The 130,852-nt window shown below is 41.5% G+C and overlaps 2 protein-coding genes and 1 non-coding gene across 3 annotated transcripts; 1 reads left to right on the top strand and 2 right to left on the bottom strand.

Moving 5' to 3' along the window:
- Nucleotides 1-13,508: 13,508 nt before the first annotated feature.
- Gtf2f2 (general transcription factor IIF subunit 2) lies at nucleotides 13,509-129,661 on the bottom strand. The gene is made up of 8 exons (XM_051195359.1): nucleotides 129,542-129,661; nucleotides 126,337-126,410; nucleotides 111,431-111,449; nucleotides 110,108-110,252; nucleotides 68,525-68,606; nucleotides 35,265-35,364; nucleotides 25,787-25,930; nucleotides 13,509-13,805 (listed from the first exon to the last, which is right to left on the bottom strand). Exons 1-8 carry the CDS (start codon nucleotides 129,605-129,607, stop codon nucleotides 13,686-13,688), a joined length of 750 nt encoding a protein of 249 aa, XP_051051316.1. The 5' UTR covers nucleotides 129,608-129,661; the 3' UTR covers nucleotides 13,509-13,685.
- On the top strand, nucleotides 73,568-81,411 carry Kctd4 (potassium channel tetramerization domain containing 4). The gene is made up of 2 exons (XM_051195358.1): nucleotides 73,568-73,639; nucleotides 80,185-81,411. Exon 2 carries the CDS (start codon nucleotides 80,382-80,384, stop codon nucleotides 81,159-81,161), a length of 780 nt encoding a protein of 259 aa, XP_051051315.1. The 5' UTR covers nucleotides 73,568-73,639; nucleotides 80,185-80,381; the 3' UTR covers nucleotides 81,162-81,411.
- On the bottom strand, nucleotides 90,441-90,576 carry LOC127230545 (small nucleolar RNA SNORA5). Its single transcript, XR_007835192.1, has one exon. It is a non-coding gene; the product is annotated as a small nucleolar RNA SNORA5 (small nucleolar RNA).
- Nucleotides 129,662-130,852: the final 1,191 nt, after the last annotated feature.

Here is a 130,852-nt window from a genome sequence, read left to right as displayed (position 1 = left end):
TGAAATCAGTGACAAAGAAACACACTTTGCCCCTGGAATCAGAGCCAGTGAAAGAAATACACCCTGGCCCTAAAATTAGAGCCAAACGGCTAAAAAGGGCCAGTGAAAGCAGCACACTTTGGCCCTGATCAGAGCCAAATCTGACCCTAACCCTGTGCAGAAAACCAACCATTCCCTGAGCACAATATGTATCCAGTCTGAGCTCAGGGACATAAATCTGACCAATCTCCACCCTGGAAATCTCCCTGGAAAACTCTGCCCCTAAGAAGCCCTATATAAACCCTGTGTCTGTTCAGCTTGTGTGTGTTCGGCTGCCAGCCTGGCAGAGGTTTGGGTTAAACCTTCTTTCACCAGAGCAGAGACAAGGCTAGGCAGAGCGGAGCAGAGCAAGTCTGTAACACTTTTTTGCCAGGAAAAACCTTCTCCTGTCCAAGTGAAGTTGTTACATTATGCTCTCTGGGGGACCAGAGCCCAACTGTAACAACTTCGCCAGGGAAAACCTCCCCTGGAGTAGAGCTTAACATCAAGAAGGTGTTTTCTGGAGCTGGGGAAGCCCTCTCCTGCCAGAGCAGAGCTGAAACACTGGGGAAGCCTTTCCCTGAAGCAGGACTGTAAGCTGCTGTACTTAAAGTGCCCTGCGGTATTCATTGGCTCCCAATTGCTGGAATACCTTTCATTCTGAGCTGTAACACATGCATACATGGTGCTGGACAGGGTCTGAGAGTTAGTTCTACATCTGGATCCTCGGGAGCAGGAAGGAGGAGAAACATACTGGGGCGGGCTTGAGTGTCTGAAACTTCAAGGCCACACCTACTCCAACAAGGCCACACCTCCTAATAGTGTGACTCCCTGTGAGCCTGGGGGGGGGGGTGCAGGAGGGGCGTTTTCATTCATTCATTGTGTGGGCCACACCTACTCCAACAAGGCCACACCTCCTAATAGTGTGACTCCCTGTGAGCCTGGGGGGGGGGGGTGCAGGAGGGGCGTTTTCATTCATTCATTGTGTGAGTAGCAGTTAGAGAAGCCATGCTGGCCTTGAACTCATATTCCATCTGACTCAGCTTTCTGAGATGCTGAGATTAAAGGCTTATTTTTTCAAACCATTATTTATGGCATTTGAATGTATGCACACCATTGTACATTGCTTATATTTGCCCACTGCCACCCTCCCCCAACTCCAATTCTCTACGCTCAGTGATCCCTTCACTCAAAAGCATCCTTTCTACTTTCAAGATATGAATTCTTTATTTCCTCTCTACATAGTTCTGGCTGTCCTGGAACCCACTATATAGACCAGGCTGACCATGAACTCACAGAGATCTGCCTGCCTTTGCCTCCCAAGTGCTGGGATTAAAGGTGTGCGCCACCATGCCTCCCTCTGCCCAGATACACATGCTTTTAAATATTTCTATTATTTTTATTGGTGTATGAGTGTCTTGCCCATCTGTCTGTCTGTCTGTCTGTATGTGCATGCATCACACACATGCTTGGTGTCCTGGAGCATTAGATCCCCTGCAACTGGAGTTACAGATGGTTGTGAGATGCCATGTGTTTGCCGGAAACTGAATCCAGGCTCTCTATAAGAGCAGCTAGTGCTCTTAACCACTGAGCAACCTCTCCAGCCCCAGTGCCTTCTATTAAAAAAAAATAAGAACTGTATTTTTATTTTTAAATGTATGTGTGTTTATATACACACGTGCAGGTGCTCTCGAGGCTAGAGGATGGTGTTGAAGCTCCTGGAGGTGGAATTATAGGCAGATGCAAGGCACCCGTTGTGGGTGTTTCAAACCTAGCTCTGGTCCTCTGGAAAAGCAGTATATGCTCTCAACTGATGAGCCATCTCTCCAGCCCTAGAATCTTAATTTTCAAGACTCAGTATGTCTTATATTATTTATATGTGATAAACGGAAGTCATGTGATGAGGTGCTAAGTTTACAATAATCATTAATTTAGTTTATTTCAGGCCTGATTTCTCTTGGTTATTTTTATTTGCTCTTAAGTGGGGCCTGACCTATTTTAAACTGGTTTTGGCTGGCCCAGCCTACCTCTTCTCTCCCCTTTGTAATCTAGAATGCTCTCTTTACCCATCACGTCTCCCTGAAGCCAAGTGAGAGGCAGCGTCAGGTGCCAGAAGACCCAGACGAAGCTGCCATGGCCCAGGCACACAAGGCTTCCAGATGTCCTTAGAAAGGTGGCCCCCAGCCTACCTACAGCTCACTCAACAGCATGGCTATTATTTCACCACCCAAGCTCTCCTGCCAGGATTGCTATTCAACCCAATTTGAGTTACATTGGCAAGTCAGTCTTCATGAGCTGTGGCATTAACCACCCTCTTCCAAGCCCAAAAGTAGATCCTGTGTAGGTGTAGCCTCTACTTTGAAAAAAAAAATAACAGAGCTGTGCAGTCATTTCAGCTGAGGATTGAAGGCAGCAAACAGTTGTTTTCAAAATAAGGTTTGTTCATCTCTACAAAGAACAGGCATGGAGTCACACGTGGAACTTCTTCATGGCTGATTGAGTGAATGTCTAAGTGGCCCTGGAACTCATGTTGAGGTCCTCTCATGCAAGGTGATGCTGTTAGGAGGGGCTTTGGAAGATGAGGTCATGGGGTTACGGCCCCCAGGATCAGGATTAGTGAGTGCCCTTGGTGAACTGACTCCAGCTAACTTCTTAACTCCTTTCCACTAAGTAACGATAGCAAGCATTCAGGCTGCAGACCATAAAACCCTCACCTGACTGAACCTATGCCAGGAAAGCCCTCCCTGGTCACTGACTTCAGGCCTCCGCTTGAAATTACATACGTTTACTTACATATTTATTTTTGTATGTGGGTGGGTGCATGCCAGTGGCACATGTGTGCGGGACAGATGACAAACTTTTGAGAGTCAGTCCTCTCCTTCCACCGTGTGGGACCCTGAGATGGAACTCAGTTTTCTGGCTTGGTGGTAAATGCCTTTACCTGGCAAACCATGCCACAAGCCCAGGTTTCTGTTGCTTACAGGCCCGCTCACTTGATGGTGCTTTGTCACAAAGGCTGAGTGGACCAGCCAAACAAAACGTCCCCAGTTCCCTGTAGGTCTCATCCATTCAGAGACCTCTCCTTGTTTGCCACAGACACTAAGGCGCACCCTTGGTTAGGACTCGGCATCAAATACCCTTCTATTTCTTTAAATCACGTTTTCTGCGTATGTTTCTGTGGTCTTGCCTTTACATCTGTTAAGAGATTTTCAACCATTTCTTGTGAAGTGGCTAAAAGTGAACCGTGAAGTGCAGGTTACCTGGCCTAGAAAGCAGAGTCCATACGGAACATTTACAGCTGTCCACTCTGTGGCAGGCACTGAGCCAAGCCCCTCCACATCTTTCTCTTCCCTTCTGGCGCTGTTGAGAATAGGCTCGATTCAATGTTTTGATGTTAGGAGGGTGTGAAAGCGTTTCACACTCTGCAGAAACTGCTCTGAGTTTTGAATTTGGATCTGTTCCCTGGTCAGTGACAAGCAATTTGATATGGGATGGTGGCATCCAGGCAGCCACCCCAGCACAAGGTAAATGACACACTCCACAGCCATCAGCGTTGCTAGGCCAGGGTGAATTAAAGCTATTTTCACATTGTGACAGGCTCATCAGGATGCAACTTCATGGTGAAGGCCAAGGACACTTGTCTCCCTTCTTTTTTGGTTTGGTTTGCAGTAAAGGCTCTCTCTGTGTAACCCTGGCTGTCCTGGAACTTGCTCTGTGGACAAGGCTGGCCTTGAACTCACAGATCCACCAGCCCCCCTCCTCCTGAGTGCTGGACCAAAGGTGTGTCCTTTCACTTTTGGTCCCAGGAGAGAATGGGAGGTCTGCTAAGGGATCAAGGCCCACACTGTCAGGGTTGGTTACCTCTTGAATTCCCAGGGATGTGGAGAAGGTGGGTGTGTCACTGTGGTTCTTCAGGAAAGCCTTGAGGTTTTCTGAGCTGTCTGTGACCAGGAAAACTTCCGCCTAATGATATTAAATGTTTTAGTTGACAATGGATAACAAATTCAATTGTTTTGTGTCTTGGCTGATCAGCAGCAGTAATTGTGGAACCTTGTTAGGATACAGAGGTGGGGGCTTGTCCCGAGGGTTGTGTCTTGGTAGGGGTTAGTACCCTGTATTCGCCCTCATCTCCTACCGGGATCCTGGTGAGCAGGTTTATCAGAGAATTCAGGGACTGAGGTGTCCATGGTACCAAGAGTCTGAGGCCTGTGTGTAGTGTGGATTCTAACTGATCATAATAATAAAATCCTGGAGTCAGATATTAGGGGGTGAAAGCTGAAAGGCAGAGGCACAGAGCAGTAGCCACTAGACTTCTTATCTCCATGAAACCCTCAGACCAAAACAGGGGTGGGGGGGAGGCTAGCTCTTGTCTCTGCCCACCTTAGATCCCTCTCTTCGCCCAACCATATCGCTTCATTTCCTCCTCCCCAATGCTGGGATTAAAGGCATGTGATCCCAAGTGCTGGGATCAAAGGTGTGTGCCACCACTCTATTGTTAACTAGCAACTAGCTCTGCACCCTGCATCTCCAGTCAAGGTTTGTAAGAGCATAAACAAGAGCTGTATTCCACTAAAAAGACAACAGCCCCCTTCCTGTGTCTGCAGACTGAGACAGAAAGAGCTGTCACATTCTGACATGCTGACAATGCTTTGTTAGGGGACATTAGCAATATTCGAGAAACAAGGGTCACCTGCCAGAAATGGGGTCAGGGACTTCTAAATTGTGTAAATTGTGGCTAACGACAGTGGCACTGGTGAATAACTGCTCTTCCAACCCCAATTTAGGTCCTTTTTTTTTTTTTTTTTTTTTTAAGGTGGGCATGGGTTTGAGACAGGGTTTCTCTGTGTAGCCCTGGCTGTGCTAGAACTTGCTCTGTAGACCAGTCTGGCCTCCAACTCGGAGATTTGCTGGGATTAAAGGTATGCATGGCTGTCTAGTGCAGTTAGGTTTTTGGTTGTTTGGAGACAGTCTATGCAGCTCAGGCTGGCCTCAGTTATGCGATTCTCTTGCCTTCACCCTCCTGATTGCAGAGACTATGGGCCCACACCACCATGCTCCGGCATCTTTCCTTATGCACACAAGTGGTTAAATCCGTCATATATGGCTTAACTTCATATAGCTTACCATGCAAGCCACTGCTTTCCATACCATGTATTCTGTTCTTTACAAAGGGGTCACAGGCATTCTAGAACTGGAATGGCCATTTTCTTCCTAAGTCCACCATTACTGGCTACTGAATCTTCTTCAATGTTCTATGTTGATGTACAACTCAGGCCTCAGAACCTCAGACCTAGGAGACTTGGAGGCGGGTTTCAGAACAAAGGGCAGCTGGCTGGGCTGAAAGCCATGTAAAGTACGTGATTAGAATATGTGAAGGCCTGGCGCAGTTATGTATTTTTGATTTATTAAAGCTTGACTGAGGGTTCAGAAAAGCAAGGTCAGCCATAGAAACCAGGCACACACATTTAACCTTAGGATTGAGGATTAAGAGATAGATGGATCTCTGTGAATCCAAGGCCACCCAGATCTACATAAGAGTGAACCAGTCTAAGAGAGAATGTGTACAGCTCACACCTTTAGTCCTAACACTAGGGGAGTTACAGAAACAAGGTCTCAGTAGAGCCATTCATTCTCCAACCACACTGAGGAGAGGCAGCAGTTTGAGACTTGGTGAAGAGCTCATGAGTAGATTAGCCCTTTTAGCTTGAGCTAGAAGTGAGAGCTAGTGGCCAGCTGTTTTGCTTCCCTAATCTCCAGCATGAACCCCAATATCTGTCTCTGGGTCATTTATTAATCATGTTACAGCCTGTAAGCATTAAGAAAAAACCAAAACCAAACCAAACCAAACTAAAACAAAACAACCCCCCCAAAAACCCCCAAAACGAGCCAGGCAGTGGTGATGCACACCTTTAATTCCACCACTCCAGGGGCAGAGGCAGGCAGATCTTGAGTTAGAGGGCAGCCTGGTCTACAGAGTGAGTTCTAGGACTGGCTCCATAGCTACTGAGAAACAAAACAAGACAATCAATCAAAAAACCAATCAACCAACCAACCAATCCACTCACCCACCCACCCACCCACCCACCCACCCACCCACCCACCAACCACAACAATAAAGTTGGAAACTGCTCTTCTAGAGGACTCAAGTTCAATTCCTATCCCTCACAACTGTCTGTTAACTCCAGTTCCAGGGGCTCTGACACCATCTTCTAGCCTCTATGGGTACTGACTGCATATAAGTGGTACATATATACCAAGCAAAATCCCCACACAAAAAAATGTTTTTTACAAACACACACACACACACACACACACACACACACACAGAATGGGGGTGGGGGAGCGCGAACCAATCTGGGACCCTGTGCACGCAGAGTTCTGCCAGGCTGCAGAGAGCAGGATGCAGAAGACTGTCCAGAGAGGCAGGAAACTGCCAAGACCATGTGGACTGAGGGTGAGCAGATTCCCCCACCTTTTTTTTTAAAAGTGAGACAGGGTCTCACTATGTAGCTCTGGCTGCCATGTAACTCACTGAGATCCACATTTCTCTGCTTACTAGGTGCTGGGATTAAGTTGTGCACCACACCAGCTTCTGTGATGAATACTTTTAATCGTTCATCAAACCTGAATATTTTCTTCAAACAAAACCTGAAAGATTCTTGAGCAGGATGGGACCAAGAAGCTACCGTGACAGAGACAAACCTCTGGGGGCACACATGAAGTGTCGCAGAGGCAGGTGGGCTTACAGGAGGGAACACGTGAATCTGCAAAGCCACGGGGGATGGTCCTGCCCAGCTCCTACCTCCTCATCTCAGTGGGATGCAGACATGGGGAACTCACCCTGTGCTGTGGGTTAGAGCAGGGTCTCTGCCATGTGCAGTTTGGTTGAGATCATACAGTAAAGCCTTCTCTAGACCAGGTTTGAACCAGTCCTAAAACTAGGACATTAGGATGGCCCCTACAGGCTCACATTTTAATTTTTAATTTTTTTTTTTTTTTTTTTTTAAAGACATGGTTTCTGGGCTGGAGAGATGGCTCAGAGGTTAAGAGCACTTGTTACTCTTCCAAAGGTCCTGAGTTCAATTCCCAGCAACCACATGGTGGCTCACAGCCATCTGTAATTGGGTCTGGTGCCCTCTTCTGGTGTTGAAGCAGACATGTAAGCAGAGCATTGCAAACACAATAAATAAATCTAAAAAAAAAAAAAAAAAAAAAAAAGACATGGTTTCTCTCTTTAGTTTTGGGGCCTGTCCTGGAAGTAGCTCTTGTAGAGCAGGCTGGCCTCGAACTCACAGAGATCCACCTGCCTCTGCTTCCCGAGTGTTGGAATTAAAGGCGTGTGCCACTGCTGTCCAGCTTCAGGATCATGTATTTGAATGCTTGCTTGGTCACCAGGGAGTGGGTCTATGAAAAGGACTAGGAGATGTGGACTTGTTGGAGGAAGTGTGTCAGTCAAGGTGGGCTTTGAGATTTCAAAAGCCCAGGCTAGGCCCAGCTCGATCTCATGTGGCTGACAGATCAGGATGTAACTGTCAGCACGAGTCCTCCCAGCTTCTACCACGACAGTCGACCGAACTGCTCAAACGGTCAGCAAGCCCCTGACTAAATGCTTTCTTTGTAAGAGTTGCCTTGGTCGTGGCATCCAGTCACAGCAATACAACAGTGACTGAGACACTTCCTCGTAACACAAAGCTAACTTCCACCCAGCTACTTCCCTCAAACCAGAGCCTCCCCATCTTCTGTGATTGGCAACAGGGACGCGGGATACATTCAGTACAGATGGATGTTTGCTTGGAGCTTGTTAGGAATAAAGCGGTGGCAGGTCCCCAGTCCTGCGCCTGGTGATGGAGGGCGGTTAGAAGGGGAAACAGAGACTTGTACATGTGACTCTTAGTGCAAGTTTTATTGAGGGGGAGTTAAGAAAATAAGATAGACATGGAGACAGGACAGACAGGGCGGCAGGAAAGGTCCTGTCTGCCCTTCAAAAGGAACAGGAGGAGAGAATGGAAGTGGGTGGACTTTTTCTTTTAAAGAGCCATGGTATACAAACACCTGCCATGCCCAGGTGGGTGAGAGGCAGGGCCAGGTTTGCCTGGAATGTCCTGGCTTTTCTGGTGTACGTGATACTGTGGGCGGGGATGCAGGCCGGTGGTAGAATGCACACTTAGATGGGTGAAGCCCTAGGTTCAATTCTACACACTCCCGCCTTTAGTCTGGTGCCATGTACCTACAGCCCTGGAGTTTGAGGCTGTTTGACATGAGCCCAGAATGAGTGAACAAAACTATCCTGGTTTTCTTTGCTGTCCCTGCCCAGTCGACTCCCTGGCATCCATTTGCAACACAAGCATGTGCAACTTGAACTCACACGTGGGAGTGTTTCATTTCAACTTACTGAGCTTGCGAGCCAAGGCTTGCTCAGCCTTCCGACGGATCTGCGTAGGTGGTTGACAGAGTGTGATCTCAGAGCTGGCTGTTTGACGCTGTTAAGGTCCCACCTGCCAACGCTGTCTGAGAGTACGGAAGCTTTCCTTTTGAGCAGGACAGAAAGCCTGGTGAGTAATGCTTCCCCCTTCCCTCCACAGCTACACTGCAGCAGGAAAGACCTCTTGTAGCCACTCTGAGGCCTTTCTGCACACGAATGGCTACCTGTCTTTACTTCAATAGAGACAGATGTCTTTGCTGGCAAAACCAACTGCGTGCAGCAAGGATGATCGGTTCCACCTTCCTAGGTTCTACAGGCCAGAAAGTGGAGTGGGTATGTTGTGGGCTGGCAATAATCAAAGCTTTCAGTTCAAACCTTAGCCTTTCAGCTTCATGACTGCTGTCCATGCAGGCCACACCCGGACCTCCTTTCTAACAAGAGCTTATTACTCAGCCCTGGCTAGTCTGAAACTTGCTATGTAGACCAGGCTAGCCACTAAATCAGAGATCCATCTGCTTCGCACCCTGAATGCTGTGATTAAAGGCATGAGTTAGCATGCCTGTTCAGACGGTTTTACTGTCTATTGCTTAGAAACAGCCTTTCCCTTATGGCACACTCCAGTGTCTGTGTTCTTGGCCCATCTCTCACTACCCCAGTGTCCTCTCTGACTTCAGTGGCTTCCTGTTCACATGGGATTACTTTTCTCAAACACCTGGCAAATCAAGGCCAAGCTGGGCTTCTTCCTCCAAGCCAATGTGTCACATAAACACTTCGCTCCAGCACTGGTCTTTTGTGGTGGTTCTTCTAATGGACTTGATGCAATGCTCCTTGGAAAGGGTGGAATTTATCAATAGTAACCCCAGGAAATACACCAAGGCAACAGGCAAACCAGTTCAGAGCGGCAACACTGTAAAAAGGCTCCATTTGCAGGGCCCTGTCTTGTGTAGAGCTCGGGGCACGTGTGTGAAACTTGCTAAACGTTGGGTGAACTATGTCTACCCCTTTCACCCACACTCAGTCCTCTGGAGGGTGTTCTTGCTCCATGGCAGGATTTGAGGTATCTTCTAACTAAAGCCCAGGCAGGGAGAAATGGAACCCCATGTATTTCTTGGAACAGCCTTAAGCTAATCAACTTTGTTAGCAGTACTCTATCTCTTTGAGCTTGGAGACTCACGCGCGCGCACACACACACACGCACACGCACACACACACGAATACAGTTCCAATGTACAGACCAGTGAGAGAAACACCCTGTTTTGCCCTTTGTTTGCTCCCCCACAGGTAGTACTGTAAGGTAGGTATGTTTCTTCTGGCAGTTTCTTGTGTTTACAAACATCTAGGCTCACATAGAAATAGCCATTTTTATTACTGTAACCAGCATCTTACAAAGTGTTTTAAAGTTCTCCTATTTACATTATGCAGAATTTCCATCACCCACAATTAACATGTTAAATTTTCCTATTTATTTTATGTGCATGAGTGTTCTGCCCTTCCGCTTACACATGTATATGGACCACGTGTCTGGCGGTCAGAAGGCACTCCATCGGATCCTTTGGAGTCGGGGTTATGAGAGCTATGAATCACTACAGGTGCTGCGAGCCAAACCTGGGTTTTCTGCAAGATTATCAAGTGTTCTTAACATCGGAGCCATTTCTCCAGCCCTTAAAATTGTTCTGAAACAGGATTATTCCACTTAAACACAGGAAATTCTGTCAGTTCACAATATACCACCTCTTTTAAACTGCTGCAGACACTCCATTACTGACTAGTTACTTGACCTTCCCTGTTAATAGACATTTGTTCCAGTTTTCACTCTAATTTTGAAAAAAAGTCAGTTTGGTAATTACCAGGGCCTAGTGGTACAGGCCTACAACCCTGACTACTCAGGAGCCTGAGGTGAGAGGATCCAAAGCGCAAGGCCTGTTGGGATACTGGGGCCTTGTAGTGAGCATGCCCAGTGCGCGCAGGCCTGAGGCTAAATCCCTAATGTCTCTTTCTCACACACAAATTGCTATCTTCCTTTAAAACTATCTGTTGGCAGGGCCTTTGCTATGTGGCTTTGTCTGGAAGTGCAGTCCTCTAGCCTCAGTTTACCTTCTGGTGGAGTTACAGGCAAATGCCACCACACCTGACAAGACTTATCTGTAGTAAGGCACACAGTAGGTAGCCACATCAAATGTTCCAGAGATCTATTTGACTGCGTGGATCAGTCCTTTATCTTCACTATGGTTAGAGACCCACTGCACAATGGGAAGATGCATTGCATGACTACACTGCAGTCTGATCTACGGGCTGGGGCACATCTGAGTGGTTTCCATGTTTTGGTGATTCAAACTAAAGCTACGTGTGCATCTTCATCTCCTGGTAGCAGGTTGCACGTTTAATTCTCTAAGAAGCCTTTTTTCAAGAGCTACGTCATTCTGCAGGTCCACGGACAGTGTCTGTGAGTTCTGGCAGCTCTCCTCGTTCACCAGCCCGATACTGCCGGGTTTCCAGAGAGGTTTTACCTACCCAACAGGCATATGGCATGTTTTTGTGGTCTTAATTTTGTTTCTCTAGTGACCACTGATGGTTGGGCAGCTTTTCAGGTGCTATCCTGATCCAGTGTGCTACTGATCCAATCCTTCAAGAAGTGTCTGTTACTGCCCATTTAAAAAATGTGATCTCTTTTGTTACTGGTTCTGAGAGATATTTTTATAGTTTTGATGCCAATATTTTTTGTATGGTGAACACATTGGTTTACATAACTGAGAAAGCCTCCCTTTAGCATCATTGTGGAAAGAGCAGTATTTACTTTTGAAGTTCCTGCCACAGTGCTGTCTCTTTGGAGACATCTGATAGACGCCTTTGAAGCCCCAGCTGAGTGAGCGCTGACTAATGTCACAGTGGTGTCCTGGGGAGGGCATCACTGGTGGGCTACAAGGATGTCAAGGTAGACAGCAGACTGTCCTAAAGAGCTGTATGGTGGCCTGCTGCTGTTCTGTCTCGTGTGTCCTCTTGGAACCCACCTTTCCTCTTTCCATCCAGTTGACAACGGCTCCTGAGGAGTGTACCCAGCAGGACTGCAAGGAAGGGCTCTGCTGTCTCTGGGAAGCCCAGCTGCCCCAGAATATTCATGGGGAGTCAAGTCAGGCTTCTGAGTATCTATCTCGCCGGCTGGATGAAAGGTAAAGCAGCCAACAGGCTGTCTGATCTAGAACAACTGAACCAAACTAGAGGTAAGACTTAAGAGACCCGTCCAGTATAATTCCCAACTCGGTGTTCTAGTAATGAGATCGTGGTATGACTGACATCCACAAAGCAAACTGAGCAGAGGAGGCACCCTTGTGTTTCTGAGAAGTAGCACAGAGCAAAGACCGCAAGTTCTGCGGGAAGGTACCTACTGTACAATCTACCCATCACACTGAGTTCGGCAGCCACCACACACCACCACATGGCTTCCGGACATTCGGCTTCTAGTCATCCAGAAGTGGAGGGGCTGGAAGCTGCAGTGGATGTGATCAATGAACACATGTAAGAAATCACCAAAGGACAAGTAAAAGATCTTTAGAAAGCAGAGACCAAGGGCAGGGCGTATTTGGCTCCTGCATCAAACGAGGCACGTAAGACTGTCGAGGGCGGGTGGGCACTAAGACTACCTTCCTTACCAGGCTTGTATCTTACAGTGGGAGGACAAAGACAACACTTTTCTGAGGTTGTAGCACTCAACCTTAGCACTCTGGTGATATGCCACTAAAAGCAAACAGTGTTGTAAGTTTCTTCTCTTTTTCCTTTAGTTTGGTTTTTCAAGACAGGGCTTCTCTGTGTAGTATTGGTTGTCCTGGGACTCAGAGGTCCACCTGCCTCTGACTCCCGAGTGCTGGGATTAAAGGCATGTACCACTACTGCTAAGTTCCTTCTCTTAATGTAAAATTATTTCTTGCTTTAATTATTTAACACTTTCTTACATTTCCAGCATTTGTATGGCTTGGCTGTAGGCATCCAGAGGCAGAGCGATTTTTCCTGTGCTTACTTTGTGGAAGCATCTTTTTCTTTGCAGGTATGATTTTGGACTGCTTTCACATACCACATTTTGTCTTGAAGAAACTCAAGGTGTGGATGGACTGCTTCCATCCACAATCAAATAAAGATGACGAGAAAAGGGCATCCGATGCTCTAGGTAACAGTGCCAGCCTTTTCCTCCTCAGTTGTATCACCCTCTAGCCCCGACTCAGTTAGCGATGGATCTGAGAGCCAAGGGTTAGGCCTTGCCTGCAGAGCGGGAAGTCAAATCCTCAGGCAAGGCCAGTCTTCAAGGGACTTAACATCTTGTCAGAGCAGATTTATTCCGAGATCGGAAAGGTGTTTACTTTTCAATCATTACTGTAAGATTAACAAGATATTTTCATTTATGTGTCTGTGTGATGTATGTATGTGTGGACGCCTGGAGACCTGATGAGGGCACAGATCCCTTGGTGGTGGAGTCACAGGTGGCAGCTGTGAGTTAGTTGAGTGCTGCAAACCAAACTCATGTCCTCTGCGGAACAGTGCCTGCCCAGAACCTTCCCCACCCTCCAGCCCTGATTGCAGTTTTAAAAGTAAACAAAAGGAACATTAACATCTACAGTTCTGTTTCTCTTACAGTAACATAAGGATAAAGTAAGCCAGTGAGAAAAGTTGCCATTTAGTAGAAAGCGAACAGATCCCTTTATTAATGTATGCTTGAAGGTGAAAATTACCTCTGGAGACAAGTTCCTTCTTCAGCTTCAGAAAAAGAAACTTGGACTCTGTGTTCCTTTCTGTAGTTGATAGCCCTCCCTCCCACTCTCCCCTTCCCTTTGGATCTTCCCTTAGTTCCTCAGAGACAGACAATTTTGACTTAGGAACTATCCTACTTATACTTGAGAAGTTACCCCTTAAAAATAAAAGCGGTTCCAATTCCCACACCCCGTCTACACCATGAGAACATTTTGTCTTTTGTGGGGGAGGGTCTTGCTGTGTATTCCAGGCTGGTCTCAACCTCACCTCTTTCTGCCTCAGCCTCTTAAGTGTTGGACTCCTGCATGAGCTAGCACGCCCAGCTGAAAGCTACGGTTTAACACAAGTTAGTTTATAAATAACATCGTTCTCTCCAAAAAACACTTAAGAAACGTTACGGAATCCCAGCTTTAACAGTTTACTGAGAGGAACTGCTGTCATGGCAGGTGGTCAGCCTGGAGCGAGCCGCTGGCTTACGGCTGCCTTTAAGTGTCCCAGCACATGCTTGTCAGTCACTCTTCTCTTCTGCTTGGTAATGCCTGTACTCGGGCTTCAGCTCCCATGTATTCTTGTGAATCCCTTTTACATTCTGAATGCCGATTTCTTTCAAGATTTCTTTCAGGTAGCCCTAAAAACCAAAAAGGGATCACAGCGATTATCAAGGCATAGAATAGCACTTAAAATGAAATACACTAAATACACTGTGAAGAGGTTCAACAGCTCTATAATGCACACCCCAGTAAACACACAACCATGTCTCATAAAGACAATGGTTTAGAGGAAAACACACTTTAAGTAATGGCTGCTCAATGTTCGCTGAGCTCTTGATTTCAGTGGCTTAACGGACTAAGTCCACAGACTGCAATCAGCAGTTTCGGAGCATACACACAAATGACACACGCAGGGATGGAAGGTAGTAGTCAAGCAAGCACATGACAAGCATCTAGAATTCACACTTTTAAGATGGGTTTTCTTGTTTTAAAGACAGGATCTCATTATGCAGTCTTGGCTGGTCTGGAACCCGATATGTATCAGGCCTCAACTCCCAAGCCTCGGCTTCCAGAGTGCTGGGATTAGAACTGAGAGCCACACCCCATCCAACCTAAGATGGCTCTTGAAACTCTGAGTTTCAGAATACCTCTTTCCTGTAGAATAAGGAACAGTATTATCTTTGTGTTGCTGAGCCTGCCAACGCAGGGAGAGGGCTAAGAACTATAATGAGACACGTCGAAACTACAGTGGCCTAGGCTTCTTGTGCTCGGCGTACACTATTTATGTCCCTGAGAACGTGCTTACCACCTTACTACTGGAGTCATGGAAATTATGACTATGCTAAGTGTACTACGAACCCTGCCTGTTTCTAAAGCCCACTGAAGTGCCCCCTATAAACTGACCAAATTATAGTAGCTCCTAAGAAGAGAAAGAAGTTTTATTCACAAGTGATCTGTTCTGCTACAGAAAAACCAATCAACCTAATTTGCCTATATGCTTCAAAGAATCAGTCACAATATTAAGATGGCTCCTCTCATTGCAGGAGGAGAGATAAGTCACTGAGAGGAGAAGCAGTAATGGCTGAGGGGCTCTTGCCTAGGTGATATTTGCACTGTGTGCAATACTATTCACATCACATTGTGCGTGGGTCTTTACCAAGCTCAGTGCATGTATGTCTAGCTAGTTTCAAACTCATAGAAATCTACCTGCTTCTGCTTTCAGAGTACTGGGATTAAAGGTATATGACACTATGCCCCTCACCTTACAAACAGGGTTTGACTTATATAGCCTGCAACTCTCTATGTGTGCTGGTTGAAAACTAGTAGAGATATGCCTGTCTCAGCCTCAGGAATGCCACCACACCCCACCCAGACTTGTCCTTGTTTTTTGGGACAAGGGCTCATTAAGCTGTCCAGGCTGGCCCTCAAACTTGTGATCTTTCCTCGTCTGTTTCCCTGAGAGTGCTGGTACCGGGGGCATGTTCCACCATGCTAGGCAAGAGGAAGTCTGCCTTTGCCAAGTCCCTAGCTGATTCATCTAACTACTCTGAAGTTCTACCAGATCTGCTTTAAGGCTGTTGCAGTTCTGACACTCCAGGGTCAGTGAGCCCTTGATATCTTTTGTTCACTGAACCTCTGCAGGACACTGCAGGTTACCAAAAAGTCACACTCCTACCTACACACAACCCATTCAGCCAGGGGTAGGATACCATTTAGAAATTTAACAGCTGAGAACTAGAGCTCATGCAAGGGTTCTTGGAAGGCTGAGTATTCTGTCTCTTGGTCAGCTTTCCCATCCCAGCAACCAGGCCCCAGCAGGTGGCAGCAATGAACCTGGGTTACCCAGGCGGCTTGCCTGCCTCCCACACCTTCTGCAGCTGGCTTTGCTAAAGGAGTGAGTGTGAAGGAGTAAGCACAAAGGCTTGGCATGCAGGTAATGTGCACGTCTGCCATTACACTTGAAAAATAGGACAAGTTCATAAACTACTTTTTAATTAAACTGGATTCATAAATGGAAAAATTATGGGTCAGGCACAAAGGATCTCAGTTTAGGTGCCAAGAACGACATTTTTGCAGGATTACAAAGAATGATTGATTGGGAGGCTGCTAAGATGCTGTTGCACAAACAATCACATAGTTCCACAACTATGTGGCCCAGTGGGTCCACTCAATCACACAGTTGTGAGTGTGCCACAGTGGGTCCACACAAATACTCACACAGTTGTGGGTGCGCCCCACTGGGCTCACACAAACACACAGTTGTGGGTGCAGCCCAGTGGGTCCACACTAACAGCAGCCACGGAACATTTCAGCAGCCTAGAGCAGCTCTCGACTTCAAGTTGTGTGCCTATCTACAATCTGGGCCAAGAAAACAGAAAGCCAGGGTAGTGTTCAACATCAAACGGAAGAATGTCTTCACAGGGATGGACAGACGGCTGGGCCGTGAGAGGCGAGGCTCACAACCACAAAGAGCAAGTCCTCATTCTACAAACTGGCTGTTTCCCACACAGTCCCCCTTCATTTGGTCATGCAGTACATGAATTTGTTCCATCAATAAGGGGATGAGCGGAGCACTGCCTACTGACCTAGTCAAGTAACAAAACAGAATCAGAACCACACCGTTTAACCAGACTTATAATTCTACAGGTTGGTGGCTTCAAATTTCCTTCATCTTTAGGATGTTTCACATCACAAGACATTTTACTTCAACCAAATGGAAGGGCTTGACATGGGAGTGGGCACAGTACTTGACGAGGAAGAAGTAGCAGTGAAAAGTCCCTAAAGGGAGGAAGATGTGGATAGAGATTTTAGTTAGTTATTACTGCTGCGACCAACACCATGACCAAAGCAACTTGGGGAGCAAAGGTTTAATTAGCTTCCACTTCCACATCTTAGTCCACCTCTGAAGGAAGTAAGGAAGGGAATTCATAAGGGGCAGGAACCTGGAGGCAAGAGCTGATGCAGAGGCCATGGAGGGTTGATACACTGGCTTGCTCCGCCTGCTTTCTTACAGAGCCCAGGAACACCAGCCTAGGAATGGCACCACTCACAATAGGCTGGGCCCTCCCACATCTGCTGTGGAACAACCTTTATACACTGCAATATTGTATGGAACAATGTTTGTACAGTGCAAATATGTATTACTCTCATTGTTAATAAAAAGCTGATTGGCCGGGGGCTAGGCAGGATTTCTGGGGCAGAGAGAATGCTGGGATGAAGAAGGACAGAGTCAGAGGAGTCACGAGCCCAACAGAGGAAGCAGGACCTATATAGAAAATGAGGCCTATGGCCTATGTACCATGTGGTAGAACTAGCTAAGAAATATGGGTTAATTTATGTTGTAAGAGCTAGTTAGTAGCCGGGCGGAGGTGGCACACACCTTTAATCCCAGCATTCTCAGAGGCAGAGGCAGGAGGATCTCTGAGTTCCAGGACAGCCTCCAAAGCAATACACAGAAACCCTGTCTCGAAAAATAAAAACAAACAAAACAAAAGAGCTAGTTAGCAACAAGCCTAGGGTATCAACTGAGCAGTTATAATTAATATTAAGTCTGTGTGTTTAGTGGGGGGCTAGCAGTCCTGACAAAAAACTACCCACACATATCCATCTCTGGCTTGCCTCCCCCCCCCCCCACTTGCCACTCTGTGTGTATGTGTTCTCCATGCTAGGGGCCACCTCCCTGTAATGCTTCCCCTGTCCCTTACACCTCAACTGTTAATCCTTTACATGTAGGGTTCAATGTAACTTCTGCAGAGCGATGAGAACTGCATCCCACACTGCCGCCCATCCTTTCACAACAGTGAAAACCGTCCCCTGATCAACACTCACTTTAAAGTTTCTGTAATAACCCAGTTTTAGTCTTCTCCGTGCTCAGAGTGACTTCAGGGCCTTCTCTCTCTCTCTTTCTATTTCATTATTTTTCTTATTTTACATATCGATCCTAGTTCCCTTTCCGTCTGTCCTTCCCTCCCTCTCTTCCACACTTCCCCCCCCCCCAGGGGTCATCTAAATCTGTCAAGTCATTTGGAGTAGGGTCTAGGCCCTCCCTCCTGCCTCTAGGCTAAGGGAGTATCCCTCCATGGGGAATGTGTTCCCAAAGTCCTTTTGTGCACCAGGGATGCATCCTGGTTCCACTGTCAGAGGTCCCTTAGACTGCAGGGCCTCATGCCCCTGTCAGGCCTCTTGTCTGTCCATCACCGACTCTGAGTGCATTACTCCAGTGAGTAGGGTGCTTGAGCAGCTGAGAGACTGGGGAGGTGCAAAGATGGCCTATAGCAACAAGCTCCATGAACTCATATTCCTTTTACTTCTACAACTTCTGGACTCTTCTGTTTGGACTAGGCAGTGAACAAAGCTTGAGTTTGAGGAGCAAAGCCGAGTGAACTGCACTACCGGAATTTGAATGTGACATTCATTACGAAAAGCTGTTTTGTAGCTGTTTGCAGGAAAGCACACCGGGCCACATATTAATGCTGGAGAGAAAGTCAATTGAGAGGAAATCTGAACATTGTTAATCTCATTCCCTTTGTTATCCCTCCAGTATTTACTCCAGCACTGACTGCATGCCACCAAGGTGGGACATTAGTCTTCCTTGCAGAATGGATCAGGCGAGGACATGGCATATACAGGCGAGCACAGTGAGGTGGAGGGCCGCTGGCCCTGCCCTCGGAGGTCTTAAGTCCTTCCACTGAGGTAATTCTGTGCAGAAGGAGCACACACGTAAAAACCAAGGACTTCCCATCTTACTCAGAAACGGGGAGAGCTTTGCGTCACATGGGACGGGGATGTTTCTCATTAGAGTGGGCCACGACGCCATGCAGCACATCATTCAGACACCAGCTCAGCCTCGGAGCCTCACCAAAGGGATGCGTGGGCGAGAACCCACACACAGCAAGTGCAAGGGAAGCACAGCAAATGGGGACCAAGTGCCACAGCTTCCGGGAAGGAGGCAGCCAAGACCACAGAGGGTCAGGACAGACTCTGGATTTGTGGCTCAGGGGAAAAGTGGTACTAACAAGTCAGAATCGGCCAGTGGATTTCCTAACTCCCCCCAAGCCTAGGATGAGGTGCAAGCAACCCATGGTTTCCTCTCTACTTCCAGCCACCCCACCCAGTTCTTTCCTTCTCCAACCTCTGAGGACTGATTTGTATTTCATTTTATCATGCACTTCAGTGATAAGCATTATTTACATAATAATAAATCAACTGAACTTGATTAAGAACAGCTCTGACAGGGAGCAGATTACAGCTACTAATGCTTGCAGTAAGTTAATCATAGAGCCTGTTTGGCTTCTCGTCACAGCCCTACTTTAGATCAAATGCCCGATGTACAGATGTGTGTGCCTCAGGTGGCACATGGGGACTGTGCGTAGCGTAACAGGGGATCACAGGAGGAAGGGTGTCATAAACAGAATTTTCTGCGTGAGTGACTCCTTTCAGAGATGCCAACAGAACAAAGGACTTATGAGGAGGCTGCTAGTGACTCTGAGGCATAGAACTGCTCATTAAGAAACAAGCTACACATTAGGAGCAAACAGTGATGAAAGGCAGCAGACGCCTGCACTACTTGAGGCAGAGTAAACTGTGAACAGGAGAGGGAAGGGGGTGGGGTGCTGGGGGCTCCTCCAGAACATGGGCCTCAGTTTTTCCCCTCCTCAGCACCCAGCACCCATCCGTGTCTTCTCGGGGTTCCCACTGCTTGTATCTCTCCCTGTGAAAACTGGAAGCAGCCTATATACGGGTAATAAAGCGGTCAAAGGGTAAAATCCTGCCGACTCTACATTTTATTCAAACTTTGAAAATCCGGCTAATTATTACACTAATATTAGTGTGCTAAGAAAGCCTTATTTGTCTGGCAGTGGCAAATGCCTTGCAGGTCTGAAGGCTTCAGATAAAGTTTACTTTCTTCTTAATTTTTAAAAAAGTCTCTCAGTATGTAGCCCTGATTGGTCCAGGCTGGCCTCAAACTCTGCCTGCCTCTGCCTCCTGAATGCTGGGATTGGAAGTGTGCACTACCACTCCTGGCTCTTTTAACCCTGGTTAAAGACAGGCCCGCTGGTACAGGCTTGTAAGCCCTACTCAGGGAGGACAGACAGACAAGAGGGCATCAAGGTCAAGGGCAGCAGAGCTACAGCTCAAGGTCAAAGCCAGTGTGACCCTGCCTCCAAAAAAATATCAAAACAGGCCCAGGGCAGAGCTAAGGCCCAATCCCCAGGTCAGTTCTGCCTCAGACTGTTCTTGACCAACCTGAGCTATGGGATCCTGTCTCCACACATATTTAAATGTTGGCCTTTTAAGTCTTGGACCTGTCATGGCACCCTAGCTGCTTCCATTCTTAACATCACGTTTCTCGTCCTTAATAAAGTGTCAGCATTTCTACTGCCAATAATGATGATGATGATAAAATAAATAAAAACCCAAACCTCTACTAGAAACATTACATTTTTGCAAATGTATTTAAATTTTACTGATGTATATTTAACAGTTATTTATCTCATTTTCTATTTTAAAACTTTTAATTAAGACTCCTTCTTCAGAATGGAGAGGTGGCTCAGTGGTTAAGAGCATTGGCTGCTCTCTTCCAGAGGTTGAATTCCCAGCAACCACATGGTGGTTCAGAACTATCTCTAATGAGATCTTCTGGCCTGCAGGCATACATGCAGACAGAACACTATACACATAAAAACAAAAAACTCCTTCATGCACCAGAGGTAATTATTCTAAAAAAAAAAAAAAGAGGACTGTCATTAATTAGCATGCTCTCTTGGAAAATTGATACTGATTTTAAGAACTGAAGGAATGTGAACTGAAAACTATTAAAAATAGAGATAAAGAAATCAAACAGAAACAGGGCAGCCAGCTTCAGAATACAGCATTAAACAAACAGCAGTGATTTGACAGTACCCACTTTCACTCTGGGATTAGGGACTGAGACGCAAACATCAGGCCTGTGTTCTATTTTCTGTACTCCTGACCACGACCAGACCAATGATACCACATGAAAAGCAGAAAGGGAAGCTTACTGCGAGAAAAACACATTTCCCTCCTCATTAAAAAGGCTGTCAGGAAAATTCTCCTTGCTTGTGCACAGATCTATCTCTGTGCTGGAATAAACATCAGAGGGCAATCTGAAGTCAGGACAACAGTATCCAAGCCTCAGCTCCACCCTGGACCTGTTAGGAAGAAAATCAGTCTTGGGGCAGGAGAGAAGGTTCAGCTGTTAAGATTTGGATTCAACAACACCAATGCACACAAAATAAAAACAAACCTTAAAAGGAAAGAAAAATCAGTCTTTATGCTACTTTTTACTTTAAGGACCCAGGAAGGAGGCCACAGGCCAGGATCTGAGGCTCATAACATGAAGAAGAAATAGGAATTTTGGTCTGGCCTGAGCAACTTGGGTTGTCAGCACCACTTATTAAAGGCTTGGTGAGGTATGGAAATCAAGTTCCGTTCTGGAACTCTGGGGATGGCATGGTCAGTAAAGTGCTTGCCAAGCATCATGTCCTATGTGTGATCCCTAGAACCCTTGTTGGGCATGGAAAGGTGTGCTCATAATCACAGCACTGAGGAGGCGGAAACCGGCAAATCCTGGAGCTCAATGGCTAGCCACATAAGTCTAATCTGAAACCCCAGGCCAGTCTCAAAGACCAGTAGGAGGTACCTGAGAGTGATAGCCAATGTTGATACTGTTTCCACATACATAAACTGCACGTGCAGCTACCCCCCCCCCCATTGTGCTTTGAATACATTATATCTGACATTATCCGGAGGGAGAACCTGTGGCCTCCGTTGGGCTAGAGCATTTCCTGACCCAATCCTCTTAGTTCAGAAACAGACACTCAACTCCTACTGAATACATTAGAACTCACCCTGGGTTCTTCTGCATGGCTGCTAGTTGGGAGGAGGCCATTCTGGCTACCCTACCAGGCCAGCATCTATCTGCTTACAAATTAAGACAACAGACAAGGAAGATGGAAAGAGGGAAAGGAACAGTTCTAACTAGATACTACTAGCAGCTAGTTCCAACTATCTCTAAAGCCACAGTCTGGAACTTTACAACAACATGAGGAAACACACGCTCATTTTGTTGACACTAGTTTTAGTTGGTTTCTGTCTCTTGTAATTGAAAATCATCACCAATTCAGACTCCTAATAGGATATGCTTGAATATTTTTAGCCTTGGTGAGAAAGATGCACTATTTCAATCTCTCTAGCTATTTTATCCATGGAGAAATACCATATAGTTTTTGGTTCCAAATTTTATTTCAACTACTTTTACTCAAATCCTTTTAAAAAGGATTTATGTGTATGGTATTTGGCCTGTTATGTATGCCTGTCAGGTCCCCTAGAACTGGAGTTACAGACACTGTAAACCACCATACGGGTCCTGGGAATCAAACCTAGGTCTCCTGGGAGAATGCAAGTGCTCTTAAGCATGGGGCCATCTCTATTTATTTTCATTTTGTTCGAGTATCTGTGAGCCATGCATGCCTGGGCTCTTGGACACTTGATGAGGGCATTGGATCTCTTGGTCCTGAAGTTACAGACAGTTGTGAGCTGCCCTGTAGGTGCTGGGAACTGAACCTGGGTTCTCTGAAAGAGCAACCAGAGCTCTTAACTGCGGAGCCACTTCTCCAGATCTTTGTTATTTATTTAGATCTTTACATAGGCCTATCTGGAAATAGCCTGTGAGTCTTGGGCTAATCCCTCCAATTGCTGACACATAGCTAGAACTATTATTTATGGAACACTTACCTTACAAAGAAGTGACTGCTGGGCAGGATTGTGTAAGTACGGACACTAAGTTGCACCTAGTTTTTTCTTGTGCCAATTATTTAACTATCCATTTCGAATGAACAGGTGGTACACTGGGGTGTGGTGATAGTTGTTTATGATCTAACAAATAAAGCTTGTCTGAAGATAAGAGTACAAAGCTAGTCACACTAGTTAGCCACAGAGGCCAGGCAGTGGTGGCAGATACCTTTAATCCCAGCACTGGGGAGACAGAGGCAGACAGATTTCTGTTGGTTCAAGGCCACCCTGACCTACACAAAATTGATCCAATCTAAAAGAGAAATAGAGCTCACACAAAGGATCCCAGCTAGCATTTGGAGTGACACACCTTTAATCCCAGCACTGGGGAGGAGGAGACAGGAGTGATATGGCTGGGAGGAGAGGGGGATATATGGCAGGAGGAGACAGGCGCTCAGAGCAGCCTGAGGACGCAGCCTGAGGATGCAGTCTGAGGATGCAGTCTGAGGACGCAGCCTGAGGACGCAGCCTGAGGACGCAGCCTGAGGACAGGATCACCCCTTTGCTCTGAGCACTGGTACAGGTAAGAACTCTCTAGTGGCTGGCTGCTTTGCTTCTCTGCTCTTCAACATTAGCTCTGATATCTGAGTTAACTATTAAGAACAATTAGAATTTATGTTACACTGGGGGGGCTGGTGAGATGGCTCAGTGGTAGAGATACCTTTGTCATATCTGATGACCTGAGTTTGATCTCTATATGGTGGACAGAATTAATTCTCCCAAGCTATCCTCTGACTTCTACATGTACACCTACACCTACAAAATAATAAATACACCCTGGAGAATAAAGTGTGCAAGGAAATGACAAGGTTCTGTCATAATCAGAGATGGCTTTCTACAGCATTAATATGAACATAGGTAAATGCTAGAACCAGTGTGTCAGGTCTTAGTGCTCCCGGCATTTCATGTTTCAAAGGGTACAGTTAAACCTTTCAAAGGCCTGTATTTTTAAAGGAAATGTTATGTGTGCTTCCATTTTATAGATAAACATGGAGGTAGATGGGCTCTCATGGAAGCCAGACAAGGGCACCATCCCCTATATTCTGGATGGTAATGTCATGTGGCACTGGCAACCAAATCCTGGTCCTCTGGAAGAGCAGCCAGTGCTCTAGCCACTGAGCATCTCTCTCTCCAACCCCCAATGTTTCGTATTTCAGAGAGAATCACATACAGCATTCTGTTAAACAGATATCATATTGCTGAATTTGTCTCAGGTACCAAAGCTTGGCCTTTTCAAACTGGCTTGTCTTTGAGGCTCTACTGTTCTGGTTGCCTATATAAACTATATACTAATGAATAACACAAAGACTACCTTCCCCTAGTAGTTTCTGTGATGAGTAAGTTTGTTTGTAGAAATGAAGGGTTTTAGGAAGAAAAAAATAATAGAGAAGAGAAAGAACTGGAGGTAAGTATGGTGTCATGTGCCTTTAACCCCAGAACTATAGTAGCCGAGGCAGGAAGATAAAGTGGGGTGGGGGTGAATGATGGGATGTGAAAAGATGGAGAGGGAAGGGAGAGGGGAAAGGCAGGTGTGTGTGTGTGTGTCTGTGTGTGTGTGTGTGTGTGTGTGTGTGTGTGTGTAGACAGAAAACGATGGCATTACAAGGGTCAGCATGCAGATAGCACTGATATGCCAGTATTACAGAGGACTTATAGGCCGGGCTCTGTGGTTGGAGACTTGGTATTGATTGAAGATTAAGAGTCAGAGATGGCACAAACCTGTCTCAGAAGGCAGGAGAACTGGGGAACTTGTGGCTAGCCCAGACCACATGGTTAAGTTTCAGCCAGTACATGTCAAGACCCATCTCCAAAACAGACCTGGTGCTGAGGCAGTGCAGCCTCTGAATGACTGTTACCCAGCAGACCTCCTTCCCACACCAGTGTCCGCCATCTGCACACATGCCTTAGGGAAGTAGATTTCCTGAGGTCCAAGTTCACTACTAGAAGAGATCTAGTGTTCTAGTGCAAGAGAGTCACTAAGTACCACCACGTAACAATTATCTGACCAGCACTGGGGAGCTGACTCAGTGGTTAAGAGCCCTGGCTGCTCTTTGAGAGGACCTGGGTTCAAGGCCAGCATCCAATGTATCCCCAGGCACAGACATACATGGATGCAAACATCCACACTCAAAGAGTGAGATGCAGTAACAACAACAAAGCAAAACCGAACTGAAAGTCTGTGGAGATAGGATACACATGTATTACGTCGTGCACACTGGCCCTGGGCTTGTGCTTTTCCTGCTGCAGCCTCTGAGTACCAAGATTACAAAGACACATCACCACACCTACTCCAGACAGACGTTCCCACAACTCCTTCTCTTACATACAAAACGAATAAACCTAACATCCCATGATAAGAACAGGAATTTGCTTTCCCTAGCATTGCTAGAATGTCCCTCCACTGGGCTTATTTTCCTCATGTCTTACTGTATGCACGTTTTATTCTGTAGGAATAGCTTATTTGCTGTCAGTGGCTGGAATGACCTTTTCACGCAGGCATATTTACATATAAAAGTAGCAAAGATAAACACCATTAAAACCAGAACACAGTTGTCTAATAAGTTAGTCTTTAAAGAATATTTTAAGTAGGCTGTGAAGCTGAAGGAAAAAGAAGCTATTAGCTGAGCTGCTAACGTGAAACATTTAAAAGATCTCAGATTAATGTTAAAAATAGATTCCTTTTCTTCATATAAAATCATTTCTGTTAACCTATAATCTTATTACTACTATTAATTTTATGTGTATGGGTGTTCTGCCTGCTTGTATGTCTGTGGATCACAGGCATGCCTGGTGCTTGCAGCAGCCAGAAAGGTGTCAGATCTCCTGACATGGAGTTATAGATGGTTGTAAGCCACTATGTAGGTTCAAGGAGTCAAAGTTGAGTCTCTAGAAGAGCAGCCAATCCTTTAACCACTGAGCCACCTCCCCAGCCCTAACGTTTTATTACTGTGTGTGGACACATGCTCACACACACGAGGGCCTTGGTGTTGGTGTGTGTGTAACAGTCAGAAGACAACTTTCAGGAGGGGCTCTCTCTTTCCAAAGTGGGTTCTGGGGATCATCAGGCACATGCATGAATGCCTTTACAGAGTGAGCCATTTCAGTGGCTCTTAAATGCAACTTAAATCCCAAGTAATGCAGCGGATGTTCGAAAGACATAGCTGCATTAATTAAGACTTGTTTTCTGAGTGTCAACATAAACTGTCATTAGTAGCGGGGATGCAAACTTAATCATGCTTCTCCTTGATAATGATATGAGAATGAAGTAGGGTATACTTAAGGACCAGCATAAACACATACATACCACGGGCTGCTTTGTGATGTCCACTAAATCCTTGAGATTATAGTATTGATGCTTCTCAAAGGCGGAAAACAGCATGTCTAGGACGTGTTGTTTGTCTGCCCGTGCTCGCTTTCCATCTTCTTTCTTCTTCCTTTCATATTCAATCTATAGGCAAAATCAGAAGAAAGGTATCAACTTAACAGAACCAGGACACAGGCATTTCTGTCTTAGTCATCTGAGAACTACATTTAAAGTTCCAAGGTATTTGGCTTCTGGCAGGGGCTCAGAACTGGGGTCTTGTTGCCTCAGGACTTCCAGTAACTTTCAGGCTCTAGGACAGTTATAACACTGCTTTATAAACTATTTCTAGTTCTCTCTTGAAGTTTTATGTAATGTGTTCATTTCCCCCAAGTAGGTTTTCTTCCTGGTTAGCCTAGACTAGCCAGAAACTAACTTGCAGTTCCTCTGATTTTGATTAAACAAAATACAGTGAGATGATTTTATGACATAAACTGCACTTGGTAGGTAACAGCTCGGAGTCCTCCGGCACAGGCTTGAATCAGGGCAGGTTCTCTAACACATGAGAAGGAAAGCACTAGGCTCCTCCCCTCTAACCCCTACTTGCTGCTTTACCTCTATACATGAGGTAGGTTTGACAACATGAAAGGTAAATACACTCAACCAGCAGATTTTTCTGAATCTTCACTTTATCTTATACCAGGTGTCCTCTAAATTTCCCCGTAAAACACACCTCTTCTTCAAATAAAACCAAGACACCAGGACCATGTTTCGTGTACCTACAGTGCTGTACATCTTCACACACAGCAATTGGAAGCAGCTCTCAGCCCTTAGCTAAGAAGCCTCTCTTTTTAGCAGATGGAGACCACTGCAGAAAACTGAAAATGGCCAAAAGCAGAGAGCAACACTATCTGGGGTGCCCACTACCAACAGGTCCATCTGCATCACAACCCAGGGAATGTATCAGCGGAGGGAGTGAAAAGATTATGAAAAGCCAGAGGACCAGGATATCAGTTCTGAGATACTATTTTCAGTAGGAGACAGAGAAGCTGCATCCATGAAATTGGAACACTACGGTCACCTAAATAAAACCTGAATGACACCAGTTGACATGCAACTTGAATGGGGGAAGTCTCAGAAAACTCCACCCATAAGTGAAGATCCACAAGCAACTGACGACTGCTGAGAGAAGAATCAAGTCTTCCCCAGGGATGAGGCCGCTAATTCATTATCCAGTACCAAGTGGTCAGTATATACATATGGAAAAAAAAGTATACAGATGAGCAACACTAAACAGATGCAGCAGGTTGTTTATAAGTATGTATACATATGTACATACACCTGTACACACATATGCACACACGCACGCATGCACATGCACACACACACACAAATATGCACACCAGTTGGGTAAGCTTAGTTTCTTCTTAATGACAAGGCTGAGTAGCAATGTGCTAGAGGAAGGTCAGTCCCTTAGCTCTCTGGGTAACTAAAGATTTGGTGGGCTGGAGGCCAGCAGAGAGGAAGCCTGCACAGGGACTTTACTGCAGTGTGGGGACCAGTTTCAGAACAGCACAAGCACTCAGAGCTATGGTGTAATTTCCAGCCGGAGACACTTAAGCATATGCTCTCTATTTTAAATGCAGTGGTAGGACATCACTGAACTTCCTAGGACAAGACTAGAACACAGAAAAAAAAAAAAAAAAAATTCAAATGCATGCTGCAGATGGAATGGCTGGGGAGGAATAAAGCCTAGGTAGTTTCCAGATTCTCTCAGTGAAAAAGGCCTATTAGTCCAGGCCTGTGATCCCAGCTACTTTGGAGGCTGAGAGAAGACCAAAATTTCAAGGCTGCATGGGCTACAGAACAAATTCAAGGCCACCACAGGCAACTTGGCAAAACTATCTCAATTAGAAAACAAAACAAAATGCTGGGGATAGAGATCAGTGGTAGAATGCTTATCTCAGTAGCAAAAGAAAAAAAAAATGCACACAAAAATGGAGGAGGGGTGTCTTGAAAATAGCATAAAATAGCACACCTATGTACAGCTACGAAAGGTTTAGAAGGATACATGCTTTCTCTGGGTTCAAAAGATGCAACTAAGAGAATGACCATACAGGGGGACAAGAAAGCACGAGTGACCAGGACCTACCCATGAACTAAGCACTATCACAAGTCACCCTCCAGCTTTGTTACCCCCTACACCTCAGACAAGGTTTCTCTGTACTACTTTGGAGCCTGTTCTGGAACTCGCTCTGTAGACCAGGTTGGCCTCAAACTCACAGAGATCTGCCTGCCTCTGCCTCTTGAGTGCTGAGATTAACAGTGTGCAACACCCAGCCACCCTCCAGCTTTAGGAGGAACATAGGAGGGAAAGGGGAGGAACGATGGTGTATTAGCAAGGGCTCCCTTGTTTGAAAGGATTCGAGAAGCTAAAGATCAGTAGGAAAATGATTTCATAATCTTACCAGTAAAGCAAGATGGCTCACTTAGGGAAGGCACACATTCTACTTGGCAATGGTCAGACATTTATGGTTTTTTTTTTTTTTTTCCAGTCCCCAAATCTAGAGCCAGTAAAAGCTTGACTCAAAGGGAAGATTTTAGAATTACAAAAAGTTCAAATTAACACTACAGATTAAAACTTGATTAAATTATAATTAAAAAATGTTAATTAGTAAGAAAATGACCAAATACTACCTAGACTAAAAAAATTCCTGGTTGGCATGTTCTCACCCCAAATATACTGACTGCACAGGTTCTGGTGTTTTCCTTCTTTAAATGAAGGGGAAAGGCACACAAGGCCAGGTGGTGATTCATCAACCGCAACAAGAGATCAAGGTCATCCTCAGCTACAGAGAGAAGATCAAGACTGGCCATGTGCTACATGCTTAAAGCAAAACAAAAACCCCAACCTCCAAAGCAAGTGTAACCCAAACCCAGGTGTCTAAAACAGCAATGATGAAAACAGAGCTAGCAGTTCTCATTAGAGAGCTTTGGGGCATTCGAAATTTGACCATACTTTCAGAAAGGGTAACAGAACAGGTATTTAGTGTCCTTAGAGTGCATACTATATATAAAACCTACAGAAAAAGTCTGTTTTAAAATAAATTGGTTAAATTTGCTTTGGTATTGTCTAAGACAGGCTCATAATCCAGATTCTTTTTTTTTTTTTTTTTTACATAATCCAGATTCTTGTCTGTGTTCATGTACTATTAAAAGAGACTTAGATGCATCAAGCTATTAGTACCCATTGCTGTTGTTTTTTCTTTCATGTGTATAGTTGTTCTCTATGCATGTATGCCTGTGCATCAAATGTGTGCATGGTGTACATAAAGGCCAGAAGAGGGCAAGGATCCCCTAGGACTGGAGTTCTAGGGGGCTATGAGCCTAGCATAAAGGTGCTGGAATCAAACCCAAGTCCTCTGGAGCAGCCTGTGCTCTAAAAGGCTGTGCCATCTCATCTCTTCAGTCCCACTAATACCTAATGTACTCAAGACAAAGCTAAAGCCTTAAAGTAACTGTTAGTTTTTATGCTACACAGCATAAAAAAACAGTGCCCTTAGTATTTTACTACAAACAAGGCCATGCAAGTAAACTATTAATACTATGAACCACGGTACCCAGAAGAAGACTACTTTGAGGCAATGGTTTTTCTTTTCCCATTGGGCATTTTGCTTCTCACTGATGCTTGTTGGAACTGCAGGGAACAATATGCAAAGTGCCAACCAGCCAGCCAGTTTGTTAGCAGCCAGGACAAGTATAAATTACTAAGATAGTCACTGGAACAGAAGTAATTGTTATGTCATGTGAATCCGCCTCCACTGACCACATCACGGCAGAGCCAATTGTTAGAGATAAATGTTAACTCAGAAGGCACTTTAAGCTTAGTCTCCAGTTATAAATGTTTTATATTCTCCCAAATTGATCAGATGAAACTTATTTCATTTTCAAGAGAACAAGTTATTCAAGATTAAAACGTAACCGCATGTTGAAAATTGACTGTGGATGTGGTATAGACGTGTTCAATTGTTATTACTGAAACCTTAATCACTGACTAAAATTATAAATGCCACCCACCATCAATTAAAATATTATAATTCAGGTGTCTGTAAATTTCAGACTGTTGTTTGCAGAAATACTCTGATTGCTTTGTCAAGGCAATCTTTGTGAGGCTTTTATTCCAACTTCTGAAGTGATCGTGACAGCCTCGACTATCATGGCTTTGTATTTTAAATCCTTGAGAAAGATTACTTCCTTCTCCCCTCTGTCAATGCTTCTATTTCTGATTAGTGTGTCATCATCTCTTGGGAGGAAAGTAATTCTTCAGAGCAGGTCAGTCAGTCCTTAGTGTGCAAATTCAAAAGCACAAGGCATGTAGTATTCTTATATTAAACTATGCCAGGGCAATACTGTTGAAAAGCCCTTAAGATATAGTTCAATGGGCATCCATTTGAATGATCAAAAGTAAGAATGTATGCACCTAACTTCAAACAAGTCAAAGGTCAACAACCTTAGTTTTTGAGACTAGCAGTTGGCTGTCTCACAGATGGGAAAGGACTATGCATAAACGTAAATGTTCCTGGGAGGAGGGTGACACCTGACTGTCTTATGTAACAACACTGTTATTTCAGAGAGTGCTTTCTAGTTAGCGTTTCTTCGTTTCTCTAGCACCAAAAGCCACATAAAAAGTCCTTTAACTAAACTCAGAACAAGAGGGTAGGGGTGGTAACAAAGGTGAGAAGATATATCTCAAGTTAAAAGGCGGTCTCCTGGTGCCAATATAGAACCCCATTCCCTTCTCAACAGATGGCAGACAACTATAAAAAGTTCCTGTCTTTGGATTGGTGGCTGCCTGCAAACTAGAATAACCCAGGAGCTTAAAACACAATCCACATCCGATCAACTGAGTTACTTTCTGGAGGCATTTCAACCCCTCTTCTGGGCAATTCTAGCATCCAAGCCACCCTGAGAACCATCATACAGACAGCAGACCACAGTTCTTTACAAGACCACAGAGTACACGTAAGAGTCACATGGGCAGCCGATGACACAGTCCACCAGACAGGAGCATAGTGCTTTGACTCAGAGATGCAGTTGGTTAGAATTGTATATACTAGCTTATTTGACTCAAGTGTACTTTTAGACAGGGTCTCATGTAGCCTAGGCTGGCTTCAGACTTGCTATGGCTGAGGATGACCTTTGCACTTTTGATCTTTTTGTTTTTTACCTCAAGCATGCTGGGATTATAAGCATATACAAACATGATCAATTTTATGCAGTACTTTCAAATTCAGGGCTTCCTGTTTGCTAGGCAAACACTTTACCAAAGAAGGTATACATAACTAGCCCCTAATTATGTTTCCAGACAGGGTTTCTCTGTATTGCTTTGGAGCCTGTCCTGGAACTTGCTCTGTAGACCATGCTGGACTCAAACTCACAGAGATCTCCTTGCCTCTGCCTCCCAACGCCCTGCACTTCTTTATTTTTTTTAAAAACAGGGTCTCACTATGTAACCCTGGCTGGAGTGAAACTCAAGGTGTAGAATTGGCTCGGCTTGAACACATAGACCCATGTGCCTCAAGAGTGAGTGCTGGGATTAAAATTGTGTGACGTCATACCTGGCCCGGCTATACTTTTTGACTAACATCTCTATATGCAAAAATGTAAAGAATGGATCACACATGCATATCTTAATAAGTTATAAATTATCATTTTATAGTAATACATGGATATTATGAGTTGCCCACACAATTAAAATAGATTAAATAAATAAAGTCACTATTCATTCTAAAAAATGAAGACTGAATTCAGAGATCTGGGGCTTGTTGACCAGCCAGCCTAGCTGAATCAGTATAAGCAGGTTTAGACTAGAGACCATGTCTCCTCCCCTCCCCCCAAAAAAGATGGATAGTAACTGAGCAAGAAAGATTCAATGTCAACCCTCTGGCTTTCACATGTACACACATACATGAGCATCCCCAAATATAACCTCCCTCCACCAGAAAAAAAGCAACCAATAAACTACCTTATTATTTACATTCAAAATATAGTGATCTGGAAAGAATAAAAACAGTGACCTATTTTTAGGACACTTAGTTTTCAATAATATTGCAAACTCAGAAAGTTTATACTGTCAATAGCTAATATAGCAAGGTACAAAACCCATTTATCTTCACAGTCAAAGCTGTTAGCTCTAGGCCTTGGTGGTGGTGGGTGTATGGCAGGGGCCTGCAGGCTACATTTCCAAGGTTTTATTGTTAGCTGGTTTCCAGCTGCCCTTCTGGTGGTGGGAAAGGGGATTTTCTTTACTTTCCTTCAGCAGATCTCTGGTAGCTAAACTTTCCTGTCATGACCATTTTGTAGTCATAGACTATCTGACAGCTGATTCTCTATACTAAATCCCCCTTTTCTTTAAGTACCTGGAGCTGTTTCAATTCTCAAGAAAGACACAACTGAGTCATCAACAAAGACAGAGAAGGACAAGCCCCACTTACAGTGATATTGATAGTCTCCATTTTGAAAAGAGCCATCTTCTGATTAGCTTATCTTTTACTTGAGAGTGACTGATAAATCATTGTTTTTCCACTTTCTTATTCACAGATATTTACTACCTAATAGGTTTTAAGTATGATTAGTATCAACTCAAGAAGCTAATAATGAGACCGCAGTGAAGTGCTCCAAGGCTACAATTTCTACTCTTTTGCTGACTAGCTTAAGAAGTGACAAAGGCACAGATTGATTGACAGGACTGATTTCATACAGCGGACATTTTCTGGGGTTGGGGTATTTAGCTGTAACAATCTTACCTACCATGGGCAATAAAGCTAACAAGAAAAGGACTATAGATTTTGTGCAATTGTATAACCTTGCACTTTCCTTTTTAAAACCTCAACTACTAAATAAATCACCAAGTCACATGACACAAACCTTTGAAAATATTTCATTATATTGACTTAAATTTTATGAAAAGTTTTATTATTTGACCTTTAAATTGTTCACTTTAAACCATGTTGATTTCTCAGCATTTTAAAAATTAATGTTTCTTTTGAATAAATAAGCAAGGTTTGTCACAGTATAACAGTAATTTCTATAACTGCGATTACACTAGAATGTAATTGGTTTTAAAGCTATTCAGGCTCCTCTGACCATTCTGTTCTGTTACTATAGAAAACAATCACTAAATACTAAAATGCTTTGTCTCTATATAAACAAAGTCTCAATACAAAATTATTAGATAACTCATTACACTCATTTATAACATAACAATCCTAATAAAGGCATGGTGTGGAGCTGGAGAGATGGCTGGCTCAGAGGTTAAGAGCGCTGGCTGCTCTTCCAGAGGAACTGAGTTCAATTCCCAGCAACCACACACATGGTGGCTCACAGCCATCTGTAATGAGATCTGGTGCCCTCTTCTGGCCTGCTTTGCAGGTGTACATGCAAAAAAAAACACTGTACATGTTTTTTTTTTTTTTTTTTTAAAAAGCATTTCGCTTGAACTGAAATGTCACTTGCTGTGAAGAGACTATTAAAGCAAATGTCCTTTATATCTTAATGAAAAATTCAGAACACAACGACTGTATGAATTTTAGCAGTAAAAAGAGCGCAATATCAGCGTATTCTAACACACAACTCTAATGCCAGGCTGAGTGTGTTAATGTGACGAAGAAAATGACCTAGGCAGAGGTCTGAGCTGCCCTACAAAGCTCCAGCTTCAATCCTCCTAGAGGGGACTTGCCTTTCATCTTAGGACTAATGGTCTGTGGCAGCCCTGGGTGGGGGGGTATTTGCAGTGGAATTAGGGGGAAGTGGTGGCTAATACTACAGAAAGATGTGCTCTCTACTTCAAAGGAAATGCTCACCACGCCCCAACTTGGGATCTACAGAAGGCATAAGCAGAGAACAGGAAGAGGTGGTGGCTCAGGAAGGCAGGTCACCAGGGGATTCCTTCTCAGGCACAGGAGACATCTCCGACATGGGCTGCTACGATACTCTTTCCCAGAGCTCATCCCCTTCCTACTCCAAAGGGAGAATTCAACTGCCTTTCATTTACTTGTCTCAATCAACAGACAGCAGGAAACAGCTCTCTTAGATTCTACTGCTGATTCTACTTAGCTCCTCATCCTCTTCTTAGGTTTGCTTCCCCCTACAGCACAGCCAGGGTTATACAGCTGAACTGCTCCTGCTCCCTTTCATCTGGTCGGTCGGTGTAGTGAACTGTGATGTGTGACTAGATCGGAGTCTTCTGCCCACTGAAGATGCTTGTTGTTACCCTGGAGGCATTTGTTATCTCACACAAAATACGCACAAGGGACACCATTCTGGGGCACAGAGTGTCAAGTCTGGGTGCTTAGGGCCCATCTTACAGAGGTTTAATTTTTCCCAAAATGAGACCAAAAGGAAATCAGCCAACAGCATACACAGGACACAAGATTTTATCTGTTAGCTATTACTTAGACTTGTGCTTACCTTCAGGAACTCATTACCTTTCCCTATGCTCCTTTAGACTGCTAACACTCTACAGTTAACACAGATAGTAGGTAAGCATTTGGTTTCTGTTTTTGTTGGGTTTCTATTTCTGTGATAAAACACCATGATCCTAAGCAACTTGGGGAGGAAAGGGTTTATTTCCTCTTACAACTTGCAGTGCATCATCCAAGGAACTCAAGGTGGGAACCTGGAGGCAAGAACTTATGAGGAGGCCATGGAGGAATGGTATTTACTGGCTTGCTCTCCATGGCTTCTTCAACCTGCCTTCTTACAGCACTCAGGACCACCAGCCAAGAACAGCACTGCTCATAGTGGGCTGGGTCTTCCCACATCAATCACCAATCAAGAAAATGCACCACAGATTGGCCATAGGCCACTCTAGTGGGGGCATTTTCTCAAATGAAACTTACGCTTCCCAAAGGACCCAAGCTTGTATGCAGTTGACATAAAATAAGCCAGCACAGCTCCTAAGCCAGACTGCTTGGGTTGAATATTCGAACTGGTCAGTTTTAGTCATGTAATAGTTCTACTTCAAAAGGTAGTAAAGATGATGACAAGCCATTTTTTTAAGAACTCATAAAAGTAACGGATGAACGGATACACACACACACTACATATATATGTATGTGTGTGTGTATACACATATGTTATATATGTAGGGTACATAAGGACAATTTATATCTCTATTATAAATTGTATTATACATACACTTCAATAAAAATGTATAGAAATTGTTCTACATATACTTCAAAGTGGGCAGTTCCCACTTTGTATAGGAGTGAAGAACCATAAAAATGCCCGTGACACCTGAAATAAAGCAAGTGTTATTATCTCTCTGTAAAACCTGATCAAGAGCCATTTGGACAGAGGCTCCCTTCTGCCATGTAGCTCCAGATATAGATCAAACTCCTTTCTATGCTTAGCACACACAGGTCACAGCGAGCTGCATGATTGTGAGGCACTGAGAAGAACAAGGACACAGAAAACTTACATTGTATTGATGGTTAGCCACAGGCTTGTAATTGGTTGTTACAACTTTGTCCAGCTGTTGTGATAGCCTTACTGGCTTGGAAGACTCTTCTATTTGCAATCTGAAAAACAGAAGGCATTGTTAATACACTGCTTAATAAATAGTTCTGTAGAGTTATGCCAATTACTAGTAACATGTAAGCAAGTAAGCTTAGATAGCATAGTAGCTTTACCATAATAGTTAGAAACACAGAAGAACGACTACAATTACTAGCCCAATAAGGTAAACATACAAGTTATGTCATTGTAGTCCTGAATGTAGTTCTGAAACTGTGTAGCACGGGCAAACCAAACTCTTCCAGCAAAACAAATTGTCTTGACTGATTATTGTCTAAAATTCATCAAGTGATCAATCTAAAGCTTCCACTATCCTGACAAGAAATAAAGGTGAGTTAAAAAAAAAAAATTACATCAACATTCACTGTTCAGTGACTAATGGCTACCTGATCAGACACTGATGCTCAAAGCATTTTTGTCACCACAGAAACCTCGATTGGACAGCAGTCTAGAACACTGCACAACTCTATATGAATTAAATGTGACTCAAAATACTGCCACCAGAAAGAAAAAAAAATCACAAACATATCACCCCATGTATATCATGAAGTCACTACTTGGAGGAGTTCCTGTATCTTTTTAAGCAACGACTTTAGGATTTTTATCGTGTCCTCATCTGTATACTAAATTTGCTTCTTAAAAATTAATCCATTTGGTTTATAAACACAGTAAATCCAAAAATCTGTTTTAAGAGGGGAAAGTACAGCTCACAAAAGTGACTACTTTTAAAGACACAGAGGGTATCATTGTACCTTTAGATTTTTCGTCAGCAGGGTATCATAATACAAAATGTAACATACCTCAGAAAATTGCCTACCATACCTGGCTAACTTATAATTGAAGAATAAGCAAGAAATAAAATATTTTTGGAAAAATACCTGGGCTAATCCCTCATGAATCTCACCGAGAGATCCACTCAAGTATGCAGTGAGGGCTTTGAGGAATTAAGGGATACCACTAAGAAACCAAGACCCAAGCTAGAAAATAGCTTGGCTGTTGGAGGTCTGTGTGTGCGCATGTGTATGTCAGTATGTGGGGGCCCAAAGAGGCCAAAGGAGGGTGCTGGACTGCATAGGGCTGGAGTTTTCAGTGGTTGGGAACCAAACTCAGACCCCTGGAAGAACAGTATGTTCTTTTAACAGCTAAACCACTTGTCTCCAACCTCAGTTTTGTGTGTGTGTGTGAAAGATGGGAAAAGATAAAAATTAGCACATTTTAATACCTTTTTTGCTGAGTTTTCTTAAATCTCTATAATGAACACCTATGACTTTTATAATCAGAAGAAAAATGAAAAAAAAAAAAAAAAGAAAGAAAGAAAAAAAAAGAAAATACCCCAATTTGGTTAAAGGGTCAACCCAGACTTAACTAATCAAATGATGTAGTAAGTTAACAGCAGTCCTGAAAAGGGCAAGCAGCATCAGTCAGCTGACAATGATATGGAGAGAAGGGGACTCAGAGGTGTATGAGGGTAAGTCCATACAGTGTAGCTCAGGGTCATAGGAAGGCAACAAAGCAACTCTTCTAAGGGAAGCAGTCTTAAAAGGACTGGAAGGAAGACCTTTTGATCTTAAGTGATGAGTGATGGAGACAGACAAAAATGTCCACAAAGTGTAGGATCTAGGCATGTATAACTCCTCGGCAAACAAAACAGGCACAATTAAGTGGCAGTGCAGTTCTGAACACAACACCGGTGCTCTGACTGTAGACCCCCCCCCCCCCAGGGTGGAGATCCCTACGCTGCCACCAGCCGACTATCCCCGCGTCAAGCCCCCCCCCCATGATTCTTCTGGGGACATCAGGGAGGAGACAGCACTAGCCCCTTCTCTTTTCTACACCAATCACTCCCTTTACCCACATCTCAAGTCCCGAGTTTCAGTGCATTTAGGCACGTGCTCTTTATAAATGGCAGCTTATTCTTGCCACACCTGCATCCTGCAGCTCTGCGCTCTGATTCATGTTCACGAGGCACACTTTCCTTTCAATTCTAAAAGTCATTTTCATCATCAGAGTTTGTGTCACATTTATTCTCAAGACATCAAATATTTTAAATAAAGGAATACACTGTTGTTTTCTTTTAAAGAAAGAGGTCATACAAAAATCTAACCTTTCTATTATACATTAAAAAAGTCAATTCCCAGAGTTTTGTTTTAATTAAAAGGGGACATCCTATGACTAGAAATTCAAAAGGTTAATAATCTACAGACTGAAAACACAACACATTTCAAAAGAACTTAATCTTAAAATATTTTCATTAACCATGAATAGTTTAAAATAGTTTAACAGGCTTTTTTATTTAACACTAAATAATTCATTCAACATTATCTCATGATGTGCCAGAACAATTTGCAACTCTATTTTATTATTAACAATGCTCTAAATTAAACACTGCTGGCTTCACCACATTTCAACATCAACTCAAGGATTATCTGGCTTTTTTGATATAATTTGAAAACACTCAGTTCATAAAGAAGAGAAGCCAACTACAGACACAGGTGTTAGGCTGAAGGAGGAGACAGATGCATGCTTCTGTGTCCTGACTGTCTCTATGACTAGGTCTTATTTTTTCCAGAACACTAAAAAGTATAGTGTTTTTCCCAAGACTCTGTAATCAGGAATACAATATTCTTCATTTTGCTTTTTTTTTTTTTTTTTTTTTTTTTTGGAGAAAAGGTCCCAACATGTAGACCCACCTGGCCTCAAACTCACAGAGTTCCACCTGATTTTGCCTCTCAAGAGCTGGGAGATTCAAGGTGTATGCCATCATGCTTGGTGTAAGAAATACAATATTATTGATCAGCTTTGTTTTATAAATCACTCAACAGATACTTGGCACAATTTCCTAATACATCTATACAGAACAATTAGTTCAGAAAAAAAAAAAACCTGCACATTGGAGAAATCATAAGTTTTAAGATATTTTCTCTAATCACAAAGAAAGTGTTTGAAAACATGCTTATAATGCTATAGGAGCTACAAATCATACTCATTTGTCATAGTACATGACTTTTATGCAGTCAAACTTTTAATTTTTAAATTTATAACTATGTATATGTGTGTCTGTGGGTGGGTGGAAGCCAGAAGAGGGTGTCAGATACCCTGGAGCTGATGTTACAGCAAGTCTAGGTTGCCCCAAGTGGATACTGGGGAATGACCTCTGATCTTTTGGAAGAGTAGCATGTTCTGTTAAATGTGAAGCAATGTCTCCAGCCTGGAAAATCAGAAATGAAAGCAAAACAGTAAACAAATATGTGCTTTCAAACAGTGCTCCTGGGGATGGAGAGATGGATTCGCACATACTGAGCATGCAGAGTGCACACTATTCTCACAGAGAACTCAGCACCCAAAGGCAGCTAATAACCATCTGTAACACCAACTCTAAGGAATCTGAAACCCTCAGGCCTCCACTGGCACCTGTACTAATATGTACACACTCACTGATACACCCAATTCAAACCCAAACAACAACAACAACAAAAGTGGCTTCTCTAACTGCTACTCACACAATGAATGAATGAAAACGCCCCTCCTGCACCCCCCCCCAGGCTCACAGGGAGTCACACTATTAGGAGGTGTGGCCTTGTTGGAGTAGGTGTGGCCTTGAAGTTTCAGACACTCAAGCCCGCCCCAGTATGTTTCTCCTCCTTCCTGCTCCCGAGGATCCAGATGTAGAACTAACTCTCAGACCCTGTCCAGCACCATGTATGCATGTGCTTCACCATGCTTCCTGCTGTGATGAAAATGGACTAAACCTCTGAACTATAAGCCAGCCCCCAATTAAATGTTTTCCTTTACAAGAGTTGCCATGGTCAGTGTCTCTTCTTAGCAACAGAACACTGATTAAGACAGCCATACTGTCCTAGTTCTCTGGGGTCAACAACTCCCTTACATGCATATTAAAATTAAAAATCAATTTAGTTACAGCTTGGGGCAAAACCAGAAGAGAGAAATCTGTTTTGGAGTAGGCATGTGGAACTGAATTGGGGATCCTATGCATGGCATACCCTCAATCCCTTTAGTTTTCTAAAGGAACCCTAAACCCAAGGGCCTTGTTAACAGGGATGGGTGGGTGATGGGAGACTGAGGAGGCTACCATACTAATGCACAGGAAAGTATACTGTTTGCATTAGGCCCTAATGACTAGGGTGAAGCTTAAGGACATAGAATATAGTCAAATTTAAAAACTTATTTTGAGCTGGGTGGTGGTGGCGTATGCCTTTAATCCCAGCACTCAGGAGGCAGGGGCAGGCAGATCTCTTTGATTTCAAGGCTAGCCTGGTTATAGAGCGAGTTCCAGGACAGGCTCCCAAGAGAAACAGGCTACACAGAGAAACCCTGCTTGGAAAAACCAAGAGTTCTTACTCCATGCTAGAAACTGTTAAGAGTGTTACTCACACCCACTGTACTTTTTCCTCATAGTATGCAAAACTAGATCATCCCACTAAATGGTCCATACAGAACACAGAATTTAGCAGAAAAGAAACAACCAAGCATTTCTTTTTCTTACGACACAGGTCTCATGCAGCCTAGACTGGCCTTGACCTTGTTCTGAAAAGAGGCTATCCTCCATCCTCCTGTTTTCACAGGCGTGCACTGCTATGACCATTCATGTGGTGCTGCAGGCTTAATGGTTCACCTTGAGTCCGGCAATTCCTTTATGATAGTTATCAGCCCACAGATAACTAATCCAGGTCTACTCAAACACAGACTAGAGTATGGCCGGGAGAACACCCTCCATCCACATGATGTTCATTAAGCCAGCATCACTAGTCATTAGGTCATAATCATGATTAAAAATTAAAAAAATTACTTAAAGATCCTCACTACTATGCTTTTACTAAGAGTTATTTGATATAAATTCAACTTGCAGATTAAATTACTAAGCATACTTTTAAGATGTAAAGTTCATGTTAAAAATAGTCACATACACAGGTTAAGATCTACTGAACTTAGTTAAAAAAAAGAAAAAACTACTCAAAATGTCAATCCCGACTTAAGCTGTTGTCTACAGATTTCAGCTAATAAGTTCCCCAGTTACTCAATGATTAATACAATGTTTTTCATACCATAACAACTAAGCAAGTAAGAATGTAACAATTTTGTTGGACAATTAGATTACAAAGGAAACAGCAGAATTGCACATGAGCAAATACCATGTAAGCATGATTCTGTCATGCAGACTGCTTGTTCACAACCAAGTAGTCTGGCCCTTTCAGTCTGGCTATCAAGGAGAGCTGACTGAGCTACAAGTATCTGCAACAAAACCAGCCAATGAGGGAACCAGCTGCTCATAATGTGAGCGCCACCGAAGCGTTCACTTAACTCTCGTGCTGCAGCTGAATTTGATTACAATTCATGTTATCCTTAAAATGATAGGCTTTACACAAGGCTACCTGCTTCCTCAAGACTCAGATGCCATTTCTGAAAGGGACAGACATGCTGGCATTCATAATGTGACAGAGAGAACCATGGTAGAGAGCAGCAGGGTACTGGATCTGCCGCTGGGCAACAGTGCACAGCGACCTAGGTCAGGTCACAGGACAGGAAGTACAGCTTGGGAACTGGTGGCAGAAGGCTGGGAGAAAGATAACAGACTAGCTAGGGCCAGCCGAGGATGTTTGCTGATGACAAAGGACTCTGAAGCAGCCTACTCTGAGACACTTCAGTATCGGGGGAACAGCTTAAGGTGGGCTTCTTCAGGGGTTATAACAGGAAGTACTTCTACTAGAACAGATCTGAGGGGCCATGAAGAAAGTTTAGGGCTTCATCTGATGAATGAATAATCTCCTGATCTAGCAGGACTATCTGGGGAATCACAGACAGCAAATATTAAGAGACCTCAACAACTGTCTCTAGGAATCCTGTTTACATGTCTGTGTTATATAATGAGCTGAGTAAATTAGGGGAAAAAAAAGAAGAAAACTTTTAGGCTGTATTTAGTTAGAGGCAGTAAGTAGTTTGGAAACCAAATCATAAAGGAGTGCAGCATACATGACTCTTAGCCAGTGACACACCTCTTCCAACAAGGCCACACCTTCTAACCCTTCCCAGATAAGACAACCAACTAGGAGGGGGCTAGATATTCTAACATATGAGCCTATGAGGGCCATTCTCATTCAAACCACCACAACACTGTAGGTACTATTACAAAATAAGTGAAATGCAAAGTGTAGTCTTTCAAGCACACAGATAACGTTTTGAACAACATGAGGGTAGTGGTCACCAAAATGGACAGGCAGGAGAACCAGATTCAAATGTCTGCAGGTCCCTGAGGGAAATGGTGAACCAGACAGATGATGTGCTCCACCCCACGGGCCAACACTTCCTCTACTCCAGCTGACTGTCCCTCTAAGGAATATAGAGATGGTGTTGCCAGGCCTAATTGTACAAAAAAATAAAACAAAACAAAAAAACCTTAAGGCATCACTTATCAAATGTTGCCAACTAGTTCAGCTGAAAACAAAACAAAACAAAAAACCCTACTATCTTACCTTAAACCAATAAAACAAAAACCTAGCAAATAACAAGCCCAAACAGAAAAATAACCCACATATACCATCTATACCAAGCTGTTAATTAGCAGCACTCTGATCTGTTGTATTTCTAGCTCAGAATGTTTTCAAAGTTTGTTTTTCCTGCAAAGCAACAACAAACTTTACTAGAGCAGCAGTCATGATGCCATGGGAAGTCACCAACCAGCAGCAAGATGGGCTTCCCCAAAAGGAACAGTAATTCCTTCCACCCAGTTCTCACATTCCACTGCCATGGAGAGAGAATCCAGGAACTGGCTGAAGGACTCATCTAGATTGTTCTTAGGGGAATACATTATAGCTGTAGTCAGGCTAGGGAAGACAAAACAATCCAACCTCATTCTATTGTATAACACAGAAATGTGGCCATCTTTGAATTCTAAAACCAGCAACTTATCATATGATCAATCATCAGTCCCTTCTTAATGCAAATCCGAAGTGAGTTCTGTATAAACATAAAGCAACTCAAGTTTCTAGATCCAGTGCAACCTAGACTGTCCATGACCACAAGGCTTGTCGGAGGGAGCGATGGCAGGGAGGGGGAGCTGGCAGAAGGGTCACAGTTCTGCACAGACACACACTGCAGCTGTAGGTACTGGGCATGAGATGAGGCAGGGATGTCGGAGTTCAGGGGTTGGAGGACACTGTGGATAACACAGTAAGACTCCATCTCAAAAATCAATCACCTATGGTCTCAAGCTAGGTAAACCTACTTTTTTATTTTAAATATTCACAGCTTTTAAAGAAACATCATATCCCAAATGGACCTATTGTGCCAGCTAGCCAGGTGTTGAGGAGGGGCCTCTGGCCAGTTGAAATGATGACTCACTCACAGTGGACTTTGTTTTCTGTAGATTTCTGTTAGAAACAACATCCACCTACAGCTTTCAGTACAGGTAGAGTAAGGTGAAATAAATGACAGTGTAATGAAGAGATCCTAAGTGTCTTAAAAATTACTGCCTAGCTTGTTTTATTTTTATCTGAAATAGTGTAACACAACCACTTATTAACTAATTCTCCAGGAAGAGCATACAAGAGTAGATCATATAGTCTCTACTTACCTATTAAACAGGAGAAATCTCCACTAAACACTCCAAACCTCACTGTCTCAATAGTTTACATTTTTACATGGTTCCTCCACCCTTTTATTCCAAGGCAGGATTTCTCTGTGTAGCCCTGGGTGTCCTGGAACTCCCTTCTGTAGACCAGGCTGGCCTCAAACTCAGAGATCTGCCTGCTCTGCACCCCTCCCCCCAATAGTTCTGGGACCAAAAGTATGCACCACCATGTATGGATATGATTTCCTTTCTCTTTTTTGGTTTTTTGGTTTTGTTTTGTTTTTTGAGACAGGGTTTTTCTGTGGCTTTGGAGGCTGTCCTGGAACTCACTCTGTAGAACAGGCTGGCCTCGAACTCACAGAGATCCACATGCTTCCGCCTCTTGAGTGCTGGGATTAAAGGCATGCACCACCAATGCCTGGCTGATTTCCCTTTCTAACTTAATCTTCTTTAGTATCAAGGTGTGTTCAGTGGACATAATTCCCCTAAGCAGGGTCCCTAGCACCCTGGCTGCAAGCAGTAAGAACAGATGCTCAACTGGGGAGGGGCAAAGAGGAAGGTGGCACACTTTGGGAGTCATCGGATACACTTAGCAATGGTCCTTATGAATCTGGGAGCTATGTGGTATCTCATATCTTCACACCAACTAAGACTCTGTTCAAGTAATTAAAAATTTTGGTAACTTTCAACTTATCCATTGCAGTATTTCCTTTTTTAGTTTAAGTCAGGCAAAATTTCTCATATACTTAAAGCTGAGTGTACCTGCGTGCGCGCACGCACGCATACACACACACACACACACACACACACGCACGCACGCACGCGCGCGCACACACACACACACGTACGCACACACACACCAATACTATAGAGTATGGAACTGCACCATACCATCATGGCAGGGCTAGCATGCACACCCTGGGTTTCAAGTTTCAGTTCAGCCTGGGTGTAATGGTGGTTAAGTTAGTCAGTTTTTCTAAGATCTTGGTACCAAAGAAAAATGAAAGAGGCTGAAGAGAGAGTTCAGTGGTCAAGAGTATTGTGGAATATGAGGATCGGGGAAAACAGGCTGAATAGATGTTTATTCAGGGAGAAATAACTTACAACAGAGACAGATGAACGCCAGCAGGTTCCAGTTCCAAGGATGCCTCCAGAAGTGAGAGCAAAATCTCCAGGGTCCCCTACCCCAGATCTAGTTCCCCCAGGTCACATCCACACTGTTCCCACACCCAATGGTTGTGGTCAGTGCAACAGGTTCAGACAGTAAATATCTCTTGCAGAGGACCCACGTTCATTTCTCAGCAACCACAGTAGGTGGCTCACAACTACTGGGAACTGTAGTTCCAGGGGATTCAAAGCCCTTTGATCTTTGAGGATACCTGTGGGCACATGCACAACACGTATGGTATACATGAACTCATATAAGCACACAGAAATACATTTAATGAAATAATTATAAAGCTCTTAATGCAGGCTGGGGACATATAGTTCAGTAGCAGAGTGCACGCCTAGCATGCTTTGAGAACCTAGGTTCAACCTTAGGAATGAGAGTGGGGAAAGAGGGAAAAGAAGAGGGGGAGGGGAGCAGGAAGGAAAAAGGGAAGGCGAGTGGGAGGGACAGGAAGAGAAGGAGAATGACGGCACACTATCAGTATGCTTTAGCTGTTATTGTACCTGTTACTGCTGAAGTACCCACAATACGCCAGCAAGTATGGGAGTTACTTCAAGAAGCACACATCTTTTAATTATTACTTGGTTTATAACACTAGATTTTAAAAATAAGACTTATGAAATCTGTGTTAATCTATTTATTTTGATGACAGTGTTTTGTTAGATTAAAGATGTCTTTCATTGGGGGCTGGAGAGATGGCTGAGAGGTTAAGAGCAATGGCTGCTCTTCCAGATGTCCGGATTTCAATACTCAGCAACCACATGGTGGCTCACAACCATCTATAATGAGACCTGGTGCAGGCATACATGCACGCAGAGCAGTGCATACATAATAAATAAATCTTAGAATGACACACACAGAGTGTGAATGTTCATGTAAGTGCTAATTAGAATTCAGTATAAGGCTGGACATGGTGGCATACTCCTTTAGTCCCAGGTGGATTTCTATGGGTTTAAAGCCAGCCTACAAAGCAAGTTCCAGGACAGCTAGGGCTGGTCTACAGAGAAACCCTATCCCAATAAACAAATAACCCAACCAACCAACCAACCAACCAACCAACCAACCAACCAACCAACTCATTATAATTCACCTCTGCACCAGAGTTTCACTTTTGAGTCCAGGCTGGTAATACTCCTATATCAGCTCCATCAATTTTGGAATTACAGGCATGTACAACCATGATTGATTCACTGGAGTCTGGATATATTTGATATACTTTAAAAACCTAATCCTTTTGGGCACTCAAGTCAAGTTTCATATGGTTTTCAACCAGTAGTGACTAGAATGTGTCTGAATTTAATTCAAGTAAACATATATATATTTGAGTAGAAGATCCTGAAACATACAGATTATTTTGACCAAAAATTAGTCTAAAACATTTTCCCCACACTAAAACACAGTCTATGAAAGTTATATAACTTTCTTCATAGAGCTAGAAACTGCATGGGCCAACTAAATAATACCTTTTATGCTAACAGTATCAGAAATGGTTCAGCCAGTTTGTTCCAAATGCAAAGTTTTCTGCAGCATCAAGATACAGACAGAGGGGAAAAAAAATAATAAATCACAGTATAGCTACATGGAGACTGAGGCAAGTCATGAGCTGCTGCTATCAGACCTTTGCAAATGTTGTTTTGGTAGATACCTGTGTATATGGCCAACATGAGGCTGGAACCTCCAGCTTGCCCCTGCATGATCTAGAAAACCCAATTCCTCTCTCCAAACCCCACCCCCTCAGAGAGTCTCCCAACAAAGGGAAGGCACCAAAAAGCCTGGATCCACATTCTTGGCAGTGATTGTAGCTTCCTCCCCTGAAGTTGCCAGCTGCCCAAGTCCTTGCCTAAAGCACTCAGCTTTTGGCCATACTTGGGCACAGACCCATCATCACCCCTGACCTACAACCTCTATATGCCTCCACTTTAGTTCAGGGCTGTGGCTTCTCCAGCCTCAATCTCTGGCACTGGAGAAACAGCCCGGGGTTGCTATGCTTTTTCAAATGGGCTTGATCTGGCTCAGTGTATAGATGGAGAAACCTACTATGTGAGGTGGGGTGGGCAGAAAGCTTATTAATGAGGTTGACTGACTTACCAGGAGCCAAGTAGGAAAGCAAAGCTCCTGCACCTTTTGCCAAATTAGTCAACTTGCAAGATTTTTAAAATAGTTTTTTTTTTAAAAAAAAAAATCTATTTAATTTTATTATATATCTTTTGGTGTGAAGGTATCAGATCCCAATTAACTGGAGCCAGAAGCAGTTGTGAGCTGCCATGTGGGTGCTGTGAATTGAACCTGGGTCCTCTGGAAGAGCAGCCAGTGCTCTTAACCACTGAACCATCTTTCCAGTCACAACCTGCAACATTTTTATACCAAGCTACTTTCCCTAAATCCCTCTAAACTGACTTAAGGCTTTCATGCTAGCAGAAGGCAAGAACAAAGTCTGTGTCTAGAGAACAGATTCAGTTCTAGTAACAACCACAGCTACAAACCTGGTCTCCTAGTACAATCCATTCAGTCTGGCAGGAACAAATAAAAAGAAATGAAGATACAAGAACACACACATGAATGAACAGTCTAAAACAGGCCTATTTTTCCTTTTTATTTAAAGCCACAAATGGAAATTAGTAAGGATTAAAATTAAAATATTAAAGTGATACAGACTTCTATGGATTTAATTCATACATACTGCATGGCTTAAAAGTATAGAGAATGTTTTAAAAGGCAATTTTATACATGAAATGAGCATGAAGGTTTAAAAAATGAGTCTTTGGAGATTTCACAGCAAATGGCACACTTAATCTTTGTATCATTTAAGAGTCGACTAGATTCTTCAAATTGTAAATGTTATCATGAAAAACACCATCTTCCTCAAAAATGTCTATTAGAGAATGCGTGTTTTCTAAAGAACATATCTGCACTACATGTAATCTTAAGGAATCCCATTTACACTGCAGAAGCAGACTCACAAAAAGTGTGTGGCTTAAGCAGTAGCTAAGGTGAGCACATCCATAGGCTACCAGGCAGGATGGCACAGAGTCTGCAATCCCAGCACTTCAGAGACAGAGGCAGTTAGTTGGACCTCTTTGGGTTCCAGGCCACCAGGGATGTAGAGTGAGACTCCCAAAGAGTATAAGAAGTGTGTAAGAAAGAAAGTAAAATGAGATCCACAGGCTGATCTAACAGAAATGTGACAGCAGGAAGGTGGAAAACAGCGAAGAGATGGCTCAATGGTTAAGAGCACTTGAGGCTCTTGCAGAGGACCAGGGTTCAATGCTGCGTACCCACATAGTGGTTCAGAGAGCCCTACTGACTCCATTCCCAGGGTTTCTGATGCAGGCAAAATGCTCATAGACATAAACAAAACCCCGAAGGCATTTTGTGTGGTGGTACACACCCACAGCAGAGGACTGAGAGTCCCAGGCTAGAAGAGATTACACAGTGAGTGTGAGGGCTGCCTTGGCTGAGAATGAAACTGTCTCAAAAACAAAACAAACACACTGAAGGCTTATAACCAGACTTATTTGAAGGTTTTAAAGTTAAAATACCTAGGTTATTAAGCAATCTCAATTTGCAACCCTCAATTTCTCTGACTCCTAAAAATATTAGGGCTAGAGATCAATTAAGGTGTTTACAGTGAGGGAAGTACTGTTTCTCTAGGTAGCTACAAAAGTCTGAATCATTTTTCTAAATTAAAACTTCCACACTCGAAGACTATGTGATGGATACCAACACAATACAGCAGTGGAAGCCAACAACTTCTCTTCAGTAAATTAAAAAGCACCATCTACAAAATTCCAGTTGCCTATGAGCAGAAGTCAGAATTATTGGCTGTGCATCATGTCAAACTGCAGGAAGCTACCCAGGTGTATACTAACCAAGACACCGTTGCTATGGTGACTAAGCAGATATAGCAAGAGGCTAATTCATCAGTGACTCCGTGAAAATATAAATGCTGGAATAGATGAGAAATATCTGGCAGTGTGTAGCCACTAATGTGGGCCAAGATTCAAAAAGAGTTTCTTAAAAGAAAATGTAAATTTTAGCACACTGTTTAAAAAATTAAGAGTTTTGTGTTAACTAAAGCCTAATCAAGTCAGGGAGAAAATGAGAAGGAGGCAGCTTTCAAGGGAGAGAGTGCTATGTATGGCCAGCTGCTGAGGCACTGATACCCATATTACATAGGGAAAATTTCCATGATTGCCAAACAGGACTGCAAATAGGCAAGGGGCCCCCACAGCCTTCAGCCATATGGTCTCTGGCTCTTTCTACACTGAGGGGATACACAGAAGACTAAGGAGGAGCACTGCACATTTTTTCTATTAGAAGAAAGTAAACAAAAAAAAAAAAAAAAAAAAAAAAAAAGACAGTGCTTCTCTGTAGCTTTGGACACTGACCTGGAACTCACAAAGATCTGCCTGTCTCTGCCTCCCAAGTGCTGGGATTAAAGGCGTGCACCACCACTGCCTGGCAGAAGAAAGTGAACAAAACCATAGAGAAGGCAGGGTGACGGTCTGGAGGACTAAGGAGAGGCTTGATGCAGGTGGGTGAGGCCCTCAGTAGATACTTACTGCGCAAAAGGAGAGGGAGAATAGGGACCAGGAGAAGGTGGCCAATTCCATGAAGAGTGAGGAAATTTGAGAAATTCTAAGAGTGAAAAAGTGAGAAAAGAGAGAACAAGAGAGCGGGAGAAAGGAAGAGAGTAGAAGAGAGAGGAACACAGCAAGAGAAGTGGGACTGATGAAGGCCCGTGTGCCAAGCTAGCTATCGGGAGTCAGCTGCTAGACTTCAGGGCTGTAGCAAAGGCCTCTTTAAAATGAAGGTCATGTCCCACGACAAGCAGACAAGGAAGTGAAGAGCAGACTAAGGGAAGAATGGGGGGTGCGTGCAGGGAGCAGACACGCACAGCCACTAATTTCAAAAGGCCTAATACTACCTGGGCATTGTCAGGCAGCACTGCAGGAGCCCAGCAAAGGCCTTGGCATCATACAAAGGAAAGGCAAGGCAGACCCCAAAGGAACTTTCTGGAGCGTCTGGAAGGATGCTCACTCAGGAAGCCTTCCTTAGTTCAGGTCCTCGTCTGTCATGGCAATGCCTTCTTGGGCTGCATCTCCCCAGGGAAGCTGTCTCTTGATCCACAGTGTCCCATTTCCCCTGGTACTTTACTCATCTCTCTACTGCATAAGTGGTCACTAGAGGAACCAGTGTCCCCTAGCTACTTACAAAGTGAGCATAAACGTCCAACAACCCACGTTATTCAATTACACACTATTAAATACATCCAGAGTCCAGTACCCATCAGGCAGCAGACATAACTATTGATCTACAACCCACTTAAAGCTCACTAGCAAAACTCTTCAGTGAAAGTAGACACAGGGCGAGGGAACTGTTGAGGGACCCCACTGCACACAATGGTTTCATCACGTTTGTAGTGAAATGTCACCAGCATGCAACAAATTGCCACACTACAAAACTGCCACTGTAAGGGTCAGTTGTCTAAAGAGATCCATGATCCCATAGGTGCATGAGTGTGTTTTTCTTAGGGCAAAGAAATCAGTAAACCAAAACTGAAAATTAAAAAACAAGTTCTGATCAATACTCAATTTTATTTTACATTTTTTATTTAAATAACTAAGAGAACAAAGTTTATGTCAAACTTGATTATGCACTCTTCTAGGTTTCATAAATTAGTGAGATTTTGAAAAATGCCAATATACATTTGTAGGTTAACAGTGATACCAACAGTGATACCCTTTAAGAAAACAAATAAACAACTGGAAAAAGTATTCAGTCCAAAAGTTTAAGTATCCCAAACTAGTTTTTTTATACTCCAGCTGGGCCATATTTATTAAAAGAAAAGCAACTGCAATAGGCAATTCTTAGCAAAACTGCTCAACTTTCTATGCAGGAATTCACAATACAGGAAGACACAAAAGAGCCTGGACCAGGCAGCGACATCTCTACATGGTTAAGATGAAATAACCAAACAGAAATCCCTCTCAATATCCTGGCTTGAAAACACAAGTTTTTACTGGAGTTTTATTAATTTGGTAAGATTGTTTTTTTAAAATCAACATAGAAGACCAAACAAATTAATAAAAACTGAGAAAAGAAAATGAGTAATACCCGGACATTAATATTCTGGATATTAATGGTTGTTTAAGAGATGATGGGAGAAAACAGGCCCTACTATGTACAGGAATGACACTTACGTCAGTGGTATCACTTGTGAAGGGAGGGCTGCTCAGACCACACACCTACCTACAAGGAGGAAAGCTCCACCCCTATGCTGTGCTGTATGAGGAAGCAGGCTGCAGAGACCATGGCTGAATTTGAGTGACACATGGTATATGGCCTCTCATATAGTTTTAAATGGGTAACCCAACCACTTGGAATAGAATTTGTACAGTACAAAACGATCCATAATTACAACTAAGTCCCTGCTAGCTACCTAGAATCCTGTCGGTGGAAGAAACATTAATACAATACAATTTCTGGGAGTGTACTGTTCAAGATACACTCCCTGACACTGTACCTTTAAAGCCCCTGAATGTTCTGTCTTTGTTCTAACCTACTCACTGCTGGCTTTGGGAGGAAGCATGTTAACAGGCCAATGTCCTTCTTAGGACAAGGATTAACTGTGGTGAGGAAGTTAAAAGATAAACTTCTGGGCTGGGCAAGACAGTGTGCACCTACACTCCAAACATTTCGAAGGCTTAGGCAGGAGGATGAGTTTAAGGACAGCCTGGACCCTGTATCAGCATTACCCTCATACAGACTTGAGACAGGGCCAGCAACACTTAATGATGGGACACTTCTGAGAAGTATATTATAGGCACATTATTATCAGAACATCAGTGTACTTCATCAGCTAAGAGAGCTGTAATTTAATGAGGTGATCATTTTAAGGGATGATAATTTTATGGTTCCTTGTTTAAAAAAAAAAAAAACATTCTGTAGCATATGATTACAGTTTAGCTTACACAGAAACTGGGTCACATAGAGCACTGTTTTACTCTTGTCTGCATATTATCTGAAAGCATATCTCCCAGAGAGGTCTTTACAATTTAGACTTTATATATAATCTGCAGCTCTTACACACTCTAAGGGCCACCCACCTATATCAAACTCTTCAGATTGTCTGTGAACCATGGTGTCTTCCAGCGCAGACCTCTGCTGATGGTTCTGGGATCTACAGTCTTCTGGCAAGACCTCAGCTGATTTACATACTCACACAAAAGCTAGGAAGAACCTGGACTATGCAAGCCTTTGAAAGAGAAATAGTATCTTCCTTAATATTTTGTACATACAATCGCCGACAGTGCCTACAAAAGAAGGTGGCTCACAAAGCAGCTGGAGGGTAAAGGAATGTGCACTGGCCCAACTCTGAAATACCCCGACATGGGCAAAGCCGTGGAACATCTGCCTGTACCATTCAGGAGGCACAGGGTTTGGCCATCATCATCAGCACCAAACAAAACAAAACAAACCAGACTTTGAAGCTGCCTACTTCAGCTATGATAGAAATTTTAATGATCAGCAGAGAAATCAACTCTGAAAATCAGCAGCTTAATAATAAGAGCTCATTTGCTTGCACGGTTCAGTTTCCTAGCTCAGCACCAGGAAAGACGTCAGGAAATTTAATTAACAATACTTTATTAAATAGCCGAGTTTCAGAAAGACGGCACTCATGTATTATTCTCACAAAGACCAAGTTACCCTAATGAAGGTTCTTAAGCTGAGATAACCTACTTTAATTTTGTGACTTATTAGATACTATGAATGACATGTACCTTCACCAGAACCCAAAAGAATTCCAGAAACCATCTCAGCAACCAACTCAGAGCCTATGTGATTCTCTTTTTTAACACACACTGGATTCCTAGCCCCCAGGAATTAAAAACAATAAATCAAAAAAGGAGAGGAGCCATTGGTGGGTGATGGCACATCTCTGTGAGTTCAAGACCAGCCTGGTCTACAAGAGCTAGTTCCTGGACAGCCTCCAAAGCCACAGAGAAACTTTGTCTAGAAAAAAAAAACAAAAACAAAAAAACCCCAATAACAAAAACATAAACTAAAATAAACACCCTATTCCTATAAAATTTTAGGAAAGAAACATAGTAAGAAAACCCGAGAGATAATTTTTATAACAAAATATTCACAAAAGCAATTATTTCTTTAATATGATTACCAGTAGTCATTTTGTATATGTCTGAGTAAGTACACTGCACCACCATTTATAGACTACATGGGCTGAATTCCATGGATTTCACCCCAAAGGGTAGCATTTAATGAACAAAACAAACACCTAAAGTTTTGTACTTAAGAAGCAGCTAAGCCAAAGTGCAGTAATAACAGAAATAGCAGTAGCACAAGTAATTAACACACTACAGCAAAACGCCAGATGGCACACAAGGTAGTTATATAATAAGAACTGAAAATTCTGTGAACAATATCATTTGTCCGTCCATCACCACACCCACCTCCTCCAAAACTGATGAGTGTAGCAGACAGCACCGGTAAACAGACTCACCAATTAAAGTATTTCTTGTTCATGTTAGCCTCCTGAGGGATGTGTGTGCGCGTACACATGTGGGCAGTAAGTTTTCTCTATATACCTGCATCATCCTGGACAATGAAATGAAGTTTTAAAGGCTAATGGTGTAGCTGTAGTCCATGAAGTAGATGGACTATATAAAGATATTTAACTATCTAGAATACTGAGTATCAACTCCAAGATGAGTGGCTTTCTCATCTGTTTATCCCTGTCTGTTGCTGTAAGATGTCCAAAGTTTACTTAGAGAGTTATTATATGAACTTGTGAAGCTTGGCCATGAAACCATTGATTTTATATGGAATATAATACTGATACTAATGGGGAACTCTGCTCCATATTATTAACAATATAAAATACAGATGTGGTGGGTTCTGCTCTGTATAGTATTAACTTCGGTTTCAACTACGCTAGTTTTCCATTACTATAAGAAATACACGACTCATTCATCTTACAAAGACTAAAGGTCCAAGATTAGCCTGTACATCACCATAAGGAGTGAGTGAAGGGCAGAACCACTCACTCCATGGCCACAATGCAAAAAAGGGGAGGAGGAATAGCTGGTACCCAATATCTCCTTTGAGGCCACATCTTCTTGGCAAAAGCCCTACCTTTTTTCTTTCTTTTTTTTTCAATGCTGCATTTAGGTTTCTCCTACCTCACAATACCCCACTAGGGAATCAAACCTTAAACATGAGCTTTTGGGGGAGGACACTTGTGATCATAACTACAACATGACAGTACATGTACTTATCATATAGTATGACATACCCAATGTTATTATAAATACATTTTTATTAAGATCGAAGAACTATGTTGGGAGGAGGGGTGGAGACATGGCTCAGCAGGGTAAAACTGTCAGGGTTTAGTAAAAGAAGAAAAGCCTATAGCTTGATTATCCAATTAGAGAGACTAAGCTGGTGTTACGTGTCTATAATTTGAACAGTGAAGTGACTGAGGAAGGAGGATCACAGTGTAAGGCTGGGCTGGGACATGCAGGGACCTTAAAAAGAAACCAAAGATGAAAAACTTTAAATTATAAAGAAGGCTGCCCCTCCATAAGTGCCTGCTCACATGGAGCCACCCACTCCCACACACCTAAAAGAAAAAACTCAAGAAAAAACAGTTAAGGGGCTGAAGATTAGTGGTTAAGAGTATGCACTGCTCTTCCACAGGACCAGAGTTCAATTCCTGGCATCTACCTCAGGTTGCTCACAAACCTGTAACTTCAGCTCCAGGGGGCAGAACTCTAGCCTCCACGGCACTTGCACACACATGCACATAATCACAAAACAGACAAGACACACACACCATTTAAAAATAAGATTACAAGCAACATTTATTCATGTAACAAGTATTTTTTATGCACCATCATCCATTATACCTTATACTAAGTTATGAGCACACAGGCAATACATCAATCATAATTAATAAAGGTATTTAAGTGTTAAGAATAAAATTGAGACATCAAGGCAGGTGTGATCTGAATAAGAATGACCCCCCAATGACTCATATATTTTAATGCTTTGCCACCTGGGAGTAGCACTATCTGAGAAGGATTAGGTGGTGTGGCCTTGTTGGAGGAAGTGTGTCACTTGGGTGGACTTAGGTTTCAAAAGCCCACACCAGACCCAGCAATATCTTCCCCTCTCGCTACCTATGGATCGGGATGTAGCTCTCAGCTACTGCTTCAGTACCATGTTCTCTGACATGGTAATGAACTGGAAGCCAGCCCCAATTTAATGATTTCTTTTATAAGAATAACTTCGTGCTGGTGTACCTTCACAGCAAGTAACTAGGAAGTAGCACTGAGAGGAAGGCTATATTATTTCACCCCGTAGGGTCAGGGATGGCTGCATGAACTGACAACTGCATGACAGAAGAAACTAGAGATGAGACTGCTCCTGTTCTGGAGACAGAAGGTGGTCTCCTGGGCTGCTCTAATGAATGAGAGGAGGCTGAAGAAGCTTTACTATCTAACACAAAGTTTTGAGGTTCAGATCATGCACAGCCTTGACAAATCTTTAAATTAAAAATAAATAAATCAATTTACTTATTATTGCAGGGATCTTGCTAAGTAGCCCAGGCTGGCCTCAAACTTATCATGTAGCACAGGCTGACCTTATACTAATGGTACTCCTCCTGTGCATGACACTGGCTTCTACGTACGACAGCCCAGTGCTTGATCTGGTGCACTGCTGTCACTTTTGAGGTTGCCAATTTATGAACAAATGCTCACTTATCATTGTACAACTAGCTCTGAGTATATATAGAAACAAAAACCATCCCTTACTTAGTGTTATGTAGGATTCTAGACTGGGTTGGGTATGCTAAAATGACAGGCATCCAAGTAGGACAGTCAAGGGCAGTGGTTCTCAACCTTCCTAATGCTGTGATCCTTTAATACAGTTAGTTCCTCATGTTGTGTGGCAACCCCAAATAATAAAATTATTTTGTTGTTACTTCATAACTGTAATTTTGCTACAGTTATGAGTTGTAATGTAAAAAATATCTGACATTAATATCTCATATGCAAGTCCTTCAACCTACAGGTTGACAACCGCTGGTCAAGGGAATACTACACACATGAATATGAAACTCGGGGGGGGGGGGACTGGTCTCAGGAGGATAGACACATGTTGGAGTTTCCACACATGCACACATTACACACATGTATACATACACAATACATATAGACATACATATGTATCTATACTGGTTTATTTTAAATGTATAAAATGTTGGGTACAAAGAGTTACAGAGATAAGAACTCACCTAAAGGAAGACTAAAAGGGCTAGGGAAAAAGCTCATTGGTTTCTCTTCCTTGTACCCATATAGTCAGTCACAACTGTCTATTACTACAGATCCAGGGATCTGATGCCCTCTTCTGGCCTCTGCATATATGTGATGTAAACATACATGCAGGCAAACACATTAAATAAATCTGGTTTTTTTTTTTTTTTTTTTTTTGGTTTTTCGAGACAGGGTTTCTCTGTGGCTTTGGAGGCTGTCCTGGACCAGGCTGGTCTCAAACTCACAGAGACCTGCCTGCCTCTGCCACCCGAGTGCTGGAATTAAAGGAGTATAGCAGTACTGACCTGCTAAAAATAAATCTTAAAAAAAAAAATTTTGTGGCTAGGAGCACTTGTTCCTCTCACAGAGCACATGGTTCAACTCCTAGCACCTATGGAAGCTCACAACCATCCCCAGTACCAGGAGATCCAATGCTCTCTTCTGGTCTCCATGGGCACCAGGCACACACATAGTGCACACACATACATGCATGCATACATACATACATGCAGGAGAAACAATCATTAAAAAACACATACATTTAAAAAGACTTCAGTAAGTGAATGAGGAGGGTATATCAAGGATAATGTCTTAGAGGAGACCTAAGAAATTCCTGTATAGTAGGACACTCATCAGGGATACCATTAGAGGGAGTCTAGCCTTCAGCCTGGCACAGACATACTCTACAGCCAGCTTTACTCATAGGCCCCCTTTATGTGTTCCGTCATCTTCTCAGGATGGTTTATTAAGTACTACTCCTACTGCTCTGCCTGACTGTGCTTTGCTGCTCCTGCCTCGACTCCCCCCACAGTTATCAGTGTCTCCTCTCTGACTTTACTGCTCCTGTGGATTTATGAACTTTATTATTTCCTGCCTATGCCAAGCTCTTACACCGCACAAAACAGGGCAGACACTACATCAGTTTAACCTATTTTCCAAAAGCAGTATCTCTGATGGGTTTTTAATGTTCCATTGCTTAGTATGCTTAGATGCTTAGCAAATACCTGTTGACCAATGAGTAATAAATGATGCTTGGGAGCTATGAAGCGTGAGGAAGTAACACAAGTTTATAAATCAATGTGGCATGCCATAACTTAAAAAGGAATGACTCATAGTGACCAAAATCCCAGGAAGCCGGGAGACTCTAATTAGTTAAGCCCTCACAACTTTTATTCTTTCTTTATTTTAGAGCTATTAGATACCAGACACATTTCTAATGACCATCTTTCTTAGAAATACATCGATGAATACTTCTAAATGACACAACTATTTCACCAAAATTACTAAAGCATTCCAGATTTGACATAGATAAAGCAATTTGCTATTCTACCTTTCTTCAGCCAATATATGTAGCTCTAATTACAGTTGTGATATCAAACTTCATGGAAAGTTGCAAGATCAGAACCTAGGTAAAAATTCCAAATGGAAATAATTATATATCTTGCATTACTATTTTTACTACATCTACTTTGTAATCCTACAGTTATGGTACTAATAATATCAGTTTAAGTTTTGAGGCTTTTAGAGCAAGAGCCATTCAAGAGAGGAAGGAGTGTGCAAGCTTCCTTCTTTTTTCCTAGAGCACTAGACAGTATTTTGAAACCACTAGACCTGGAAGAAATAACCTGTCAACAGTGTCCTGGATTCCATTTGATATTGGTTCAAATTCCAGCTTTGCCATTTACAAACTGTGAGCCTAAGAGAATCATTTAACTTTTCCACAACTCACTTGTGAAAGTGGAAACAAGTTTTTATAATGAAAAGTAAATGAAAAGAACAGATAAAGGCTACACGAAGCCATTTAAGAGTGATCTGACTCTAAATTCATTTCCACTAATCAGTCGTTTTTTTTTTTCTTAAAAAAAAAAAATCCGTTACTTAGGAAATGAATGACTGCTTTAAAAATTTTCTATATAATACCCCCTTGACAACCTCATTTGAGTCTCAAGTGAGATGCAGACACTGATTTTTAAGAGTCACAGCTTATATTCTGGGGATAACACAGTGCAAAGACCAAGTTCTGATCATCTCAAAGTATAAATTAAGTTCACCCCACTGGTAAGTTAAAGACTTGACTGACAATGTTTGGTAGTCCCAGGTACTGACCACAATTCTTACTAACAAAGGAGGATATGGCACCTTTTCTTAGCCTGAAAAGCTTCAGGGAATTATGGTCCAAAGGATAAAAAACCTCAGTACCTACAAGGACCGGGAGAAGCATACTAGACTTTATGTGACCCACAAAGAAAGCAGGGCACATATATAGGTCTGCAGCACTGGGAGCCTGGCTCCCTCCCAAGTCTGCCCATTTTGCAGTGGTGGTGCCACATGGAAGACATATTTCACATCCAAGACAGCAATGATTCACACCAATTACTGTGACCATTTTTTGGCATATGGTAATAATGCCTTCATTAACCACACCTGTAAATCACCACAACTTTCTAACATAAAATCAAAACATCTGAGGGATACATTCCTTATTCCGAGTTGTAACAACACCAGGTAGATTAGTCAAAATGGTCTTGGTTCCACCTAAGGGAACATGGTCTGGTCATCTAGGAAGGCCACCTTCACCAGCCAGTTTTAGGTTTTAGAACAGATTTACAACACAGCTTGCTGGCCCAGAGGCAGAGATGGTTGTCCTGGTGACAAACCTTCTAACAAACTAAAACCGATTAGGCTTTGTCTGGGGCCAATCTATAAATGGTGAAACTCCAGTGACTTCTCTTCCTTCCATGGAAAACAGCCCACTCAAATACCTTGAGCAGCGATTTCAACACTCTGTAACAGCTTTCATATCAAGCACTCAGTTTGACTGGATGTATTCAGAATTGACAGGATAAAAAGATCAGAATGAGATAAAAAAAAATCAATGTCTAAATATAGACATTGCTAAGAAGGAAGGTGGAAAAGGAAATGGCCAGATAATAGACAATCATTCTATTGAGTTTTGCCTGAGGTTAGCCCTGCTGACTTTCAGCTGTGAATGAACAAAGACAGACTTATCCTGAGGTATTTTCATTCTGCAAAGCTGTGAGGCTCTGGGAACGAACCACATGCCAATAATGCGACCCAGGACTTAACACCTTCACTTGTAAACGCAGACAAATACCTTTAAACACACCTTTCTGTCAGTCAATGTGGGACTATAAACCTTTCATTTTCAAATGTTGACCTTTGCTAGTGTTCACTGGATGGATGACAACCACTTCCTAGACTCAAAGAGCTCAAAATCTTAGAAAGGGACAAGAGCAACATGAAATGGAGTAAATGAAAAGGAAAATGTGGCTAGTAGTTAATTAGGGGACATGCAGCAGGAACTGGGGAGGTGATGTTTGCTCTGTGTGGGGCAGCTGTCAAGGAACTCTGACATCTGTGCTGCATGTGAAGGGATGAGCAGGGCAAGCAGAAAACAAACCCCCTGGAGAGCAGGTCAGGGGAAGCACAAGATTCATGTGGGGGTAGGAAGTGGCTGGTCCTCATCCAGTGCGCACACTTGGGCCACAATGGGAGCAAGAAGGATCCAGAACACAGAGGTTCTTTCCGTTCTCTGGCCTTTAAAAGAACATTTGATTTTAAAAGACTTACATTCCCACATTAAACAACAACAACAATAACAGAAGACCACACATCTGGGCTCCACAGGAGAAACCACATTTGGTACCAGCAGAGGAACAAAAAGAACAAGCGTAGGAGTTTGACAGACAGACCAGAGATGCTCAGGATGGAAGGGCACTCACATGCCGAAAGACACTGGATGACCCGAAAGGAGATGATCACTTCTGTAAAACCTCAGTCTGTTGTTTAGGTCGTGAGCTCGTTTCAATATGTGTTCCTAAAAGTGTCTACACTCACTTGGAGACTGTCATCTCACAACGAGTAAACCTCCTGGAGCAGTCTGCAGCAGTGACCTGTGGACACTGCCAGGGTCTGTTCTCTGAGAGCTGAAGACGGGGAAGGTGCTGCCCTCAAGCTCTCTAAGGTGTCCTCCTTGCTCTAAACAAGGTGCCCAGAAAGAGTCTGTTTTAGTCCTTTTTAGGGTGGGGGTTGGGTGAGACAGGCCCTGTACTCACAAGAGATCTGCCTACCACTGCCACCCATGCTTCGATTAAAGGTGTGCACCACCACACCTGGCTGTTTTAGTGTTTTAAAGGGGGTAAATTACGTAATTATCATCTCAAAAAATAGAAAAAAATACAATAAAGAAGCCGACTAGCTTCTTGTAAACAGACAATTAAAAAGCAGCAGTACAGGAAGAGAATGCAGGAACAGAAGCAACCTTATGACAGAAAAGACTTAGATGCCTTTATTCCCCATTAGTGCTTCAGAAGGATAGAAGCTCCCAGCCTTAAAAAAAAATCTGTAATCATAGAGATTTATAGATCCACATTAAAAAAAATTATGCACTTGGGCACTTTATCACTGCTTGGAGAACAACGAGACCATTTCAGAAACTGACTCAGGAAACCCTTAAGACTTCTTTAGACTTCTAAGCATCATCAGCAGGACTGCACATTCAAACCCCACCTAGTTGTCTGCTATCTCCCCATATGCAGCTAACAGTAACAGCAAAAAGAAGTCCTTGAGTAAAGACAGCAGAGTGACGAGATGATACTGAGAGTTAATTCAGCTCCAGAATCAACTGGAACCTATCCAAGCAGTCCTGTCCCCTTCTGAAGAGAGAATTACTATCTTAGAACTCTACTGTAAGATCTTCAAATTTCTTCTCTATGGTGGTTTGAAAAGAAATGGCTCCATGGACTCATGTGTCTGAATGCTTGGCCCATAGGGAATGGCACTATTAGGAGGTGTAGCCTTGTTGGAGGAAGTGTATCACTGTGGGGGGTGGGCTTTAGAGCCTCATATGCTCAAGTTACACCCAGTGTGGCACACAGTCTCCACCTGATGCCTCAGATCCAGATGTAGAACTCTCAGCTACATCTGCAGCACCATGTCTCCCTGCACACTGCAATACTTCTTGCTGCGATGATAATGGACTACATCTCTGAAACTATAAGTGAGCCCCTGTTAAATGTTTTCCTTTATAAGAGTTGCTGTGGTCACGGTGTCTCTTCACAGGGACAGAAACCCCAAGACATTCTCTTAGCACTTATTCTCTTTATGCACTAAAGTCAACTTGATTGTATTAGCATACTTAATATTTAGAAAGCTGGGGCTGAGAGATAGCTCAGTGGTTAAGAGCACTGGCTCTTTTCCAGAATACCTGGGTTCAATTCTTAGCAGCCAAATGGTGGCTCACAACCATCTTTAACTCTAGTTGCAGGGACTTTGATGTTCTTTTCTGTTCTCTATGGGGACCAGGCACACATGTGGTGAACAGACATTCATGCATGAAAAACACCCACACATACAATTTTTAAAAGTAGCATTTAAAAAGCACCCCTCTGCCTCCTCTATCATGAGACAAACTCGATGGGGTTGGGTCAACTTTCAAAGCTAGGATAGCTATTCTTGCATGGTTAAGGGTTGGCCATAAGGTTAACAGTGAACATTTGCAATTGTAGAGTATTCATACTGAGAAAAATGCCACTGTCCCATTTAACAGGGGAAAAAAAGAAAAAAAGAAAAAGAAAAAAAAAAATAGGCCATGTGCACTGCTGCGATCAGTTGTCAGAGAGCTGGTCTCTGAGCATGCATGCAGTCTGATCCCAGCATTCAACCTCTTAACTATCTGTCCTATTATCAAGATGTCAACAAGTCCAGAGTTCTTTTCTACTTATCCACATGTATGTGTTTAGCCTGTATGTATGCATGTATATGTGTTTCATGTGCACACATGGTGCCTGCAGAAACCAGAAGAGGGTGTTGTATCCCACAGGACTGGATTTAGAAATGGTTGTGAACCACCATGTAAGTGCTGGAAATCAAACCTAGCACCTCTGGAAGAACAACCAGTGTTCTTAACCACTGAGACATTGCTCCAGCCCCAGAATTATTTTCTAATGGAAGTCTTGATCATATTTAGAATAAAATGGTCCTTCCTCCCCACGGGAAGTAAGCAAAAGTATGACTATCTGAGTGGGATGAATGTTTCCATCACTAACATGCTTTCTGCTAGAACATTTATTCCACTCAGTCAGTCATTCTCTTTCCCCCATGATTTTTTTTCCAGGTAGGGTTTCTCTGTGTAACTCTGGCTGTTCTGAAACTCTCTCCACAGACCAGGCTGGCCTTGAACTCACAAAGATCCAGCTGTATTTGGTTCTCCCGAGTACTAGGATTGAAGGTGTGTACCACCATTGCCTGGCCCCTATCTAGGGTCTTAATGCAAAAGGAGATTCATTTTTTTTCCCTCCACAAATGTTGACAAAATAAAAAATAAACTTAAAAAGAAAAAAAAATCTCTTCTTTTCATTAGCCATGTTATTCATGAGAACCAAACTCAGGCTCTCTAGCAAGTACCTTTACCCACTGAGAGATCTTATCAACCCGTGAAAGCAAAAGCTTTGGGAGCAAGTTCTCTTACACGAGGTGGTGATATATACATGTAAAAGGCCCAAAGCCACAAATTCTCCTATTGGAACCACTTTCCTATAAGAAAACACATTGGGATGGCAGGCAGGCGTCCTTCTGTAGTGAACAAATTGAAGCATAAACTATGGTTGCAAGATATTTTATTACATTGTGTAACGATATGTCACTGTGATTGGTTTAATAAAAAAGCTAAACGGCAATAAGCTACACAGGACGTATAGCAGGGACTCGGGTACAGACAAGAAAGGCAGAGTTGCCAGCCAGATGCAGAGGGAACAAGACAAGCAGGAGGAGAGATAAAAGCCACGAGCCACGTGGCACCATGTAGATGAATAGAAATGGGTTAATTTAAGTTATAGCAGCTAGTTAGAAAGAAGCCTAAGCTACAGGCTGAGTTTTCATAATTAATAATAAGTCTCCATGTCATTTTTGGTGAGCTGGCAACTGAAAGAAAAATCTGGCTACAAACTATAAATATGTTGATCATATACTTTAACTGTATTAAAGATAAAGAACTCAACAAACGAAAATAAGTTACATTCAATGAAGCAAAATTAAATCAACTTTAAATAACACATCACTATGAATTGATGTTAAATATATTCACCACCTCAAAATGAGTCTCTTCTACTGACACACTGGCATCAATCAACTCAAATTAACATCAGACATGGAGAAGCAACAAAGCATGGAACGTCTCCCTCAACATGTGAAAAGCTCACTCCAAGGTTTTAAGAGCAGCAAACAAAACTAGTCATGGGTGCTGATGCTTACCTTCTACACTGCCTAGTGGCCATCCAGATTCATGAACAAGTCTACTGTGTGATGGCATCAGACAGAGGGAAATGACAGCAGGATCATTTCTCTCAACCTGAACTTCGTTTGTTGAAGGGTTTCAATATTCCTAGGACTTACTATAATACTAGTTCCATTTCAACTTCTATCTTTATCTAGATAAATGACAGGATCTTACTAACTTATATTTAATGAATATGTAATTTGCATAACTGAACAATTTATCAGCCAAAATTCAATAACAGAGAGCTACAATAAGAATTGGTTACTAAAATAAAATTCTCCTAAAATATAACTGATTATTCTTATAAATACATTTTTTATATTTATATTTATAAATACATTATTTATAACATTATACTTTGTAATATAGTCACTTTTTACTAAGAGCATGTAGTTCAACTGCCATTCACTAAAATATCATACAATAAAAACTCACTAATAAAATTTTAAAACTACCAACTTCTATCAAGGAAAGAAAGGTCTTCGGTAAACAGGCTTAGGCAACATGGCGGTGGCATGTGCCGTAATGGCAGCACTGGTGGATCAAGAAGAACCCAGATGCCTGAGATACACAGCACAATGCTGCATCAAAAAGCTGCAGGCGTGTGAGCGGTGGCGTCAGGGGTGTATTTCTATAAGCCATCATTTGTTTTTTCATACTCATGAAGTAGTGCTAGGGAGTGAACACAAGGGCTCACATGCACTTCCCTTTTATTTATTTATAAAGCCTGACTTTATTTATTTAAGAATATGGACATGGGTGGGTGTATGTGCCCCAAGTGCAGGTGCCCACAGAAGCCAGAGGCTTCAGATCCTCCAGAGCTGGAGTTACAGACAGCTGTGACCCCCTCCCCCCCCAGCAAGGCTGCTGGGGCCAAATACAGGTCGGTCCTCTGGGGAAGCGGTATACACTTATGGCAACTCCTCAGCTCCTCTTTCATTTCTGAGCATTACATACTTATCTTCTACCTTTTAAATAAACAACACAATCTTACTAATTTACATTTGATGGGTAGATAATCTTCATAACTGAGACATTTTACCAACCAAAATTTAATAGAGCTGTAATAAGAACTTTTTACTAAAATAAAATTCTCAGTGTTTATATACTTTTTACAGTCACATTTTCCTGTTCAAAGGTGAGTGTGTGTATATGCATGCACATTTACACACACACACACACACACACACACACACACACACACACACACACCACTGAAAAAGTCCAGACTTTAAGAATGGCATTGAGTAAAAGAAATAGAAACGCTGGTGTCAATGATTCCCATGTTTCTGTATGTCATTTTGGCAATTCTTTTCCACTTTAATCTACTGCACTCCTATATATGTATATTTCTTTGGCTATTTTGTTATTCAGAGTATACCATTCAACAAACCACAAATACAAAATAGAAAACAGGGAGAAAGGAAGGAAAGGAAGGATAATGCAGCCCCTGCCATCCTGATGATCAGAATATTAAAAAAAAAAAAAAAAAAAAATCAAATTTCCCAGGACAAGAGAAAACAGGACACATTCAGACATTTACACACACCATTAAAGAGTAAGTATGTGGCAATACTCAATAGAGAAATGGCAGATCCCAAGTGGGGTGGGGAATGGGAAGTAATAAAGAGGTTTTGCTAAATAAAGGGCATAATAGACAGGTTGGTTCTAAAGGTGCAGAGGCAAAGACATTGTGGGGAAAACGTGTGGCATGTATGTAACAACGGCATGAGATGGGAAACCCCTGGGCACATCTGGAACATCACCTTGAAGTGTGATCTAAGCATGTCTATCCAGAGGAGCAGTTGAAATTGAAGGCAGTTCACACGTGAACGGCAGCACTAAGGACAGAGTACTCGATCATACGTGTGATACTGAGCTGTGTGATGCCCCACTTGCCAATTCTGCTCTCAAACACTCCTGCTTCAGTGTGGCCGGTCTGCCTTCCCAGCTCTCCTTCCACAGCTCTTCTCACTGCTGCAGTATCAATAAGCATGTTCTTACAGAAGTGGGTGCATGTGTGTTTTTGCAGGTTCAGAGACTGCCAACTCTGGAGCAAGAACGACATCCTTTGATTTAAAAACACACTGAGCTTCACCTCAGTGATCAAAGCGTACACCTGACACTTAAGTAATTACAAGTGAAATATAAGAGACACAACTTACCTCACGACTTACAGCCTTGCTATTTTGAGTTTAATCACTGGTACTGCCCTGGCAAAGCTAAGTACTTTCTGCTTTCAGTCTTTCTGGTACACTGTCAACTAGGATTTACATTAAGATAGGTATGGGAATTACAAAAACCCTCCACTCCCTCCTCTTTCACTGGCATATTCTTTCCGGTGTGATACACAGGATGAAATGGAGTCACTCTGACATAGTCACAGAGGGACATACATCAGGGCCAGCTAGAGCAATCGGTCATCTCACAACCACACAAGTTTGCGTTGACTTAGTCCAAGACTCTGCCTCAGAACATCCCAGAAACACAACCTGCCACCTCCATTCTGAAGCATATACTGTTTGAGGCATCTGGTTAAGATACAAATCTCTTCATAGACTAACCAGTTAAAAACAAACAAACAAACAAAAAAAACCCAAAAACCTCTTCAGTACCTTCCTAAACGACATGTGAATCTCAACTTTCAAGCCCATTTTTTTCTGCCACTCTTACCAAGTATTTGCTTGTCGTGTCTCATGAAATATTCTAGATGTATGCAAGAAAGAATTAGACAGATAGATACCAAATCTAAAGTAAAAAACTAGTAAAACCCCCGTTCTTGTGAGAACTTTAACTGTAGTAGGGAGAAGCTGGAAGTAAAGGTAGGGTGGGCCTTAATGAAAAGGAGTACTTGAGCAGACACAGAACAAAGGGCCCAGGATACGAGCAAGACTAGTTTTCACAGACTATTAGGAGGCTGGGGTAGTTGATACAAAATGGGCAGAAGAGACAAGGATGGAGAGAAGGCACATAGAATAGAGTGACCACTACAAAGACTTGAATTTTATTCTGAACAAGACAGGAAACACCTGAGACTCCAGGAGCAAGGAATGACATGATTCAGAGTTTAAAAGGCCTGCCATGGAGCTGGCTACTGTGCTGAGGACACTTGGGTGGGAAGCAGGATTCTAGTGGATGGCAGCTGCAGTAACCTAGATGAGAAAGCCCGAGTACTTCTGTGGCTTGTGTAAGGTAAGGTTGGAATACAGGGGAGAAAAAAAAAAAAAAAAAAAAAAAAAAAGACTTTGAAGGTAGAATCTGCAAGATTCTGAGACATTGGCTGTGGGGTAGGAGAGGTTTTGGACCTAGGTGTGGCATCACCTGAGCTAAGAGAATGCTGGTGATAGGCTCTGGAGTTGCTTCTGACATACTGGACAAATAGTATATAATGTATGAGTGTGAGTTCATGAGAAAGGCATCTGTAGTCTTACACAAGTCCCACACCTAGGCTTACACACCTTACAATCTTCCCTGTGTCTATATGACAGGTCATTTATTCTGAAGGTCCTTTCCACCCTCATCTTTTTCTACTTAACCCCAGCCTTCAAAACTGATGTCATCTACCCCGTGACACACGTGACCAGCACTTCCTGAAGCACTCTTCTTCTTAAGTCACTTGGCGGTAGAGCATATTTTTAAAGCTATGTAATTTTCATTTTGGTAAAAATAAGGCAGACAGTTTGCAAACATAGCAGGTGGTCTGGTTGCTCTCATTCTCAGGTAAGTCCTTTAAGGAAAATTGAGACCACAAAAAGAGATCTCAACAAGTAGCCCAACACCTAATTTTGTACTTCTCAACACTTGCAGTTATCTAAAGATCATTTCTGGAAAAGGCTTGTATTATAGCATATACTTTATAGGCTCCAAATAAAGAGTGAAGTATCTTTGACAGTTTTACAAAGCTAATTTTCATTTTGACTGCCATTCTTTCACTTGCCCCGGGGAGGCATTTAAAATAGGGAATGATTAGACAAAAGAACAAAATCACATCTAGCTTTCTTGAGCCACTCCCAGGAAACAGCATCTAATGCAATCAGGAAAAGGGGAGGAGGTGTTATAATACAACGTGACATTAAAGCTGCTAAATCCAACTACAGCCTCCTAGGTAAGACTGCTGGAGAGCTGGGAGACCACATCTGGGACAGCACTTTCTCAAGGAGCAGTGCTGCATGCTTACAACCAGCCCATGGCGAAGCTGCTAAACAACCTCATCTTTCCCATGCATAACTTTCTCTAGTACCTAAAATACACCTGGAAGACAGTACAGAATGAATGAATGGGTAGATGGATGGATGGATGACGGAGCAATTCTAATCTCATGGACCTGAAATTTATCAAATACAAATCATCAAATTGGTATAAAACATTTCTTCAGGGTTTTGAAAAAAATGCTGACTCAAAGTTACTGTCTTTAAATAGTAATTACAAAGTGTTAATGGCATATGAAAGTTGGTGAGCAGAAGCAAACAAAATCTCATTAACAATATGCAAGTTTATAAAATTCTCAATAGATCGAAAGCAATATGATATTTTGACAACCATACCTGCTTCTGCAATCTGTTATACATTCATTGTAGGAAAATTGAAAGCCTTTGAAAATAAAACAGTACCAAGACCTCTGAAACATGCCATTACAGAATCAAGATTTATGGGTGGGGGAGGATAGCTTCCTTGGAAACCCATATGCTAAGAATGAGGACTTGGGTTTGCTCTTTTGAACCCAAGCAAGGGTGCATTACTATCTCAGTGCTAGGAGGTGGAGACAGGTAAATAAATCGCCAACTGCTGGCCAGCCAGCTCATTTAAAGCAGCAAGCTCCACACCAATTGAGAGCCCTGTCTCAGAAGATAAGGTCTCTAAAACCAAACCAAATCAAGACACCACCACAAAACAAACAAGACAAGGTAGAAGGTACCCGAGGACACCAATCAAGGATGACCTTTGACCCATACACCATACTCATATGAACAAATGTGCACACACGTATGAGTGCTTAGACTGGAGCTTACATAATATTAAGTACAACTAGGAAAAAATATCTTATCAACTTTGCTTTCAGAATGCATTAACACAATGGGTTATGGTAACTCCAATTGCTGGATTCTGACTGTTCTCTAAAGAAACCTTTTTTACTTGCTTCTGTTTTGTTTTTGAGATAAAGTCACTGTGTAGCCCTGGACAGCTTGGAACTCACTATATAGACCAGCTAGTCTCACTCACAGAAATCTGTTTGGGATTAAAAGTGTGTGGTGGGGGCTGGAAAAATGGCTCAGAGGTTAAGAGCACTGGCTGCTATTCCAGAGGTCCTGAGTTCAATTCCCAGCAACCACATGGTGGCTCACAACCATCTGTAATGAGATCTGGTGCCTTCTTCGGGCTTGCAGGGATACATGCAGACAGAACACTGTATACATAATAAATACATATATAAATAAATAAAAAATAAATTTCTAAAAAAAAATAAAATTAAAAAAAAAAAAGTGTGTGATGGCGCACACGTTTAATCCCATCGTTGGGAGGCAGGGGCAGGTGGATCTCTGAGTTCGAGGCCAGCCTGGTCTACAGAGCTAGTTCCAGGACAGGCTCCAAAGCAATACAGAAAAACCCTGTTTGGGGGGAGGAGAGGGAAGAAGAGTGTGTACCATCATATTGAATTTGCAAATGTTACAAACAGAAACCATGGCCTGTATGAAGCCAATCAACAATCTAACATTAAGTATCCTAAGCCCCAAGAAAAATATCAAGTATCAGTTTAAAGTGAGGAAACACCAACCTCTTTAATCTCATGTAGTTTTCACTGGCAGCAGGTCGGCATTCCGCTCTCTGTACCACTATTCCTTCCAATGACAGTTTATCTTGAATGGAAAGGGAAAAACTGTATTCAGAGATAACATTCATCATTTCCAAGATGGCATTTTGACACATAACTATAACATAATTCATAGAATCCAAGGAAACAAAAGGATGACATTAAGTTGATAGCAACATCATTTATCAGAATAGAGAAGCATCATTTTTAGCAAGCTGTAAACTGGAGACTGTTTTGCTTGTTTCTTGAGCTGCACTGCCCTTTATCAACAACAGCTTTAAACACACATAACAGATCTAAAAGGGCACACAAACAAAAAGGTGAAGGATTCCATCTGTAACAAGTAACTTCTGGAAATACAGTAACTCTAAGGCACTAAATCAAAGATCCATACACACACAGGAATGAGGTTCTAGAACAGCTAAGAAAATGCTGTGAAAATGGGCAACTCCTTATTGAGCTTACACTGTATACTCTGAATCATAAATGATAAAGAGTGTGTCAACGTGAATCTGTAAACCAAGGAATGCATATGTTTGTAGTAGCACTGGGAAGGAAGATAAGAGGGATTGCATATTTTAGGCAAGCCTGGGCTACCCAGCAAGACAATGAAGTAGTAGCAAACAGTGAAGCTACTATAAATATCTGTTTAAACAGAAATGCAATTTTCTTCCTTCTAATGACCCTGACTTAAAACCAGGAGAAACAGAAAGAGGAAACAAAGCCTGGAACTTTCAAGCCCACTGGATCAGGCACTCAGGGCAGGCATATGAATGGCTCTCACAGACAGCAGCCTCAGGAAAACCTGAAAATGTAAGACTGGTTAGAAACAGCTACTGTCAGTCATTTCCATGAGAATTCACCTGAGCTCTGAGAAGAGAGTCAAGAAAATCCTGACTGAGGAGGAATGCACTGATTCACTTCTTCATTCCACTAATGTAAATGACTACCATGCAGACGCACCACGTGGGCATCGCAGAACCAAAGATGATTAAGATACAGCACTATCTTCATTCAAACAGCACGTTTGCTGTATGAGCAGTGACACACCAATAAAACGCAGACTCATACGGAACCACATCTACACAATTCACACAATAGAATCTTCTAGTGTGGTCCTAAATACTGATTATGAAACACACCATCTGAATTAAATATTCCCAGAGCACCTCATTGTGCCCGGAAAGCATAATGACAAGACCCACACCTGGTGCACACCACAGTATGCCAGGAAATCAGTACTATACAAACCACACAATTCTTTACATTCTAAACCTGAAAATAAGTCCCTGTCATGAGTGAAGTTAGGAAGACTAAATCCTGAATTTTCTCAAAGCAATCACAAATCATATATCCCAGCTGGTCTCTGGTGAAATTGAGAGTCCTAAACAAGCACATGCTCCAGTCTCACATTAGTAAAATCTGAAAAATTCTGATGTATTTTGTTCTTACGTGTATGAGGAAAAGTCCAACCCTAGACAGTAAAAGAGGCTTGTCTAAAACAAAGTAAGTCTAGGATAGAATCCTGATAATAAGTCAACCACAAAGCCCAGGATTTACTAATGTTGAATGCTAACATGGCTACCTTTAGTACCATTTGTTAATGCTCCCCACCATTTAGCAGTACCTACTTTAAGAGGATACACTGAACTTAATTCTCTCCATGTGTGTAACACTGAAAGGCTGGGAAGGGAGTTCAAGGCCCCTGCTCATTTCAAGTTGATGCCACATTCTATTCTTCAGTCAAGGATACTCAAACAGAGCAGTAACATTCACTTCCTCAGACCATACTTTTCTGTTTACCATCATTTCAGGCCTAAAACTGCTTTCAAATGCTACTCAAGTTAGAGGGAAAGTTTTAATCATTAGCAATGAATGTTCCCATCAAGTGGCTGGTGTTAGTAAGCGCTCCACTTCTGTTACTCCCACTCTTAAATCTAGAAGGCCATCTTACTTTGGTTTAGGCACCCCCTAACATGATTTGCCTGTTCTCTGTTTAAAGCTAGCACATACTCGTCAAAGTCTAATGGGAACATGCTCTTGTTTTTTCCCAATGAACCATGCTTCTTTTCTTCAACACATTACTTATAGTTCAAGGGAAAGGTATTAAACATGAAATTCTAGCTCAAAGCACTCACTTGCACACCACTGCTGGCAATTACAAAGTATAAATAGAAAACAAATTTACAATTTTGTAGTTATAAAAACATTATGATTAAAAATGCCTCAATACAGGAATCTTTACTTAAAACTACCTTTGGACCAATTTGAAAGAATGCCAAGTATTTGAAAAATAATCCCTTTTTACTCTTTTACATTTACTACACATTTATCAAGTACCTATTGCATAAAGACGCCATGCAAAGCACACTAGAAACATCAGAGATAAAGGGAGCGTGCCTCTGTGGTTAGGGACTGTAGCGATGACTGTAACCATCCTCAAATGTCTGTTCTGTGCCATATTATTCTTAGAAGGAGCTTGGTTTCAACATTCCAGGATATATAATATATATATTAATATATGTACACACACATATATTAATATATATATCAGACAACATACCAAAAAACAAACTAGGTTTATTTGTGAATTTACCAAAAAATTTCAAAATTCAATACATTTACATTGCCCTTTGTTGTGTTTGTGAGACAAGGTCTCTCTATATAGCCATGCCTAACCTAGAACTTGCAGAGATACACCTGTTTCTGTCTCCCAAGATTTGGGATTAAAGTGGTGTGCCGCCACACCCAAAATAACTTTCTTTAATTTAATTTAAATTGAATTCCTATTTTTTTATATCTTCGAGTGCCTGTGAGTGTGTGATTTGTTTGCAGGTGCCCATAGGTCAAAGGTCCCGGATCCTCTGTGGCAGGAGCTACAGGGGTGGTGAGCCACCTGACTGTGGTACTGGGAACAGAACACTGGTCTTCTGGGAGAGTAACGTAAATAAAATGTGTATGTTTATGTACATGCCACATGTGTGTAAGTGCCTAGAGAGGCCAGAGGAGGGAGTTTAATGTCTTGGAGCTGGAGTTCCAGTAGGTCATGAGCACCAGATGTGGTGCTGAGATATGAACTTGGATCCTCCGGAAGAGCATCAGTCCTCTTTCCTGCCAGGCCAGCACTCTAGGACCTGACTTATTTATGGATCTATAAAACACTAGAAACAAGACATTTCTGGAGAATATGAGGGAAAAGAGCTGAGCTCACAGAACTCTTCTCATATTCAGGTCTAGCAGGATGGGGAAAAGGTACATAAGCAAGTTCAATATAATGGAAGCATTAGACATACATCTTTAATTTATTTCCAGATTAACACAGGCACTCATTTACGCACTATTAAATACAATGACAGATGCCCATAGCTCACCATACACTAGTGGGTAGTAGGTTAATCTCAAGTACTCCCACATACTTCTGCTCAAACTTGTTGATGCTAATTTAATTATGTAATTTGATTATGGATCAGATAAGCTTATTAAATTAAGGGGTGTGGCACCCAGGGCTGTTTCTATGTAAATCTTCTGTTAAAGACTTGTAAAGGCAAATTGCTTTTAAAGCATACTTTCTAGTTTGTTATGAACCTAGAGACAGAAAATAAGTGTATATCTACATAGATTTGATTAGTGTTACTGCAGCATCTAAATACTTGTTTTGTAATTGAAAAAACCAAAACTGATTGTTTAAATTATAGGTTTAGTTTCCACAAGAAAGAGAAAGCAGATGGTCAACGAGCATCCACTCTACTCAAAGCAAAGCTTTATCTTACATTACTAAACAAGCAGCTAAACACTTTAAAGTCCTGAGATAAAGCACAGGAATACACATTAATCACATATTTGTTTTGAGACAGGACTTACCATGTAGCCCTGAAACTTGCTAATGAAATCATTTCCTACCATCTTCTGAACATGGCCTCCCACATCATCCATGGGATTCTACCATACAAAGTGACTATACTGTGAAGACTACAAGGGCTACACAGCTGACACACAGAGTACTGGGTTAAACACAGAAATTATGTCCAGCTGGGGATCAAAGAGCGTTGTTAGAACCCTGACTGGGAAGACTTAGAGAAGGTGGGAGTAGGGATAATGAGGGAACTGAAGGTGGCTGGAGCAGCTTTGGCAGTGGCTTTAACAACTCCAGACACTCTCTTGTACTTGGAATTTTCAGCTCAGAAACTCAAACCGCCAAAGCCTAGGACCACATGGTCATGTCTGCAATCTGCAAAGAGGACACATAAGCTCATTCCACTGAGAGCCTTCAATCTCTAACTAGTTCTCCCTTCCCTTCCCTTCCCTTCCCTTCCGTTCCGTTCCCTCCCCTAGGTCTGGGTGTTTGTACAACTCTTCTGTGGATGATGGTAATAAAGTACCAAACACTTATATGGCATGGTGGTGCGTGCCTTTAACTCCAGCACTCAGGCAGGTAAGGACAGGTGGAGCTCTGCGAGTTCAAGGCCAGCCTGTTCTACAGAATGAGTTCCATGATGGCCAGGGTGGTTATACAGAGAAACCCTGACTCAAAAAACAAACAAGCAAACAAACAAACACACACTTAGATCTTTTCTAACATGCCCAACTCATTGGTCAGACAGGTTTATTAATTTCAGTTCTAGTTTTATAGCCAAAAGACTCTTGATAAGTCTAATAGGATCAGAGAGAAATAATAAACAAATATACCCTAAAGACAGATTTAAGGGTCCCAGTGCCATTCTGTTGAAGAACTGGAAGAGAAGTGAATAGTTAAAGTCACCTCTAGCTTCAGCAAGTTAGATTAGTAAGTAAGCAGGAAGGGTTCATGGCACATGAGCAATGAGATCAGCTAGATTAGGAAGTCCTCAGGCATCCAGAAATTAGCCAATTCATTTCCACAAGACTACTCAGGATCCATCTGCATGTGGACACGTTTGAGGATACTTCCAACTCCAGCTACAACACAGAACAGTAAGCTAGTTACTAAGACTTGGAGCAGAAGGCCTTCTAGACTTTTGAATCAACGCTCACAAATCATTGCTGTGCCTACTATCTTTGAAGAGAACAGAAATCCTTCTACAAACCATGTGTATCTAAAAGGTAAATGATTCTAATATTTCCAGTAGTCTCCTCTCTCCTCATTAAGAATATTTTCTTAGCAGTTTTCACCCTGGGGATATCTGAGTGGGGCCACTTGGCACCTTAACAAATCAGGTAAGTGAATCCAGTATCTCCATTTTATTAAAAGGTAAGAGGTAACATCAATAATTTGTGAGTTGATATTCTGATTTTACCTGGCTTTCAGACTTTGAGATGATATATGCTTTCTTACAATACCATTCAAATCAATGTGTTGAAGATTCTCAATTTAAAATAAAAACCTAAAACTGTAATTGAGAACCAGGCTTAGGATCTAGAGAGACCAACTTCCTCATGAATACATACTGCTCTATTTTTTCATGGATGGGGAGGAAGAAAGATGGGAGATGCAGGCATGGACACAGATGCTGGAAGCCAGCCTAAGAGTACCTGCTGGTGATAGACTGGTGTCTAGGAGCAGAAAGCAAAGTGGCTGGGTAAGGGCATGAAATAAGGGGCAAGCTATGGAGCTAGCCCAACTGGTAAACTCAGGTTCAGTGCCTCAGTAAATGAAGCAGAGTGCTGGGCAGAAAGACCCAACACCAATCTCAGGTATTCATATGAACATACACATGTAAATACACATACCTATGTGTACACCACACATATACAAAATAAAGCAAATACAATCTGGGACCAAAATAGAGAAATGCTGTTTTTATATGAAGGAATACTTTGTTGTAGTAACAAGGGGGCAGGAAAGTCACTGTAATACAGAGCAGACTGAATATCTATACTCAAAATACTTGGGAGACAGAAGTTTGTATTCTGATGGATTTGAAATATTTGTGTAAGTTTTACCAGCTGAACATCCATAATTCAAAAATCCACAGTGCAAAACTTAAAATTTCATGAGTACTCAACCTATGATTTGTATTAGGCCCTGACTAAAGGAATGCTGCCTAGCTTTAGCAGCTATATTTGAAATTAGAGAATTAACTCAGCAGCACTACACATTAAGTCAGTTGAATCTGATCTGTGTTCTGTTAAGCTCACCTTTAATAGCTCTTGCTCTCTCACTTAAAAAATTGTATTCATTTAGGTATGAGTGCTTTGTCTGTACCTAGATATGTGAACCACACGCACACAGTGCCCTCAAAGGACAAAAGAGGGCACTGAATTCCCTGGGACTGGAGTTATAGCCAGTTGTTATCCACCATGTGGGCACTGGGAATCGAACTTGGCTCACTCCTCAAATAACTCTTGTTCTCTTTACCACGTGCAATAAGCAACAGCAGCTAAGTTCTTTATGATTTTCAAGATAATATTACATGTTCTTTCAACTATAGGGGCTAGACTGCCTTTGAGAGCCCTGATTCTTGGCTACCATGAGGTAAACACCATGGCATCCACAACGTGCTCTCTACCTCACCCTGGCCCAGAGCAGCAGAGCCAGCCCACCACAGGTTAAAGCCTCTGCAACTGTGAGCAAAAACAATTCTCTCCTTTCTTAAACAACCAAGCAAACAAAACCCAAAACAAATGACAAAAATCCAGCCCCCTTTAAGTTAAAACCCCTTCGTAGGCAGGGAGTGTTGGCACACACCTTTAATCCCAGCAGATCCCAAAGTTCAAAACCAGCCTGGTTCCAGGACTACCTGGAAACAAACAAAAAGATACCTCCTCAGAACAAAATTTCCCTACTGCTGATTCTTATGGTTGAATACCAACTTCCCCTGGAAGCCCGCTTCAGCTGCGGTGTGTGGAAAGAAGGCGGTGCTCTCCAGGGCTTACTGGGTTAGTATTTAGCAGCCTCGTTCCTTCCCTTCTGTCAGCGGCTCCCTCTCTCTCTTTCATTCCCACCCTCAAACATTCCGTCTCTATTTTCCTGAGATATGAAAGGAGTGTCTCAGAGTTGCTTAAAAATGACATCAACTTCAACAGTCATCATTATGTAATGAACCACTAAGGAAACAAAACTGGCATTAAGTTTTGGCAAGCCAATGACTTTAAGACAATTTTAGAAATGTTAAATGTGAAAAAAAAAATGTTAGTGAGACTTCTCCATCCCTAATTCACTACACACAAACTTTGTGGAAGTGTTCAAAAATCACACCATTCATTTAGATCGCAGACATGGTTATTAACATAAAATAACTACTTCACAAAGAAACAGTGAGACTATCTTGCTACAGAGAACCACAAAGATAAGTTCTGTACAACATTCTAACTCTACAGCTGACCTGATGGCTGACAGATATGCTTTGCTATCCTGGGTAAAATAAAAATTTCAGGTAGCCACATTTACAAACAAAACAAAGGGCTGGCGAGATGGCTCAGTAAGTAATGGTGCTTGCCACTAAGCTTGATGAACTGAGTTCAATTCCCAGGATCCACAGAACAGAAACCGACTCCCCACTCTGATCTCCATGAGTGCTGGGGCTTGCATGTCCACACATACCATACACCAAATAAATAAATAAACAAACATTAAAACAAAACAAACTCATCATTTAAAATAATTTTAAAGTTTAACTTCTACTTATAAAACATAAATTTTGTTGAACAATTCTTCTAAAAAGTGTACAGTAGGAACAAATAAGATTTAAAAGTTGTCAAGATTGTATAAGCCAAAAGCAAAAATGTGAAATGAAATTTACTTGAACTTCTCAACTAGTCTGTCATTTTTATTTGTTCATTTGATAAAACACTCCTGTTTTCTGTACCCTAAGGAGAAGGCTAAAAAATTGCCAAACTAGCCACATGCCCCTTTGGCTTCCATGGAGAAGCACCTCAAAAGCATGTATGAGTGTTCATGAGGCATGTATGACACATTCATGTGCTCTTCTGGCTGGAGATGATGTCCAGTGAGTTCCAGGAAGGTTCTGGCCTTCTGCATAGCCTGTGTGATGCTGTGGCCAGTTTGCTGACACTGTACTTGTGTCAGTAAGAGTCAAGTTCCAGAAGCACACAATGAGGTGAATTTTATATTTTAAAATACAACTAAACCTTGACATGCAAGCAGACTAGACTCTCATGGAAAAAACAAACAAACAAACAAAAAACAAAAAAAAAACCCTTGATTCAGTGGTGTCTCATTTTTTAATACATGAAAAGGCTAACATAAAATATTCATAGGGAATAGCAGTCTGGATGCCTCTCACAGCCAATGCTTTAACAGGAGGCTATGAAGAAAAAGTCACATGTCAAAAAGAGGAGCTTGTGAAAGCACAGTGAAGTCAAAGCACAGATCAATAAGCTGGAAGCAGAGTGGGAGTCACAGTCAGAGAGGTACCAAGTAGATCAAGTACAAATTGACAGCTATGGTTGTTTTCAATTTTCTTTCTGAGGTCATGGGAACTAACCATTTCAAAGAAGGAATACAAGCAAATGTGCAAAAATAACCAAAAGATCTGGCAGGGGTGCAGAATGTGGGGGCAGGGTGTCTTTCTATTAATGGAAGCTCCTAAGACCATCCTGTTTCCCGAAACACAGTGTCTAGATCTCACCGAAGAGCCTGCTGAATCTAGGGGCACTGGCCTCTCCTTGCATCTGTCAATCAACATACAAATGGAGTGTGCATGTATTATAATCATGTCCTGTGTTAATCACTCCCATTAGAAGTTGGCAGAAAAGATGTGAATTCTTCCCACCGTTAGACTAGAATAAATTCTGCCTTCTACAGACAGTAGATGAGTATTACCTCAAATGGGAAGTCTTGCCAGAATCTGGTTAGGCATTAAGCAAGCCTATTTAACTATAGGAAATGCTTCAACCAACAACCCATTTAAATTCTCGAAGTTGCTGAAGGGTTCTTTTTGTAAGACTTGTGATTACAGTGTTTAAGAGGTTATCTCTCTATATAGCTTTCTGTCTTCTGTTCTTTTTTAAATTTTGAGATAGGACCTTACAATGCAGCTCAGCCGGGACCTGAACTCAGGATCTTTGGGCCTCAACTTCTGAGTGCTAGGGATAAATAAGGGGATATACCACCATATCAAGTGTGATCAATCCACTCTTATAAAGAATTCAGGTTTTAACTTGAGGAGGGCCTCTACTCTTCATGAAATCCTCTAAGCTGGTGGTGGTCAAAGACACCTAGGAGCCAATCTTTGATGTACAGTTTAGGTTCTTGTAATAGTATTGCTGGACTGACTAATTCCATAACTTTGTACCTGTGGTGAGGCATAGACTGTCTCTGGTATTGTTACACAAGTACTATCCTATAGTTTTAGAGCTGACTAACCACCTACAACAAGCATCTATCACAAATAATACAGTTAGAAGAGTTCACAAAAAAACCAGGCTGGCAAGTATACCACAACATGCAGCAATGATCAAAGGAGGCCTGTAATTCCTCGAATGTAAACATCTGGCTGAAATGGCAGTAATAGGGATAAGGCAGCATCTACTGGATTCTAGCTTCATTTTTAAAAGACACAAGATGGTAGACAAGACAGAAAAGGAAAGTCCTGTGGATTCATGTCCCACACCAAGAAGGCTTTAGTCACAATACTCGTGGCAACCACAGCTGGTGTGCAGGAGCGAGAGTGAGGAAGTGTTCAGGGTAAGAGGCACACAGTGGATCAGTCCTCAGACTGTATCACAGTAAAGCTGTAAGTTAGGTATGGTGTCTCACACCTGCAACCCCAGCCCTGAAAAGGCTGAAGAAGGTGGGCTACCAAGACTTTAAAGACAGGGTATGCTAGAGTGAGACGGTCTCAAAACACAAACAAAACAACACAGAAGGCAAGATGGAAGAAACAGTGCTCATCTGTGGTGTTGAAATTCTGGTAGCAGAAACTACAAGTGAACTTTCAGGTAGAAGACACAGGCCTGCCTGTGCTCCTGCTCACCACCCCCACCAAAGCCCATTTTCTAGCAGCAACAGCATCAAGGCTGCCCTATAAAGGCATCTACAGACAGGCTAAGGAAGCACAGCTACACCAGGAAGCCTGTCCCTAAAGTATGGTCATACTGTATTGAGTCTGGTGCCTGTTAGTTCATAAAAACGACTGTAAGTATTTATGAAGCTATTATGCTCTTGCTGATGTTATTTACCTGCAATAACAAGAACTCCTTGATTTCCAAACTTGTCCCCTACTAATCCAGTTTTTAAAATAAGTCATACCACAGCAAGATCTGACTCTAAAACACACACACACACACACACACACAATGTCAGACTGAGAGAGCACACTCTTCTGAAATGCTGCAGGGCTGAGAAGGACGCATTAGTTCGGCTTTTGTCAAAGCAAATTGTAAAATCTGAGGGAAAAAACTAAAAGCATTCTGGAAAGCAATTTCATCTTTGGTAGAGCAGAAAAGCTGAACTTCATCATTCAGCTAAAAAATGATGATGCCTTAGATTTCTAGTCCAATTTCAATTAGCTTTTGATAACCTCAGTATTAAATGTTAAATTCATAAGGATACACAATTTTTAAAAAATGTCTAATAAAAATCTAACCCGTTCACAGAAAGTAAAAGTTGGACATTTTAAAAGGAGAACCTCTTCTAATACCTTTAACAAGACACGGTTAATTTAAAAAATAACCAGTAATGCAATGGAAATATAAGTGACTTTCCTGGCGTCTTACTCAAAGAACAACAGAGTTCCTTAGGGTCATTTAGTAGACAGGCTGCTCAAGTAATCTACACTGGAAAATACATCCAGATTTTTTTTTTTTAATCACCAGGCCCTTGATTGTAGGAGTATAAGCTCAGAGTCCTAAAGTGCTCTGGAAGGCAATTTTAGGGACAGAAGGACAGGGAGGAATTCCACTCACACTGTTCTATCACTCTTTGTGAAAGAACAAACAAAACCTAGCTTGCCCACGACACTAATATCGTAGGCATTTAGAATGTTCACCTTTCTGTGTTTTCCCAACACACACACACATGCTATGGCTACAGTGTCCCTGTTGTAGCCCTAGACTGTGCAGCACTGAAGCAAGCTTGGGGGAAACAAACTCATGGATTTTCATAGGACATCTTAACAAGCAAAATTTGAGTGAGTACTACAGAGACCGCCTACATGATTTTTTAAACCCTGAAGTAAAAAATAAGTAAATAAACAACCTTTTCTGAAAAGAAGTTATGCAAATTTCTTCTTATTTAACATAGAGACCCAAATCCAAAACACATACAAATTCAACTAAATTCAAAAGCAGTGTCACTAAATTCAAATGCAATGTCAAATGCAATGTCACAACAGTAAGCCTATTTTTGTTTGGGTCTACATCACTGAAAACAGTTGGCTTTTATAGGAGAAAATGCTATATGGGTAGTTTCTTTCACCTTAGATTTCAACACGTCACTTTTGAAAAGCTAACAATATATCTCAGTATTAGCCTTGCCTGACTAAACTATGACTTAGACCTTTAGAAATGGACAGCAATTCTCATTTACCTGGGAAATAAAGCTCAATGGCAATTTAACTGGCAGAGGAAAGAGAATGTACCCTGAGTAAGTCTCATTTCCTCTAAGAAGAGACATAGAAATCCTTTTGCAACAAATCCCTTCCCTGATACAGTTAAATGCAAATTCCCTTTTCCTTTTACTCCAGAAAGCGCCTGCATGCATAGCTGACACGCCACCTACTGCAAAACCCAGCTGCCAGCGCAGGCGGTGCTTGCCAGCATTTCATTGCATCGCCAGGCTGGGACGGAATAAAGGCGTGCTTGTGTGGTAGTGTTTCTTTTTTAAAAGGAAAGAAAAAAATCCCCCAAGCCAAGAAGAACAAGCTGCAATCGCATCTTGAAAATGGAGCGTAAAATAATCAGAAGAGAAAAAGAAAGGGAATATGAAGGGAGGCACAACAGCCTGGAAGATGCCGAGCAAGGCAAGAACTGCAAATCCACGCTGATGACCCTCAACGTTGGTGGATATTTATATATTACTCAAAAGCAAACACTGACCAAGTACCCAGACACTTTCCTTGAAGGTATCGTAAATGGGAAAATCCTCTGTCCATTTGATGCCGATGGCCATTACTTCATAGACAGGGATGGGCTCCTCTTCAGGCATGTCCTAAACTTCCTACGAAATGGAGAACTTCTATTGCCTGAAGGGTTTCGAGAAAATCAACTTCTTGCTCAAGAAGCAGAATTCTTCCAGCTCAAGGGGCTGGCGGAGGAAGTGAGATCCAGGTGGGAAAAGGAACAGCTGGCACCCCGAGAGACTACTTTCTTGGAAATAACAGATAACCACGATCGTTCACAAGGACTGAGAATCTTCTGTAATGCTCCTGATTTCATATCAAAAATAAAATCTCGCATTGTCCTGGTGTCCAAAAGCAGGCTGGATGGGTTTCCGGAGGAGTTTTCTGTGTCGTCAAATATCATCCAGTTTAAATACTTCATCAAGTCTGAGAATGGCACTCGACTGGTACTAAAGGAAGACAACACCTTTGTCTGCACCTTGGAGACTCTTAAGTTTGAGGCCATAATGATGGCTTTAAAGTGTGGTTTTAGACTGCTGACCAGCCTGGACTGCTCCAAAGGGTCAATTGTTCACAGTGATGCACTTCATTTTATCAAGTAATTACCTGTCTCACGAACAAAGACAACAAGCATGCAGCCAGCAAGCTTCGGAAGCCACAGAATCAAAGGCGTCCCAAACAACATGCCCAGCTAGCTTGTCTCAGAGCCAGGCTGCTAATCAAGTACTGTGAGCTAACGGTATGTAAATCTATCATTAAAGATGTTCTTCTCTGGGGTGTTCTGCCATCACACTTCCTCCTACAGCGAAGCTGTGCTCTTCTACACTGTAAATAAAGACAATGCTTTTGCTATTTGGTTTTTTTTTCCTTCCCTTAAGCTGTTTTTCAATGAGAATGTCTTGGGTACTTGCATCTATCATTCACTATGGCAAATGTTAACAACATACAGTTCAAAATTCCTTTCTACTTATAGCAAAAATCTACAAAGAAGCTGAACTGGTAAAATAAACATGGAGAGCAAAATAAATGTACAGAGCTATCTAAAGCAGAGTGGCAATGAATCAAAACATGACTGTGAAACATATCCAGTCACTGATTTGACTTTTTAAATAGCAGGAACCAAAAGCTTTATTACAGCTCCTGTATTTCATACTAGAATTACGGCTAAATTGATATTTTGCTGAAAATTCCTAGGAAACTGCTTGATAACAATAAAACATAATAAAATCACTGCTAGCTTCTTTGCCTGTATTAATGATTGTAATAAAAGTTACATATGTCACTTTAAAAACAAGTAGTGCCACTTGATGACTGTAGCCAATACTCTGCACAGATGCAATCCACTGTCAGGCTATAGCACCTCACTGGTCTGCAAGCAACAGAGATTAACACTGCATTTCCCAGCACACTGCACTCTAGCACACATGGGTAGCTTGGTCCCAGCTGAGTACATGGTGTCAGAATAGAAGGATCCATTTTCACAATCACTCTATTTGCTCATTTTTCAAGCTCAAAATATCTAATGAATATTATTCAACAAGACTCTTATGAAACAACTTTACCAGTGTTTTAAGAATCTATTATGTAAAAAAGTCCTTCAAAAACTCATACTAAAACCCAACAAGGTCAATCCCAACTACCACTCCATTTCTGTTATGTTATACTAAAAATACCTATTTTGATACTAAAATCAAAAGTCAGAGTTGTGCTGATTTTTTTCTACTTTATGCTAATATTAAAGAAAAGTTAAGCCTTATTTTATGAATGACTGTTTAAGGACTAATCTTCCAGCTGAATGTGAGTGTGCTCCTCGCCTACTTACTCTGTAAAGAGCACCTTCATCACTCCTAAGAAGAAACCGTCTTAAATTTAAAATAAAACAAGCTCGAAGTGGGGACTCAAGCTTGAATCCCAATATTTGGTTGGCTGAGGCAGGAGGATTACCATAAGCTTGAGGCCAGCCAGAGTTACTAGGTGAGACTCAATATCAAAAAAAGATGGGGGGTGGGGGGAGAAAAGGGGATGGAGAAGCAATCATTAAAAGTAACAATTATCAATTCAACCTTAATTATAATAAATCAAAGATTAAGGTAATATAAAAGTTGCTTGTAAAGATTATAAAAGAAACCCTTTAAAAGCTATAAAACGGAGTTCTTCAAAAAGTCACACAAAAATACTCAATGTAAACTATATAATTTTCTGATGTTAAGAAAAAATGCTTTTCCTAAAGTATCAAATTTTCTTAATGAGCTCTACAGGGCTTACTAAGGACTATTAAAACAGGAAAACAAAACTGTACAATTTTGCCAGTGGCTGCTACTCAGGGTTACACACCTCCTCAGACTACGAGCTGACCTTTCCTTGTCTTTGGATTTGGTGGTGAAAAAAACTGATTTCGTGTCTGAGTCAGGTTTTCTCTATCAAGATCTCACTCCAGATAATAAAGATACACCGACATAATCTGTTATAGGAGATGCAGCTGAACAAATCTCGGAACTGCAAAGGCTTCCCATGGCTTCACGAGAGAATGTAGCTTCCATAACAAAGTTACTGCTGTTGTCTTTGTGGCTCTTTAAGTGAAAAGTCATATGTGGATTTAAGGCATAACAATGGTCTACAAGAAACATGGCTACATCGGTTGCCCTTATGTCTTTAGAAATCCGACTTTGCAAATTCAAATTAACTGTATTTACAGATTCAAGTACTTAAATGTTGTGCTGTGGGGACCAAGTGCCTAGTTTTAAATTTTAATTTTCTAGCAACATTTACAAGGATCTTCAGTCAAGGTATCTTACAAAATGTTGATGCCAAGTGCAAAGCTTCCCTGACTGCTTTGTTCCAATGAGTGTGTAACTTCTCTCTCAAAAGCAAATGTTAAAAAGAACTGAGCAGCACCTTTGTCTTTATAAAGAAAGGTGGTAAAGGGCACTTACTGCAATTGCCAGGACCTAAGCAAACATTCTCCTGTATCTGGAACTAGCCCACACAGCGATTCTAGCACCCAACTTTAAATTAGGACAAACAAAAATGTACTTATAGCTCTCTGCTGTTTTAAAACATGTCTGTGCATCATGAATAAATGAAATGAGAGATTTCAAATAGCACAAAATCGATGACTTACTATCCCAGCCTAAAGATGAATCTACCAAATAAACCTGTTCCTGTGCTTCTGGTGTAGTCTTAAGCCCCACTTTTGAGGCACTACTAACAAACAGGTAATACTCATTAAGTCTAGTTTTTGTTTTGAGACAGGGACTTATCCTGTAGCTTAGGCTAAGGGTTACAGGTTTGAGTGACCAGGACGGCCTTGAAGTGTTTTACTATAAGCAAATATCAAGCTGTATATCTTAATTAACCCTCACACAGTCATTCTTCTCACAGAGAAAGAAGAGTTAAGAATCCCATCCTATTTCACACACAGTTATTAAGAGCTGAGGTTCACAGCCCAGTGTTAGTGGTTCCAGGTGCAATAGGGAATGGACATGTGAACCAGGCCACTCAGGTCCCCAGGACCTAACCTTGAACATGCACAAAACAGACTTTTATGAACTCCATGTGAATTCAGAATATCAGATACAGTCTGTCTTATTTGAACACGTTCACAATACAAGTATTCTAAAAATGTTAAGTGAAAAATTGAATTTTGGAATAGCAAATAACATTTTTAATGTCATGTCACGTCATTTAAAGAACATGAGGTGAATCATCCATCTCACAAGACTAAGGAATATCCAAATTTGTCTATTTATGAATCTAAATTTTGTACATAACAGGTTTGTTGAAAAGGTTAGTCCTTACAACCCGTGCTAACTGTATTTTGAAAAATATTTTTCTTATGTTATGAGCAAAATATGCTAAAATGAAATTCTCCAGAGTTCTGGAATCATATTCTATTAACTTCCACAAACTAACTTAGAGGATGGTAAGTCAATCCTTAATCCTTTCAAACTTTTAATGTGCTCACAAATAAGTTTCAACTGTGAGTTGTGTAAATGCCTCTACTTCAAGGCCTGTAGTGAGATATTTACCTTGTCCTGTGGCATAGACCATGCCCATTGGGGGTGGAGACAGGGCCGGTGTGACCTGGGGGAACTAAGGCTGAGGAAGGGGCTGGAAGAACTCTATTGCTTGCAGCACAGGGACAGGAGTACATCCAGAGGCATCCTTGGGACCAGGAAATTGCTGGTGTTCATCTGTCTATGTTGTGAGTTATTTCTCCCTGAATAAAGATCTATTCGGCCTATTTGTTTCTCCTGATCCTTATTAAACATCAATAAAGGACTTCTAGGCAAAGCATGTATAATCTTAGCCAGTGCAAAGGCATCTTCCTAATCACAAATATCAGCCACGTAGAAGGCAGAGTTACTAAGTTAGGCTTTCTATTCAGACATAAATGGAACACAGAACTTTTAATGAACACGTTTGCTTATGCAAAGAAGTGAAATATTTTAAGACAAAAACATTTTATTATTAAAAACACACAATTCCTGGATGAAGATGGAAGAGGAGGGAACTGGGGAGTGGGGGGTGCAGGAAGAGGAACTAGGAGGGGAGGTTGAGGGGGCTGCGGGTGGGATGTAAATAGATGAATTATTTTTTTGAAAAATCCAACATGATTTTCTTCAGACTGACTTTCTAGCCCTATATAAAAAAAATTACAACAGTATGTTAGCATTAATCTTATTAGCATTTTAAAATTCAGTGGGAACAATGCAGATGATAAAGCAATCTAAAAGCTATGCCTATTTAATGAGTTATGAGTAAATACCTCACAATGCAAAGGTGTTGGCTGAGGTTAAAATTAGTGTCTGAGTCATAACGATCACTGCTTGTAAGCAGAAATGTAACATGGACTATTCAACACAGCTTGTAACTCAGAGAATGTATGTGTACAGCACCGAACACATAACTTCTTCTATAGCTGGCTTCCTAATCATATTTTGTTTAAGCGCCTATTAAAATTCATTTGCTCTGTCAACAAACACAAGGGGGAAGTATTAAATAAGCACTTGCTGCGCACAGATACAGCTAAATAAAATCTAAATTTACCTAAAAAGAAATAACATTTATATATATATAAAATTAGTTACAGTGTTTCTATCAAGTCACTTAAGTGTATTTTGCATACTATTATGTTGTCTATATTTAACTAAACTCCTCTGCCAATGTTAAATGTGTATATCTTGGGCTGAGGATGACTCTGGTAGAGGGCTTGCCTAGCATAAGCAAGGTCCTGGTTTTGACCTCAGCACTGGCCATAGGGTGTGTAACTTAGGGATTATGTATGTGAAATAATGAATTAGACATTAAAGAATGACAAAAACAAGAAGAGAAGTCTATTAGGTATCAAAGAATAAGGCACCACCATGTCAGGTTTTTCCAAGCGCAGGACCCCAGTATATCTGGTCACATCTCAAAACAATTCTTAACAATTATCTACAAAGATCTACTTAATTCTTAGAAATTCTTTTTTGATGCTAGGTTCAATTTTATACAAGTAATCTTGATTAATATCTCCTAAGAACTAAGCATAAATTCTTCTACATTTGTGTGAAATTGAGCTAGCCTATTGATTTAGTCTTAATTACACATTGATTTTGCTTCCTTACAACAGATGTTCATTAACTTTTTTTAGAAATCTTAAGAAATGCTGAGTAACTAATTTTAGTCTCAATAGTTCCTTGAATTTGAATCTTTCATAATTTAATTTAGTTTTACAAATCACTAAATGACTTTGCATTCACTTTAGGTATACCATTTAATGAATTTTTAAAAATTAAGTATAACCAAAGATACTATGATGTTTGTGTTTTTCCATATCCATGTGAATATTTTGAAATACATTCTTATATTTCTAGTGGACAAAAACATGTGGCATATCATGTATGGCATATGATACTGTGTTTTGAATTATGTGAGCACCGTAGAATGGTGGATAACAGGACTAATTAATGTATGTATTATCTCACATATCTTTTTTTGTTGTGAAAACACTTTAAAGTGTACATTACTAATTCCAGTTAATATGCTGTACAATAGTTTAAAAATAGGAGGAAGCTTATAAAACAATAAAACAGAAAAGCATACCACCAGAAAACACCACACTGAGATTAGTGCACAGGACTCAGTTACCTTGAAAACTAGAAGGACCCATTGCAATGTCATTTTGGTCTCCAGTTGTACTTCCTCCCCTCTTTGAGTCTCAATGAAAATTTTGGAATCTGAGTATAAGATAACCTGAGTGTTGGCAGAATGTACTTAATGAGTAAGAAAGGGGTGGCTCTACTACACCTCTTGCAGAGCAAAAGTGTCAGTGTGTATATGAGAAATAAAAGCCACTAACAATGGACATCGAAATAGCAAACTTCTATGTACAACTTTGGCAGTAGACAATTTGATGTTTGGTGACCTCTCTCTGTATGAAATAAAGCCATTCCTGATGTTCATTCTGGAAGACAAGTATACATCACTATATCAACAATGCCAACTAAATGTTTGGTACCACACTCCAAGGCTGTCTCTTTAAACATGAGTTGGAATTTTAAAAATTCAAGCACAATTACTTTTAATTCGTTTTATTTTAAAAAGTTGTATTATATTTTTACTTACATGTGTCTGTGAGAGTGAATACTCTGCGTGCGCGTGTGCGCGCGTGCGTGTGCGCCCGCTCACAGAGGCCACAAAGGGGTGTCAAATCCTCTGGAGCTGCAGTTACAGGTGGCTGTGAACTCCCTGACTCGGATCCTCTGGAGGAGCAGAAGTGTTCTTAACTCTTGCTTCACCTCTCCAGTCTCTTCATTGTATTTTTAAAGTAGGTATATATTAAATAGCAGGTTTTTTCACAAGTTCAAGGTAGAAAAGGAAAGGAGTGGAGGATTCCAAAATCGAAGAAGGAATTACTGATCATGCTACAAGCTAAAACACTCAGAAGCTAATGGTTTTCCAACAAGAGGGATCACGTTTGGTTGCTTCAAGTATCATGGCAGTATGTGGTACCAAGCATGTTACATTATAAAAGATTGTCCTTCTGGGGAAGCATTTGAATTAATCCAAACAAGTCAGAAAAAGTCAGAGGTGCTGGGAATGTGACTCCTTAAGAGAGAGTGCATTAAAATGCATGATGTTGCTGAGGTCCAGAAATGGGCACAGCAGTAAATATTTATAAGAATACTGTCCCCCCCCCCCCAAGGCAAGCATCTTTTTTTGTATCCTTTGGCAAATGGGTAATATGTTAAATTATACTTTTCCAGCACTTAGTAGCTTTTAGCAAAAAGAAAAAAAAAAAAAAAGGCAAAGAGGAAAAAGAGCTGTTTTGCAGACAAAACAATTTCAGAAATATTTAGCTTACTAATGTCACAAAAATTTTTAATATTTATGTTCATGTCTTTTATTTTAAAAAACACAAAGTAATTTTACTTAAAAAAGAGATGCAATTTTGCAGGAATCGAATAATCTTTCATACATCCCTTTGCAATGTTATTATAATTTGACTACAAAAGCAAGATAGTAAAAACCAATTTTTCTTTAAAAGAAAAATATTTATGATCACTTAATAACAAGTTTTTATTCCTTAAAACTGACAAATATATATGGGGCTAGAAAGATAGCTAGGCGGTTAAGAGCCCTGGCTGTTTTTCCAGAGGTACCAAGTTCAATTCCCAGCACCCATATGGTGGCTCACAAAAACCTATTCTGTCACACAAATAGAACACTCATATACGTACATAAATAAATCTTACAAAAATGTTAACATTCTTCCTAAAATAAGCGTACTAATGTCAATAATTAAAACAAATCCCAACAAAATCATCACACACAAAGGGTTTTAAAGTATATTAAACAAGTCCCAACTTTCTGTCCCAAACAACCAAACTCCCTTTTCCATTTTTTCACATAAGTACCGTCGTTTTCAAAGCACCAAACATGGCAGTCCCCGAGCACCTATGGAAGGGACTGCTCATTACTTCCCAGAATCATCTTCTCTTCCTTTGCTAGGACTCTAACTGCTCCAGATAATACCTCTATTTCCTGCTGTTCTAGGACTGAGAGAGTGGCCACAGTCTCAGGTGGCATACAGGCATATGTGACTTGTAATATGTCCCTTAAAGAGGAGACAGGCTGGCTGAGCCCTTTGCCTTCTTCCTCTTGCCTCTATTTCACTAACAAGATGCAGACATGATGGTTAAGTACAACACTCATCCTAGAAACCATGAGAACAGAAGCTACAAGCTAACAATGGCAAGGGGTAGCTGATGACAGAACCTGGGTAGACAGGACTTGCCATCTTAAACTCACTATCAGAGTGGGGAGATGTATCTAAGTCACTGATGCCTCAAGATGCTGCCTAGTTCAGTCAATCTGAAGTAGTTGAGGAGTGTTAGCACTCTTATTTTATAGAAGACATAGAGACCCACAGATGCGGACAACTTGTCCAGTCGCACAGCTGGCAAGCAACCTTCAAGTATCAAGTTTTTAGTCACTCAGTAATACTGCTTCTTCAGACTAGACCCAAAGAACTCAGAGAGAAACCTGACCAAGAACACGAGGCTTGCAAATGTCAAGACAACACCGGAGGAAGGTCAGAATCTCTGTTCATAGATCAGGTCAGGCCTTAGCTTAATATAATGTGAGAGGCTTGAGTTAACCATAACTGAATTCAATTTGCCTTGATAAGTATGCTGAAAAAAAAAAAAAAAAAAATTCAGGGCAAAGGATCCATTTCCTACTGGGGCCACAACTGCAGAAGGGAAAAGAGAGTAGGCAGGATAAGAAGTCTAGCCAGGGGGCTGGAGAGATGGTTCAGCAGTTAAGAGAGCTTGCTACTCAGCTCACAATCGTCCATAACTCTTTTTCCAAAGGATCTGATGCCCTCTTCTGACCTCCATGGACACCAAACATGCATGTGGCACAGAGACATACACACAAACAAGAAATTCATAAATAAATCTTAAAAAAAAAAAAAAAAAAAAAAAAAAAAGGCCCTCTGAAAATAAAGTCTAGCCAGGGAAGAAAGCATTGAAAGGCAGGCAAATTTTTTCATTCATACACAGAATCATCTCTGGATTAAGTTGAGGAGAAACAACTACAACTGGGAATAACTATGAAACTGATCTCTAAAGCACAATTAAAAAACTTTTTTTTAGGAAACACGAGTAGAATATCTTTAAGCAAAGGAGGGGAGGAAAGGTATGTGTGTCAAGTAAACACAGAACAGTGCTACAGATCTGAGATACAGTAAATTTCGTTCAACATCTCCATTTTGTGGTAGAGGAAGATTACTGAGATAGAGGGATACAATTCTGCATCCTTACAGTATCAAGAATAAAAAAAAAAAAAATCACACTTAATAAAGCACTTTGAATGCTATTTCATAACAGCATACAGAATAAGAGCACTGGAAAAGAGAAACTGATTGTAAAAACACTGAGCTAGTGAGAGCTACAAGACAGAGGCTAATCCTAGAAACATACAGAATGCACAGAGAAAGCTGCATTAAGGGTTGCCACCACAGACCAGCAGGGCACACATTTGTTCCCTAGTAGTCTACACATTATCTCCAGTTTTCCAATCAATAAACTACAGTAAATGATTCAAACCACCAGGCATCTCCTTCCAATAACATATCAACAGAGACATCAGCACAGACACATCTACATCTTAACACATCTAAAATATAAGGACACTCATGCAAAAATCTACACAGGTTCTAAATTATTACTACATAGTGTTTATTTTTATTTGTGTGTGTGAGCCAATTCTCTCCTTCTATCATGTAGGTCCTGGGGACTGAATTCAGATCCTCAAGCTTGACAGAAGATGCATTTATCCATTAAGCCATCTTGCTGGCTCCAGGCATTGTTTTTTGTTTTTGTTGTTATTTTGTTTGTCTGCAGCCAAACTTATCCCTAAGTCCCAGTGCGGGGGACACAGAGCCCATAAGCAGCAGAGCTTGCTGTGGCAGCCATCTGGGCCAGCCCCCACCATAATAGGATGGAAACTGAATTTGACTTGACTGCAACCAGATAGTGTTTTTCAAAACGAAGGCAAAGGAGAGACAAGGAGTGGAGGAGAGAAAGTGGGAAAGGAGGAAAAGAGGGTGAGGGGAAAGGGACAGAGGGTGGAGGCAGAGGGGGTACTAAAAAACAATGGTTGGAATGTGATTAGGACTTTACACAATACACTCAAAGGAATCACCCATTCATCTATGGGTTAGTAGATTCTCTTCTAAGTTACTCCTAAATATATACTAATTAATTATAAAATATAAAACCATTATTATTTTAAAGGCCTTATTTTAAAGCTGCCCAAAAGGCAAGTACCTATGAATCATTTGAAGGCCCAAACAAAAATGCATGTAAAGAGACCATTAGAAACAGAAAGCATCCTAAAATTAGGAAAACTCAGAAATGGAAGACGTGAGCAAAGACCAATAAAAGCTGAGGTATGGCCTCAAACCCAGATACCTTTAGTTTCTAGTTATCTTGAGTTTACTAAAAAAACAAGTCACAATGAAGACTGAACATTGCTGTCATTCTGAAAGGCTGAAAGAACAGCTTTAGTAGCCTAATCCTTACCAATCTTAGAAGACAATGACAGTGCCAACTGACCACACACAGAGCCTCAGTGCCACCTTCCCCCACAGGTGACAGCAGATCACTATGACGATTCCTTGTAATTTAATACAACCCAAAGAAACTAATTTTTTAGACCCATGTTTTAAAAACAGCTACAATAGATACTTATTTAAAATTGTCTTCACAGCCTAAGACTCTTGCTTGTCCAAAAATTCTAGCTCACATCACCATAGGTTATTATTACATATGCAGAAGAATAACATACAGATATAAGGTGATGAATATGAAAATAAAAGAATTTCTGAAAGAAGCTGGAGAAACTGCCACTGACATCTACTCATCATCAGCTCCCACCATGCACTCTGGTAAATACTTGCTAATTCTACCTTCAGTTTAAAGATGGTGAAGCTGAAATTTAGCAAAGAGCAAGCCAATGCAGTCACAGTGACTAAGGCAGTTCTGACTCAGCAGTAGGCTTCAAAGCCCAATCTCCCTATCTATGCAGCTCCCTCCCCTTTCCAAAGCAGAGAGCTGTTTCTCACCCCCACCCCAACTCCATTTCTGAAACAGTACTTATCAGCAATATAATTCAGAGGTAAAGCAGTCTACCTAGTAATTGTTTTTAAGAGCATTAGGAAAAGAATGGCCATGTATGAGTAAAAGACATTTAAGGCATTGCTATCCATTCAGCCAATCCCCAAGTAAGAAATTCTTGACTAAGTTTTTTCCCTGATTTATTGTCTGATGGTCAGTGTTAACTGCCAACTTGACAGCATCCAAACCCATCTGGGAGAAGGGCCCTGGCTGTACGTTCAGAGCACTGTTTCCATCATGCTGAGGTGAGAAGAACTAACTGGCCACTGTGGGTGGCATCACTCCCTGCTGGGGTCCTGACTGTGCAACCGGAGAAAGGCAACAGCAGCAGCAGGCACTGATCACCCTCTGGTTCCTGATTGTGGATTTGATGTGACCAGCCGCTCAGGCTTTTGCTGTCCTGACTTCCTCACCATGATGGTGTATCCACAGTGAACCATTACCTAAAATAAATCCTTTCTTCTTCAAATTGATTTTAAGAGTATTTTGTCACACCAACAGGAAAAGAAACTAAGAAAGCTACTGTGAATAGGCCAATAAATTTCAAGCTGCCACTAGCTAAAATAAATAACTCTTTCCTTATTAGGGCAGCCAGTGAAGAGGGAAGGAGATGTGTGAAGAGAATGGAAGCCACTTTCCCAAGAAATCCTTGCACAATGAATCTTATCATACTTAATGCCTGATTCTTGAAGGGCCTGGAATAAAAAATCAATTTGGGATGAATTTAGAAATAATTATTTCCTAAACAAAGTAATATAATGAGCTCCCTTAGAGCACCCCCCACACCTTTAGTTTTAAATTTTTAAGCTTCAGAAAAATACTGAATAAAAAACACTTATGGGTACCAAACCTGTGCTGGACTAAATTCCACACATTCTATTAGTGATGCAATTTAGATACAATTTCCAGGAAGATGACTACTAATTCAAAGTACAACCACTGTGCCCCACTCCCCAAATTCATAGGCACTAAGACAAGAGGATAATTAGTTGCTGAATTTCCCAGGGTTCTGTATGGTAAAAATGAGAGATTACCCACACACAAACAGAAGAAAAACAGAAAGGAAGAAAGGGAGGGAAAGACGTGGTGGATTATTTCCTTCTTGAATTAGGCTGGCCCTGTGACTGTATGAGGCTAATCAACTGCAGCTGAAGAACCCTACCCACCCGACTGATGATGCCAGATACAGACGCCGGGCTAGACACTAAACACTGAGAGTACTGCAGAGCATGAGGGAGGACCAAGGTGCCCTGCAACACTGAATCCAACCGTAAGGGAGGAAGTCAGAAGCAGCGCCACAGCCAACTCACAGCTGAATGCAGTTGTGTGAACAACTCACTGATATCAGCCCTGCAAAAGACCCACCCAGCCTAGCTCAGGTACCCACACATCCATGGGAACGTTGCATCATTTACTTTAAGCCCAACTTTGGTGGTTTTTTTTTTTTTTTTTAAACCCAACTATAAACTGCTCAAATGGTAATGAGAACTGGTAATGACCCCAAGTGCCTGGTGGAAGCAAGGCAAGTCCTATCTGGAGGAAAGAACTAGGTCTGACATCAGAGATTAGAATTCTCCAATACAGACTCTGAAATAATTATGCTGTGAGAAACACAGTAATAATCAGCTAGGACATCTAGAAACTCTGAAAACACAATAGATGGGATTTAAACGTCAGCGGATATGTTTAATATCTGACTAGACATAAATAAAGAAATCATTCAGTGAACAGGAATATGAAAACATAAATTTTGCAGAGTATATAGCATTAGGGGGGAAAACAAAAAAAAAAGCAAAACAGACATGCAGGACATAACTGAGCGCTTGTTCAAAACACTTGTTCAGTCAGAATTTCAGAGTGAGGAAGAAAAGGAGACAGCAGAGACAAGGGATGTCTGAAAGTGTTCTATGATTGAAGAAAAACAGCAATCTACAGGCATGAAGCTCAATGAATCCTAAGGGGCAACTTAAAGGAGACACACACACACACACACACACACACACACACACACACACACACACACACACACACACACACACACACGGCATTCTATGTCAAGAACCAACCATCCATGTCTTCGAGCTGGTGAAGGACTCTATCCCTCTGGAACCATAAGCCAAAATGAACTCTTCCTTAAGTTGCTTTTGGTCATTGTGTTCTTTCTCAGCAACAGAAGAGTAACCAATACAAGTAAGTGCCAATCACAAAAAAAATACTTTGATTCTACCTATATGAAGTTTCCAGAATGGATAACTATAGTACAGACAGCAGCAGTAGAGGCTGGAGTGGGATTAATGAGTAACTGCTAATAAGACTGTTTTTAATAAGATAAAAATGGTGTAAAATAGAATGTTGTGATAGGTGTACCACACTGTAAATATAATAAAACTAGCAAACTGTTCCCTGTAAAAGAATGAAATGTAAATTACAGTTCAATAAAACTTCACTATAAAAAGTAACATAATGCAAATATATCTTTTCTTTATAAAACCACTAGTGTCAAACTCACTCATAGATAAAGATTGGGATTATGAAGAACTGAGATTTTCAAAACCAGGAAGCTTTCATTCTAGAGCTCATTATCCCTAAATATCACTCTTTGGAACGGCTCCAGGAGAATCCCTGAGGGAGAACCTGAAACTAAAGTGATTACTACAAGGCGATAGAACTCGGATTTGCATCACATAATCCAGACAAGGCAGATATGAAAGAGACAAAACATCAATGACGAGCCATTTATTATTCATGTGTGAAAGTAACAGTGGAATATGAAGTGTATTGCTGGGCATTGGTGGCACACAACTTTAGTTCTAGCACTTGGGAGGCAGAGGCAGGCGGATCTCTGTGAGTTTGAGGTCAGCCTGGTCTACAGAGCTAGTTCAGGACAGGCTCCAAAATAGTACAGAGAAACCCTGTCTTTAAAAAAAAAAAAAAAAAAAAAAGTAATTACCAACTGAAAGGACCTAGGTTATAAATACTTAAAGCTATTATTTCCACTGAAGAGTAACTATGAACAATTATCATAAATGTAAACATTTTTACATAAGTATTTAAAGCAATTTTAGAATCACAAATATCCTAGAGCTAATGAAGTTGAGGTACTGTTCACTGCCTGAACAGAAGCCGAGACAAAATCCTGCAAAACAGACTATCACTAGAATGAGCAAAGACAATAGTTGATTTGTACACTTTGCCCACAAAGGTGAGAAACATTCCTAGTCTAGTACTCTAGATGTATTCTATGTACATCCTAGTACATAGAATATATGTAGTTGTGTAACAGTTAACTTCAAAATGACACTGGGCTGGTCTTTTGTAAGAAAGTGGTAGCCCCAAATCATGATGGAATCAAGTACTGAATGTTAATTCTCTTTTCCCCAAACCTTTACTCCAGTAGAACTTCACAGTGTTTGGAGATGCTGACACCATAGCACCAGCCTCCTAATCCATGAGAAGCAGCAATCTTCCATATTCCCCATTTTCAGGAAATTCGGTCTTTTCATGAGCACCAGTATCATAGGGAGAGGACTCACTCCTGTGTGACTGACCTCTAGCCCTCCATCTCATCCTCCAAGAACCAACCTTCATTCTGGCTTGTTCCAAGGTCCTCACTCTCACCCACCCAGTATACAACAGGCTTTACCTGCTGGTGTGCTAATGGAGATGCTAGGTACTCATGGAAACTTCTTTCATTCATCTAATACAATTCTGCTGGGTTTTTTTTTTTTTTTTGGGGGGGGTTGTTGTTGATTTCCCCTTCTCTTTTGCTTCCACTAAATTCTTTCTTTGCCTACCCATCTTCTACATTCAAGTCCCTGGAAACCAAGTCTCTTCAATACACTTAGTTTTCAGGGCTAGCCACATCCTTTTATTCCCATCACTTTTTATTCCTCTTCCATAAACTGTCATTTACATCTCAAAATGAGTTCTGGAATACCAACTCTCAGGCTGTCATGAACCTAGATTCTCTATATTCTCCAGCTTTCTGAAATAACAACTTCAAAGCTACAGACTCTATTAGAATATAATTCACTCAAAAAGGCAGTTGCAAGGGGGAAGATATTCCATGTACAAAGCACCTCATTAGCTTAGGAAAATGTCATTTGTTGGAAATGATTTCATTTCAAGAATAAAAAAACTCAAAAGTAATTCAAATAAATTACCTGCATCACTGATTCAACTGACATTCACTTTCCACAAATGCTTTCACTTGCTTCTAAGTCATGTCAGAAGAAAATTATTAAAAGTTGTTAAGTTAGAGAAAGAAAAATTAATTGGAATTCCAAATTAAATGATAAATTTACCAACCTAGATATGTCTCAAATAGCTAACTCATTTCTTATTTACTTTTCTCTTAGAAAAGGAAAATGTATGTTGCTAACTCTCTGGTCTACCTTAACACATAGTGCTTATGAATCGGGATGTTTTTTAGTATTATACTATTTCTAAACAATACCTGTATCCATGTAAAAACCTGTGCTTGAAAATGTAAAAAGTAATGTATATTAAAAGGGAGAAAAAGTTGCTAAAGATATACAAAGTATAAGTCTAGAAACTTCAATGGTAGATCTATGAATTAAAAAACAAAAGTAGGAGTTGGGTGTGGTGGCCTACACCTTTAATCCTGCAGGGGCAGGTGATTCCTTGTAGGTTTGAGGCCCGCCTGGTCTATAAATTAAGTACCAAGCCAGTTGAGGTTACATGGTAAGACCCTGTGTCAAAAAACAAACAAAACCTGGCTTAACCAGTAAGGCATGCACCACCTGGTGATCCAAGCTCCATCTCAGGACCAGCATGAAGGAGGATAGAAGTGGCTCTCTTACAAGCTGTCTTCTGCCCACCCCAGCACACACACACACTCTCTCTCTCCCTCTCCCAAAAAGAAAATGGAGAGAGAGAGGGAGAGAAAGCCAGCCAATGCATACACCCATGTTCCCAGACTTGTCTTAGTCCTCCAGAAGCCAACTGGGAGACATGGTCTGAAACATCAGGAAGCGTTCCTGTGAGGGAGGTGAATGTCAGGAAATACTGGAGACGACTGGGGAAGAGGAACCAAAGGAGTCAGTGAGGCCATGAGTTCAAATGGAGGGTTTTTTGAATTAGGGAAAAGGATCATTAAAAGGGTACGGGAGGGAGGAGACTGGCCTCTGTGACAAGAGCAGCTGGAGAGAAGAAAGAGAGGCAGAGAAGGTGTGGGGGGGGGGAGGCAGGGGGCAAAGAGAGAGGAACAGACAGAGAGAGGGAGGGAGAGAAAGAGGGATGGAAGGTAGGAGGGCCCTTTAAAAGAGAACATATTGAATAGGCACAGGTGGCCTCTTAGTGGCAGCAGCTGAGGGCGTGTCCTGTCAGAACTCCAAAGGCAGGCCAGTACAAATGCCTAAATACTAACAGACTGGTCTAGGAAATCAGTGCCAGCTGAACCCACTGTAGGAAACTGTTGTTTGCTACAGCTGCAAAACTCTGAAAGGCAGCATAGGACACATTCTCAAAGTGACCCAACTAGGAGTTAATGGAATAGTGCTTACTCCCACTAACTCTTCTCAAGTTAGATTTGGCAGGCTGCCCATAGGGTTAAGAGTCAGTAGTCTGGCCAGGCGGTGGTGGTACATGCTTTTGATTCCAGCACTAGGGAGGCAGAGGCAGGCAAAATCTCTGTGAATTCGAGGCCAGTCTGGTCTACAAAGCTACACAGAGAAACACCAGTCAGTACTCTGGTACTCTCCATCCCTCCCTGTGGGCAGGCTAGCTGGCAGAAGAAACAGCTCTTTCAGGGAGAAACAGAGATGCCACAATGTAGAAGTTGGCCCAGGTACACAGAAATACTAGAACCAAGAGATATGCATGGGTGGGCACAGACATCATTTACAACAGTCCCAAACCACGGGAGCCTGACCTTCATTTGTACATATAAGAAACATCGGTGTTCACCAAGACACAGCAGAGAAAGCAATGAAAACTGCTCTAAACCACATTTTTCCTTTATTCAACAGTGTATGTATTCATCTGAATAAACAGCCAAATTACAGTAACAAGTTATACAATAAGGGGGGAAAATCTATTTCATCACCACAGCCATTAAATTCTACAGTCCTATGTGAGATACTGACGCTGTAAACAACACTGGGTGGGAAGATCTTTCTTTTCTATCAAGAGAGCTGACTATAATTCCCTCCTTTCCTAAAACATCCTCAGAAAGGCTCTTCAGAAGGGGGAAGGGGACAGCATGCATCTGTTGAACCGCTAGTGAGGTGTCTGTAGGAAAGAATTCGAGCACTTTTAAAACACCAACGGCCACAGACCTCAGCGCATTTCTCTTCTTACACAGCAGTCTTTCAGTAGACACTGGCTCCCATCAACATCTCCCCCAGGTCAGGCCACACACTCCTACTAGATGGTAGGCAAACAAGACTGTGGTTTCATTTCAAAGCCTTAAGCTGCTGACTCAGTGACCTTGTATAATGGAATATAAAACGACCAAAGAAATTTAAGTTGGCCTCTCTCTTTTATTTTGATCAGTATCTTTCATACCCCAAGTAACATACTGATAGTGTAAACTAGAGTTTAGCTAAGTTATAAACAATACCCCTCCTTGAGACACACTTGAAAATTAACATTTTTTTATTCCATTCATATTACAAAGTCACAAAATATTTTGTTTGGTTGTTAGGCTCTACTTTGAAAGCCCTCTGCTTCTTAGATTTTGGTTACACTAGATTAGCAATACTTTGCATTTCCAAACAACTCTTGTTAACTTTACTTTGACAAAGTAAAAAATAACCCCAATATTCAGTGAACAGCATCTCTCTCAGCATGGTCTCGTATGTGTCACCAGTGCCTTGGAATTGCCCTAGAAACTATTTTCTACTCTTAAGCATTTTCATCACATAAATTTTTCAGTCCACAGAAAGATCACGCAACTGATACAGTAAGAAGGACTTGACAAACTGCATCTTCCCAAAGTGATGCCATGCAGTATGAACCATGGTTTCTTTGGTTAAAGTTCTATCAAAAAACAGAGAATAAAATATATTTAAAAAGAGAAAATTAATAAGGAAAGAAGCCACTAGAATTTGAGCATTAACAGCTCCCACTAATCTATATCTATGAAGACATTTTGGGATTCATGCTATTTTTTGCACCTATTACAGTGGTTTGTGGTTGTATATTTTTTAACAAGGAATCCATATAGAGACGTGTACTAAGAAATTTAAGGGTGGAATGATATACTGAAGCCATTAACATAATTCTGCTAGCTAAAGAGTAGTGGCCTTGCTACACCTTTATCATACCTAGTCTCCTTGAATGAAAACGAGGACATGACTGCTCCTAGATATGGAAGAGGAGGTTTATTATAGATATGGCGGAGAACAGGCAGAGGCATCTGGAAGGGTCCAGACTGAACTGGGCTATGAGAGGAATGGGAAGGGGAGAGTAAGGGAGGAATGAGAGAGAGCAGAGAACCAAGCCAGCACATGGCTGAAGTGGCTGGATCGGGTAGGAATGGGAAGCTGGGGAAGGAAAGCGAAGTCCCTGGACTGGAGAGATTTTAGGGTAGGGGTGGGGTGAAAGATGCTGAGAGGAACCACAGGCAGTGAGTCTGAGGCCAAGAAGACACTTTCGGATACCAAACAGCACTACAGCCATTTGGGACCTGACACTCCTGAAGCTCCATGACAAGGAGACAGACCCTCCCACACTTGCTCTGATTTGCATGGCTTCCATAATATTCATCATAATAAAAACTCAAAAAGTAGGGTTAGAGGGTGAAAAATCCAAGCTTATATTTTTTCCTTGAAAAATCCTATAAAATAATCCTCTGAAATACACAAGTGAGAAGCTAGCCTCATTTCAATTTGCTTGCAGCTTCCCTCTGCCTGACTGAACATGCAACAGAGCACAGAAGACATCTTCCCAGCTGGAAGAACTTTCTTCAAAAGCAGTAAAAGGCCACATTTAAAATACCCTATGTAAGGTTTTCTTTAGTGAATGCTACTATGAATTAACAAAAGTATGCTTTTTGTGGTCATGGTAAACACCCCAAGCTGTTTTAAAACGGTAAGCTCAGAAAAGTAGGTATAAAAAAGAGGGTACTTAGAGTAGATGCTTTAAAATATTACTATAAGGCTAAAACCTCAAGCGTAGCCTACTAAAAGCATAAAATGTTCTACTATAACAAAAGAGACAAAATAAAGGCTACAGAGAGCTGAGGCAGAGAAACCAGAGCACACACAATGACTGTGGTAGTATGAAAGAAAATGGCCCTGCAGGCCCACAGGGACTGGCACTATCAGGAGGAGTGGCCTTGTTGGAGTAGGTGTGGCTTTGTTAGCAGAAGTGTGTCACTAGGGGGGCAGGCTTTGATGTCTCAAATGCTCATGCCAGGTGCAGTGTGACATTCCCTTCCTGCTGCCTGCAGATCCAGATGCAGAACTCTCAGCTCCTTCTCCAGCACCGTGTCTGCCTGCACGCCACCATGCTTCCTGATATAATGATAATGAACTAAACCTCTGAAACTGTAATCGAGCCATCACAATTAAATCTTTTCCTTTATAAGAGTTGCTGTAGTCATGGTGTCTCTTCACAGCAATAGAAACCCTAGGAGAATGAATCACCAAGAGAGTGAATGGGTTCAATCACTTCTCTTGGCTCCTTCAACACATTACCCCCTACATAACATTAGCATCCTCAAGGAGTTGCAGCCAATAGCTTGTCCATCAAAAACTGTAGCTTTGCTTCCATTAGATTAGCATTTTTTTTTTTTTTTTTTTTTACCTTGACACTATGATGGTTTCAACTGGAAAATTCTTCATCATGGATGTGTCCTATATTACAGGATGTTTAAGAGCCTCCCTGGCCATCATGGAGTATGCTCTAGATTTCAGTAGTGTGCTTCTAGCTGCAACAACCAAAACCACCTCTAGGCTTTGCCAGAAGTCACCCACTGCACTAATGTGTAATAATATAACTTATACTTAGAGAGTGCAAGTTTCATAATCTGCAGACACATGATGTCCGCTTCCTAACAGGGCAAACTGCATGGATAGTTTCTCAAGAACTGAGGTTTATAGCAAGAAGAAGAAAAAAAGAAAACTGTATTATACATCAAAGTGATATATACAGACCGATACAGTTTTAGGTAGTATAATTTACCAGAGCAATGATGAGGAAAAGACACAAATGTAAAAGGTACAATTATATATCTTTCCAAAATTAATTTGCTCAACTAGACATGGTGGTATGAGCCTATAAAGCCAAGGCAGAAGGATAGCAAGTTTGAGGTTGGCTTGGACTACAGAGTAAGAATTTATTTAAAATAATAATAATAATAATAAGAGAAAGAAAAAAGGAAGGAAAACCAAGTCAAATTAATTTGTTTATAATTACCTACACCATATTAAAAACATCTACCATAAATTCCTGGAGCCGGGCAGGGATATCAGGGTTGGGCTATTTGCTTTAGTGTGCATGTCAAATGGTCTATGTAAGGGTCAAGCCTACAGGCTGCATGATTTGGATAAACTTATAGCCTGTGTAAAATCATCTCTCTCATCAATAAAATAACATACTACCACTGCATGACAGTGGGTTTACTGAACAGAGTATATAGTTCATTTATATCCACTAGAGTGAACAAAATAAGACCTTAACAGGTTATCTATTTTTCTATTTATAAGGTTATTGTTCAATAATAAATTAAGTACTTATAGGCCACAATAAAAACCCCTTCCATTTTTTTCCAAACAGAGAGGATGAAATGCATAGCCACTGCAATGAAGAGCAGGTAAGCACATCCTTCCTGTCCAATGGGCACCCCTTCCAACCCTACTGCCTACTGCGCTGTGACTTTATTACCACACCATCTCTGATCAGCACTGAGCCCTCAAAAGTGGGACAAGTGTGGCTGGGGCACAAGGGGCTGCTAATTTTTAACTTTTATTTATTTACTTGAAAGCTCTCAATATTCTATGGTGACTTTTAAATTAAATAAACAGTGTGTGCCTTTTTTTTTTTTTTTTTTTTTTTTTTTGAGATAATAAGACAGTGGTAGAGTCTTACTTTTCCTTCAAGGGAATTACTATACCGACACTATCAGAAGACAGCTCTAAATGCTAACAATACAAAGGAAACCAAATAAACCATCGTATCTTTCTATAATACAAACACAGAGCAAGGAAAGCTAGCCACTTGATATTTTTCTATCCATATTCTAATAAAAGAATGCATGGGAAGAGTAGGGGTGATAGCACAGACCTGTAATCTGGCACTTGGAAAGGAAAGAAGGGAGGACAGCAGAAGATCAAGATTTAAAAAATAAATAAATAAATAAAGATCAATCTTCATTGCACAACTCGAAGACAGACTGGACTACATGAGGCCCTTTCTCAAAAGCAAGCAAGCAAGCAAATAAATAAATATAGCGAGGCACAGAATGTGTGGTATGTTGGCTCACATCTGTAATACCAATACTAAGTGGGCTCAAGCAGGAAGATTGCCACAAGTTTGAAGCCAGTCTGAACTACACACAGAGTTCTAGGACAGCCTGGTTTAAGATTGACTCAAAAGGCAAAAGAAACCACATAAACCTTGATGTTTGAGAAATAATATCAATAACACCATTTAATACCACCCCCAAAGAACATTTTAAAAATGAGAAACTGGGCCTATAGAGCTTGCTCAACAGTTAATGCTGGCTGCTCTTTGCAGCGGACATGGGTTTAATCAAAGCACCCATATGGCAGCTCACAACCTCACAGCCAGCTGGAACTCTAGACCCAGGGGATCTGAAGTCCTCTTCTGGCCTCTTCTAGCACTACACACAAATTGTGCACACACTCAGGCAAAACAAAAAACCCATACAGAAAAAATAAAAAGCAGGAAGACAACAAATGTAAAAACAGAAAAAAATTAAATGTTTTAAACATCGCAGATCCTGATGTGACTAGGATAATTGAAGAGGCATTGGAAAGACGAAGGAGAGAGGTGAGGTTTCTTTTTTGTTTTGTTTTTAATTAATCTGCGGTGTTCTTTTGGGAGGGCATGCTGCAGGGATGAGGGGTGGATATGGACGGATAGGAAGTGAGTGGAACTGGGGTATATGATGTGAACCCCCCTCAAAATCAATAAAGAATTATGTTTTAAAAAATTAAGTGTTTTAAAATTAAATTCTGTCAATGACAATTTCAAAATCTAAAAGAAATAACATTTTTGAAACTAGTTTGTTCATGCTGAGTTGGTTTGTAAAGATGCTAAGTTCTCAGTAAGAACTTGGGTATACCGGAGTCTAAACAAAGAAACAACTTCATGAACTGGAAGTCACAGTTCATGGAAGTCACAAGACAAGCATCTCTGTAGCCCCTGCCATTCTCTCTGGGTGTGAAAATTTTTCTTAATCCCTTACAACTGCTTTACCAAACTGGAAATGGCCAGGTTTGGTCAAAAGTAGGTCTCAAAATATTTCAAAAGGTAAATATGAGGCTGGAAAGATGACTCAGCACTTAAGAGCACTTACTGCTCTCTCAGAGGACCCAAGTCACTTCCCAGCAGCCCTGTTGGATGGCTCACAACCATTAATTCCAGCTCTGGGGCACTCAATGCCTCTGGCCCTCATGGGCACCTGTTCTCTGAGTACATATCCACCTATACGTAATACAGTAAAAACAAATCTTTTTAAAAGACAGCTAAGTATGACATACAATAAAAGTAAAAGTGTGTTAATGATTTTTGACTTTAACAAAAACCCTATCAAAGACACAGAGAAATTAGAGATCCACAATGAAGTTACTTATTTAACAGAAACCACACCCAATCAACACCAATTCAAGTATAAGTGAAATTCATCAATAACAGAACAGGTACAGTAACAAATTTATAGCAATCTTGAAAAAAATAGGAAAAATCAGGGCTGGAAAGATGGCTCAGTAGGTAAGAACATGGGGCTGCCCACCAGAGGATCCAATGCCCTCTCTGGTTTCCTCCAGCAGCAGGCACACACATGATTCAAACATGCACAAATGCAAAAACCCATACACATAAAAATAAAGCAATCTTTTTACTTAACTAGGAAAATAAAAATGGGCTAGAAATTATAGATGGAGCCTTCTGAGGAACAATATTCTAAATGTTAACTGATTCACAATGAAAACATTGTCAGTATGATTATGACAATACAGATGATGAAGAGGAGGCTTCATCACCAAATTACAAAAATGCATGGGTGTCACGGCTAAACAGAATGCAAGCATCTTCCATTTTGCTCTGGCAAGTACAGTTTCACTGGCAACACTGAACTGTTAAGTTTCTCAATGGTGTAACTTATAATCAGAAATGACTATCAAAATTACAGGTTTAAAAAAAAACAAAACAACAACAAAAAACCCTAATCTTGTGAGTATACACTCTATACTTCTAAAATGGCTCTAATATGATGAGGAATGTCCTTCTTTCTGTGTGCTGTGAATATTGGTTTAATAAAATACTGATTGGCCAGCAGGAGGTATAGGTGGGACTAACAGACTAGGAGAATCCGGGTAGAGGAAGAGAGGAGCCAACAGGGAGATGCTATGCAGCTACAGAGGAAGAAAGGGGACCGGGCATCACCAGTAAGTCCAAGACCATGTGGAAACACATAGATTAATGGATATGGGCTAATAATTAAGAGAGGGCTAGCCAATAAAAAGCCTGAGCAACTGGCCAAGCAGTTTATAATTAATACAAGCCTCTATTTAGTTGGGACTAAATGGCTGAGGGACCAGGTGGAAAAGAAACTCCATCTAAACTATTATCTAAGCACTGAGCTTCCTTCATTGCTAGATATATAGAAGACACTGTTTAATTCAGCTCCAAAAACTGTATTGGTTTTCTCTGGTTAAACTGTAAAGACACACAGAAAAGAAGTACCCTGAGTCATGCTCACACAGCAACCCCAGAGCAAGAGTCCTCTATGGAGAAACAGCTGTGGGGCTAAGACCATGAAGAAGAAAGATGGCAATCAGTGTATCTAAAATCCTCTAGTCTTGAGAACAGAAATGGTAGTACTTAGGAACAGGACCATCAGGAGAGTTTATAAGCTGTCTCTAAACTTCTTAAAGGTTTAAAATACTGCATTATAAAGACGGGCTACGTTGGCCTGGGAAGCACATCAGTGTCTCGTTTAGCCGTCATCAGAAAAGCTTCCTCCTGCAGTGACGGGAAGAAATACCCAAAAGTGTTGTTCAGAGTGCAGAGTGAAGAGACCTTGGAACACTCAGGTCTAAAAGGGTTGTATCCATCAAATCCCACCCCTCAGAGCTCAAGGAAGCCTGTGAGAACCTGTGGGGATGGAGTGCACCAAGGAAGTAAGGCCTTGCAGACACAGCAAAACGGATGAATGCACGAACTCACAGAGACAGCAGCAGCATACACAGGCCCAAACCACATGGGATCCCAGTGCTGAGAGTGAAGTGAATACAAGCCCACACCCCTGATCCACAAGTCATAAAAGAATTAGTTTTCTCCCAATGGAGTCTTACTGTGTAGACAAACCAGACTCAAGGGTTTATATACCCATGCTAGCAGTAGACAGCCAATGTAAAACAAACTCAATGGTATTTCAGAGAAACTTTTTGTGTCTTAATGCTTTCTCTGGGCTTTTTTTTTTAACTTTACCAGTCTTTTGCTTATATATTATTATACTTTTCAATCTGTGTTTTCTGTGTGTGTGTGGGGGGGGGTGCTTTTTGTTGCTTTTTTTTTTTTAAATACTTGCTTGTTTGTTTTCTAAAGAGTGAGAGCAAAAGGCAGTTTGAATGGCTGGGAGGGAGGGAGGATCTGGGAGGAGATGAGGGAGGGGGAACCATATCAGAATAATTTTCATGAAAAAAAATATTTTCAATAAATACAAAATACAAGAGTAAGTCATTAAATTTTAATAAATTTGTCATTCCCAATATTATTTCTTAACATTATTCTAGATCCCAGTTTCTTTCTTTTAGTCCCTCTCACCCTGTCCTTGGTTTATAGCTACCACATAAACCAGCTCTAAATTTCTAAACACATACTTAAATATGAACCACACAGATACTCCTTTTACTCTCTTCCAGCCACTGAATAAAGTAACATTTTTACTGTTAGGTTCACTGTTCCCGAGTAGTTGGCAGTCCCCAGTAGACAGTGAGGCCAGCCACAAACCTCAGTGGCAGCTCAGGAAATATACACAACACTAAACCATGACTTCCATCTCCTTTTGTTCTCCTCGTATGTGTTGAGACTGCTATGACTAGCAACGAGTCAGCAGAGGAAGAGTAGGCAGACAGTGCTTCCCCTCCCCCTGTGGGAGCCTTGTCACTTAATCACCTGGGAAACAAGAAAGCCCAATTCAGTTGCTAAGGTAGACAGGGCTTAGAGATGACTTCGAAGTGACATTCAGGGAAAGGGGTGTGAGCAGTGGAGGAAGACCTGAATGGCACGTGTTATTGACACGGGCACGGCCATGTTCAGGACCATAGCCTTAAATCCACAGACCATCACTAGGATGAGGCTCAGAGACCAAAGCCCCTCTCTGGTTCACTGCAGATGATGCCACTGTGTGCAGAAAATGTCCACCATAGCCCCAGAAGGCTGCTTTTCTATGAAGATGCTCGATCCCACCCAGATCAGCTAAACTTGCCTCCTCATTCATCTGTATACCATAAGCTCTGCCTCTCAGATTCACCTGTGCAACAACCCTGCCTCTCTGTTCAAACTACATAAACATGCTGAGATTCCCGGGTGCTGAGGCTTCTCCACCAGAGAACCCAGGCTGCCCAATCCAGCTTTTCTGTGTTTGTCTTTTCTTCATTCTCTCATTGCCACCAGCAGGTCAATCCCTGAGCTGTACAAGGACACAGCAAAGAGAAACAAATATAGTGCCCAGGGGCTCAGAAACAAGCAAGGACAAAGGTCATTATAGCAGCATTTCTGTTACCTACTTCAAAGGGTCCATCTTACTTGTTAAGATCATCCACCAAGCCAGGATCGAATCAGAGCAAAGAAGGCCTGCCTGTCACTTTTAGAATGTCCTAACTAAGTTTCAACACCATCCGGATGCTCATGCCCCACACTGGAAACCACTCTAAGCTCTTAGCCTCCGATCCCCTCCCATCACCGGAGCTGTCAGTACAATCTCTGCCATCTCTACAACACCATACCCCTTTCTACTCCCACTTTTCACAGCTGAGCTCTGCTTTAACTGGATCCACTGAGCGGAGCAAAATGGTAAACAGGTGAAATGAAGGTAGAATGAAGCCCGGTTAGCAACAACTCAACATTAAAACAATGAATGTTATCTTTGCTTCTTTCACTCCTATTCATGCAATTATTCATATACTCCAAGGACCAGTTCAAACATCAGCACTTCTGAAGACTTTCCCAATACCTTAAGGCAAAGTACATGCTTTTTTCTCTCTACTGAACCCATTCAAGGACTCACTGTAGCAATTGTTACCAAACATTGGCTGACTCAGTGGACAGGAATTTGCTCCTGTTCGAGCACAGAACCTGGCATTAGAAAATTTGTCCAATAGATAAATGAAGACTTTGTCAAGAATTGGCAGTTATAAAGAAAACTCGGGCAAGAGATGGCTCAGTGGGTGAGGGCAATTGCCCCAAGCATGGCTATCTGAGCTTAAATCTGGGACTCACGTGGTAGAAACAGAGAACCAACTCCCACAAGCTGTCCCCTGACCTACACACACATTCCTCTTACCTATACACACACACACACACTAATACATGCATGGTTTTGCATGCTTACACACAAACACAAAAAATAAATATAATCTAAAATTTAGGGGAAAATAAACTGAACACACAAAATGAAGGGTTATAAAGGCAAAATACATGAGGCATTCCCAGAGGTAGACATAAAAGACATTAGCGATCCCCACAGAACATGAACTGGAAAATTAACCTTCTAGAAGTTCACATAGAAATGCAGACATAGAGGAGCTAACCCAAAACAAGTAGGTTACTCAACCACGAACAAATTAATTTGGCTGATAAAACATTAATGCTATGAAAACAGTTTTGATTAAGGGATGGCATTATAAAGTATACTGTTAGTCTTATTAACTCCATCTTCCACAGATATTCCAATCTGTAAAACTCAAAGATGACTCAAAGAAAGTCTCAAAAATCAACAAAATTACTTTAACAGAAGGAATAGTTATTATTATATCTAAAACTCTATACATACTGAACTTAAAAACCACGGCAATTTTCTTATAAAAGTCTACATTTTACAGATGGGTATGTTATCTAAACTAGTGTTTAAAATATTTTTTTATGTATGTGTATGTGTTTACATACATGTATGTAGATGTGTGTTTAAAGGGCAAAGGCTAACAGGTTATCTTCCTCCCTCAATTACTTTTCCAACACTTTTGGGTTTATGGTGTATGTGTATGTGGTTCCATGTGCAGGCCCACAGGCACATATGTGCATGTGTGTGGAGACTAGAGGCTAATGCTCACAGATTCAGCTAAACAGACAACAAGCTCCAAGGACCCACTGGTCTCTCCTTTCCAGTGGTGTCAAACAGTGTTCTAAACATTTGAATACATTTACAATGTAAGTGTAAATAATTACCCAGATTAAAGGACAGGAAGGTACAAAGAAAGTTAAGGGCAATGACTTGCAAAAGGAAATAACCAGGAAGGAAAAAAAAAATAGATGAAAAATCCCATCTACAAAGTAAGTTTCTGCACTACAAAAAGTTCCTCCAGTTCTGCAATGCAAGAACACACTGTCCAAACTAGTCCAAACAATCTTGTTCTATAAATTCATATCCAAATGGGAATTAAGTTCTTCTCAGGTAATGGTCTAATTTTCATTCACCACAAGAAAAACACAAGAGCAAAATAACTGCATGAAGTAAGACACACAGGCTGACACAACAGCGGGACAGTCTGCATCCTTTCCATACCCTGTGCCAAGATAAGCCTGAAAGCACACCACTGGGAGCAGGCTTGTCACCAGGAACGAGAACACAGACTGTTCACACAAAGGCTACACTGATGAACAATTCTTGAGGACAGCACATGTTAGTTTTCTAAATCACAGACAGAGCTAAAGCATTAAAGTTATGAAAAGAAAAAGAAGATAGAAACAAGATACCCCCGTCCCCCAGGCAAGTTTGAGCCTCTCCTGAGACTCTGCTTCTGCTTTGCTCAGTCACAGTAGAGGAGCCTCACAGGGTCAACAGTCCTCAGTACTATGGTTCCAAAGACTAACTGCAGATGCAGACTGCTTGTTTGTACATGCACTGCACCCTGAACAGTGGGATACATTATAAATGGCTACTGACTAGCTGAACCTTCTCCAACATAAAGGTCTATCTTCTACCTCCCTGAACACTACACAACAAAGTAATGCAGCAACAAAGTAATAAAAGGAAAATCAATCCTTTAGCTCTGGCCTCATGTCCCTAAAGTTATACTCATCATAGTTTTAGATTCCCCATCAAGGGAAAAGGAAAGACTACACAGTACTAGAAATCCAATAGATCTACTAGAAATCTAATAGATCAGGTCACACAGTTACTAAAATCCAAGTCATAACAAAAATGCTTCATGAGGCTTTTTTTTAAAGCAATAACATTCTTGGCATATGTAACATCTTGCAGTTTGCTTTAAAATGCTTGATCTTCAACAAAATTATTTTCTTTTACATAATCTAACTTTTTGAATGAGGAGAAAATTAATTCTACTGAATGGAAGGAGTGCCGCTTTAATAGCAATGTTGTAAATTCAGTGAAAAATGAAGGTAAAAAACTAATAAAAACAACGCAGCAAGTTTTCTTCCACATTTAACTCACAAACTCAACCAATTGCTCCTGGCTTACTGAACTGTTAATAAAATGTCACACTGATATCACACACAATTTCAAAACTATACTTCATTCACTCTGAAAGCTAATGCCAATGAAAGTTAATCTTTATAAAATAAAAAGGCTCCTCAAAACACAAAGCACACAAGCACAGAAATGCAAACAAACCCATTTCCTAAAGTGAGCACTGTACAAACCACAGCTTACATTTGCTCTACAGCCACTCAGCAAGGCAACTCAGGGCTGCCTTAGCTTGGCAAGACTCAGGATCACAAGAGTGGCTCAACACTACACCCTTCCATCTATTTTGTCTATAAGGTCACACCCCAATGAGTATTAAGCTCTTCTCAGGTAATGGTCAAATTTTCATTCATCACAAGAAAAGTACAAGAGCAGACAGATTGCATGACATGAGACAAACAAGTAGACAAAACAGTAGGCAATAACCACCTCAAACAGAGCAACAGGTATGTATGATAAGACAGAAAGTCTATACAACATATACTGGAATCGTAGGACATACTTTGGCCCCCCTTACCTGAAGAGCTCTCGGTAAACACTGTTAATGTCTGTCCTCCAACACTTTGCAAGACAAATGGATGCTCTCGAGGAGCGCTGACTGAAGCTGGTTTCCCACCAATATCATGAATATTTGCAAGATCCTCGTTTAAAGTAAACGATACCTAGTGGACAAATTAACCAAGCTTATTAAAATTCAAAGTATCTATACAGACAGTTTGATTACAATTTTTAAACTTTTAAAAGATGTGAGTTAAGTCTCGTAAACATTTATTTCTTAAGTGTCACCCAGAAATCCTTAATTCTTAAGCTGTAAACAGAAGATTTATCTCCATGTGTCAGAATGATGGAGCTTGTACCAGTCTTCTCTGGTCTGTGGCTGAAAAAGTCTTTCCAGAACAGGACTGATGTTACTTTTTTACTAAAACATTCCCTAAGACTTAGCACATGCTTGACACACAGAAGGAAAACATTTGTTGAAAGAATATTTTAATATTGAGAAATCAACTGTATCTGAAAAGGGTAAGGGGCAAGCTAGTTATTCTAAAAAGCTTAAATACTCTATGCACAGGATAAATTTCATTTTTTAGGTTTAACAGCTATTGTATGAATATATGATACTATTTTATTTTAAGATACTTTAAAACATTCCATTTTGAAGAATAATTCAGTCATCTGGTATAAAATGAAGGTATTCTTTTCAAATGATTTATATCATATGCCATCTCTACCTGAAAAAACAATTCATATATTAAAAATACTTATAAAATCACTGGCTTTCCACCTAGGCAGGAAGATCATGAATTACTAACTACACAGCTACTATTACAATCGGTAATTACTATTACAACCATATACACAGTACAAATTATACTCAACAGTTTAAAATCTAACATTCTTAAAATTCTACATCAAATGTCTCTGTCCCACAGAAGTAATGCTGAAGTTTTAGTTTTACTAAAGCCACATTCTGCTTCACAATGCTATGAGAGATAGGTCAAAGAAGAAAAATGCTCAGACTGAATTAAAAGGGTCCACTTATTTATCCAAGTAGCATTTATATCTTTATGTATTCCTGACTAACCAGACTTTCGAGTTTTCCAGAATGCAAACAGCTATTATTGATGATTAAATGTTCTCACTGTGGTTTGTTGTTGTTGCTGAATTTTGTAAAACAGAATCTGAGGTAGCCTAGGCCGGCCTGTAACTAGCAGAAGATGGCCTTGGACTCCTGATTCACCTTCCCCTTCCTCCCAAGTGCTAGAATTACAGGAATACTAGGCACAGTTCATAATTACCAGGCACAGTTCACAATTTCAATACAATTTTCATATAATCTCACCTCAGTCCTTCCTTGATTCCTAAAAGAGAAAAAAAAAATAAAATAAAATTACTTAGATTGCATATCACTTTCATATATAAGTAAAAAAAAAAAATCTAAAGACATACCCATTCTTACTGCAGAAAACATTAAATTTATTTCAACTAATGGTTATCTTTTGCTCCTATTTGTAATCCTGTAAGAAAAGATTGTCAAAGTAACCCCACATGTTTAGTTTATGAACTTTTATCATATAACTATAACCTCTCCTAATTAACTAATGATCTTCTAATTTGTATTATTTCTAGGAATTTTTAGCCTCTAGCAGCTCATTACTTTCTTTGTCCACCTGAAAAGATTTCATTTACCTAACCAACTCTAGTTTTTTAAAGATTGAATTTAGACAGATGGGTGTCTTGCTTACATGTAAGCATGTGCACTACATATACGCATAGTGCCAAAGAGACCAGAAGAACAAGTCAAATCCCTTGGAAACGTACTTAAACTCAACTGTGAACTACCATATGGGTTCTGGGTCAAGCACTCTAAATTCCTAGTCATCTTTCTAGCCCCTGCCTAAGAAAATCGTAAAATCATCACAAATAAACAATCAGATCTTGCTAGAAGAATAAAGCAAAGCAAGGGAAGAGTTGGGCTAGGATGTAGCTCAGTGTAAGAGCACTGGGTTCAATCCTAGGACTTTCCCCTCCAAAACAAAAAAAGGGGAGGAATGAAAAGATGGAGGGAGGGAGGGAGGAGGGAAGGAAGAAGGGGAGGAAATAAATTAAAAAGAGAGTTAAGATCAACTGTGGAGGACCTTAAATATCACAGCCCAAAGCACAGACTTTACTCTTTAGGCAATGATGATCTGCAGATACTATTTGAACAAAACGAAAGAACAAAAACAAGTTCAGATGACCCAACACACTTGACTTATACCACAAAAAATATAAATGGACTAAAGACTGGAGTGCAAAGACCAAGCAGAAACTGCTGTTTCTCCTCATCAGCTTGGTTCTAACTTGCCTTCATTAAATCCCTCATTCACTCCGCCATTACAAGTCTTCCATATCCATTAGACACTGAGAAGAAGCACAAGTCCTTGTCCTAAAAAGTCCCAGAGCAGTCTGCAACATCAACCTGCCAGAAAGATGTGCCCACTGATGTAATGGTGGCTTGTGTGTTTCAGGGAACTTGCTGGTGTTCATCTGTCTAGGCTGTTAAGTTATTTCTCCCTGAATAAACATCTAATCGGCCGATGTGATATCCTGATCTTTATTAAACTGCAATACAACTGCTCTTTGACTGGTTTTGAGGCCTGCTCCACAAGAGGGGGATTCACATTTGATACTGTAAACCTGGTCAAAAATCCATGGCTGATGAAGCTGGAGATAGCTCAAGGGTTAAGAGTACTTGTTGCTCTTACAGAGGACCCATGTGTATATCCTAGCACCCACACAGTGGCTCACAAACATCCTATCTCTAGTTCTAGGTGATCCAAAATCCTTTTCTGTTGCCTGCAGGTACATTACATGCAGGCAAAATAATCATATACATAAAATAAAAAGTAAAACTAAACCACAGCAAAGTGGTGAACATAATACTGTTATTTAGCTAAAATGTCATGGTGCTAAGCTGCCTTCTAAATATTTACATTTATACTCATAAAGCAATGCTACTACCAGCCTAATCAGAGAAGCCGCTCTTTGCAGTGAACAGTGGTGAATGCAGAGGCCATGGCTGCTCAGGGGGCTGAGAGGAGCGATGGCTGAGTGCTCATCCCTCAACAGGACCTTTCTATCACTGCCTCTGAGACTCAGGAAACAGTGGGGATGGGAAGGCAGAAAGAACTCAAAAGCCAGAAAACAGACAGAAGGACTGTGCAATGCTATTTTCTGATCATGGCACAGCCATGCAGACATGACCTCAGAGCAACAATGGCTGTCTATAACGAGCCACATAATACTTGGAGCCCTTCCCTTCCCATGACTGACGTAGTGTATTCACTGAGGAACTTTGAGGCTCCAGAAGACAGTTCCAAACCCACGGTCACACTGATGATCCTGGTTAAACTCAATGGCTCTCAAAGAACAAAACAAACAAAAACAAAAGGGTAACAGAATCACGAATGTGGGAAGGGAGAAGTATCATAGGCGGGAGATTAGAGATAAGATTCCGATAATCACAATTCATGTTATACAGGTTTGCAATTATCAAAGAAAAAACTCAGTAAAAGTTAAAACAAAACAAAAAAACACTGGCTAACGAAGAGTTAAATCTATAAAGAATTATAAACAAGTAACTGGTATCTTGTCAAATTGATCCAACAGAGGTATATACATACAGTGTAGAAGGAACAGGGGTCCTTGTACTCAGATAAGTACTAGGGAAATCAGGAATATTAAACAAGCAGTGATGTCTCTACAAAAGAAGACAGGTACAATGTTTTCTACCCAGAAGGTTGGAAATGGATTAACATCCTGGTGACCTATCTGTAGGGCTAGGCCACATCTGATTCAGTCATGCCTTCTCAGACCTCTGCCTTGAGCATTGTTTCTCACTCAATAAAACCTTATGTGGTGGTTTGCATGAGAATGGCCTGCATAGGCTCACTGATTAGAATACTTGGTCATCAAGTCACTATCTTTATGGGCGATGTCACATGTGCTTTATATATACATGGTACCCTCTGTGCTATCTGTATGACCTAGACTACACCAGATCGTTCCCTAGACTCTTAAGCTATAGAATCCATATTTATGGAAGAAACCACATGTACTTTGCAAAAGAGTTTCAATGTAGTCATGCCTAAAGTGTTATTTTTGCACACTTGATAGAGTTATCAGGAAACTTTTTTCCAAAATTGTACTGTGCTTAAAAGACGCCAAAATGAACTGCCCAGTGTCAGACTCCCTAAGTTTGAACTGACAGTGGCTATTGAGTCATGTTGAATGGATTGTCTTCCTGCTTCATGTAGGTCATTACTCTGCTGGCCATGGTGTTTACAGAGATCCATACACACCATTATAGTACAGTGTCAAGAAGTGCAGACTAAAATAAGTAAAATAAGTAAAAGACAGGGATCAATAAAATGGGAAAACCTCAGGCTAATATAGACTATCCAAGATAAGAAAGTAGTGCACCCTCTAACACAAGAAGAGCAGCCTAATTTTAAGTAGCAAAAAGGCTTTTAATCAAAGTAAGGAATCTAAGTTATTTTATGGGTATGGGTGTTTTGCCATGTATATGTAGGTGTACCACTTGTGTGCATAGCCCTTAGTCGAGAGAGGGTGTTGGATCACTTGGAACAAGAGTTACAGATAGTTGTGAATTGCCATGTGGATGCTGGGAATTGAACCTGGGTTCTACAGAAGAACAGCCAGTGCTTTTAACTGCTGAGCCATCCATCTCTCCAGTCCCTAGTAGTCTAAATTCTTAAAACATTTTATTACCAATTTCTCAGTCTTTCTTTACATATTGGGAAAATATTATGGAAAAGGGGAAAAATTTACGATTTCACATAAATAAATGAATTTCCATCTTCTTTTCCAACACTTGAAGATTTGGCAATGACAGCCTCAAATTCTACTTGACAACAACCCCACACATGAGTGTGGGTCAGGCACTGGACTGGCCATAGTGGCTTTCTGAACTTACATCTTGAGATGTATGGTGCAGCTACCTTTAAGACACAGAGATGCAGATGGGGAAGGGCAGAGATGCAGAAGACCACACTATCATGTTTACTGGATCGAATGGGGGTAACACCAAAGTCCCAGAAAGAGGGATGAAGGTTTGAACCAGGTGGTGGTAAAATGCAGGAAGAAGATCACAGTGGGTTGTTGAGCTGTCAGAGCTGACAGAAGAGGAAATGGCTGCAAGTGGGCAGCAAATGGAAAAGGATGAATTAAAGATCACATTGACATTTCCAGTCTGGATAACTAGAAAATCACCCAGATGCAATTAGGGAACACAGAGGGGAGGGGAGCTTCCTTTTTAGATAATTATAGCAGCAACTTAGCTAGAATGAGGACAGATTAATAAGCTCTGACAGGTTAACTTCATAGAAAACAAAAGAAAAACTGTAACCTTTAAAAAAAAAAAGGTGGATGCATATAGCTTACCCTTGGTGTGTGTCAGTGTATGAAGTACATTACAGTGTGTGAAGTACACAAGACTTTATTAGTACACATTAAAACTATCACATACCATTTGCCTAATGATCTGTGGCTAAAATGGCCAACACCAACTAGTTTTCTAAACAATATCTCCAAAAAGCAATGAGGTAAGTACCTGGCCCATCCTTCAGAGTTTATCAAGATGCTACTGATTTCCTCATTCACTACTCAGAACCATTTCTCAGTACCCACAGCACTTCTTCAAACTCTACTCATTTCTCTTGCTTTAAAAAACAAAAACAAAAATCATGTCTTGGTTCTTCACTTTTAAAGTATTTCATGGATCCGATATCAAAAAGTCACAAGTTCTTATTATCACTGAGACAATAAACTTCTTTCTTTTCGCAGTTATGAAAACCAACCAAATAAATATAAAATCATCAACAACATTGTAGAGTCTCTGTTGCCTGACCAAGTGAGACAGATATCTGAGGTAGGCTGGATAGTAAAGTCATGGTCCAAATGGAGTGACGATGATGTACGTAAGGTCAAATGACAATCTGGGGAAAGTTGTTAAAGCAAAGTTGGACGAAGAAGGGCTTTTCCATGAAGGAATGGCTTGGCTGGAAGTATGCGCAGAAGTAAGGGCATCTACACAGGAAGGCACCCGAAACGTACTGCTACGCTCCTACCAGTGCAAGAACACATCTCTCTGGAGGAAACTTAACAGTGAGAACACATCCCTGTCAGCAGAGCAAATGGAGCCCACCTCAGGGAATAAGCCAACACAGGGTGAGAAGGCATTCACACATCAGAATAAAGGATAGAACAGCAAATTGTGACTCAAAGAACAAACCAGAATCTGTAAGTTCATACTAAAATAAACAAATCAACTAAAATTCTGATAAAGTACAGATAATTTAAACAGTACCACCTCACAGACTATACTACAAAAAAGTAAAGGGTAACTTTAGAATCAAGAAAGTAGAAAGGAGACAACCTGTAAGCAAGTGATCAAGTTACTACCATGTGAAACAGGGCAGAATGCAAGCACGCAAATCCCTCCAGAATGTCAGAAAACACCCGGCTGTACTTTGTTATACTCTTGCCAAAGAGATATGACTCAAATCTAATCATCATGAAGAACCATCAAACTGATGCACATCCAGTAAAATTACTGCCTCGTAAATAGCAGTAACATTGAAGCTTACACATTAGAAAGGCCCAGGAGAGTTCCAGACGCTCTAGGTTGAATGAAGGAAATTTTTAAAAAACACGATGACAGAGTGCAATCTCAGACTCTAAACTGGATTACTGTGCTATAAAACAATACTGAGGTAACTGGAAAAGCTGAATGAGGTCTAAGCATAAGGGGTAACACTATTGGATGTTAACCTGCTGGTGTGGAGGTCTATGTGACTACATGGAGGACATCTTGTAGGAAACACATATTACAAGTAGTTCAGAGTGACCAGGCCTATTTCAGCACCGTAGTCTTAAATGGGTCACAGGAAAAGTACTTTTTAGAATTCTTCTAACTGTCCTTTATGTAGCTTAAGAAAAACCTGAGACAGTCTTATGCTCCAGCACATCCAGTGCTGGAGACTGAAGCAGGGATTTGTACATGCCAGACAAACATTCTACCAACTGAGCTACAGCCCTAACCTTAAGTCTGTTTTAAAATAAAGAAGTCCAGTAATTAAAAACTATGTCTAGCATATTTAAGTAATCCCTACTAAGGAATGAAAGTTATCCTTGCTTATCAATCTTTGCATCAATAACTAGGTCCGTGGGATAAATTCTTAGAAGTTGATGAACACAGCTGGGATCAAGGCAAGAGTATTTTATTATTTATCTTTCACTTTCATCATCCCAACTCTGTCTCTCTTTCTGTGTGCAACTGTGTTTGTGTCTGTGACAGCAGTAACAAGAACTGTTAACAATGCCCAAGCTGTAAAGTATCTACCAGGGAGTAGTGGTTTCCAACTCTATTTTGTTGTGAGCAGCAATAATGTATAATGTGTGTACTGCATATATTGACATAGATAGATAAATAGACAGATAGAGATACACATACACATGGTCTTTCAAACAGTTTGTGCTAATATAAATGCTTATTAGCAGTATGAATGTTATGAATTCATTTGGTCTTATCTCACGGATGTCTTATTTTGCACATTTTTAGTATTGATGGGCTCCAAATGACCTAGGATGTTAAATTTATTGAGCAATAAAGCTATAAATCAAGTGTCTTTGAAAAAGACATATAAGTATAGTACTCAAGATTGTAGGTATAATGCAACATAAACCAAACACAGAAACCTGAAGTACTCTGAGGCAGGATGGTAATGTAAAATTAAAGAAGCTAAAGCAGTATAAACTCAGGTGGGATACATGTTGGATGCCCAAAAGCACTAAATAATCGAAAGTACAGAGGATCAGGGCATCTCATAAACTGATTCATATAAATGGCCAAATTTCCAACTGTCTAAATAGGGTGTCACTCTCCACATACTCACAGCCAGACTCTCCACCTCTCAGGCATTAAATGGGAACCAAATTTGAGGAGAGCTACTTCCCCAGGTGCATGTTTCCTTCCTCCCCTCTGCCTGCCTGTCTCTGCACCCACAGCCCTGCCTGTGCAGAGATGACCAACAGCACAGTGTGCATTGCAGATTTGCAGATCTTCCTAGCTTCTGGCCTATGCGGCACAGCACACTCTCCGTGACCTCGGGAGATCTGGCATAGGGAGGGAAGTCCCCCTACATCTCATGGTGCCTACTGTATATGATGTGCGTATGTGGTATGTGCTATGATTTACCAACTAAACACTTCACACATGCACAGTGAACATGAGGTATTAATAATTGCCCTTGTAACAATGAGAAAACAGAGAGTAAATAACTTACCCCCAAATACACAGCTAGTTGGTAACATGGTCAGGATTGAACCTCCAACCTGACTTACAGGTCCATGCACCTAATTATTGTACCACACTACCTTTCTAAACCCTTTATTCTTTTTATAAAGTCAACACTGCAGCCCTCCCACAACATATACATATAGACAACTATAAACTGCCTACTTTTCCTCCTAAGAATCAGTAACTGATCATATATTTACTAGTCACAAAAATATTTGAAGAGTAGTTTACCTATAGTGCCCTAATTCTCTCAATAGTTCTAAATCCTTCAAACGTTCCATGCTCTTCATAAGGCATCGACTGAAATACTCTCCTCCCCACTCCCTGAGCCCATCCACCTCTCTCTAAGAGCAGCATAAGAATGGAGCATATGCCTGCACTGTGTGCTAACTAGCAAAAAGAAGAGTGAAACCATCACTGCACTTCATTCTAAACAAGCATCTATTAATAGAGACCAGTTTACAGCCATAAAAATCTGATGACTCAGATTCTGCAAGATATCAACCCAAATCCTGACAACTAAGTCACGGCACTGCTAAGCCATCCTACATTTACCAATAGTAAACTTAGTACTTCAACAACTGCAGTGAAAACTCAGTCACCTAAGAGTGTGAAGAAGACACACAGAAGATGCAACTGCAGATACTAGGGACAAGCTGTTTTCCAGCATCTCTCCACTGGAATCTCAGGGAACTAGCTACTATAGGTGTGCTATTATTAAAAGAGGTCAGCTTTTCTGTAAGGCAAGACCGTGTCACTTTGTGTAAATAGCGCTCTCTCTCTCTCTCTCTCTCTCTCTCTCTCTCACACACACACACACACACACACACACACACACACACACACACACACACACAGGCCACAATATCTGCTCTTTCTATTGTATATTGGCATAGAAACTAATCCTTAATGAGCAGTGGTAGCATACACCAGCACTTGGGAGGCAGAGGCAGGCAGAACTCAGTTAGTTCAAGGTCTACAAAGTGAGTTCCAGGACAGCCAGGACTGTTACACAAAGAAATCCTGTCTTGAAAAACTATTAAAACAACAACAACAACAACAACAACCAAACAAACTACTTTCCATCAACCACAAGATCACAATTTTTAAAGAGGAAATTCTGGCATGTTTACTTTTTCTTCACTGTAAAAGATTAAAGTAATTTCAAGTCACTTTTAAGAATTTTCTTTCTAAAAAAATCCAAAGAATGGGGGGACCAGCCATGCACCCCCAGAGGAGATAAAGGAAAACAGACCAATATATAAACCAAAGCCTGAAGGCCCCATACAACAGTGAATGACAATGAGAATACAACCAGAGCTCTGTGCTATGTTCTGAAATTAGCAATACTGAGCCTAAGAAGTCTGAGAATTCAGTGGAATAAACAAAGATGCTTTAAAAACTGCACCATATGTTACACATCCAAAATAATCAGGATGCAATCTAGAGGCTTACACACCAAACTGTCACCACCTTCAAGGGGTGAATGGGAAATACAGATGACTTTTTAGTTTGTATAGAGGTGATTAAAAAAAAAATTAAAGGGAATGTATTCCTTACACAAGAAAACACATATACACAGTATTTCTAAGGGGCTTTGGGTGGTCAAGAGTAAGCAATACCATTTTATATATAAAAACTAGGCCTGGTAATACACAACACACACACAAACACACACGCACACAGTAACATTTAGGTAACCACAGTTTATTATTAAAAATAGGATACTCAGTGGAATGAAACCAGACACGTCAATAACCACCCCAGGAAAGCTATCAACTAGGACTGATGCAAGCAAACCTGTAGGTTCGGCCACCTATGAAGACTGGATGCAACTAGTAAGACATCTGCTTTAAAGTAAGGGGGAAAGGGAGCTTGAAATTTGCTACTAATGTGCAGGGAGTCACAAAGCTGGCCTGGTTTAGCTGCTTTGAGAGGCATGTGTCATAGGTTTTTCAGGTTAAGAGTCCATGGCTCCTGGGGCACTGTGTGCCTTTCAGTTCCTGAGAAACTGAGGCACTCCCTCAGGCAGTGAAGGATTCAGGCCATCTGTGTGCTCCTGCATTCCCTAGAAGCCAGTGAAGCATACAGAACAGTGGTTCCCAACCTTCCTAATTATGAACTGTAATATAATATCTGTTGGTCTCAGGTGGACCACTGTGAAAGGATAGCTCATCTCCCAAAGGGTGGGACCCATGAGATAGAAGCTTGGCTGAACAGTTTGTCTTGGACATACATCTTATGTACCACATCTAGCTTGCAACCATCATTGTACCCTGGCACCTACCATTATATTTTGTTTTAGGAATTGTGTAAAAAATCTGATTGCTTGAAATAAATCTGTCTCAGCTTCAGTCTTGCTGAGAACTCTCTGCTGAGAACTTGCTGACTGACATTCCCTTCAACCCTGGCTCAGTAAGTATGCCCTGGTCTTCCACCAGAGAAAATGGAAGCACAGCCACCACTGCTCATTTGAAGGAACAACACCTGTAACATCTTACTTCAGTGATCAATGCAGTAGGTGTCAGGGCTTCCATGACTTCCCTGAAACCTGTTCCTCAAAGTCTCAGTCTCTCACACCAACAGAGATCTGATATTCCTCCATTAGGCATGGTCTTTGTACAGGTTTACAGAAATGCAATGTTCATGGTAAGGACACATCAGAGTTTACAAAGCCATTTAACAAACCCGAAGCATCTACTGTCTTATAAGCACTATTCTGTGGGTTGGGAGGCATTAATATTAATATTCACACTTCACAAATAAGGACGCTAATACTTAAAAGAGTAATTCCCAGAGCCAACTGTTGTCTGAATTGTTTTTTACTCTTTTGGCTCTTTGGGGGGCCCACCACCCAGAACCCAAATGAATCGCACACAGTGTCTTATTAGTTATGACTGCCTGGCTTGGCTTGTTTCTAGCCCTTCCACCTTTTCCCTCTATGCTTTTATCTTTCTTACTTCTGTATATCTTACTTTTCGTCTTACCCTGTGCCTGGCCGAGTAGCTGGACCCTCATGTGCTCCTCCTTTTCCTTGGTTCTTCTATTTATCCTCTCTGCCTGCCAGCCCCGCCTATCCTTGCTCCTTCCTCGCTATTGGCCCTTCAGCTCTTTATTAGACCATCAAGTGTTTTAGACAGAAAATCACAGCTTCACAGAGTTAAACAAATGGAGCATAAACAAAAGGCACACACTTTACAATAACATTCCCTAACAGCCAACAGCTATGTACAATATTCAGGAGGAGAAGCCAGGTCCTGAGTCGAGTGAAGTCATACACACCACATGACAAGGGGTTCAGTGTATAAATGACGCCTTTTGCCTTTGCCTTGACTTTCTTCAATGACACACATCTCAGCTTTCATCTTGGTATGGGCTCCCATTTCAGTAAAACAACATAAAAATTATTAAGTCCTTCTGGCATTTCTAGGAGATACAATAGCAAACTCCCTGTCCCTCTGCTCCTTACACTCTTCCCACCCCCTCTTGCACAATGAAGGACAACACCAAGAAACATGCTAACACAGACAAAAGAACTCGCATAGAGCCTCAACCCTAAAAAAGAACTAAGGCAAAGAAGGAATGCTGAGGTGAGGAGAAATAGCCTTCCCCAGGGAAGAGCACACCAACTGATTATCTAATACCAAATCCTCAGCCCTGAAAACAGAGAAGTATGGACTAAACAAGTTGTATTTACATATTGAGGAATTTTTACACACACACACACACACACACACACACAAACACACACACACACACACAGTCTCACAATTAAAGAAAAAGAGGTGATAACTAAAGAGTGGGGTACATGGAGGGGTTAGAGGGGATAATGATATAATTACATTTAATATGAAAATGTTTAAGTGGGTCCTTTAAAGAAAGTAGGCAACTGTCTGCTGCATTTCTAAGGGTCCTACTTGAGCAGGAAACATTGAGTTTAACTGAAGGTGTGCATTCTTTGCTTCTGTCAGCAAGTGATGTACTGCAGCATTTCAGTGGGGGAGTACTTTCCTACCATCTGTGAGCCCCACCCTCAGCATCCCAAAACAATCATGTATGATGACTCAGGAAAATATTTACAACTGTCCAGGAATAGGCTCATGCTATTTTTTTTTTTTTTTTTTTTTCCTTTTTTGTATCTTGAGACAGGGTCTCTCTGTATAACCTTCATGATTGTCCTGGAACTCATTTCATAGACCAGGCTGGCCTCAAACTATCAGAGATCCGCCTGCCTCTTCCTCCCAAGTGCTGGGATTGAAGGTGTGTGCCGCCACTGCCACCACCACCTCATGTTATGCTTATCTACATAAGCAACTATTTCCACATTATCTCACTTGATTCCTATGAAAGCACCATAAAACGGGCAATTTAACTTTTTAAATTAATGTATTTGTAGTTTATGGGGGTGGAGTGAGAGCCTATAAAGCTTGGAAGACAACCTGTAGGGGTTGACTAGTGACATGTCTTCCATCATGTATGTCCCAGGGACTGAGTTCAAGCTATCAGAGTTGACAATGAGACCTTTCCTCAGCTCCCACACCAGCCCTGAACAGACGAGTTCAAGAGATCTAACCTCAGATTCAGCAACCTGTACATAGTCTAGAAATCCAAATGGAACTGATTCCTGTTGGAGTTTCTTACAACTCAACAGCTTGAATTCAAACCTGGTTCATTAATTAAACATCTGGAGTAAGGGCAAGGGAGTTGGTGGTAAAGCATGTCAGCATATGTAACATATGTAAAAATGTATCAAGACATGATCATTTCCCTGAGAAAAAGAGGTGCTGTTTGTTACTACCTAGCTTTACAACTCTGACCTGCTTTCAATCAATACGTTATTTTATAATAGGAGGAACCTGGAACTGGGTGATAGCCTGGTCAGTGAAGAGCCTACCACCAAAGCATGAGAACCTAACCCCAGCAACTAGGTAAAAAGCCAGGCATGGAGGCTTGTTGGGGAGTCACAGGTGGACAGACGCCTTGGTGAACCCCCAGCCTCAGTAACAGACCCTGTCTCAAAACAAAACAGCAGACAGCAGACAGCAGACAGCTCCTGGGAAACACCTGAGAGTGACCTTTGGCTCTGGCCACACACTGGCGCGCATGCGCGCTCTCTCTCTCACCCAAACATACTTAAACATGCATATACACATGTGTACAAACACATACACATAATAAACAAAGAACTAAGAGACAAAACAAGACAAAGAAGTATCGTTTCTTAAAGACAATTCATGACAAAGAGCAAAACCCAGAAGAAAGCTAATAAACCTAACCCCAGAGTGATGTGTTTTTCTTGAAGAAACTTTAAAACGACCCCTGAGAAGTAATTTTCACAGATACTGGGCATCTGGGGGATAGAGGACATCAACTCCATACTTTAGGAGAACAAGCAGGAAAAAATTAAGCCCTAAAATGTTCACTCTTGTTTACTAGCTGTTAATTTTAAAACAACTGTATAAAGAAATAGAGTAAAATAGCTAGTTTTACTAAACTTGTTTTAGAAGTTTTCACTGACTGATTTAACAAAACTATGTTCAGTGTGTCTCATGCCATCCACTGTTCTAAACACCAGAAGTATGGTTATTACCAAGACAAAAAAGAAGTTCTGACCTTGTAGCACTCATAATACACCAGGAAAGATAAATAATACGCAAATACATAGTAGGTAAGATGAGAAGAGCAGGTAAGTTAAAAAAAAAAAAAAAAAAAGTCATGAAAGGAAGGAAGGACACAAGAAAAAATGAGGGAGGAAGTAGAAAGTACAGTGTGCTGTTTTCCATGGCTGGTCAGGAAGCCCTCGGGAAGCTGCTATGGGGCAGTGCTATGTCAACAGGGACCTAAAAGGGTGTGGGAGCAAGCCATGGGGCTACTAGAAGAAGCTGCTTCTGACAGAAGCAGGTAGTAATTACTAAGCCTCAGCTGCACTTGAGACATCCACGTGGGAATATGGAAGAGATGGCCAGTCACCAGCCTAGAGTTTGGGGAGGACTAGACCTGAGCTAGACATTTAAACATCAATTGTATTTAAAGCTAGCAGAAGAAACAGAGACCACTTAGAAGAAAATGAAGAGAAGAAAAGTACTGATGATTGAGAGGAGGGGGTCATATAAACTAAGGAGCTGAGATGGGGTAGGGAGCCTATCAGCACCCAGAGGAGGAGGAGACAATGAAGGAAGGGGCGACAGAGGGCTGTCCTCATGTGATGGACAACAGTTTTAAGGAAAGAAGCGATCAACCATGTCAAATTCTGATGAGGGCCAATCAAGATGGCTGCCACTTGATTCTGAAGAGTTGGGGATGTGGATAAGTTTTTACAGCAATAAACTCTATGGTGTCAGAATCTGTTGCAGACCCTTGAATTTGGTTTTGGCTAACTGGACTTTAGGAAACGGACATAGCTCAGGCTTGCAAACTGCTTGAACTATAGGCCCTCTTTTCTTTTGGTACTGGAAACTCTTACCACCACGTGAAACAGGCTGGAGGCAAAACAGATGGCCACCGCCCACCTGATAGGAAACCAGGTTAGCCCCAACCAGAACAAATCCAGAATTGTGAGCAAATAAAAAGTTTTTTAAAGTTCTGTTATGAAACAAAAGCTAACTGATAAAGACAGCGACACTGGTAACAGATGGGAGCTGTTTCAATGAAGTAGGCTTGGGAATCTCACTGGGGCTGTATTAAAAGTGAATGGATGAGTCGCTGGAGAGATGGTGTAGCAGTTAAAAGCACAGGCTATTCTGCCAGAGGAAGGGGACTGAAACTCCAGCCCTCTCGGTGGCTTACAACTGACTCCAACCCCAGTTCCAAGGGAACAGATGCCCTCTTCTGGCCCTTTCAGGCATGAGGCAAGAATGTAGTACACAGACACACATACAGACAAAAACCACATATAACTTAGGGCTGGAGAGATGGCAGAGGTTTAAGGACACTGACTGCTCTTCCAGAAGACCTGGGTTCAAATGCTAGCACCCACATAGCAGCTCATAACTGCCTATAACTCCAAGAGCTGACACTTTCACAGTCAGACATGTTTGAAAAACACCAACGCACATAAAATAAATTATTTTTTAAAAAAATAAAAAAAAAACTGGGGAAAAATAAAATAACATTTATTTAATGAATGGGTAAAGTCAGGCATGGTAACGTACACCTTTAATTCCAAACTCAGGAAGCAGAGACAGGTGGATCTCTGAGTTCAGGGCCAACCTCATCTACAGAGTGAGTTCCAGGACAACCTGGGCTACACAGAGAAACCCTGTGTTTAAAAACAAACAAACAAAAAACAAAAAACACCAAGATAGATAAGATAGACAAAGTGGAGGGTTGGGGCTGGCAATGAAACTCACTGATAAAATGTTTTCAAAAATGGAAGACCTGGATTCAAACACCTTATAGAAGAGGGGCAACAAATGTGGATGGATGGATGGATGGATGGATGGATGGATGGATGGATGGATGGATGGAAAAAAGGAAACTCAAGCTTCTGAGGCTGTACCTCCTTCCAGAGCCCTACAGCCAGGCACAATGTCATTAAGTCCTTCCATCAAAGTACTTTCTAGGTATGCCTAATGCAAGCATACCTTTGCACACCATGAACAGATGGAGAGCTGGGGAAATCCTGTCATCTGCTCCTTCACTGCCAGCAAGTGTGGCCAATAAATTTAACTTCATATTCACATTACCTACCACACATGCACAAACCTATCTCATCACAGACTATATAACTATCCCATGACCTGCTTTAACATGTCCAGTAACTCTCACCCTCTAAATATATTCTCTAAGACTATGATCACATTCAAAAGCAATTATAAACATTTTCAAAAACAACATCTTTTAATTTTTTATAGTTTATGCCCTATATATATTTATAAATAACTTACTTGGCAATCCTCAGTTTCCCAACTTCACCTCTTCCAGGGGCTTTAGCCCATTGCTGGGACAAATATTTAGGAACCTAAAATGAAACAAAACATTTCAAGATAATCATGAGTACCTAGAGCTCATATACCTTCCCTGAGATTATATAATTAGCAATGACAGAGCTAGGTCAAGGCCAAGCCGTCTCCAGAGTCTATGCACCAGGGACTACGCTCTCGACCATGCAAATATCATGTCTAAAACCAGATACAGAAGTCACCAGGCATTAAATTCCAAGAAGGAAAAATGGAATATATTAATTCCCTAGTATACAATTTTGTCTCTTTCTTCAAAGTAGTTTAGACCCTGAAATCAGTACATACCGTTAAGGTTATCCTGTTATGAGAAGCAAAGGAAAAACTATATAGAATAAAGCATAATGTGCTGTGTGGAGTAAGTACTCAATGAGTACCATCTGTCATCAGCATTTCTCACAATAAACTTGGAATAGTACCACGAACACTAATGCACAACTAAGATATGGGTGTCAGGGCCAGAAAGTGGGGGGAAAGTCTAGCAAGATTTCATTATTGGGTACAATAGCTTGATCCATTAAGGTTAAAAAACAAAGGGGTAAAAAAAAGACCACGTTTAGTCAATTCTGTGTATGTTTGTCATACTAACTTACTGAACTACAAATATGTGCCAGATAATATGCCCACGGCTGGAAAAGAGGAAGATGAGAAAACAACTCTGTGAGACTCCATGCTAGAAATTCTACATCCATTATCCACCTGTTCTCTTGGTCACACTGCACACTCACATGCCCTCTCTTTCTACAGATGTGAAAACTCACCAGTGACTCACTAGGGCTAGTGATACAAGACTGGGTACAGTGGATTTCAACAACCATATGAAGTTTTGATGTTTTTGCTACTGAAGTTAGTTTCATAGGGGCTGGAGAGATAGCTCAGCATCAAAGGCACTGGTTGCTTTTCCAGAGGACCTCAGCTCAATTCCCAGCACCTACATGGCAACTCACAACCATCCATAACTGTGGTACCAGGGAATCCAATGCCCTGGTCCAGCCTCTGGGTCTTACTATGTTCCTGGCTGGCCTGGAACTTAGGTTGACCTCTCAAGGTCTCGGGTTAAAAGTATGCACCACCACAGCAATATCTATTTGGTAGCTTTACTTTATAACATAAATATACAAGAAGCACATGTACTCTAGCTCACACTGAAGAGGACTATCATGTGTTTAAGGCCAGCTTGGACTACAGAGTGAGTTCTATGCCAGCTTGGACTATAGGGAGGGAGGGGAGGGAGGGGAGGGAGGGAGGGAGGGAGGGAGGGAAGAGGTTCTCTTTTTTCCTCTTACAAGCCTTTGCTGTGTTATCTGCATTAATCAGACTTTTGGTTACTGTGACCAAATACAGATACAATGTAAGAGTTACTTTTGCACTGCCTATTATGGTGGGGAAAAGCAAGGAAGAGCACTGCTACTCACACCACAATGGGCAAGATAAAGAGGATACAGAAAGGGCCAGGGCAAGACACAGCCCCTAAGAACACATCGCTAGGACCTACTTCTTCCAACTACTTCCCCACCTCACTACACTTCACCACCTCCCAGAGAAGCCATTGTAAGAATCCACCAAAGGAGTAATTAATTAATCCATTAATTAGAGCGCAGCCTCATGAACTGCTTGTCTCCAGACACAGCACCACAAACACACCCAGCGCCTCATCTCTTAGGCTCTTAATGCAATGAAACTGACAAGACTCGTGCCCACCCATCTTAGTTTGTGTCTCTCTGACATATGGCCTTTTTGATTTTTGGACATCAGTGCCCCTGTCCTTATTCATCTGTGAAAAGGTAAAGGCTGAGCTTGGAGGAAGGTGATGAGGATAGGTATCTGCCACATAGGAAACTGTTGGTCTGACTTGACTCAGCTCAGTACACCAACTCTCCTCTCTTTCTATAGAACAGAAAACAGGCACAAAACACTGGCTTGAGCTGAGCTCCTTTCAGGAAAAGCTGTCACCAAAATTCTGGCAGCTTGTACAGAACAAGTTTCCCTAATTCATCAGCACATACCTATGATCCTGCAAGAACGCCCAGTTTCTGATGACAGTTACCATTTCCTCTAGTTGCACTGCAGGAGGCCAAACTTACTATTTTTCTGATATAATGTCTTGCAACCCTACCTAAAACTAAAACCAAGACATTTTCATTTCATGAAATGACAATCCCAAACTCTGACTTCAACCTTTTCTTATACCACCCCTCTGCTCTAGGGTCTCCTGTTCCATTTCCAGGACTCACAGTGTGGCATGCATTTTCAAACTGGCATTTCTGTTCCCGCTGTCATACTATATCCAAACCATGTAAGGCAAACACTGAGTATTTGCCATACTCCAAATACAAAGAAATCAGCTCAAGTCCCAACATTTTTGCAAGCTCTTCCCTTCTGTGTACCAGGGAGATCTCCATGAGACTCTTGTTTTAACAAACAGCTGGAAACAGAAAAGTTCATTTGCTCCCAGTTTTTAAGTCAGGCCTACACAGCTGTAAACAAATGAGAGCTGACATGAAGGCTGAGGAGTGAGACATCTTACACTCATTATGACTTATTGGAAAAGCCAAACACTAACTGGAGTGCAAAGAAAGTAAGTGACTTTCCGGAGGGAGGGGTGGCAGTCATCATCGGATACAGGTACTCAGAGTCACTGGAAACTGTTAAGTGCTTTGAGGAGTTTAACACAGTCCGATGTGCCGGCAATTGATGAGTTGTTTCAGAGAAGTGGACAGAAACTTCTTGACTTAACGAGCACTCAGCCATGTAATTAAAACATTGACATTCATTATAAAGATAAAACACTCATAAAACAAAAGATCCTGTGAATTGGGAAAACTTCCATGACTCCATCCCCCCTCCCCATGTGCAAAAGTAAGTCAAATAAGGGCCAACAACACCTGCCATGACCATAAAAAATATTTACTGATGTTTAGTTTCATGAGATCTAAACTTGCTCTTTAAAAACACTAAGTCCACGACACTGGCTGCAAGGCGCCCCGCGTCCCGAAAGTAACTTCTCCCGCCTGGAAACGGTCCCCACAGCGACCGGCTCGTCTCCTCAGGGCAGGGTGGCTCGGGGCGGGGGACCAGAACTTTCGCAGACACGCGGCGGCCGGGAGCGCCCCGGGGCTCGCTCGCGTCTCACCTTGACCAGCCACACGCCGGTGTTCTGTTTGGCGCCGGTCAGATCGAGTTCCCCGCGCTCCGCCATGAGTCTGTCGCGTGCGGCGGCGTGCGCGCACCGGCAGTGGCCCCGAGCTGAAGGACGCAGAGCGGCAGAGCAGAGCCAGCCGCCGGAGCGCCGAGACCGCGAAAAGCCGGCGTCGCTCACCGGCCGGGAAACCAGGAACTTGGGGGGTGGAGTGGGGGAAGAGAACACGCCGCCGAGCCAGGAACTGCGCCTGCGCACGGCAACGTGAGGACGGCGCGCCGCGAGGGACAGACTTCCGGCTCCGGCAACTTCTTATGTGGGCGTGACTTCTGGCGGAGTGTATCTCGCTGGTGGAAGTGCGCGAAAGAGCCAGTTCACAAGAGGAGCATCATAAGACAAGCCCTGGATAACAGAAAAATAAATAAATAGTATATATATATATATATATGTATAATATTTATTATATATATATGTATGTATATGTATAAATGGAACACATATATGTATAAATGGAAAAAAATCTATGGTTTAGACAGACAAAAGCTGTGTGTATTTACCCAACCCTAGCTGAAGAGGCGAGGCACAAAATCACATTCTTGGCCCAACATCATTGGCACAAGTGGGCACTAGGGTAGAAATGAGTATACTGGACACTTGCCGTGTCGAGACTTGAAAAATCAAGATCTTCTGCTTGCACAAGCAGAATACACTCTTTCAGAAGCCAAAACCAGAATGCCATCTAATTGGATCAGTAAGACCCAACATGTAAGAAACAAATCGGATTATTTAACTGCCCTGCTTAAACAGTTTCCTCTCCTGCTTGCCTTCAGAATGAAATTCTACTCTCTGCTTCAGCTGGGTTCTCTCGGTTTGATCCTTCCATACGCAGTATTCCATAAACCCTTCACACCAATCCCATCTACCTGTCTGAAGGCTCCAGGCCCTTCCCAGTCCCATTTCAGAGCCTATTTGAAACCAACCCCCCCCAACCCATCCCCCCCACCCGCCTTGGATACTTTATTTTCCCTTTACTTTACTCTGGCGCTGTCCTTTGGTTGACAAGTTTCTACTCACAAAGAGGAATGGAAATGTTTCTTCCAGGGAGATGGGGGGGGGGGAGAGGGGGCTCCTTCTCAATTTCACAATGTGTGATACTTAGATACTGTTCCATTAGACAGATACATGTTTATGTGCCTACCTTTGTTTTGTAGACTACAAATTGAACTCCTCCTAGACAAAAGTACTGCTTTCCCCCCAGATTTACCGACACATAATGGATGAATAGGAAATAGTGCTTTATTCATT

This window comes from Phodopus roborovskii, unplaced genomic scaffold (genome assembly GCF_943737965.1).
Source record: "Phodopus roborovskii unplaced genomic scaffold, PHOROB, whole genome shotgun sequence".
In the NCBI taxonomy this organism is placed as follows: Eukaryota; Metazoa; Chordata; class Mammalia; order Rodentia; family Cricetidae; genus Phodopus; species Phodopus roborovskii.
The sequence above is the reverse complement of the archived record's forward strand: the minus strand, read 5'-3'. Positions and strand labels throughout refer to the sequence as shown.

Excerpts from the sequence above, each read along its gene's own strand:
- Kctd4 (XM_051195358.1), top strand. The coding sequence starts at position 80,382 with ATGGAGCGTAAAATAATCAGAAGAGAAAAAGAAAGGGAATATGAAGGG.
- Gtf2f2 (XM_051195359.1), bottom strand. The coding sequence starts at position 129,607 with ATGGCGGAGCGCGGGGAACTCGATCTGACCGGCGCCAAACAGAACACC. Across the intron at positions 126,411-129,541 it reads CCGGCGTGTGGCTGGTCAAG|GTTCCTAAATATTTGTCCCA; the intron begins GTGAGACGCGAG and ends GTTTCATTTTAG. Across the intron at positions 25,931-35,264 it reads TGGCTAACCATCAATACAAT|ATTGAATATGAAAGGAAGAA; the intron begins GTAAGTTTTCTG and ends TTTTGCCTATAG.